This window comes from Falco punctatus, assembly GCF_963210335.1.
Source record: "Falco punctatus genome assembly, chromosome: 2".
Lineage (NCBI taxonomy): Eukaryota > Metazoa > Chordata > Aves > Falconiformes > Falconidae > Falco > Falco punctatus.
In genome coordinates this window covers 2,021,290-2,163,578 of record NC_137581.1, presented here as the reverse complement: position 1 = coordinate 2,163,578, position 142,289 = coordinate 2,021,290, and the positions used below count along the sequence as shown (strand labels likewise).

Sequence of the window (142,289 nt, the reverse complement as noted above, 5' to 3'; positions counted from 1 at the left end):
TCCAGGCAGTGCTCTACCTGCAGTGACCCTCCCTTAAAGTAAGTATCTGAATATTTGTTTCAAGTCGTACCCCTATAGCTCAGTGACTGAACTCTTGGGTCAGTGTGACTTGCCAATGGTGTTGCTCCAAGGTAACGGAGGAGTCAGGACTAAAGCTACAGTGTCTTTATGCCTGCTCGTGCGTGAATCCAAAGGTTAAAGGGGTGTTAAAGGGTGGGTTTTTTTGCCAAGGCAGCACTCTAACCTGCAGATTGGCATCCTCATTCATGGCATAAACCTCTTTGCTTTGAGGCTGTTGGCTGGTGCAAGGGGTCTCATGGACCCCTTGGATGAAATCAAAAGGGGTTGGTTGTCTGATCCCAGCTACGAGATGGCCTTATTGCTCCTGCTCTTGCCTTCTGTTCCACAGGCTCTGCTCTCAGTCTCTCCTGGACCAGCACTGAAAGGTGCTTATTTGGCTGCTCTGCTCCCATGAGACACACCTAGTACAGCTGGGTACCATGACATGTGCTGGACAGGAGTGCAAACTGAGAGCCAGGGAAGCTGGAGGACGTTGGGAACAAACCAAAGGAGCCTTGTACTTCCCACAGACTCATGGGAGTGCTGGCCAGGGTGATGGAAACCAGCCCATCTGGATCATCTTTATTATTTTGCAACTGTCTGCTGTTAAAATCTCCTTATCCATAGATCTCAGAGGCCAGCCAGGACTGGGAAAACAGTGCACCACATAAACACCACCACATAATGTCTGCCTTGGAGCTTTTCTGCATCTCAGGTTGGATGTGACGGTGTGCAATGAAATATGATGGGGAAATGGAAAGACGTGGTCATCAGCCATGGAGACGTGGGGATGATCTGATCAGCTGCATCTACAGGAGGAAACCAGATGGGCTGTCTTCTGCGTCTCTTAGAAGGCAGGGTGTGATGTGACTGAACATGTCATGTTAGAAAAATACTGAGCAGAGCCTAGTGTCTGAGAAGAAAATCCTACACAGCCAAGCATCTCCTGGGAGCCCTCCATCCCTGATGTCCCAGGCGGTCTTGGCTGGGGTTTTAGGAGAAGTCCACAGGAACAGAAAAATGGAGTTCTAAGTCAACTAGGAAACCAGCCGTAAATGAGCCAACATACCACCTCTCACCCTTGCTAGGAGATCCTTTCTGCAGGGGGATCTGTTCACACCAGAATACCCAGGGAGGTGTTTTGCACCTAGTCATTTTGTACCCAGTCGCCCCCACAACTCAGGAGAGGGAGTTGTGACTGGGAGAGTACTGAGAAGACGTCAATTGGGATGGTGGCACGTTTCCCAGATACGTACAGATCCGTCTCTCTGGCTGTTGATGGAGCCATCAGACTGATGCAGCACTTTCATTCCCTGCAGTGAATTGCTCCCTTCTTCCTTATCCCTCTTTATAATACGGAGGCTTTTTTTTTTTCTTTTTCTCCTCCTCAGTTGCTTATTCATACCTTAATGGCACTTGATTTTTCAATGGGCTCTTCTGTGCATACTCTGCAATGCTATTAGGATTTTCAGCGCTCCTTTGTTCTTTAAACAACCTTTGCCTGCTTTTCCTGCAGAGACATCTAACTGTGCCGGGGTTACACAACTTCTCCTGTTAGCATTGCCATCAGCTGAATGTGGCTGTTCTCAAAATGAAAAGAGAAAAGCAGCAAAGTCTTCAGAATATATAAACACACTGAGCTAAGCTCTTCTCGGGTGCTGCTCAGAAGCGTTTACGTTGGTGGTGCACGCACTCTACGGGGCACTCGGTCTTCAGTGTTTATGGAGCCCAGCTGGCCGAGCAGTGGATCAGCCATTGCCTCGGTCAGCCTGAAATTCCTTTCCTCTTCCAGGGACTTCACAGTTGTCGTGGTTTAACCCCGGCTGGCGACTAAGCACCACTCAGTTGTTCTCTCGCTTCCCCCACAGTGGAATGGGGAGGAGAATTGGAAAGGAATGTAAAACTTGAGGACTGAGGTAAGAACAATTTAAGAGTTGAAAAGAAAATAAAAATGAAAGAACAATAATAACAATAACAGATATAATGAAAAAGAGGGAAAGGGGGGAGGAATGAAATCCAAAGGAAAGGGAGGAAGGAAAGCAAGTGGTGCACAGCACAGCTGCTCACCACCCGCTGACTGATGGATGCCCTGCCAGCCCCCGAGCAACGGTCCCCAAGCCCCAGCCAATCCTCCCACGTGTATATACCGAGCGACGCTTCCCGTGGTATTCCATAGCTCTTGGGCTAGTTGGGGTCAGCTGCCCTGGCCGTGTCCCCTCCCCAGAGAAACTGAAAAGTCCCTGACTCAGCACAAGCATCACCCAGCCACAGCCGAACCCACGGGTGGCCGCCAGCATCGCTCCCACCAAACCCAAACCGCAGCGCGGCACCAGCTGCTGAGAAGGAAATTAACTCTGTCCCAGCCAAAACCAGGACAACACGGCAACTCAACACTGTTTAATTTTTACCACACTCTCTTCGATAGGAAGGTGTGAGTGCAAGCAGAGGCAATGAGGCTCAGCTGATAATAAACTTTGATGGGAAATATTCCAGCAGCCACCTGAATGGAGGGTTTGTGAGCTGGGTCTTATGAATTTGAGCTGGCAAAATCCTCAGTGCCTGAACCCTTCCCACGCAGCCCATTCAGATGCAAACAAGGCATCTCTATTCCTGCCCAGCCTTTTGCAGGCCTGCTCTGTGTGAAGTCCTCTTCATCTTCCCTCTCCCAGAGGCATTTTCTGAAGGGATCTTCTTTCTTAAGCCTCTGCATTTCCCTTCTTCTTTATACCAGATGTTCTGCCTGACTTCCTTTCCTGGATGACAAGGAAGAAGGGATCGCAAGCTCTTTAGTGAATATTGATACTGTTGTTTGTTATTCCATTTAACAGGCAATCTTTCCTTAAGACGTTTGTTTTCCAAGGCACTTAGCTGCTGCTGTAAGGTCTGGTGCACCTCCAGCTTTCATATCCATCTGCTAAAAAAAAGCAATAGTGTTTGAGTCCCTTTCATCATGACATTGTTGGTTTTTTCACTGATCTGATCTTTCCTACACTGGCAAATGCACCTGCAGCCATGCATGTGGACGTCAGGCTCCCCTTCACCCTTCACCGTGTCCCTCTCAGTTTGTGCTGTGGCTCCTGTGGTCCTTTTCCACATGCTGCCCAGGAGCCTGGTGGCAACCAACCTCAAAGCATCTACACCGGGCTCAGGAGGAGGCATGTCTGGGGTATCTGCCCTGCCCTGCCCTGTCTATCCAGACTACATGAGCAAAACCCTCAGTTCTGGTTGAGCCAGTGCTGGTGAGAAGTCTTATCTGCTCCTGGAGCTCCTCAGCTTCAGCTGAGACAACTACTAAGCATAGGTCTGCAAGGTGCAGGAGCACTAGTGGGTGAATTCAGACCTCAGGTTGATCTTGGACCTTTTGTCTGCCTGCCAGTGTAGGCATACATAAGCTGAGCTTGAATTTAGAAACCTCCTGTGTGAGCAAGAGTGGAGCCCTAAGCCTGCCCATGGATGTCATTCGCTTTTGGTGGGGCTGACAAGGGATGGATGAAGAGGGAGATCCTATGGGGGCAGCTGAAAGGCCCAACTAGACTAATGCAATCTTAAAGCTTACTCAGTGAGGCTGTTTTTCAGTGCCCAAAGCACAGATATTTTAACTTGTTCCTTCATTTGCTTCTTAAAGCAGTTAGCAAAATTCCTGTTATCAATCAGCCCGTGGCAGCCTATCCAAAAGGCATGGCCAGGAACGGCGCATTAATTGTGAATGCTTTGCTGAATTTACTGCATGGCAGGACCAAATTTTTCACTCTGAGATGAAGCAAGTTTGGCACAATCAATACTTTTCTAGACTGCTAGGAAATTGTCCAGGGATTCAGTACCTGTGCGTGGGGTAGTACCACCTCTCTTGGGCAATGCACAGATATATTTCCATTTTTTCCCTGCAGTGGAGCATCTGCGGATCAGCATGGGAAACAGGCTGGGGATAAAATGGGACACCTCCATGCCTGCAACATCATGTCTGCCATTCCAAGCCTCAGTGAGACCCTTTTCCTTCCCATAGATGTGCCCACAAGAGATACAATGCAGTCAAATTGCTTTTCATTAATTTAATAGGAAAAGAAGTTACTGGGCAACATTGCGAGAGAGAGAAAGTCAGAGAACCAGCTTGATCACATAGTAGGGGTAATTTTCACCTTGCTTAGATGCTGATGGGATGTACAGTAATATCTGGTTGCCCTATAGGGATTAAGATGGTTATAACAGAGACAAGGAGGAAGGAAGGTTTAGCTTTCCTGCAGCTCTGAACCCAAGTTCAAGCAGAGAATCCCACCAGTGGATGCCCAGATTTCACCTCCTAGTAGGCTAACTCCCTGTCAGGCCTCTTTGCAATAATCTTTTCTATTAATTCAGAGCATCTTTTCTTTCTTCTTACATTTACTTATCACTTTCTTGCAGTTTCCATACAAGGATCAAATGCAAATGTTTCATAGCACTGTATTACATGGATTTGCTGTGACCTTTATTGGCTATTGGCATTGGAAACTCACTGTTTTAGGCAAAGTTCCTTTTAAGGGACCATCTTGACCTCCCTCGGTTTGCAGAAAAGGCCTAGGGGTCAACACAAGGGAGAGAAAGAAAACCCTAACAAATGGAGGGGAGAGGAAAAAGGGAAACTTTGGGGTATGGAAAGGGAACGTCTCAAATGGAAAGATCCTGATACAACAGTATGGCTAATTGCTACATGGATATATTAGGCTAAACTGCCAACCAGCATCCTCCTAAACACCTGCAGCTAGTGGTGCCTCAGCTCTGTTGTTGCTATCACTGGAACTTTCCTGGCTCCCCTCTTCCTCCTCACAATGATAAATGAAAACTTGCTTTTAACACACTCTCCACAGCCTCCAGCAGAAAGAAAATGCCAAGGATCATTAATGCAGCCATCTCAGCAAGGCTTTCACGCCTGCAGTGTTGCACCTCAATGCAGAGAGAGGTGGGGAGGACGGCAGCCACCTCCCAGGGACACTTCTGCTGTCACTTGAGCACTTGCTGGGACCTCCCTCAAGCCTGGTGATGCATAGGAGCATCACCTCCATACACATCCACGATCAGCCTGCCCCACTCCTCTGTGGGTCTGTGAGAGCTCAGAAATGACACAAGGGTGCACCGGGGTAATAAACCCCCAGGAAACCCAACTGCATCGGGCAAATCAGCCCCCTCTTGAAGCAGGGGGAGGAGCAGAGCACACGGTGCCAGCTTGCAGAGCCATCACCACATCAGTCCCAGCACAGCCCAGCTCAGAGCAAGGCCACCCCTCTTTGTAACTTGCCCTCTGCAAGGGGAGCTGGGTCTGTCTTATAGCCAGGGTACTCTGTTATAATACATACATACTCCTGCTATAACATATGCGAACTGGGTCTGGGTGAAGAACTTTCCTGTCTCAGAGGGACACTGTGTGCTTAAAAGCCCTTCAGAGACATTCCATTCCTGGGACAAGTGATCATCAGGAGCTGGAGCACCACTTGGTGATCCCAGCATCCAAATTACACATTGGTTGAAGTTGGCAGGGACTGCTGGAGGTCACTTTGTCCAACAACCCTGCTCAAGCAGGGCCACCTAGAGCAGGTTGTGGGTCCAGTGTCCCTTTTTGTCACCCATTCACCTGGTTTCATCCCTGGGTTCCTTGGTGCATGGCAGCTCATGTCCTTCTCATTCTCACCATGCCTAACACACCCTGGGGAGGCACAGCCCACGGCTGGAGGAGATGTGGGATGGAGATCTTGACCTCTATGACAAAGCAACCTGCTCGGTAGATGTGGGGTGGGCGGTGGACATTGTCTACCTGCATTTCTCCAAGGGTTTAGATACAGTTTCCCACAGCCTCCTCCTAGAGAAGCCGATGTGTTATGGTCTACACTAGTGGTCTGTGCAGTGGGTGAGGAACTGGCTGGCAAGCTGCACACAGAGGGTGGTGGTAAATAGCTCCTTTTCAGACTGGCAACCTGTCACAAGTGGAGTCCCCCAGGGATCGATACTGGACCCAATGCTGTTTAGTAACTCCATAAGTAATCTGGATGATATTGGTAGAGATTGTCCAGGGTAGCTGTGGGTGCCCCATCCCTGGCAGGGCTCAAGGCCAGGCTGGACGGGGCTGGGAGCAGCCTGGGCTGGGGGGAGGGGGCCCTGCCCCTGGCAGGGGCGTGGAACTAGATGGTCTTGAAGGTCCCTTCCAACCCAAACTGTTCTGTCATTCTATGATGGGATCAAGTGTACCCAGATGAAGATTGCCAATGATACCGGAGTGGGAAACTGGACACTTGGAAGGGAGAACCACCCTGCAGTAAGACCCGGATGGCTGGAAGACTGGGCTAACAAGAACCTTATGAAGCTCAACAAAGACAGATGTAAGGTCCTGCACCTGGGAAAACATAATCCAGGAGTGCAACACAGGCTGGGATCTACTTGGCTGGGGAAGAGCTCTGTGGAAAGGGGCGTGGAGGTCCTGGTGGGCAACCAGCTCAATATGAGTGAGCAGTGCACTGCTGCTGCAGCAAGGAAGGCCAGCAGGATGCTGGCCTTCATCATCAAGGGCATCACCTGCAGAGATAAAGAAGTCATTGTCCCACTCTACTCAGCGCTTGTCAGGCCACACCTGGAACATTGTGTTCAGTTTTGGTCCCTGCTGTACAAGAAAGATGTGGGCAGGCTGGAGAGGATCTGGAGAAGGGCCACAAAGATAATCAAAGGACTGGAAAACCTGTCATGTGAGGAAAGGCTAAGAACTGGGTTCGTTCATCCTTGAGAAAAGAAAGGTTAGGGACACCTTGTCACCATGTTGCAGTATTTAAAGGGTGACTGCGAAGAAGATGGAAACTCCCTTTTTACAAGGAGTGACATGGAAAAGACAAGGGGTAATGGGTACAAATTACTTCTGGGGAGATTCCAACTGGACACAAGAGGACAATTTTTCACCATGAGCACAGTCAGCCATTGGAATAAACTCCCCAGGGAAGTGATGGACTCCCCAGCGTTGGACACTTTTAAGATCCAGCTGGACAGGGTGTGCTGGGCCATCTTGTCTAGATCGTGCTTTTGTCGAGAAAGGTTGGACCAGATGATCACTGAGGTCCCTTCCAACCTGGTATTCTATGTTTCTATGATTCTATGATCTCCTGCACAACATTTCTTCCACCACTGAATTAATTAGGGGGGAAGTCAACGTGGGTTGAGGTTATCAGGGATGACTACCTCATTGTAACGCTCAATTAGTCTCTCTCCTCAGAGGTACCATGACCACTGATAACAGATTGCTTCATGGGGCTTGCAACATCTCTCCCTCCCACCTGCATCAAAGGATGCCTGGCTGGCTCACCATGGCTCTGAGAGGCTCAGACACCACCTCAAAGGAGGCAGGGCGTGTGGTGTGTTGGGAGCCATTTGCTCTAAAGAAAGGTTCAATTAGCAATAGTTATTATTCATGCTGAGAGGTTAATATGGTCCCTGTATGGGTTATTCATGAGATTTTAGAGTAGCTTCCATCAAACCTTTTTTTTTTTTTTCAGCTCAGCCTGAGCTAAGATTAGTGATGGCTGGAGGGAATGGAAATGGGGGCTCAAGGGCTGGCACGGGGCTGCGGAGCAATTCGTTATAGCCAGGGCAAGCCTCTGTTCTGTGCCAGGGTGCCAGCCCCTGAAGGAGACATGGTCTTTAGGACATGAGCCCATCTCCCTTCCCTCTCTGCAGGCAATGCCCGTGTCCCAGACCCTCTCCCTCAGGTGAGCGCTACTATCTTCTCCATTTTTTCCACATCCAGTGTTGCCAATTTCTTTTTCATCCCAAGTGCCTCGATAGATGCTTTCATTTCTCCTCCCAGCCTCCTGGGAACTGCCTACCTGCAATTGCACTCCAAATCCAGCCCTGATCCCCTCAGCCCCAGGTCACTCAGCTGAGCCCTCAAATTGGGACCATCACAGAGCAAACTTCCCAGCAGCTCCACTTGCACCGTGGCACAAGCCCCTCTGGTTAAGAGCAAGCCGTACTTTCAAGGAGATCCTAAGGTCCACCAAACACCCTGACTCCTGGTTTCCGAGCCCCATGGCTGGATCTGATCTGGGTGATGATCCCCTTTATTTACCCAGTTCAAAGCCGCATCTCAAAGCCCAAGGATGAGCACAGACAGTCACTCTGGATCAAAAGGATTCCCACCCCCAGCTCCCCATGGAGACCAAAACCAACTGTAGTTACTCAAAGCAAAGCACAAGCAAAGATCGAGGAGTCAGCATCCATCGCAGGAACACCCTGTCCTTGTCCTTCCCTACGTTCAATCTCTGGTAGGTCAGAACAAGGCCAGTCTGGTACCTGCAGCTCTCGTCCTCCCTGCAGCCTTGCAGCAGCCACCATTGCCATGAAGCCTTGTTGCAGCACTAGAATCACTGTGAGTCACTTGGCCAGACCCAGAGAACCACGCTGAGCTGCAATGAGTCCCTGCATCCCTGGGTGGGGGATTCCAAATCCACGCAGAGAGCAAGATACCTGCTCCAGCCTCAGCAAGGTTGTGCAGAGGCAGGACTGGCATCGGCAGCGCGTAGTCCCCTGAGCCAGGGAAATGCAGCACCATGTCCTTTCACTGCTGGAGAGAGAGCTAGGACGTCTCTCTGGGCACAGAGTCCAAATTTTCCCCTCCCTGCTCTAAGGGATGCCATGGGGTCGAAGCTCTCAGGTGGTGGCATACAAGCTCCCCCTGCTGCCATCATGTCATGGGTAGGTGAGGTGACACCTCAGCATCAGGGTTGGGTGGCTTTTGCCCATGGTGCCACATCCCATGGAAAAGCTCTCTTGGGGGTGGTGTCCCGCAACTTTTCTCCTTCCCATCCTGTGCAGCGTTACGGATTCATATGGCATTTAGCTATTCCCTAAACCCAACCAGGGGGACAGGAAAATCAGCCCTGGGATGCATCTCCCCTTGAGTCACCGTGCTGACCTCAGCCATGCAGGAGGCTCTGGCTCCACTTCTCTGCCCCTTGCATCTCCCCTCACCTGTGAAGCATCTGGAATTAAAGGAAGGTTTATTAATGAGCATTACAGAGAGTAAAATACATGGGAGGGGAGGTGGCTAATCACGCATGGCTGGAAGGAGAAGGGGGCCGTAGTGCGCAAGTCACAGCATCTATAGCTTTTTTGAAGGCTGTTGGATAACAGACATAGCCAAGCATGTAACAAGGGAGGTTAAAATTTCATGCCATACTCAAGTAAACCACTTTTTCCTCCAAAATAAAACTTCTCCATTTGCAAAACCCCCCAACTGACATTTAACCACAAGCTGCAAAACTTAAAGTAGGGAAAGGGTAGTGTTTATTTCCAATAACTTGCTGTGCTTGGTGTCCTCTGTGCTTTATCAGCACATAAGACTTTGACATTTGATAAGAGGCTGGGCCAGATTCCCAGTGTGACTCTGGACAAGGTTTTTGCCCCCCAGTTCTTAAAAAACATCACCTTGGTTTGGGAGGAATTGGCTGCCTTAATACCTCAAGGATGGGTCTTTGTCCTGCATGAGTCTCAATGTTCTCTAGCTATTTCTCCTCTTTCCATGTTTCTGGAGGTTTTGTGCTTTGATCATAGTGGAAACAAGCCAAGAAAGTTCCTGCAGAGGTTAAATGCTGGCACCCCAAATAAATTTCAGGAAAAGATAGCAGCTCCTCAGTGGTTTTGGGGGGAACCAAGGGCATTTTCCCTGCATGGATGTGTTGAAAAATGGAGATGTTTCAGACATCGCTTGATCAGAGTTACAGGCATGCTGGTTTTTCCAGGACAAAACCCAAAAATCTCGACTCCTGGAGACTTTTTTGGGGTTGGTGTTTTTCAGGGAGATGCTACTACTTGCTGCCTGGAAGGGAAAAACTGATTTTTCATGACTGACAACTAAATAACTCCAAATGCTGTGTACATCTACAAATATATACAGGCCAGGACCTGAAGGTCTGACCCAGCAAAGGCTGAAGTTTCAAGTAGTTCCACAGCATGTGGGAAAATGCTTTCAGCATGTGCTTATGTCCCCTGGGTTTTTCTGAAGTGTAAATGCACCAGAAGTCAAGCCAGAGAAGGTCTTTCATGCACCCTGGAAATGTGGAAATGGCTCGGTAAAATGCCCCTGCCTTGGCACAGGGACACAAGTGACACAAGTGACGTGAGTGACACAGGTCTTTCCCAAACACATGGGTTTATGTACTTGCACATCCTCAGACCAGCTGCAAACACATGCTGCTGTGGTGGGGGATGCTCACGGGTGCTCCAGAGGCATCATTCCCTTTTAAGCAGCCTCAGCTGATGGTTAGCTTATTTATTTTTGTTTACCTTAATTGAGCTGCATATGACTGAAGTCAGCTTCAGTTAAAAATATCACGTCTCCGATCAGCCCTGAACTGCTCCCTGGCTGCCACCAAGCTCTTGCTCCCTGTGGGTCTCCAGAGTCTCCTGCTTGTGTTGGCCTGTCCCACGGTGAGCTGCATGGTCCTCAGTAGCCCCATCACAGATAGCTCCACAGGTCTCTACTACCACATAAAACATGGGCAAAGTCCATGACCTCTTGCTGTTCCCTCAAAACCTTGGGTGTCAGAGGCTGAGGAGGTTGCTAGTCCCATCTCCAGCACTTCAACCCTTTGCTGCTCATCCTTACAGGAAAGAGAGCGCAGCTTCCATCCTTTACAGTAAGCACAGCCTTAACCCAGGCCTTTAAGTCTGTCTAGATTTTGAAATAATTATAAGTGAGCCTCCTAACTTGTATGAAGTTTGATTTAAGCCTTAATTTAATGATTTATCTGGAGAGCAGGAAGTAAGCTGGCACTGACAATTGGGAGCCATCTGTTTCCTCCTAATCTTTTGCAGGCTTCAGACCAGAAAACAAAAATCACTGCGTCTGGACCACCGCTCCTGCCAGTCACAAACAACCCATCGGCTCTCTGCAGGGAGCTGCCTCCAGGGACCACGTCCTGGGGTCCTCAGGGATGAGAGGCTCCTTCCAGCCCTGGGGATAGTGGTGCCCCTGGCAAGCTGTGGATGGGTTGCTCTGGAGAGCGGTCAAGGGCTGGTATGGGTCAGTGCTGAAGGGGAGGGAGATGCTTCCTCAACAGAGATGATGGAGATGGCTGCTTTGAGCAGGACCCTGATGGTACCTTGAAAAAGACCCTTAGAGAGTAGATGGATGGGACAGCCCTGGGTGACAAAGAGGGGTGGACAGGTTCCTCTTGAAGAAATAGCTGTTTGACACATGCCTCCTTACAGCAGCCCAAGGAGATGATACCACGGAGCACCTTTAAAGCCTGGAGAGGTGACCATGGCTGGGAGAGAAGCAGGACTGCCAAAGACTAAATAATTCCCCCTGCCCAAAACAAGACACCAGGGAAAACCATGTGTCTCCAACAGCCAGCACAGAGAGGTGACCTTCCCTGCCCCTGTTCCCCATGTGCACCAGCCTCCAGGTGAGGACGGATACTGGCAACCAGCGCTGGCTCTGCTCCCAGGCCATCTGGTCCCACACCCTTGGTGCATCACCAGAGTCGAGCAATTCTAACAGCTCTGAAGTTAATAATAACTCTGGACATGATCACATCAGGCTTGCTCATCCCTAAAATCTTCTCCACATAGCAGGATTTTTTTAAGAAACCTCTATTCTAAGCCCAGAATAAAAGCCATTTGGGGGCTGCTGAGAGGTATCTGGCCTCTCCGGTATAGGGACCCTGTGGAGACAACATCTCCCTCAGCTCCCACATCATCATCAGAGAGGTTCCCCGAGAAGGTGACTCAGAAGATGTTTTTAAGAAGTCAAAAGCTGGGGGCTCTCCACTCTCCCCCTCCCACGCAGCAGTTTCAGAGCAGCCCTTGATTTGATTCTCAGAAGGTTTCATTGCAACCTTGAAGAAGCTTGTTGGAGTTTTATACGCCAACCGTTAAACAACAATAAAATGACAATAACAGAAGGATAATTTACCAGATGCTATCACCTCCCTTATCTGCATTTTCTCCTGCAAAATGTTCTGGCTGCAGCATTTTGCTCAGGTACCACCTCTGCTGCCCTGCCCGTGGGTGACACAGGTCTCTCCAGTGGCAGAGGAAAGCCCACCCTGCTTGGGTGCAAGGCATGAGGAGCAGCAGAGGGAGGAGAGCCAGGGCTCTGCCCAGCCCAGGCTCAGGAAGCTTTGGAGAGCTGTTGCCTCATGGGGTTGTTCATGACTTTGATTCATGGTACTAGAGATGCTCCTGTGGGAAATACCAGGTTGCTGACTCTGCTGAGTCACACCACTGCTTTCAACAGCAATGCCACCCAGCTGGGAGCCCTCTGTCCAGCACCACCTCCTATTCCACCAGATTTTGCTATATATGGACAAAGGTGACAGCTATCAAGGGCCCAGGAGACGGATCCTGCCTCTCCAGCCCTCCAGCTGCCATCACTCTCTCCCCAGGACCTCATAAATGGCATCCTTTGGTGCAATTTGGGCTGGAGAACAAAGACACTGGCTAGGGATGGTGTGGGAAGGTCAGGGAAGGACTTGGAGGAGGCTTGGAGACGTCACCATGGATGGGGAGATGCAGAAAAGATCTCCAGGCATGGACAGTGCACAGCCCCAGCCCTGCCACTCACACCTTGCAGACTAAAGGTGAAAAGGTCCGAGCTCACCACCTCTTTGGCTGGTCTCCATGAGACCTGCCCATGCAGGGTGGCAGGGCAGCTTGTCCATCCCACACCCACCCAGAGCTCTGCTGCAACCATTTGGTGATGAACCACTTGGTGACCAACCCTGGCCCCCAGTTACCCTTTTGGGGCAGCATTTATCCCCCTGAAAGAGCTGGCACTGCTGAGCTGAGTCCTGCCCACATCCATGCAAGTCCACCACCTCCTCTTTCCACGTGCACATTGCACCTTCTCACAAGTTGCCCCTTGGGGAGGATCTCCCGCATAACATCTACAAAACCACCCTGTTGCCCTTCTGAACCTCCCTCCTCCTCACAATGCCACCAAGGATGGAGCATCCAAGGCCACAGCATCACTGGTAGGTCCCCCCTGTGCCACCTTGCTATGTGGGACAACACCTGGGTTGGCTTCATGGAATGCTCCACTGGGACACGCTTTGCATCACCTTCATTCGAACAACTCAACAGTTGGATTTGATGATATCAAAGGTCTTTTCCAACCTAAATGACTCTATGATTCTAACTTATCTTCTGGGTGAAACTCAGGGCAGGTCTGTCCTTGCTGGGCTTTAGTCTGTGAATCTCCTAAACCGCATTTTAAGCCAGCAGATCACGATGGTTCATAAAAGAAAATGGGATTCATTTTTCTCCCCAGGTTTTTGCTGGGGTTTCAGTCAGCAGCGCCAAGTCAAAGCCCGTGACGTTTTACAGCTCTCACTAATGCACCGGTGCTTCCCAAAGCAAACTATTTATGACCGTGCCACAGAAGGGAAGGTGGAAGGTCCCCACGGCAAGTTATTTATAATCGCGCTGCTTGCTGGCCTCTGCTTTTCTCCTGAGCAACCCTTCTGCAAGCAGGAGGCAGGAGTTTTTAAACACCACAATTAGCTCTGTTGTCACTCCTTGCTTAGAAATAACCATCAAAGCTCCCCTAGGAAGAATTTGCCATAAACCTCCCCTGCTGAGCCCAGGTTCGTCATAGGTGAGCTGCAGGCTGCGACACTCATCATCCCTCCCAAATCCAACACAGACCCAAATACCATGAAAATCCCATTGCCCATGGGAGGTGAGGAACAAATTCTGAACTATCATTTAGGGTCTCTGGGGATTACGGGACACTTAGGCCTTGTGCTTTCCTTTGCAGAGGTCTTACATTAGGTTCTCCTTGCCTCCAAGGAGGTCACGTTTGCCCGGTCTCCATCCAGAGCAGGACAGTCTCTGATGAGGGTCACCCCCAGTCACCTTCTGCAAGAAGGAGTCTCGGCATGGCCATGGCAGCTGGGTACATCTTAGTCTGCCTTTTTTTTTCCCCTTTAGTCTCATTGCACCACTTATGCTGCCTGAATAATGCAAAACCAGGTCCTACCGCAGTGTTTCAGCAGCTGGGAGACAGAAATACCCTGAGAAGGCAGGGCACAGAGACCTCGCCAGCTCATTGCACCCCAGTTTGGGACTGGCCACCAGCTTGCTGGGCAGGAGAAGCCCCTAGAGACTTTTCCACAGATTTCCCTTAAGCACTGCTGGACCTGGTTTCCCCCTGGAGCAGATCCAGGCAAAAGACGACATCCCCATCTGTAGAGGAATGAAGGCAGTGGGTTGATTGACATGGACGATGTGCAGGTGTAGCTCGTTCCGCTAGGTAGTTAAATAACCCTGAGGATTGGGGGGGAAGGAAGGGATCAGATAGAGGAGGAGCAGTGTGGTCTGACCTCCAGAGGAAGGAGAAACAGAACAGACAGTAGAATCTGACCGATGGTAAAAGCCTTGTTTCAGCCTACTAGTTTGTTTGTGCTGCAACACCCATCTGTGCCGTGGGTTGAGACATGGGCCAAGGGAGGGATATGTTTTTGCAGGTCTGTAGCGCTCCAGGGACACCAGATTTGCGTGGCCACCACTGAGCACCCCAAGGGAAGCCCAGCTGGGACTACACAACACCTTCATCCTTGGCTTATGCTAAACCCCACCCCTATGTCCCCAGCAGATGCAGAACAGGTGGAGGCAGGAGAAAGTGAAGCTGTAGGACACCCTGTACCCTCTTTTTTTTTATCCTCCATGGTTATTTTTTAATTTCCTATAGCAGGAAGGAAAAGCTTTTGCAACTGCCTCCAGCCCATCTGCACTCACAGCTCCAAGCACTAACTACATGACTCCAGGCAAGAAGGTCCATCACCATCATCATCATCATCACAGCCTCATGGGGGTCATGATCAGCCTCCTCCAAGCTATCCACCATCCTGCAAGGATGGAGAGGCAAGCCCCCAGGAGGAGGTTGCTCCAAGTAGGTGTCCTGGTAGCCATATCCCCAGGTGACAGCACTGTCCCCAAGGATGCTTGTCCCTCCATCCAGCCTTCCCTATACCCGCAGCAGGAGCTTTGAGTTCAGCTCTGACATCAAACTTCAAGACTGGGACTTCCCAGCTCCATGCACAGAGTGCCTGGGAGCCACAGCATGGAGCTTTAATTAAATATTCGCAATATGCCGTGCACTATCACAGGTGAATGTGTAATTTGTCATGTCTCCATTATTAATTACCAGCTACGATATGAGAAATGGTGTGTGTCCTCGTGTGTCTCCCCCCCCAGTTCCAAGCTTGGGAAAATGTATAGATTTTTATTTCCTTGATGTAGTAGCAAGAGCTCAGTTGGCTGGTGATGAAAAATATCCAGGGGAAGCACATGTCGGAGCTGTGGAGGGAATGCACGGCAGCCCGTCAGCTGCTTGCTCGCTAATTGCATCACTCCCTTGGCTTCCACTTAACCTGATAATTTGGGATGCTACAACCAGCCTGGCATCAGCCATGGCCTGGGTATAAAGCTTGGCCCCGAGCGGTACAGGGCAGCGGGAGGTCGGCTCCCTCTGTGAGCTCCACCGCCATCCTCCTCGCCCTCTCCAGCAGACCACGTCATTAACGTGGTTTCCAACCCACTCATTAAACTCTGCAAATGTATTTGGCATCCTGAAAAATATGAAGTAATAGTTCTCCGAAGCAACACAAAAAGAGGTGTGAAGGGCTCCGGAGGGGGGTGTTCTGCAGGGAGGAGAGAAATGATACAACCGAGGAGCAGTTCGGTGCCCTTCACCTCATTACTTGTCCCACAGCAGCCAGAAGGTGTCGGGCAGGTGAGTAAACAGCATCACTGTTATCGGCCAGCTCAGCCACACAGGAGAGGGGGGGAATCAGTGATGGACAGAGACAGCTCTCGGCTGCAGCCCAGCAATCTTATTTATTATCCTTTTTGTACGTATGTTAATGGCCTATGTTGCCTTATTAAACATATGCACTCTTACCGACACAGGCTGGTCCTGGTCTTGGTGATGGGTGGGGGAGATCCAGCAGCTAAGATGCACAGGGACTTTTCCCCCACCTTTTAGCAGCTCGAATACACAAATGAGGTCTGTTTGTCAGGATTAAGAAATCCTTGTCAACACAGAGGTGGGTTAAGACTAACCAGACCCCAACCACGCCTCCATCAACCTTCCCCTCTGCTCCTGCCCCCCTCCAGGCTTGCACGCAGCATCCCAGATGGGGCCTCCCCAGCCTGTACCCAGCTCCTGCTACAGACCCATTGCACAGAGGGTGGATGGACATGGGAGACACGATCCTCCAGCCAAGGTTTCACCTTGATGTTTCCATCTCCCGCGTGCACTGCAGCCTCCCACCAGCCGTGGGGCTGCACGGCATGGGGAGATGTAAAGCCTACCCCAAACAGTGCAGCAAGAGTGCCAGCAAAGCCATTTACTCCAGGACATGTAGCTCCGTGGTCCCAAAACCCTCCAGCTCCCCACAGCTCTTTTTAGCAAGCAAAAAATTTACAAGATCCTTGAGATGCATCACGTCTGTATGTCCAGGTCAGCAGCTCCCAGCCCCAGCCAGACCTCAAGCATCACCCCTTTGTAAGGGGGAAAACCATACAATCACCCCATTCCCAGCTGCTGCTGCCATGCCTACCCATGTGTTACCTCCTAAGCCCAGACTTGCTGCAGGACTGCCATGGGGCCATGGGACTCGCTGGCCAGCCTGCTCACTGCCACAGCCGTGGAGAAGAGTAAAACCAGAGAAAGGAGCTCAACCAGACCATGGCATGTGGGATTTGTGGGTACCCAACCCTGCAAGCCCCGAGCCAGGCTGGCACAGCTCCCAAATCACATCTCGGTGGCTCAGCACGAGGCTCTCATGAAAGCCAGGTAAATGAAGAGCTCATCCCTTCCCTCTCTCCTGAAGCAGAGCCACGTCTGAGCTGTTTGCAGCCGGTCGATGTGTTAATGCCCAGCTTCGGCAGAGCAAGGCTGCGGGACGAGAAGGACTCAGAGCCAGCAGCTCGGTTTTCTAAGCCCAGCCAAGGTGTCCTCATCAGGAGGACATGGACCCTGGCATGAATCACTTTTATTCGGGGTTGTGAGGGCCCTTTTGAAGCAGCATGGGATCCCCTGATGTGCAAACACAGATTGAACGCCTCTGATCAGCCCCAGCCCATGATTATCCTGTGACCTCAGTAGCATGAGAATCCCCTCCTCAGATGATCCCATGTCACACGCATAAATTCATTTAATCTCCTTTTCTTTCTACACCTTGGGTGGGTGTCTGTGCTGCCTCTTGGGACCATCTGCAGGAATGATCCCATTCAACCCCATTGCGATGGTAACAAGTCCCCCACCCCATGCTGGGGATGGGGTCACCCTGAATGACTTTTGGGGACCACATCCAGCTGGCACAGCTCACCACTTCCCCTGCATCCCCAAATCAGAGGGCTCCCAAGCTTTCCGGGGATGGAGAGTGCCACATAGAGGACCCTGACTCCTCGGGAGGGTCAGTCCATGCAGGCAGAGGAGTTCCACAGGTAAAAATGCTGATGCAAGCAAATCCAGTATGCCATCGGGAAGAAGACCGTGCCCTCCGGACTATTTTTGGCTTGTTTTTTTCTTAACTATGGAGCCACTGATGTATGATATTGTCGCTGTTGTGACTAAGGGCTCTGCAGTTGGAATTGCATCAAGCCAGGGTTGGAGAGAGGGTTGTGCACGGGTCTCGGGGGACTGGTAATGGGAGAGAGCCCTTCACCTCCTGTTTACACTTTAATGCCCATCCAGGTTATTCATTATTTATTGCTAATGTATTTATAGAGCATTACTAGCATGCACGATGCTTTGCAGACATTTGGGGAAAAGGTCCTCTCTCCTTCAGATATCGTGGTATAAATAGAGTGGTTAAACACAACACAGGCTCTGCTGACCTGCTGCCTTTGCACCCGAGCCCTGACAAGCTGGAGGGGCTGTCTCTCCCCTTCAGGGTCTTGTGGCTTTTCCATGGGTGATTTTTTTCCTGCTGGGCTGCTGTAGCGTTTGCTCTGTGCATCTGTTGGGTCCTGGATACACAGCAAAGGCAAGCCTGGCTGTGGGCACCCAAAGCACCAGCTCCCTGATGCCCCTTGTTCTCAACTTGGGATGCAACACAGCGAAGGGAGCTGGCCATCACAATCCAGCACTGAAGGGTTTCATTTGTTTGGGGTGAAAAAAACACCCTGATGACTCCAGATCCCATGCCCAGGGGGTCCCAATTCGCTGCCTTCACTTGTGCCCCGCCCCGACCCCCGCCCCAGCCTCTCCCTCCACAGCTCATCAGGAACCATCTCTGCAACCCAACTCATACCACAGCAACGGCAGCCAGCCCTAGCAGACCTGCCCACCCACACCTGCATTTGCAAGTCCATGATGTTTAAATGCAAAATCTTTGATACCATCTTAAAATATGCACCAATTAACTCAGCGGGTCCAATTTCACCTGGCTCTCAGGATGCCGATGCATCCTGTTAGCAGAAGTGTGGTGGGCTGCAGCCCTGTGGGATGGATGGTGGCTGCGCTGCCAAAATGACCCTCACCATCCCCTAACCAAGGGCCATATGGGATCCAGGTGCTACCAGCCAGGATATGTGGACACGGAAGCTGTGGAGCAAGAAAAGGAGGTGGTGTGAAGCACCCAGCCGGCAGTGGGTCTTTGCCAGTGACTGCTGATACCAGGGATGAGCTTGTGCCTGCAGCGATAACCACAGCAGTTGGCAAGGACATGTCGTCCCCACGTTGTCTGCCCATCCTGGCCTGTCTTCTATTTCCCACTTCTTATCTGCTCTTGCTGAGCAAATAGGATGGGAGAAAACAGCTTCTGCCAGGTCATGGGGAAACAGCTTGGCCATGGGGCCAGGGAGTCCCAGCCTGACCACCAGCCCAGTGTCCATCATGTCTTTGCACCATCCCTGCAGCAAGACACAAAATCTGTGACATTCTCCCATTCTCCTGCATCCTGGGGATTCTCCCATGTTGGGCTAAAAGCAGATTTTAACAAAAAATTTTGCAATCCCAGGAGGGTGCAAGCAAGGGAGGGAGAGAAATCACCTGGCATGAAGCAAAACCTGAAACAGGACCTCTCACTTCAGTGCCAAGCCCCTTGCAAAGACCAATGGGAGCATTTTCCTAAGTGAAAGAAGTGTCGTTCCCAACGGCTTCATACAGAAAATGTCAAAAGAAAATATTCCTCATTTTCCAGCAATTTTCCAAAGGTCCTACTGCAGAGGAATGAGCAATTCCAGTGTCACAGGTGTGAATTTTAAAGGGATGCTGCACTCGGCTGCTGCCAGCATTTACGGAGCAAAGGTTAATAACCAGGTTCAAACACTGCAATTTACAGATTATAGGATTTCTTAGCAGCGAAAGGGCTGCTGTCACACTGTCCCAAAGAAAGAACATGGCCAGGACACAAAATCCACCACTTGAAAGGGATCATCAGGAACAGCAAAAATACCCCAGAAGGGAGCCAGAAGGAGAAAGAGAAATGCCCCATCCAAGAGGCCAGAGGAGGCAGAGAGCCGCCTCATGTGACAAGCTCCATTCTGCTCCTTCCCCTGCTGTCCTGACACATCTCACGATGACATCGCAACAGGCTTGTCATCTCTTCCCCACCGCCAATGCCTGAGGCAGCATGGGCTGTGCAAGAGCATCCCTCTGCAAAAGCAATTCGGCTTTTGTGCTTGCAAAGCAAGATTTGACAATGTGCCTGGGAGAAGCACAGAAGCCAAAAAATTAGTATATTTTTTCAATTATCTATTATATCTTCAGATCTTCCTTTCTAACCATGTCTGTGTGATGAGGGAGACAAAGGGTCGTGGTTTTAGTGCTGTTAATTGCCAGTTTAAGGCTGGCGAGCACCATTTCTGCACCATCCACAGTCTCCTGCTTCACTGCCCCCAGCACTTTCCCGGCATGGAAGCGCAGGCAGGGAAACACCGGGACCGTGGGATGCCTTAAACCCAAAGCTGCAGCTCTCACAGTGCCCGCAAACTGCAAGGAAAATGCAAGCAAAAATATATGGATGTTTACAGATCCCAAGACTCAGGGTGATGTGTGGAGGAGGAGGAGAGCCTTCGGCCTCATTTTGCAGCAGCAGGAAATGAGGAGGGATGGAGGGGGAAGGAGTGATGCCCTTACCCCGAGAAGGAGCCAGCCAAAGCATTCAATGCTTTTTTGTTCCAGCCTTTGCTAAAATGCCATCTGCAGTCAGCCAACAAGAGCAGCACCAGCAGCAAAGAAATCAGGATGGGACGCAGTGGGAGAGGAGCAGGGAAGCCCAAAGGATCTCAGCTCTGAACCAGAGCCATGCTTGCACATCCCCGAGCTGCAAAACCAAAATAACATGGGCGTCGTTGAAAAGGGGGAAGGAGAAGCAATATCACAGAGCAGGTGGCTTTACACCAGCTAATGAAGGCATGGTGCAAGTAATCAATTCTCTTTGGAAACCTCCAGAAGATAACGAGGCCATGAGTAATGATCTGTAATAAGTCGTAGGAACAAATCGCATCAGCCCAACCTAATCTCATCCTGTGACATGGCGATGGACTCCCAGCATCTGGGCGATGGAGGTCTCCTTGCCTTTAACAGCAAAAATACTTTGATGCTGCTTCAAATGCAGAATTTTGGTCTGGGGGAGATCGTGTAGGAGGACCCAAAACTGATCCAAGCCTGAAAGGGGCTTGAAGGGGAGTGTGTATCTGAGAGGCTCCGGATCCAATGCAACCATTAACAACTGGGAATGAAGAGCACCAACCTGGTCATCAATGCCAAGGTGTCAGGGCTGAGACTGCAGACTGATAAAAGGGGTGGGAAATCGATGCAGGACCATGCAGCGAGGGCACAGGGATGTTGCTAGAGAGGAGACAAACACACAGGACCCATAGGCTGGATGGCAAGAGGAGACTCAATCCAAAATTGACCCATCCTTCTGGGGACAGAGGAAGATGGGGCTGTCCTTCTGCTCCTTGGGGTGTCTGAAGGCTCAGTTTGAGGCTCTGCACTTTGGGAAAGCTATGACCCAACTGCAGAAGCCAGAAAACATCAGCTGTGAAGAGAAAGAGGGGAAAAAATTGTCCTCCATGACTGCATCTGAAAAGGACAGAGGTTGTGAGCTGGTTTTGGGCTGGACTGGGCTGAAACAAGGAGCAGAGATGCTACAAGGTGAAAAGAAGGAGCAGAAAGGCAGCAAGGTGCGGGGGAGGAACAGCTGCAGGTGCTGGCACAGCCCCAGTTCCCCAAAGGCTCACAGCTCTGCTGAGATGATGGTTGCATCCAGCTCCCATGCTAGGTCTTCATCACACACCCTGCCCCAAGCCCCACACCAGCCATCCCTGGGGAACTCTGGGATGTTTGCAGCAGGCAAGGAAGGCACCATGGTCCCACCAGGCAGGAGTCCCCAAAGCCCCAAAGCCACCCTGCCGCAGTGCAGCACCAGAGCTCACATCCCCTCCAAACCTTGGAGCATCTCCACCCTTCAAAGTCAAAGGGTTCAGCTCCCTTTCAGCTGCAGGGAGCCTTGTCCTCTCCCATAACCTCTAACGCCACTCACCGACCATGTTTTATGGCTTTTGGAGAGGGAGCGAAGGTGCCCTGCCTCAGCCTCGGTTTTTACGGCAGATGTTCCTTCTCCGAGGAGCCACAGAGAGGGACTAAAAAGTGCCAGGATTTTTGCAGCCCAGTGGATGAGAGCTTGCCAGGACCTCCACGCAAAGTGGCGGACCTGGCCCACTGGCTGCCTTGTTTTTCAGAGCACTATTGATTCATTAAATATAGCAATTAAACGTGATAAATGGGCCCCAAAGCACTGTTTTGGAGGAGGAGAGGCTCCACCCGTGAGTGCTGCAGCACTGGCTCAGCACAACCCACTGTGTACATCTGGCACCTCCTTCGGTGTGAGAGTGGATGCTGCCCCACGCTTGAATATTTGATGGCACACAATTATTTGACATATTCCCAAATCTGTTCTTCTCCTTGATTTCTCTGGCTGCTGTTCGACACTGTCCCTTTAAATACAGGGTTTGCCCCATTTCTGCGAGCGCAGTAAAGGGTGGCTGGGAGCAGCTCAAGCCACCCAGACACATGAGCATCCAAAATTTACCTGATCCCTGCAAAATTCAGGAGAGCTTCAGGGGGAGGGAATCCCCAGGTGGGGTCAGAAATCCTTTGGGAAAAGGGCAAGATGAGACGTGATGGCAGGGAGGAGGAGAAAAATCCAGATCCCAGAGAAAACGTGCCCAGAATGGAGTTTATTTCATGTGATCCCCAGCACAGGTCCACAAGGTATTTAGGCACCCAAAGGGGGTCCAGCACCCAAATTCTGCTGCTGGCCATGCTGCTGTGTCTGGCTCCAAACACCAGCACCCAGCCCCTGGCTGTGCATCACTCTAGCATCCAAAAAATCTCATGCCCACCCCAACGATGTCACCCATGGCCAGGAGCTTCTGATCCCCAGGGTCACAGCAGCCTGTGCCCCCCAGCACTGGGCAGCTGTCCAGGACGGCGGTGAGACCATAGCAGGCTTTGCAGCAGAGGTAATATCTTTTATTAGCTCAGTGGATCTAATAAAGAGAAAATAAAGCCGGGAACGCACAATGGGCCAGCGCTGCATGCCTGATGCCGGTCAGGTTTTTTCCGAGCCAGTCTAATAAAAGCGATGACCTCTCCATTGCTCAGCATCGCCTCTCCCGGGAGCACAGGCCATCGCAGCGACTGGACCCCACGGCTCCCCACAAAGCTGGCGAGGGGATGAGGACCCATGAGGGACGATGCGACTGAGTCCCGAAAAGCAAAAGCAGCGATAACTTGGAGGCGGCGGTGACAAACCTGCCCGTGCCTCTCCAGGCTGCAATGCCCAGGGATGCTGTGGGGTGTCCGGCTTGTGGGGCAGGTGGGGGGAATGGGGACCAAGGCTGGAGCGGGACCAGGACAGCCCCAAATCCTCCCTGGGATGGAGGGGGCTGAGAGAGCCTCAGACCCTCCCTGGGATGGAAAGGGTCGGTGGCAGCCCCCGTACCCTCCCCGGGCTGGGATGGGGGGGACCGCAGCACCCCCCAACTCCCCCCACACTGGGAAAGGACCGGGACAGCCTCCAAATCTTCCTGGGCTTGAAGGGGACCGGGACAGTCCCCCAAACCTCCCCCAGGCTGAAAAGAGACCGCGACATCCCCTCACCCCTCCCCGGGCTGGAAGGGGACGGCTTCAGCCCCCGCGCCCCAGCCCTCCGTGGCGGCGGGGGCACGGTGGGAGCCGGCGTTTGCGAGCGGTGCCGAGCCGAGCCGAGCTGAACCGAGCCGAGCCGAGCCGAGCCGAGCTGAACCGAGCTGAACCGAGCCGAGCCGAGCCGAGCGGAACCGAGCCGTGCCCAGCCGTGCCCCCCCGACGGCAGCTGCCCGCCTCGCTCCTCCGCCCAGCCCTCAACGCCAGGCAGCCCCAACCCGTTCCCTTCCTCCTCCTCCTCCACCTCCTCCTCCCTCCCCCCTCCGCTCCCCCCCCCCCCCCCCCCCCCCCAGCACGATTTGGGCAGCGGCGCGGCCGGCGCTGCCAGCAGAGCCGCCGTGTGCGGGCGCCGCGCCGGAGGCAGCTCAGCCCCGGGGGGGGCTGCAGGGAGGCAGGTCTGGTGTCCCCCCCCCCTCCATCACCCCCCCTTCCCCTCCCCACCCGCTCCCCCCCGGCCACCCCCCCACCCCTGCATGCCCGGGCAGCGAGCATGGCCCGCAGGCAGGCGCGGGCGGCGGGCGGCGGGCGCTGGTTGCCCTGGCTAGGACTCGCCTTGCTGCCGCTGGCATTGCCCCCCGCCGCCGCCCCCGGGGGCTGCCCCTCCGCCTGCTACTGCGTAGCCACCCCGGAGCTGGTGCAGTGCCGGTACGAGAGGCTGGAGGAACCCCCGAGGGAGCTGCCGGCCACCGTGCACAACCTCAGCATCGCGGGCAGCAACCTGAGCGTGCTGCACCGCGCCGCCTTCGCCGCCCGCCCGCGGCCGGACCTGCGCCTGCTCCGCCTGCGCCACGACAACATCCACACCATCGAGGACATGGCCCTGCAAGGGCTGCCCGCCCTCCGCACCCTCGACCTGAGCCACAACCCGCTGCTGTCGGTGGCCCCCGGCGCCTTCGCCGGCGTGCCACTGCTGCGTACGCTACAGCTGAACCAGGCGCTGCTGGCCGCCCCGCTGGAGGAGCAGCTCGCCCTGGCCCTGCGCAACCTCAGCTTGAGGCGCTTGGAGCTGGCAGGCAACGGGCTGCGGGCGCTGCCGGCCACCCTGCTGCCCGCCGGCCTGGAGGAGCTGGACCTGCGGAACAACTCGCTGCAGCGGCTGGCGGCCCCTGAGCTGCGGAGCCTGGAAGCGCCGGGGCTGCGGGGGCTGCGGCTCACGCTGGGGTCCAACCCGCTGAGTTGCGACTGCGCCCTGCGCCCGTTCCTTGCCTGGCTGCGCGCTGCCACCACCCGTGTGCCCGACGCCCGCAGCCTGCGCTGCGCCCAGCCGCCACTGCTGCGCGGGGCCACCCTGCTGCGCCTGCGGCCCGAGGGGCTGGTGTGCACGGCTGCTGAGGGCGGCGAGCCCGGTCAGCTGGAGACGGCCTCTTACGTCTTCTTCGGCATCGTGTTGGCCCTCATCGGCATCGTCTTCCTCATGGTGCTCTACCTGAACCGCCGCGGCATCAAGCGTTGGCTCCACAACCTCCGCGAGGCTTGTCGTGACCAGATGGAGGGCTACCACTACCGCTACGAGCAGGACGCCGATCCCCGCTGTACCAGTGCCATCAGCACCCCCGGCCTCTGATGGCACCCTTGGCATCCCACCCCTGCCCCTCCGACATCCCTGGCATCCGCCTGCCATGCCGAGCCTCAACGCCTCTGCTCCCAGTATCCACACCACCCCAGCCCCAGCCCTTGCCATGGCACCACCAAAAACTAGTTTCCAAGGATGAGCTGGCCTTGGTGATGGGTGCCCTCCCCGGAGGGCTCTGGACCAGCTCTCCCCGTCCGTGCCCTAATCAACTCCGTAGCGCTGATTCCCACAGGGAACCAGGCTCAATCCATTCCACCCATCCCAGTGCCTGCGGGCGGGGGGAAGCACATCCGGATCGGCCCCGTGGGATGCCGGCGCACACATCCCCGATGCTCCCGGGAGGATGACAGGCTCCATCCCATGCCTCCTCTCCAGCGGCAGGTTTCTTCACCGGACTGCGGGATGCCACGCTGCCAGCGGGGCTCAGCACTGCGCACACGTGAGTGTTTGCTCAGCACATCCCGGGAAGCAGCAGGCAATACCTGTAACTGTCCTCCTGGATGTTCCTGGAGCTTGGACTTGACTTTGACCATGTACAGCTCTCTTTCCTATTAGATTTATATTTGACAGATGCAAAACTTAACTTTTTTTTTTTCCCTGCTCCAAACACAGAGGAAAACATGCTGTCCAGCCGCTCTCCCTGAGGAGCGATGTGCTTTTCCGAGCAGTTTATCCATTTGGTTTTGTTCAATGACATTTCCAGCTCTTTCCAGGCACTAAACAATGCAGCTGTGTAGGAAACGCCTCTGCCAGCTGCGTGCATGTTCCCCAGGGCACGCAGGGGCAGCCCTTTTCTGACTCTAAAATATATCCTAGACTAGTCTGTCTCGGCACTTTGTAATTTAAAACGAGCGAAGCAAAAGCTCTCAACCTAGTTCACCCGCCCGTGTTTGCTTTAGAACTGTGCCTGTTACTATACCCTAGAGCAAATATATTGAAAGCTGCATCCACTCCATTGTCTATTTTCTATAAAGCTTCTTGCAATGATTTCCGAACATCCCTTGGCTGAGGTGGTGTTATTGCTGTTGGTTTGCCAGAGGGAGGTAGCTGTGCACTCTTCTGTAGTTTTTTGCTGGTGCTTAGAAACTTCTTTTCCGGGCTGATTTGGTGGCTAGAGATGCAGAGAGGTTTTGCACAGCTTGTGCACGCAGCTCAGGCTCTGCCAGTCCCGATCCTTCCCTGCTAGCGGGGCAGAGGGTCAGGAAAATTATCCAGGTAGCAGGTTTCTCAAGCACTTTTTATCTCCTGGTTGTTTGGGTACCTAAGTCATGCCACACTGGAGCGCTGAGCATCTACGGATGCTGGGAGAGGCAGCGTAGGGCTGCGACTTGCAGCATTTCCCAAAATGAAGCTGGAGCTTTCACAATGTGGCATCGCAAAATGCTGAATTTCAGTGCTGGGCTGAGAACTTAAGCGTTGCATTTTGATGCATCTGTGTTTGCCTTTCTTCATACCGGGAGGCCGATACAGGCAAGCTGGGCAGGGGTGAGGAGGGAGACTGTATTCCCACTGTCCCACAGCCCTGCTGGGACAGGTACCGGTGTTTGCCGGTTGCTTTAGGATCCTTGATGTGAGGAGCAGCAGGTCCCCAGCGTGTTGGGTTTTGAAGTGAGAGTTTTGTGGGATTTATGGTCCCTGAGACTGAATGCATGTGTACTCAGCTGCCAGGTGCAAAGCTCTGCTAGGGGAAAGAAGTTATTTCCATCCCAGGCACAGCTGGAGGTGTCAGGAAGGATGCGACCTAGTGCAAGGACCTTTGCATTTTCCCCCTTTGCTTTTCCTCCCCTTGCAAGCGCGGTATCAAGGCAAGCAAGTTAGGAAAGGGGAGCTGGTGCAGAGCCACGTGGCTGGGCCGTATTCAGGCAGGGACACGGCACTGGGAGTCAAAATGAGTTTTCTGGGTGCTCTGGGCTAGTCCAGCTGACCAAGGGATCTGGTTCCCCACCAGAGCTGGGTCCTGGCTCTGTTCTGGTTCCTGGGGAAGCCCCAGAGACCCCCAGGGCTCAGCTCATCAGACACGAGGTGCTCCAGCAGAAAGTTTTTGCATTTTGGGGACCTTTCCCTGAGGTTTTCTCCCTGTCCCAGGAGCTTGTGGGCTCTGGCCCAACCCCACCACCCCGTGCAATGAACTACCAGACAGGCTTATGGGGGAGAAATCTCAGCCTGCCCCTCACACCCACTTTCCCACCTCCTCCCTCTGTTTCCCACCCCCATGCAGCCAAAATGCAGCCCCCGAGCAAGAGAAAGGGCATCCGAGTGGATTTGCACATCTGGCAGCTACATGTGGCACAGCACACGGTGCCAGGAGCAAACGCTGCTGAGCATCACAGGTCATCCCAGGCTGCGACTCCACCAGAGCAGCATCAGTGCGTGGGGATGGTGCTGGGAAGTCCTGGCAAGATTTAACATCTTGCAGCAAGGAGGAGAAGTGCCTGAAGGGCTTTGTGGGCAGATGGGTGGTTGTTGGACCAGGGAACACAGCATCTGCCTGGCAGCAGTCCCCAGTGCCCAGCAACAGATAACAGGAAGGAAATTGCCTGTAGGCAAACGGAAAAGTGGCCAAGGAGATCCTGTCCCTGTAGTCTTTGGTAAAAAGGGGGCAGCCGGTTGCTCCCGCTTTCCCAGAGGCCAAAGGGAGGGATGCGGTGGCTTTTGGTCCCCAGGAATGAGGGCACCCCTCCTTTCAGCACCGAGCAGCGGGACATTGGGATCATCATGCTCTCCATCCTCACTGGGTACACTGAGACCCCAGGGTGGGTACGCTGACCCCCTCCAGGGAGGCAAAGCCCCATCAGCCCAGCAAAGGTGACGTGCAAGCGGTTGGATGTGGGTGGCTGGGTGGAATAACCAGCTGTAGGAGCGTAATTCTTGTGGCTTGTTAACGTTAATATTATTCTGTACAGCGCATACCCCACGTATGACAAATCAGCAGGATTAGGGAACCTCTGGGTTAGCAAAATCAAGACTTGTCTCGTGCTTTTTTTGGGTTCCCAAAGATGGATGCGTGTTTAGAGAAAGCCAGCTGCTGTCATGTTTCCATGCAGTCGCTTTCCTCGAAGGGCTCGGCCAGGGGGACGTGAACCTCCCCACGCACCGAGCTGCTGCCCGAGTGGAAAGTTACCCCGATAGCTCCTTGAGCCGAACGAAATGCAGGATTTAAACAGCATCTGTGATACCAATCAAGCAAAGGATACTGGGAGCCCTCTGCAGTGGCTCACCCCTGAAAAAGAGGGGAAAACCTCCAAAATGTCTATTTACATGCCCGGTGTATGTGATGTTTATAAGCCACCAGTGCTTTGCAACCCAGCATGGTCTTTCAGATCCACTTTTCCTTCTTTATTTTCCAAAGAGCTCAGCCTTTCTTGGGCCAATCTGGCTGAGGAGGTGGACGTGGTGCAGCCAGAGTTGGGCCAGGCAACCCTGCCTGCATTCACCACCACCACCCCGCGCACATCCTTGGGGGCTTTAGGGGCTCATGTCACTGGACCAGGGCATCCCAGGTGTGTTTCAAGAAGCCGTCATGCTCAAGTTTGGTGGAAGTAGCTCCATGATGCCCAGAGCTGTAGGAGAGGTGCTGAGCGTGGTCTCATTTAGCGCAGAAGCCGCCAAAAATACCAGTGTGGCAGCTGCTGTTTGATTTATCAAGTGAAAATGACTGGGCTGCAGCATCATCCTTATCCCCTCTGAGCACAGGCTGCAGTGCCCCAGCACTCAGGCAGAGAAGAAAATCAGCCACCGGCTGCTTCCCCCTTCCAAAAATACACAGAATTAATAACAATTAATTCTCCCCAAGCAGCTTCACCCCTGAGAAGCTTCACACCAGGCTACTTCATCCTCTTCCTCCATCAGCAGAGATTAATCCAAACCTACAGAGGGAGGAAAAAAACCCAAGCCCAACAAACTGCTTCTTTTTATTTATTCCTTTAGGAAGAGCAAGTGGGAACTGCTACCTTAATGCACTGGGGAAACTGAGGCACAAGCAAAGCCAGGCCAAGTTCCTGGTAGCAGAGAAAGATCTAGGCAGAAGAAAACAAACAAACAAACAAACAACACAGAAATGTATTTCAACCCTCAGCAGAGTTCACTTAAAACTCTGGACAGCTTTGGGACCTCCAAGCCTGGGACAGTCCCCACTGTGTCCTCCCTCAGACTCAAAGGTGGCCCCTGCACCCTGCCAAAGAAATTGGGATTAAATAAGATCCTGCCTGTTTACCTTTGAGCGCTTCTAATGAGCCAAGGTGGGATAATGCTGGGGGAGGGGGGCTTCTGCTGTGGCTGAGCACTGACCCACTCAGCACAGCTGTGGGTGCCCAGCGGCAAGGACGGGGCTGGAGGCAGCAGCACCAGGGAGCTGGGGGCTTGTCCTGGGGCAGAGGGGACAGGGTGGCAGGTCAAGCCCTCGGTGTGACCCCCCCGCAGCCTGCCCTGGAGTGGCAGGGATATGTAGAGCAGGGGTGGACAGGCACGGGATGGACAAGGGACCAGGCAGAGGCCGGCAGGGCACCTCGGGCTGATGGTATCTGGGCTGGGGGGAGGTAGCTCCCCACACCCCCAAAGGGGTCTGAACACCAGCAGCTGTCCCTGCACCCCAGGGGGACCCCCAGAGGCTGCAGCCCCACAGCCTCACGCCCTCCCTGCCACACAGGTCCCCAGCCTGGGGCCACCTCATCCCTCCCGGGGTGGTTTTTCACCCTGGCGTGTTTTCATCCAGGCCTGGCTCTGGGCAGCCCCTCAGGGAGCTGGCACGGCAATGGCCAGGCAGATGGGGAAGGATGTGTTTCCACTAATCAGCCCCAATCTGGATTATTTTTCAAAATAAACCTGCTTTCCCAGCTGGTTTAAGCAAGTTTTTAGCATGTTTGGGACAGGCTGGATTCCAGTGATGGGGGAGAAGCTGCCAGGGGTGGAGGTGATGGAGGGGATCACATGCCTGCTAGCTGTCCCTGTGCCACCAGGCTCCTGGCATGTGCTTGGACAGTGGGGACCAGGGCATCTCTGAGGCATTTTTGGCAGCACATCACCCAGCTCATGGGGCTGGGATCATCCCATGGTGGGTACTGCAGGGGTGGTGGGGGTCTTTGCTGAGGTTTTCCCCCTATCAAAAGCTACTGAGAAATAATTTACATCGAGGGACTGGTGTCAGGCCCAAAGTTCATCTCTCCCCCATCTCCCATCCAAAGCAGAGATGGGATCTCCTGCAGCTCCCATCAGGACAAAACAGAAAAGGCCTCTGGAGATGCATGTCCAGGAGGATCCATGTCAGCCAGTTTCTAGGGTTTGGGGATGTCTCAGAGGGCCAGGGTGAGCAGGATCAGCCTGAGGCAGATCAGTATCACTCCCTCATCCTGCAATCAGGATGCACCGGCACAGATAACCCCACAGAGCTGCTCCATCCTCCCAGCACGTTTCCCAAGCACTCGCCAGCCTGACATTTACAAACACCTATTTTTAGATTACCTTCATCACTTCTAATTGTTCAGTCTCCTCAGCCTCAAAGGACACATCCTCAGCTTGGATGGCAACACAACCAGTCCCCTCCCTGTGGGTCCTTCCCCCTCCTGCGGCTTTACACCAGTGTAACTGGCCCCAGCCCTTGGCCCGGGCGTTGCTAATGCTGCCACATTACAGCTGCTCATGGCTCCATTCCCTCCCCATCATGCTACAAATTGCACAAACCTTCCTGTTTCAAAGGAAACCCCTGAGAAGGACATTTCTGTGATGCCCTTCTGGGGAGGTTTCCACATTCTTCATGAAGAGGAAGCAAAATCATCTCTCTGATGCACAAGAGGAATAGCTACATCCCAAATCCATCCATCTGCATAGGCACAATGAGCCCCTGTGGCCCAAGCCCATGGCAATCCTGCTCTGCATGGGCACGATAAGCTCCTGAGCCCCAAACCCACATCAATGCTGCTCTGCATGGGCAAGATGGACCCCTGTGCCCCCAACCCATGGAGATGCTGTACTGCAAGTCCAGCCCCTTTCCATCCCCATGGGAACCGTTTCCAGAGCAGGACAGTCCTTCCCTTTGGGATGGCCCAAACTGGCAGCCTCCAAGGTAGGTTTCCATACGCCACTTGCAGCCATCTGGCAAGGCAGCTCAGGCTTGGGAGAGCAGAGCACCTGGGGACCAGGAGCACCCCAGGAGCTCAACTTGGTCCTGCCCAGCTCCCTGTCCCTTGCAGAACAAGGGGACATCCCTGCGGTGCAGCAGGGTGATGTTGTGCCATTGGGGTAAGCACCCTGAAGGCTGGGGGGACCCAAGGTTGCAGCCATAGTCCTGGGGATTCACCTCCTTCCCTGTCCCTCCCAGCTTGGCAGGAGCAAGCCCAGCATGGCAGTGGCACCAAGGGATCAGCATCGCTGTCACCCTCTTGCCAAGGGCCCTGCATCCCACAAGCAAGGTCCATCACCCATGGACCACAGCTGGTGTTCAGGTGACATGGGCTGAATTTGGCTGTGGTGCCGGGCTTTTGGGTGGCGTGTCTCTTGCTCCGTGCCTCAGTGTCCCTCTTGGGGAGCACCTCAGCTGAGGGCCTCCCCTTAACCCCAGGGACTGGGTTTTGGGGGCTGCTGGCCCTGCTCCAACACCAAGCCCTTTAAAGGGACTTCAGGTGCTCCAGCATGCTGCGTGCAGGTAAAAAAAATCACTCTTTAGCTTCCCCACATAATGTGATGAGAGGAAAGAAACCCGCATCGCTTCTTGCTGCTCTGGCACGGCCACCAGCCCACGGCCTCCACCAGCCCACGGGGCACCAGCCATGTCCTCCCACAGTGAGAAAGATCCAACCAGCAGGACAAAACCATGAGACCCAGGCTCCGGGGATGTCCCGTGAGCCTTCAGGGAGCCGAGCCCAAGGGACAGGCCACACAGGCTGGGCTTGGCACCTTGGTAATTAGTTTGGTCGATTTAAATGTCAATTTAGTAATGAGACCTGAATGTCAAGCCAGGCCCGGCTGTCTGCCAGGACTCACCAGCCTCCAGTGACCGCGGCTGCCCCGGCCTGGTGCGCCCAGGTCCTGGTGCTCCACCAGCAGCATGGGTGGACCTCGGAGCCTCCACGGATGCTCTGGTCCCCCACGCTGCTCCCAGGTGCCCTGAGGGTGCTGTGCCAGCCCGGTCCTGCTGCTCCGAGAGGAGATGTCCCTGCTCAGCAGGGCTAAGGGGAGCAGAACCTGGTCCTGGGGTCCCCCTCTCCCTGCCGAAGCACGCCCCGCTGCTCAGCACCCGAACCCTGGGGATGCCCAGCCCGGCCCTTGCTTGTCCCCGCAGCTTGGCCGGGACGTGGCGGCGGTCCCTCCGCGCGGGCCGGCGGTGACACCCAGCGCCGGCTGCGGCAATTACAGACGGGTGGGACCCGCGGGGGCTCACAGCCCCGCTGCTCCCCCTGCCCCCGCTGCCCCAGCCCCGCGGGGTGCGGAGCGGGGCTCCGGCTCTCCCCGGAAAGCACCACGCGCTGTGCTGCCAGCGCAGCGCCGTGGGGAACTGGGAGCTAATACTGGTGAGCGGGGAGGAGGGGGCGGCGGGAGGGGGGGGCGCTCTTCCACCTTGGCAAGGAGAAAAAGAAAAATCCAAGAATTCATACGCAGTCCTCCAGGGTGACGCCTGCAGCCGTCGCTGAGGATGTGGGAACCCTCCTGGCCGTGCCGCTGTGCCCTCAGGAACCACCTTACACCAACCTTGACGATGCTTTAAAGCCACTTTGAAGTATTAAAGCCAAGCTGCGGCGGAATCGGCTCTTGCCTCAGAGTTTACAGTGTGCATGAAAGCTCCATAAAATCCCCATCGGACGCTGGTCTCCTGAGGGCAGAGGGAGCAACAAGAAGATGGTCCCTCTCCCTCACCAGCTCCCCCGGTTGGGACCCCATACGGAGCTGAAACCTTTCTTTTGGGTGAATGCCACCCCTGGGTTGGACCCACCCGCACCAGCAGCGCCCACCCCAGCTTGCCTGCAACCTGCTCCTCTCCCCGGTCCCCTTCTCCCTGCCCTGGGCTGACAGACCCTCTCACTTCCCTCACCAGCTCCCTTCTAAGCCTTTGCCCTTCCAGAAGCAACTTCACCCCTAGAACTCCAGCCTCTCCTCGTTCTGGCTTGTGCCCACCTGTCCTACAAGCCCCAAAGATCAACTCTCTTCCCGCCTGCTCCGTGGTGGCATCAGTGGTAACTTCAGGTCAGTCCTCAGTGCTTTGCCCTGGGACATCTCCGGTGCTGAGCCCCTTGGAAATGGTGTCACAGTTGGGCAGGAGAGATCTCACCCGGCATCAGAGGGATGAGGCTCTGAACAGCTTCTTCAGGAAACGCTGCTGTCCCTGGGGCTTCAGCTTATCCGAGCAGTACAGTCTATTCCTCCCACACCGAGGGACAAAGCGTGATCCACCAGCTCAGCTTTTGGGGCAATAGTCTTTGACTGAAGAAGACTGAAGTAACATGAAGGATTGCTACTACGAAGAGAATATTTTATTACTTATAACACTTCATTCAACTAAATCCACATAGCAGTACACACAAATTCTTCAGAAAAGTGCAAATTCTCACTCTGTATTTGTAATATGCCCTAGTTTTACAGAAGAACAGACATCAGGTAAACAAGAGTACTGATCCAGAACTCCCCAGGACTCTAGACAAGGAGAACAACGCAACTTCAGGGACTTCAATCACCGTGTACAAAGCTACTCTTCAAGCACACAAGGGGCAGGGGAGGATGGAAAGTGTCCTGGGTATCCAGATGGACTCTAACCACCCAGGCATCACCATGCAAAGAGCCCTCTCATCTTACCTGGGGAGAGAAGAGGGCAAAAACAGGGAGGGAGGAACACATGACAAAATGAAGCTATAACAATAACTAGTTTTAAAATAAAAGAGAACATCTGAGTGCTTTCTAAGGCAGCCCACACGTTCCACCCTGCCTCAAATGACAGAAACCATCCGCCCACCTTCTGGCTTCCCCCTCAATACTCTGGTAGTTTCACACCAACATGCTCCCTTTAATAACCAGGAGCTAAAATCCCTAACGTTTCAGGAGCCAGACAGAGAGGGGACACAAAGTGCTACCCTGGTACCGCTAAGTCAGGGAATAACACCAGAAATTCCCCCATGCAGGCATCCCCCAACTAGAGAGCGTGCCACGGCTTGAGATCAGCCAAGAATTGCCCAAGGCAGGTAAAGGAGCCCCAGGCAGCAAGTACTGCATGTTGTAACTCACCTCAACGTTTGAAACAGAAACACAGAGAGTTTTAATTCTTAATTTACACTGGATGACACAAATAGAAGGAAGAGCTGGGTATTTGAAATGACAGAGATTAGGGGACCCACTCAGGCACGATCCCAGTTCTCCCACAGCCCAAGGGAAACCTGGCTCCAAGTTGCATCCTGCAGGGGATGCAACGAAGGAAAGGCAAGCGAAGCAGAACTCACTCGCCACCTGAACAGGACACTGTGCCAGTAGCAAACACAAAGCAGGGGCTACACTGCTCTGGGCTACAGCTAGAGCTGTCCTTGAAGCTTCCAGTCAAACTCTCCCCTGTTCAACACACTGCCTCCTTCTCTTCCCCACTAGCATCTGATTCACTCACGCTGGGGCAGGAAGCATCCTTCAGAGGTGCAGAAGGAGAGATGAACAGCATTTGAAGCTCTTCAAACCACACACTGGATACTGTATCACCACTAGAATAAAAAACTCCAGCTACAAGCTCAGCACCGTAGACGTTCAACCTTGCCTGCCAAGTCTCCTCTACTTACAAAGGCCCTACCCGAGGCCCACAAAAGCACAACTTTACCATGTATCTGAGTGAGATTAAACCTGTCACATCAAAAAGGGAAAACACAAAACTAAGCCCTCCTAATTTTATCAAATGCTAAAACCAAATCATTGGCTGTACGATTACAGTTTAAGCCAATGACTGGCTGTAGAACAACCTTTGAAAAGGTGTATTTTAACTGGAAGCACCTAGTAAACAACATCCCCAGCATACTTTGATCTACTGTCTGCTTCCTAGTCATGTTTGACAAGCCTTTGTTCTTATCTGAAAAGTAGGGAAGAGCAGCTGACAACTGAGAGAAGGCTGTGCACAAGCCCAACAAACTCTAACGTGATGTATAACAAAGTTACAGGGCAAGGAAGTAAGAGAATTACAGTCCTTCACGGTAACAGAAATAAGGGAAGCGCAAGATCAGAGGGAGGAGATAAAAGGAGTTCCACAAATGGAACAGTACAAATAGATCAAACAGTTCAAATACAGTAGGAAACCAGTGGTAGCAGTGGTTTAAAAAACAGCAATAGTTGTTATACCCTTTAAAATACATTCAACACGATGCGCCTGTTGCTGTCATTCCAAAAGCACTACTACGTCTACAACTTACTGCGCAAATCTACTGACGAGAAGAATCCCAGATACTTAACTCCCTGTATTTGTTTTTCTTTCTAAATAGATATTCAGGCTACAAACAGTTATCAATTTCTACAAAAGCTGATTTGAAAACAATGATGATTTTCTTCCATACTGCATTCATAACACTTGCCTACTGATATAAAGCAGATCTCACTGGAAAGTTGCAGATTCCTGCTCTTTGTAGGGGCACAAAGTAATTGCCACAAGATGTAACTCCTAATGCTAATTGCTACAATATACACACGGCTGGACTCATCACACATGCTATGCTCTTTACAGTGTTTACCTTTGTTCAAAATTACGTTTCACTTGTTCTTTTCTGTACTACTAGTAGGCTATTTAGCAACAAAAATCAGAACACCCAAGGCTTTAATCTGCTGTCAGTGGAACAAGCAGCAAGACCTCCCTCAAACTGAGTGCAGTCAGGATCTGGATCTGCACCTTTCTGTGAAAACTGAAAACAAAGCAGCAGTCAGAAATGCCTTCACACCTCCTGAGACATACCCAGCGCTGTACAGTAACATGAGTATACTCTAAGTGTATATTTTTTCACCCATTTTCCCCACCACATCAGTCAAACGTACAATCAAGAAGAAAAAAAAGTTTTTGGCATTAGATACATTTCACTCAATTGCAGAACAATTTGGAAATATTTTCTCTTAAAATAAAAATAAATAAATATTAGTGGCAAATAAGAATTTGTGCAACACAGACCTTCTGCAGTACATGTACATTCATATACAGCAAAACACTTATCCACGGTTATAGTGCAAAGCTTCTGTCAGCATGAAATACCCAGTACCCGCACAGACACAGAAACCTTGGTGCTCTTTAAAGCCATCTAGATGCAACACGTACAAAACCACTCTGCGCAATCCTATGGCATCAAGCTGTAAGGGTATAATAAAATGGAGGGCAAATGTAAAGATTCAACAATAGTGGCAAAACAACGGCTTGAACTTAAGTGCATCTTGGGTTCTTTTCACGTAACTTTCAATACAGCCGTTAAGCATTCAGTTTTATCTATTTCTTTTATTTAATTCGTGTCAAGTGACAGCAGGAAGATTTCCAGAACATAACGGACTTCATTCTGAAGGCGTCTATTAGTAATTTGGAACTCATTAGTAAGTATTATTCTCAGTTAATCAACAGGCAGTTTTTCTTGAAGTGTTGTTTCAGTTAAAGTATCTTCCACAGCCTTCTTGTGCCAAAACAGTTTTTATTTGCTGAAATCTTAGACATTTACATGGGAATTTCTGTATCGGTATTTTTTTGGAAAAAGTGATTAGCAGTATCACTTGCTACTCAAGCAAAGGTAGGAAACAGATAATGGGACATATTTGCCCTAAAACAGAGAGAGTAACAGTAATAGCAAACTGCTATTCCAACAGAAATTAGCTTACAAAATATGCCAAAAAATTTTTGTGATTTAGTAACTAAAACTGAGTGGCATCACTGTCTCACCTCCACTTTTTTAAATACACAAGACGGTATGAATTCAAGCTATCAAAACCAAAACAGTCACTAACTGGAATTTTCATTGAAAGTTACAAATTTCTGAAACTTTTATTAGGGAAAAAAAAGCTTATGACGCTTCATAGATGTGGGACAAAAAATGCTTGCAAAGTCTGTGTAGTTAGAATGGGCAATTTAACCATGGAATGAGTAAGTTTCTGTGCCTTTGGAAGCCTTGGAAAGGCACAACGTAATTCAAAACCCAGACTGCAGGTGTTGCCACTATTGTTTCACTGTCAAGTAAATATTTTAAGATACACACAGGAAAGTTACAATGCACCAAGAGCACCTTTAACAACAGAAGGATATTTAAATAGCTGAAAAAAATGTCATATTGACAACTTGCCTAAACAAGAAATGCTAAGCACTGAACTCTACTTCAACATTTTTGGAAATTAAGACCTGTAACAATGATACCTACATTCACACACAACAGCAAGGAAGAAGCAGGCTTTTTTGTCAGTCTGGAGTGATTACTCCCTTCAAACATGACCACGACCCGATTCTAAAACCTTTCTGCACAAAAGGTATTGGGTACCTGAAATCAGTTTAAGACAAGATCTAGTGGCTAAGATCAGCTGCCTTAAACCTACTAGGGCAGTTCATTTGCATTGGTGTGGTTTAATTAGTCTTTTGGTCAAAAGGACAGAAAATTGTAATGATAAATTCCATTCTTTTTTTATCCCTTCTTCTCTTTATCACAATTTTCTAGTCCAGATTTTGGTGAAAAGCCTGACAAAATAATACTGCTTCTTTATAGAATAAAAATGTAGCTGTTTAACACACACACACGTATTAAACTGAGTTCTGTTCTTGGTTCCTTTGTTTCACACGGTGCAGTGCAGGCAGTTAGTTCTCTGAACACCAGTTACAGGAGATCTAAGCAGAACGCCAGACCAGTCCATTCTTATCAGGTTCAAGAAAATTCTCAATCAAAGCTTCGATAAGCTTCTGAAGCTCTTCTTCCAGCACGCCTCTGTCACTAAAAAAAAAAAAAAAAAAACCCGAACAATACATGTCAAAGGTCTGATAAACACCAAACATCTATTAAAAATAAAAAATAAAAAGCAAGATCTAACTGTGATGGACAGATCTGTTATGTTTCCTACCAGCATCAACATGTAGAAACTCCACCCTGCTTGTTTTAACAAGTTACTTTTCAGTAGGAACTACTGCAATATTAATTTAAATTTATTTAATTAGATTTACAAAGTAATTGCCACCAGAGGGCTCAAGGCTAGCAGAGAGGACACACGAAGGAATGATTGCAAGACTGGTCAGACACAGACTGTAAATGGATTGAAAAGTAAGAAGGAAGAAAAAAAAAGTAGAGCTAGATACGCTATATTCTTCTCTACACAGTGTCCAGATGGCCATCCAGGGTATCTGACTGTATTTTGACTACAAGAGGGACTGAGTAATCAGGTACAGTGTCACGGCTCACAAGAGGACACTGTAATATACTGATCCTCTCCCTGTTTAAATGCCCAGACATCCATTTGAGCAAAAAGACAACATCCACATGCATAAACACTAATGCATTGCAACACCCTTAAAATGCATAAACCTTCTGCTACGCCAGGAGTCTCACTCGAGGGAGAGGAACCCAGTTTGTTTTTAACAGAGAACAGGAAAAACTAGCTGTTTACGTTTGCTTTGTTCATTTGTGGAACTAGCAATACATCACTGCCCCTCAGGTCAGCACTTCCTTTATAAAGAAAACACCTAAAAATACTGCAACAAAATTTACTTTCCTGATGTTGAGCTTTCAAGAATAATCAATGAACAGCACTCAGAGAAACATGTGCAAACCTGTTACGGCGAGGAATGCCTTTTGAGGTCCCTACTGACCATTTTATGCCTTGAACCAGGGAAGCTTAACGGCTTTTCAGTTTAGGATCAGAATCGTTGACATTAGCAAAGACCTTTAAGACCATTGAGTCCAACCATTAACCAGCACTGCCGAGTCCATCACTAACCCATGTCCCCAAGCGCCACATCCACACTTCTTCTGCCCCCCCCAAGGACGGTGCCTGTGCCAGCGCTTGGCCACCCTGTCGGGGAAGACATTTCTCCCTGTGCCCACCCTGAACCTGCCCTGGTGCGGCTGGAGGCCGTTCCCTCCTGTCCTGCCGCTGGTTCCTTGGGAGCAGAGACCGACCCCCCTCGCTGCAGCCTCCTGCCAGGCAGCTGTAGGGAGCCAGAAGGGCCCCCCTGAGCCCCCTGTTCTCCGGGCTGAGCCCCCCCAGCTCCCCCAGCCCCTTCCCCAGCCCCTGCCCGGCTCTGGACACGCTCCAGCCCCTCCGGGTCTGTCTGGGGGTGAGGGGCCCAACGCTGAGCCCAGGGCTCGAGGGGCGGCCGCACCAGGGCCCAGCACAGGGGGACGGGCACTGCCTGGCCCTGCTGGCCACGCTGCTGCTGACACCGGCCAGGGCGTTATCAGCCATTTCATGTTCCAGATAATAACTGCTATTAACCACAGGCATTACTAAAATGAAAGGTCAACATATTTTTCTGACTTACCAGAATGAAGAGCAGCAAAAGCCCAAACAATGCATCAAAGCATTCTCAGGTACTTAGTTTCTCTCCTCACTGCTCTTACTTATCTGGCCTTCACTTGTGTTAAGGTTAGGTTAAAGGCGGTATTGCCAGCATTTATTTCTTCCTTGTTGGTGCAGCCATCTGCCTCAACTCTATATTACCTTTTCTTTGGTATTTACACCAGACGACAGTACCTTGCCCACTGCCAGATTCACGGAGGCACGTTCTAACTCAAGTGAGAATTTCCACACCCACGTAACAAAAGTGCATTCATGTGCCAAACCATCAGAAAGCCCTCTGACCAAATAAATACAAGCTTCTGACAAGAGGTGCTGTATGGGATGCAGGGCTCCTACCACCTCCCTGACCTGCTCTTATTCCACGGTCTATTCAGAACAATTTAAAAATGTGATTCAAAAGATGGGCCGTACCTGTATTAATTCACTTCACATAGCAATAAACCATGTTTTAAACAAATCTTCAGCCAACTGTGGAAAGCTGTTTAGGCATGGATTTGTGTATCCCCTCACATGCACATTTCACAAGCAAAGGTAAATCTACTACTTCCTATCCACTGACTGCCTAAATATGACCAGAAGATTGAGTGATAAAAATATGCACACCTTGAATTCCTGCCAATAAGTAGAAGTAAATAGCGAATCACAGGCCCCTCTGTGTTAGTTTCAGTTCTCTACTCCACAGCAACATTGGGATGCAAGTCTAAAAGGAGGGGTACTCACGCAATTTAGGTTAGGAATCCGATTCGAGAGCCTGCTTCTCTCCATTAACTAGACTGAGAACCTAGGTTCCTCACTCACACTCCTGATTTCAATACTGTAAACATACCCCATGGTTCCCCACCTTCCTATCCCCCTTAAACTGGAAGAAGCTCAATTCAGGTGGCTATCCAAAATGGACCAACCTCTAGTTGGTATCCAGAAGCTCAGAGCAACACAGCAGATTCCAAAATGCAACAGGAATCCACTTGATTTTAAGCTTACTTGCCAGTAGCAGCACAGCTTCATCACTTTTTAATTCTAAGTGAATGAGAAATTGGGTTAATAAGTCTCCTACTATAGCAAATTCCATTCTTTGTCTTATCCACTACAGAGGAGATCCCTCTGAGCAGGAATGTGCATTGCTCTGCCCAGTTTAACAGGCTGGAACAGTCAGCTGAGGCTTAGGTCTCCAAGGAGGCAGCAGAGGAATCCCGCACCAGGCAAGGAATCTATTTCTCCATACAGACTTTTCAGCCCAAAAGCATCTTTCAACACGTGCATGCAGACCTGCTACTGACCTCTGTTCAGGCAACGCACACATCTCTGCGTAGTACTTGATCTTTGGTTCTGTTCCACTTGTCCGAAGGGTGGCAACACAACCATTTTGAAACGTAAAAGTGATCATCTGACTGCTTTTGCTCACTGGCAGCACCTACATAAACAACAACATTTTATTACAGAACACTTCAGCCAACACAAAAGTGTGTGGGGGGGGTTGGTTTGGTTTTTTGTAAATACAACATTCAGTACATACAAAGCTAAATAAACACGTTTAAATCCCCTGCAGCATACATCCGCCAGCCAATGCAACAGTCTAGAACAAGTTCAGCTCGACAAGCCTATCACCTAGATCAGACTCAGTATTTCGGGAAACAGGATTCCCTCTTACTCCCATTGGAATTCCAACATCTGGAAGCCTGCTAGACAGTTTAAAAGTTGCAGGAGCATCAAGCTCACTTCAGCTAATAAAGTTCATTCATAGTTATATCAGAGTAGTCAATACCATCGCCAAGCCATTTCACTTTTAAGCATTTTCCCCCCAGTAAGTGTCATTAAGCAGTCCTAGTAGATGATGGTAACTATCCTGCCATCTTAGTTGACATAGTTAGTCTTTCTGCGTAGTTCTTGGTGTATTTATCTTTCAGTCTCTTCAAAACCCAAACCTCTCCTGCAAAAATACTTTGTGACTCACCGATTTCTTATTTGGCTGGCTGCTATCGTAGCCAGTGGTAATATCTCGTACATGTAATATATTGTAAATACCACAAAAGTCTGGATAAGACTGAGAGCCATCGAAGTTCCGAAGTTTCTCAAATATCCTTTTGATAGTAGGAGGATCATAGCACAAGAAATAGGAAGTCTTTGATATGTGATATCCATACCTACAAGCAGATTAATATTTTCAGTTACAAGATTCAGAAGTTTTCTGCACATTTGGTATCTAAATAAAGCCCCTGCTTGGAAAAGCAGTAACAGAGTAAGAATGCAGTTCTCACAGCTGTGGAAACAGATATTTATAGGCAAATGTTTGGACTCTGAAGCAGATTTCACTGCATTACTCACATCATTTCAAGCTATTTTTAAATGCAAGTAAAGGTTTCAGTTCCAAAGAAATAAAAGCTAACCATTTGGCTAACTGCAGCCTTGCTAGCCCTCAGGAAATTAATATGCAGTATCATTCCTACACCATCAAAAACTGTCTGCCATAGCCATGGGACCAGGCACAACAACAGACTATTTCAACAGCCTCTGAGGAAGGTGACCGATTATTTCATCCAAGTTAAAACTACCCTCAATCAGACCTAAAGCAAGCAGCGCTCACCAGGTGCAGCAGCCGTGTTTGCATGTTGAAATTGAAGCTGTTCTTTGCTACACGCCACCCACTCCTCATTCTACAGAGACCCTTCTCTGCAGCTTTCAAAAAATTAAGTGTGACTGAATGATAAATCTTTCTTTAAATAAACACATTTATCAGTGTGACTGGGAGATAAATCTTCCTGTAGGGCTATCATTGACAGCTTTTCAATCCAGCTGTGTATTACTGGTTTTGCTGCAGTCTGCATATGAAAGACAGAACTCCTGAGTGCCACAAAGGGATAAATACTGACCATAGTTTGTGTTTTATCATTCCAAGGTTTGAAGGGCCACAGTCTGCCCTTCTGCTGGGCTGGCAGGAAAGAGTGGCATATATGATTTGCTTAACCATGCCACCAGTCCTGTCAAAGCAAAGGAACTGTGCTTCTGCTGATTAACTGGGCTTACATCACTTAATTCTGATATAAACATGTTCCTCATTTTATTGCTGTGAATCGTGTCTGTAGCTACCGAACACAGATCATTCCTTTAACCTCTGTTCTATTACAAGCCTCTGCAACAACAGCATGTGATTTTCTAACAATCCCCAGACCATGTTTAAGTGAAAATACTAAGTGTTCAGAGGCACACAGACCACAACTAAGATTGTTACCTGTCTTACGGATCACAACTAACACAGCTACCCATCAGGAGGTAAGAGAAGTAACACAGCATGAATCAAATACAACAGAAAAGTTTGTCCTGGTGGATCCATATGCAAAATTCTATTCTTTCATAATTTATTGCAGAAATACAATAGAAAAGGCCTCTAAGTCCTTTGGGAGATATGGTGTTCAAGGGGTATTTGTAATACCAAAGACTGTAGCCCATCACGGCATCAGAAAAAACAATTTCCAGTGAGAAAACATCTGAGGGATGCATTAAAGAATATTTATTAGGTTATTCCCAGCTCCAAAATAGTTAAGCAGAACATACTAATGAGAAATACAACTTACGTTTCATATATCTCAATGAGTTTCTGCGCTAGTGTTAGGTTCTTGCCCTCCAGGTAGGTTGCCATTTCAGCTATGACCACAGCTGCGCTTACACCATCTTTATCCAACACTGATGTGCCACACATGAAGCCTAGAAATAAAAAAAATTGATTGTGGAAAAATAGCCTGACATACGATTACACTGATTTGATTGAAGTTTTAACCCTTTTCCCATAATAGAAAATCGGCCAATACATGTAAGCTGTTTTTATTACTGCATATGCATTCCTCTTTTCTAAGACATCTAATTAACTTAGGGGTTATAGGGCTGGAAAGACACATACTATAATGAATTAATTCCAGATTGGTAACATCTGCTCTCTAAGAAGATCTCTCATACTAGAGTGTTAAACACAAAAATTTGCTTGTTTTGTGCAAGCACACAGATACTGCAAGGAGTCTTTTGCAGTAATTTGGACCAAAGGAGCCCATACATATCCAGCCTTGGTAACCCATAAACCAGCACTTCGCAGCACTGCCCAGATGCCTCCTTTCTGAAGGGACACGGGAGCAAGATCTTAACTCCTTATGGTTAAAAGCTTCCTTCATTTTATGAATGAAACTGGCATAGACACCCACCCTCTTCAGTGTTTGCTTCATTTTCAAATGCCATATTATATGTGAATACGCCATCTCAGAAAGCTGCCGTTTATCCTAAAAAGTGGAGAATTCCTACAGCCAAAATGTTCCCTGCATAGTTCTCTACAGGTAAGTGGTGTCAGCAAGATCACCAAGATAAACAGAGTGCTCAAGGCAAGGTCAGCAGGAATAGTCACACACTTCCATAAGGTATTTAATGCTATTTCTGCACGCCTGGATTCCTCACATATTGTTCTAAGTACAAGGGGACTGCACATAGCTCCTGGAGGAACTGCCATACTGGTGTGATGGACAGCGTGACCGAAGCAAGCCACCTCCCAGTTCCACGCAGCCATCAATAGCATGTCCTCACAGAGAGGACCTGTAAGATATTAAGAACAGATCCTACGCTTAACCTCAGCTAAAAGGCCACAGAGCAACAGCAGTCTGCCTCTGGCATCTCACTTTCAATCTGTAACAGAACAGGTTTGCATCGGAAACTGCATGAGCACAATACTAGGATCCAAGATTCATTTATCATTTATTATGACAGTTGGCAAGTTGATTTGATGACAGCAAAATACCAATACTAGTAACTACGAGAAAAAAAACAAAGTTCTTTTGTGTTTCGTGTCATAACTAAGACCACTCCTTTTTAGTTCCATATCCCCCACACAGTTCTCAACATTTTAAAGCAATATTACCACACATACCAATAGACTCTTCAAATGCAAAGAGAACTTCTTTTCCATTATCTAGGAGGTCTTTAACTCTACTTCCAATCCATTTAAAACCAGGGAGTGTTTCCTGAAACAAGAAAGGAAAAAAAGTGCCTCAAATACACATTTTCAGCTTAGTTTCAAGTCAAAGAAGAAAGTGTACCCGCTACTCTTTTCACTTCCAGGATGCAGAGAGATGCTGCATTCTGAATTTTAAGGTCAATGGAAAAGACTGCTGCAGAGTCAAAAAACTAAAGCTTTAAAGAACATTTTTCTGATGTTCTTGAAAATTAAAACCGATTGACAAACAGGACAGGGACAATAAAGGCAAACATTAGACAAGTCACATCTTCAGTTTAGATCATGAATCTAAAGCAGAATCAATCTCAAAAAGTCTAAAACAAAGGATAGCGTTTTACTAGTGAATACTCAGCTAGGACGTGCATATCAAATCAAGAAGCAAGCATGCTTGAGAGCCCAGGGCTCTCTCCGAGATCAGGTGAGATCCTTGGTGGTGCTTATCAGATGAGACGACAGTACAGTTACAGAAATATAAACAGCAGGTTTGGGCGATGGAAGAGAAGAGCACTGCTTGTGCTCTTCAAATCATGCAAAAGCAGTAAAAAGCTTAGAAAAAGTCCTCCTTGGAGAGAAGGAAGGTACAAAGATGGGAAGCTTTTAAAGGAGGCCAAGGGATTCTATAATTTCCTAGCTTCTTTTTTTGAAGTGTGTCCCTTTCTGGAAAGGGAAAGAAGTAATAATATATGAGCAGTATATTCAACCTGATTAAGCATATCCCTCAAAATGGTTTTCAGAGTGGCTTTTATTTTTAGCTTTTAATTCCTCATTTTTTGGCAATATATTTTTTCCTGTTGTACATGGGCTTAACTAAAACATGTATAAACAAGACCTGGATCTTTGTATGTTTGTGCCAAGCTTTAGAGCACTTGCACCTCTTAAAGCTAACATCCAGCAGACAGAGCAAGTACTTAATTTGAATGCAGAAACTGAAATAGTAACTGTCGGTCGGTCGGGGGGGGGGGGGGGGGGGGGGGGCACCCCCCATTTTCTTTTTAGTAAGTCCTTACTGCAACTATATTAAGCATCTGAACATAAGAGTTCCTCTGTCACAATTTAAAGTAAAACCAGATTTAAAATCTACTAGTGTTCTGGGTACCCGAAGGAACACTGTGTAACCTGCAAATGCTACAAACCCATCAAAGAGCGCTCCATTTTTGTAGTAAACCTGCCAAGTTACACAAGCTTTCATTCTCTCACACAGAAGAATTTACCTCAAGGAAAATAACCAAGACAAAGGTATTTCTATAACGTGTAATTTAGGTTCTCATTGGTGTCATCTCTTACAGCCTCCTTACAGCTTTGCACAAGTTGATCTCACAACCCGCATTCGCTGCAAGGTGCACTGAGGAGCACTGCAGATGCTGAAGTCAAGCTTGTCTAGGTAAACCAGCATTCTCTGCAAAGTGGAACACATAAAAAACCCCAGCCAAGAGACTGGAATTCACCTGTTTATTTTTCATTTCATAAAGTTGTCAGCAGGGGACACGCCAATCAAATTTTAATGTCAAGAAGTCATCACAGAAGCCACACTTACTTCAAAGTGAAATCCCTCTTTAAGTGCAATTGCCCTCAAAATTTTTGAGGAGACTGTGGTGGCTAACATGTAAACATTCTTCACATCAGCATCTTCGGAGCAGTTTTCTTTCCAGCAAGAAAACATCCACCACCCAAACAAAGCTGCTAGCTCATTGCCAGTGAACACCTTCCAGCAGCCACTGCAGACAAAATAGAAAATAAGAGCTCTTCCAGGTTTCCCAGGAGCATCCACTGAGGGGAAATGTTTTCTACAGTCGCTGGAAGAACAGGAATCTGAGCACACTACTGACAAGCTGCTCTATACAAAGCCACCATACTAGCCACATTTATCACATCTCCATGATTGACAAGTCCAGTGCATTCTGTTAGCAAGCAAAGATACCGGATGGAGTATCCTTACTGTCAGCTTTAAGACAGCTCAGGTCTTTTTAATTTATCAAACAGAAGTATAGCAGTCTATACATTGTAGTCAGGCAATGCCTGCGCAACCGCACATTATAGACAGTTACTTACACAATGATCAGAATTTTGGCCTGTTAGTGGGGAAAAAAAAATAATTTCTATTCAATACGAAGAAGCCAGGAAAAAAAACCCAAGCAAACAAAAAACCCAAAAGAAGCCCACAACAGCTAACTGACCCAAGTCAGAATCTGTCTGCTTAATAAAAGCAAAAAAAACAGTAACAGGACTTCACCCTCTTTAATAACCACTCAACTTCTTTGTTTTATTTGGCCATTTACTGTAACATTGGTATTTAATCTAGTAGTTATCAACTTAATTTATTTAAAATAAGTTATTTCAGGTGCAGCTATACCATGAGATGAAACTAGCAAGAAGAATACCCAAATAGCTAAGTCACAACAGGAAAGAGAGCGGGTTGAAGGTGTGTGCCTGTCAACCATTTGGGGACAGTCTGCAACTTTCACTGCCTCTTCTACAGAAAGAGATAAAATAAGAGGTCTCATTACTTACTTTTCCTGCTGTTCTGCCACTGCTAGTCTGTCTGCATCTGGATCAGTGGCTACTACTACTCTAGCATTTTCTTTCTCTCCAAGCCTCAGTGACAACTCCTGGTGGGAGAAGAGGGAGAGGAAAAAAGAAAGGAAATAAAATCACAAGAGCAAATAAACCCACAATCTTCCTACTTATATGTAACATGCAGTGAAAGAAAATCTCATTTGGATTTCCCACTGTATTAACACAGCTGAAAAGCAGGTACTCTCTGTTCTCTTCCTCAATTTGTTTTTCAACACAGTATCATATCCAAACAGAGGAAAGCTCACAGAAACCTGACGAAGTAGAAACAAAAATACCAGCACAGATTCTCCTTCTTCAGGATTTGGGCATTTGACAGTAGAGAAGTCTGGATCTGGATCTTTCTGTTCAGGTACTGGAATGGGAGGCTGAAAGCCAAATGCTTTGAAAGCCAACTGCACATAGTCATGTCCAACTCCATGGAAAGAGGTATGAACAAACTTCAAGTTTGTTTGCATGTTTAGCTCCCTGAGAAGGAAAACAGAAATTCAGTAAGGTTTTAGTTATTTAACAAGACTACTTTCATGTGGGAAAGCAAAAGAAAATACATTATACTTTGTACTATTCTGGTGATTTCTGCATTAATTTCAAAGAAGGAACGACTGACAAGTGCTCATTTGAACTTTCACTAGAAATTGCTGGTTTAAAGCCACTTCCTCTGGAAAATTAGGTATTTACCTTCTGCTGCATCAGCTGAAAGTCACCAAAGAACGAACTGCTAATTCCTGCATCAAACTCATGGTCTTCCACTACACTGAAGATCTTACTCTGGCTCTACTACCTAACTTTTAAACTTACCTCTACTCCATGCAGGTACACCTCACCTTTACTCTGAATTTCTGCATTTTATTCAGAACTCTTTGAGCATATTCATTTGCATAAAATGGTTCACATCAGCACGCTTTACTGTAGCCTAGTGTCCAAAAGGCAGGCTGCTTTATTGTCCTAATGATGGTGACCACCAAATTTAATGGCATCTCAGAGAAGGGATGGGGCGAGACAGAATGGGGAGATAACCAAAAATTATTTCCACCATGAAGAGCACAGAGCAATGGCCTCAAGGACACAGTGATACCTGTGGCAGAGTGGAACACACAGACATGAACTGTAAAGACAGAAGTCACGTCACTGATTTGTGACGATAAAAGTAACTACAGGCAGGTCCAAAACTATTAAAATTTTGCAAGACAGCCCAATCCCTATACTCAAACCAAAAATGTTTATGTATGGCAGGATCATGTGCTTTATTATTGAAGTCTATCTGTAAGCAGTTTTCTACATGTAACTCAGAGCTTACTTAAAAATATAATTTAAGTACATTTTGGTTTATACAATACCTATGATAACAGATCTTTTTCAGATCCTCCATGTAACAGTCACAAATCTTCTTCAGTGGATCCTCTCTAAGGGGACTGGTGTCTACTAGATTCTCATTCCAAGAGCCATTCCATGGTTCAACGCACTCTTCTATACATTTTATAATTTCTTTATCATGAGGAGAGGTGATCTGTGCTCCATTTTCCCAATAAACCTGGAATATGTTTAAGGAAAACAAGACAACAGTTTATTCAAAAACATTAACTTGATAAATTTTTAGCTATAGGATTGCACATGCCTCCTGCTGCTTGTATTCATACAGTAAAGGCTAGCATCAGACTGGCTTGATTCTCAAAGTCATTTGGAATCACAGTTTATGATTTCAGTTACGTGATGATAGCTACTTAGCAACATGACCTCTTTTCAAAAAAGCTGATATTCAACTATTGTGACTGAAATCATCAGAATGTGAGAAACAAACTGGGCACTTACATTTGAGAGTGTTGTGCAAACTGTAACAGAAGAAAAACCATTATCTTCTACAAAGCCTGGCATTCCTTTTGAAAAAGAAACATAACTTGTTTTTGAAATTAAAGCAAAACAGATAAGCAGTGTGCCAAGGTACATGTTTTTCCATAACTGAATGACTGTAATCTTTCAGCTGGAAACACGATCAAACCCTGAACTATAAAAAGCCTTTGTTAAAGAATTATTTAGATGCCAGTTTTCCCACAGTTTATTGCCAATAACATAGTTGAGTTCACAGGGCGGGCTTTCTACTCGAGACCAATCTGTCTCTCTTTTCTTGTCCGCTGGCTTTCATGAAACCCACAGGTACTCAGGATCTTCAAAACTATGGGTTTGTCAAGCTTGGCTAAAATTGTCCAAAGCCTTCAGAAGCTGCTTGAGTTCACAGGGGAGACAGTGAAAAACAATTCTTGTTAAAGACTAGAAAAAACAATATCCTGACAAAACTAAAATGCTCTGTATCAGAAAACACAAACATAATAGCTTCTTGATAAATGAAGCACCTGGAAGACTGATGTGGCTTACTTTCTTATTCACTGCTATAGCTAAGCAAAAATAAAGGCTGCTGAAGTACTTCACAACTTCTTCCACAGAGGACAAGTACAGTACCATCACCTCCAAGAGTTATCTCTGTGCAGAGCAAAACTGGTTTTCCTATCATTGCCATTACTCAGTGACCTGTTACCAAGCTTCTAGAATGCCAAGTTTAAAGTTTAGAGCTTAGTTCAGATTCTTATAAAGTTTAGAAAGGAAACTGTGTTACAATACTTCATAAGCAGCATTTGCTGTTATGGATGTTTATACTATTCTAAGTTTTCAAAATGAAGCCACTCACCTCTCCCTCAATGCCCAGAAAAACAATCTTACAGGGAATAACACGCTACTACAAAGTATTATTTATCAACTAAAACTGCCACTGTCTGCAGCACAGTTACCTACTACATGGACTAATTCACCTAAGTTATAGCTTAATCTTAAACTCATGTTTAAGTCTAAGAAGTGAACACATACTACATTGCTTTTCTCCAGTTGCAGATTAGACTCTATGGAATGTCACAACACAGCTGTGCCTAACATACATAAGCAGTTTGGTCTTAAGTCCTAATTGCAGAAGAAAGTGTGTAATTCAGGTTATAAAAGGATGAATTACTTGAAATCGTTCCTTCTTCTAACGTACACACATGCCCTCCAAAAGAAGCCTCTTCTCTGCAAGGGCAGCAAGGCGCTGGCCCAGGCTGCCCAGAGCAGCTGTGGGTGCCCCATCCCTGGCAGGGCTCAAGGCCAGGCTGGACGGGGCTGGGAGCAGCCTGGGCTGGGGGGAGGGGGCCCTGCCCCTGGCAGGGGGTGGGACTGGCTGGTCTTGAAGGTCCCTTCCAGCCCAAACCCTTCTGTGATTCTACAATACGCCAGATGCCGCAGGCACATAGGTAATACTGAAAAGCAGCTGACCCTGACAGGCTACAAGCTTCCAGTTCAAGCCTTACCTTGTATCCGTTGTCCTCCTTCCGATTGTGGGACGCTGTGATCATCACACCAGCCACAGCGTTGAGCTGCTGAACAGCATAGGGCTACAAAGGAAACACAGAAATGTCCATTTACCCAAGAGTTCTGCAGCTAGCACAAACAACCCTGTATTACTAGGGCAATTATGCAATAGGATGCTACGGAGGAAGTGGCTCCTGATGTTTTACCAGTTTGAAAATTGTATACCTGAATGCTCACCATTCAGCTTCCTGTAGCTAGTAATAGAGAAAGCTGCTTCTATTCTGTTGCATAAGAACATTGTTCTATTTAGCAATTGCATAAACACAATCATTAACTGGCCAAGTAAAGAAAGTCTACACTCAAATTACACTAGTATTTAAGAGAAAACAGGTTGAAACAGAACGAAGGAATTCACCAGTATTTCCAGCTAAAAAGCATCCAGTCCTTTCAGTCCTCCCCTCAAAACAAGATCCACAGCATAATGGAAAAGCTTACAGAATAAAAAAATAAGGATTTAAAACCCTGCAAGAAAAAGCTGTGACTAGAACAGAAAGTTTTGGGTTTTTTTTAAGATATTAGAAGTAGAGGCAATCCTTCATTTCTTCCACTCTAAGCAACGTAAGTCTTACGGCCAAAAACATAACTCCCTATACATGTGTATATATTCACACACATGTAGATACCATCTTTGAGCCTTATGACATGCAGGTGTTTAAGCACAGAATAAAAGAACAGCAGAATGCTTCACCTGTAATGAATAAAGCAAAGCGCACACTGCAAGAACTGTTGCCCTTGTGTAACAGCCTAGGGTGAAATGTGATTCTATGAACTATCTGCACACAGAAGAATTCAGTGACATCCTTGTTACAGCCTCCTTAAAGAGCCAAGTGTACCAAGCAGCCTCTATTTTTCTGTTTAAGGAACGGAATTTGAGAAGAAAATTGCTAGTTCACATTTAGTAAGCTTCCAAATACTCCCTTAACTGCAGGGTTCAACAATATAAAAGAGAAAAATGACTCACCACAAATGGTGTAGGGACATAGGTGGAAAAGAAGTATACAGGTACATCTTTAGCCAGCAGGACTGCCGCAGTGAGCTTTGCAAGTCTACCAACATGAGAAAGAAAACATTCAGTCAACCCAACTCCCCACAACAATACAACAGCCATATGGCATTACTGTAACTTTCAATTCACTTGTTTCTTAAATCCCTTAAATATTTGGCTTACAAAGAACTGTACAAACTGATTATTTTGTTGTTGGGGTTTGGGGTTTTTTTTCAGTTTTCAGGTTGTAGAACCTGAGACAGTGGTTTTATCTGTTGCTCGAGGAGTGCAAGGCACTCCAGTCAACTGCGTCAATAAACCAGTCATATTGGTTGATATTACATATCAAACAAGGATACAGAACCTACTGGTGTGCCACTTGCCCTTCATTCAAGGACAGAACCAATCTTCCAGGAAGTTTAAAGTGCCAGATGTCTGCAACAGCAGGTTTGGAAAAGGATTCAGTACCCATGTTTGCCAGCCTTGTTCAGCAGCTTCAGACAATATCCATGAAGCAGATCTATTCCTAAAATAAAACTTCTGCCAAGCTGCACACTCTTAATCCAGAAAGTTCAGAAACAGTAACAGCACCCATGGTTTTAAACCTTGACTTTATAATAAACTTTTCCTTTCAAGTAGCAGAGAAACACATTCTCCTTCAGGTAACTTTGATATGAAACTGCTCTTTTCAAGCCAGGTACACACAGCTCAGCAGTTAATGGGAAGTCTCAGAGTCAAAACAGATGAGAGATTAAGCAGTGTAAGTTTGCTTTGCTCACTTGTTTTTACAGACAAGCATTAATACTTGCTTCCTTATCCCCCATGATGAGTTCACTGCAGTCTACATTTCAGTTACTCAGAATTTCTGTATCACTATAGCACTTATCAAATGTAACCTGAAATGACTTAAAAAGAGTTTGAGAGCCTAGCTTGTAGTTGAAGCTACTGAAGTTTGGCTTGTGTATCACAACAGTTTACATCAACTTAATTACGGGATACAGTTGTACAGCCAGCTATCTCCCACAGCACTGGAACTGGATGCAAAGAAGGGGGCACTCCTGCTCACATAGCGCTGGATAAGCACGCTGATCCAATTGAAAATATTCTTTTGGGGAGGTTCAACTTTATTTTAGCACTACTGTAACTGTGTGTCATCCCAAGAGGATAAAAGAAACATCTAATTGAGAATTGGTTTGCTCCTTCAATATGTGAAACACCACTGTACTGACATCCAATCTGAATTCCAAGCTTTGTGTGGCTGGAATGGAATGTTTTTCTTACCCTTCCATATTTTTAAGCTGTGCATAATCCAGACAATTTGGGTAATAGCCTTACACACACAGTGTAACAGATTAGTTTGAAATCCTTATGCCGGAGCCTGGTGGGTGAAGTTCTACACGTGTCTGAAGGCCATACAGGAAGCATGGAGAAGCAGACTTCAGGGGAATGGAGAAACAACCCTTAGGAGACACTAACTAGATCCTGTGCTCTATTACATCAAGAGCTTTCACAATGTTAGAATATTAAATGTTGACAAAAAATTAAAAAAAACAACCACCCACAACACACTACATTAGTTACAATTAACTAGAATAACTATATTAACTACAACAATTAACTACTAATTAACCAAATAATAATTAGCTACTGGGTTGGTTTTTTTGTAAGACACGTCATTCAGGGAGCAAAACATATGTTGTAATGGCAAGGGATTCTGATTCCTAATAGAATTCAGAAAGCAGTCCTTTCACAGATCCTCTCTCCCCTTTCCTTGCAAAGAGCACAATTTGGCATCACTGGAAGTTTACATTTTAAGTATTCCAGGTAGTGTATTTCCTCATGGGGAATGCTTTGAGATCACAGACTAGCACAAGGGTACCAACACACCAGGTTGCAGTACGCTGCAGGTAGAATTCTCCCCCAAGCAAGCTTAAATCAGATGCATAATACAAAAGAACAACAGTGTTAACAATAGCGCATTAAGAGTTAGTGATTTCAACCTAGATGTTAGTATTCTGAATTTACCTTCACATTCAAATTTCTCTCCAGGCATATCAACTTCTTAATGTCTGCCTAATATTCTTGTGCATTTAGACTAAGTTCTTTGGTGAAGTGACTAGCCTTACATTCCACATTTGCTGGCAAATGACATTATAAAGGCTTTAGTCCATGCCTCTCTTCATTACTATTTAAATGGACTATGGGAGGGGAAAGAGCATGTGCAGTTCATGACAAAAAAATACTCTGATAGAATGAAATGCATGTAAAGCCACAATTTAATTTCTAGTCTTGCAAATGTAATCAATACTCATACTTCTTACTGCTGCAGTTGCTGGTCACCTGACCTCGTGTGTCATATCCAACAACAAAGCCTCTCTGCTTAAAGTCTGAAAAACACCTCTCAAGATACTTGTAGATCCCCTGGAAATAAAAGAAAAAAGTAGGGAAGAATTAGCCCTAGTGCACCACACACAAACATTACAAGTTATCTCTGACATAGGATTTATAGTGTCAGTATGCAAAATACAGCTCAGCAAAAATATCAGTAATGATATTCACAAAACCAGCATATTTATTTCCCCCCCCGGAAGTGTTCACAGAAGGAAAGCAAGCAGAGAAATCGTTGTGAGAAATAAAAGCAGTACAAAAATAAGTGACCACAGAGCATTAACAGAAAGCTCAAGGCAGCAAAATCCTCAAGCAGAGTACAGACTGAAAGCAAGTGTTTGCTGGTTTTATGTATTCAAACCAACTTCTTAAAGACCTAATAAAGAAAAATCCATTTTTTGGAAGTCCATCCACTCAGGCAATATAACGCTAGTGCTAGTCTTTATCCTTGTGTTTGCAGTAGGAGACAGACCCCTTTTCAGCACTGCTTCCAAAGCGTTAGTTCTAAATTTGCATGAGAAGGATGCTTCACCCTCACCTGCTTTTTCAAAGGTTTATTACTAGTGACCTACTCCAGGTGGGCACACCAAAGTCCTCTATTTATATACTACAGAGATACAACAGCACAAATACAAGCAGTCTTCTATACATCAAGATGGAACACTTCCAGTGCCAAGGTATCAGAGAAGAGCCCCATGCAAGGAGAAGGGAAGCAGATGAAGGGAGTAGGTTTTAAACACACACTGGGATGAGGAGAAATATGTGCCAAAACATACACCAGAGAAAACCAAACAGCCTTGCAGTCAGCCACCCCTTCTTTTCAAAAGGGGAGGAGTTAGGTGCTCCAAATTAGTGCATTACATGGTGTTCCACCTTCACCTTCCCCGTGGCCTTCACATCCATTTATTTCCCAGTTAGAATCTCTCTGGAGAGCCACCACAGAAAGAACCCAGGATGGATCAGCAGTTTTAGACAAAAAGATGGAAGCACTACTGTTAACGAAGTTTCCAGAGTGTACAGTTCACTACAACCAGAAAGCAGCTCTCCCCAACACAAACACAGCACCATGAACTTACCATAGCCAAGGCTACCCTAAAAAGGCCACCTCTTAGGAGGACACAAGTTTCCTCTTGACAGGAGGAGTGAGGGTGTTTTGTACCAGAATTAAACAGATTTCGCGCCCCCTCCCCTGCCCTGGTATTAAGTGCAATGCTTTGTAACATTCTCATCTGGGTCTGACTCACTATCACCACTAAGCGATCTCTCAACTGGAAAGCTAGCCTGACTCCTACCCATGAAATTCAGTTCAGTTCCATTTTCTTAATGGTTCTTGCCCTTTCCATCAAAGAATGGGCTTCAGAGCATGAACAAGTGAATACTGGCATCTCTTTGGAGAACTATTCCAGCTGCAGAGGTAGTGTGTCTATAGAGGACCGCACAGAGAGGAAAAATTTCAAAATAAGTCAGTCTTTCAATACAGACAGAACTGGAAGCTCTGCCATGGCTAGCATGACCGCCAGCTGAAGTCACCTGCACACTGAACTGAAACATGTTGATACACAACACATTCGCAGCACCCTGAGGACGTATCAGGAACTTTCATTCACAGTTGTAATGAGACAAGAGATAGAGCCATGGAGAAAATGTGTTCAAGTTTGACTTGAACAGACTAGATAACATTTAAAGAGATTAACAGCAGATCTCTTAGAACATTCTTATCAACAGATGCCTTATCTTGGCTAGTGGCGCCTTGAGGTCAGAGCACACTGCAGAGTTTTGTCTAAACTAGTTCCCCAAACATCAACAACGGCACAAAAAATGACAAGGTTATGGAAGAAGCAGGACCACGTTAGACAAACCAGCACTAGTTAGAAGCAGAAGGCTAAGAGGGGCATATAAGCTTTTTCAGAAGCAGCACTAATCAAGGTAAGTTCAGCTAGAACAACTGATACATTGCAAATCGCTCTTTACAAATGTGATTTACCTGTGATTTCTATTTCACACCTCCCCCCAGGCACTCTCCCCCAAGAGCAGAAGCATCCCTTGAACTTTCCGGCAACCATGGCATCTCTAGGATTCTGCACAAATTTCTTACCTCTCCCCTTACATCCCAATGGCAACCACCATAGCTGGGTTGGCTTTTTGGCTCTAATGCCCGCACCCTTCTACATCTCCCAGCTTTCCATTCCCTCATTCTTCAAACACAGAATAATTTATTGGTTTTGCTGCAAAGTAAGGGCCTACAGTGATCTTTTTAGCAGGATTTGGTCTTCTGTACTTTCTCCCCTGCACCTCACCCCAGCTATTTCTGCCTAAGCATTTCTGGCACCTACTGGGTGCCACTACAATTTAAGTTACAGTCTCCTCAAGGGTGAGGCAAGGTTTTTCTTAGGACATCCTGTTAAACCAGTTTCACTGTTTGACAGAGATCAGAGTTTTCATATGAATAAAAATAGGAATGTCTTTACTTTCTGCCATGGTGAAGTTTTACTTAAAATTAAGACAACACAATAAGCGGTATGAGAACATAGTATCTTAAGCTTAGCCAAAGATCCCACAGCTGCAGTTTGCCCAGCCCTACTGGACTTGTATACTATCCAAATACCTTTAATAAAGTTGCAGGAAATAAAAATAAATTTCAAAAAACAACAGCAAAAGGAAGTAAATGCAGAGTCTTTCCAATGTCTCAACCCTCTACTTGAGTTCACACCTGTTTTCTTCCAGGTGCCATTGTCCCTCTCTCAGAGGGCAGATATCCAATACCTCTTAGAATAAGCCCTTTCTTTAGTAAATTTCTCAATTTAAAGGACTTTTATTGCCTTTTTACAAGACTCATGTTTTGATTGGGCCCCCATCTCATTTCTCCCAGGATAGCTACTGCCTCTAAACTGAAGATATCCAATTCAACATCTTGCCGCTACATACTTAGTAATAACATAGTAGCAAGTGTCAGCATATGGATCTAAAAAAACCCTGTCTTTAGGTGAACTGAAGTATTTCTACCACTGCACAGTTCAAGTGATGTTTCTATAAAAAATTCACTGGCAGACCCAGTCTGCTTCTACAGCCATGTTTTAAATAACCCTCTTGCACGTCTGGTCCCTTATGATCAATTGCAAAAGAGAAGTGACGGGAAAGTGATGGTACCAAGGACGAGATGGAAAGATTTTTGGTTGGTGAAATCAAGAGAGATAGTAACAGCTTTATGAAGTGTAGTATTTAAATCTTTCCACTATTACAGAAACACAGAATGGTTTGGGTTGGAAAGGACCTTAAAGATCATCTTGTTCCACCCCCTGTTCAACGGCAGGACCCCCTCCCCCCAGCCCAGGCTGCTCCCAGCCCCGTCCAGCCTGGCCTTGAGCCCTGCCAGGGATGGGGCACCCACAGCTGCTCTGGGCAGCCTGGGCCAGCGCCTCGCCGCCCTCACGGGGAAGGGTTTCTTCCTCACGTCCAACCTAAATCTCCCCTCTCTCAGCTTCAAGCCATTCCCCCCTGTCCCACCGCTCCCTGCCCTTGCCCAAAGCCCCTCCCCAGCTTTCCTGTCGGCCCCTCCAGGCACTGGGAGCTGCTCTAAGGTCTCCCCGGAGCCTTCTCCTCCCCAGGCTGCACAGCCCCAGCTCTCCCAGCCTGTCCCCACAGCAGAGGGGCTCCAGCCCTCTGACCAGCTCCGTGGCCTCCGACGGGCCCGCTCCAACAGGTCCGTGTCCTTCTGATGCTGAGGACCCCCGAGCTGGACGCAGCACTGTGGGGGGGTCTCAGCAGAGGGGAGCAGAGGGGCAGAGCCCCCTCCCTTGCCCTGCCGGCCACGCTGCTGGGGATGCAGCCCAGGATACGATTATCTAGCATTGCTGATTTAACAATAGGAAACTCATAGCAATGATGCAAAGGTGACTGGTTTTGTCATTGTAAAGGTCAGTGATGGGTCACTTACCCATTAACAAAAGCAATTGGTTCAGCAGGACAGAAGCAAAACTCAAGGAGGAAAACCTAAGCTTTATGTGTAGGTTATGTGGCTGCAATCTTCAGAAGAGTCAAAAGCCGCTTCTGGATATTCTGTACCTTTCTGGATCTGACTTTCCATGACATCAACATAACCATTAAACAAGATTTATTTTAATTGAGGCAAACACTTTAAATTACACTAAGTCCACTTCTTTTGAATGGCCACTTATTCCTGTAGCAGGCAAAGGACAAATACAGAGAGACAGGGCTACCCATTTTCAGATTAGGTTCAGTAAAACCATTTATGTCATTAGCTTCTGACACCAGTACTCAAAGAGATTAAATTTCATCCAGTTTACTTCAGAAATTAGTTTTAATCCACTTCCCAGAGATTGCTTTTTCTAACTTGATACATGGCTTTAATGAACAACTAAAAGAGAGGCTCTACAGAGAGAGCAAAATGAATACAACCCAGTTTGTTACTTTCAGAAACCAGTAGTACCCATGAAACTGAACTTGCAAACGCATTCCCTGCTGACCAAAACAAAACTTTCCACTTTCTGCCAAGAATGCGTATCAGTCGGCCAATCCAAGCTCAGTCACGCTTTCATGAGACTGGAAACACAAAGGCAGCATGCAACGTTCAGGCGCTCAGAGCGTGAGCAACTCCAAATTCAACACACTGCATAAGCCAAAAAGTAAAGTGACTATCATTAACTTCCTCTGCGTTATCAAAATGTTTACTCTGCTTCAAATAAAAGTGGACTTGTTTAAAGCAACTTCGCTACTCTTAACAATTTCATCACTGGCAACAAGCTACTAGTTTTTAAACTATTTTTTTTTTCCTTAATCTCTTCAGCTCATTCCCACTGGATCGGTGGAGACCACCTGTACCACACCAGGAAGTTTTGTTCATACCATTACAGCATTTGTAGCACATAAGTATGGCAGACCCAGATCAGTAAGGCTACAATTAAAGGAAGCTTCATTTTTAAGATGCGTCCAATTTACAGGTTAGAAACGCAAGGAAAACTTTGTTAGAACCAAGACGATACTGAAGAGAAAAAAATGGTCAGATATAAGGTTGGGTTTGAAATTCTACCAATAAGTTCCAACATGTCACTTCTCTTTTCAAAGCCTGTATAAACAGCTATTGGAATCTGGGTTCACTGAAAGAGTTTGGGCTCCCGTTGTACAGGTCAAACATTAGCAGTGTCAGAGAACTTAATAGAGTCCCAGCTGTTCCAAGTTTTAGGCAACCACTTCACCCTGAGCCAACAGAAAACAAATCATTTCAGTCATGTCTACTGAGGGACTCCTACCAGAGCATTAACCTACAGAGAGACAACTATTTAAAAATGTTTAGGAGCACTGTTTTAAATGAGAGATTGTATCAACCTTTTGTATATCATGTAATAAAACATCTTTTATCATACAGCTGAACCTTCATTTATAAAAAAATACTTGACAAAGCAGACAAGATTAGGTAGGTTTGCCATAATGAAAACTTTTTGTTGGTGTTCCAAGTACAATGTTTACAAATAAATCAATTCATTGTGTTTTCAACAGTCAAGACTAAAGGTGGGAATGCATAAGATGTTCAAGTATATTTAATATACACAATCTAAACCCATTTGTATTTTCTATGTTCACAAGGAAAGGAAATAAGGAACATCCATTTTTTGACTCATGCTATCCGTTTTCAAGAGGATTCAACACTTCTTTCCTTCCATCGCACTACCTTCCTTGGGGCGAGAAAAAGCTGTATTTTGCAGATTAAGAATCCAACTGCTTTTTGCTTAATATTTACCATAATAAAGTATGTACAAGAGTGACTATCAAAGTCAGGAATGATAATTTAACAGGACTACAACTCTAGATAAATCAATGTTCAAATTTAGACTCTTCTTTCACATGCTTAAAGTCTGGATAGTATCACATCAATTTCAAGTGTACTCCAAATTAGCTTCTTAAAAAGTTTAGTTGTGAAGAGTAATTATCTAATCTACTTGTTTTCACGAAAAATTGATTGGGGAACACATCAGCTGGAAAACATCCCGGTACTGTGCAATAAGCAAGTTTAAGAACAAATCCACTATGAGCTGGCAATATAGAAAAGCAGCATGGATCACTTTTGATCAAAAATTAAATCAACATCAACTGTTCCTTCCAAAGGTATTTATTGAAGAGGTTGAGAAAGAAATGAGACAACTGGGGACCAAGTTCTTTGAGACAGAATACATCACCTGCCCTTCAGCAAAACAGCACTTCAAAGAAAGGCAGAGATTATTAAGCCTTGTATTAATCAACAGGTTGATATATTCAGACAACACACATACAATTCATTAATATGGCTTGAAAGAGAAGCAGAGAGGGAAACAGAGAGGAGTCTGATCATTTTCCAGCCCTCTTCTGGCATGCAAGACCAAAATCAACAGAGGAAAAGAGATGGGTAAAAAATATTGAAGAAAAAAATTCAGAAAACTGTGTTTTTGGTTGTTAATCAACTTAAACAGCTAGCCAAGAGAATTTAAGATATGGTTCATGGAAGATGTGTCAGAAGTGAGGAGTCTCTGCCACCAGGTTTCCCCACCACAACACTGATAGCTCATGGATGACTCCATGGCAGCCTCTATCCAGCTCTTCAACCCCACATGCCACCTTTTGTATCCTTCTAAATCTACATCCAGCATCACCACCGAGCTGAGCCTGATCTCTGGTAGAGGAGCTGGAAATTAGGACTAAAGCCTCCCTGGCCAAAACTTTACCCCACATGCACACCCATCTCATTAGATCCTTTCCAACAACACTAATGTACGACTAACGAAATGGCACGAGAGCTATGTCTAAATTCAGAGATCTCCCTGTTTGTATTCAAATCAAGATGTCTATCCCAAAATACTCCACTCCAAAATTTAAAAAACTAGCCCTCAAAGGCAAATATCCGTTTAAAATGTTTTCTGATCAAACAATTCTGTAATGATCTCTAACCCACATACACAAATATTAAATCATAGATAAACCATGTATCATCAACCTCTCTGACCTAGTATGTAACATAAGATTTGCAGTTTGAGTTTTAGGTTCGTATCTCAAATCTTGACTTTTTTGCATCTCTACTTTAAAAAGTGTCAAGAGTTACAGACAGAGCTACAGCAACACCAGCACACTTAACCATAGTATTTTCTACATCTAACCCAGTTGTAGGTAACACAAGCAGTGTTACTAGAAGGATCCCCCAGGAGTTAAACTTTAAAATACAGATGTTCTTCACAGTCAGTCTACGTTTGCTTTTTCATCTTACTTCCTGTTAATTTTCTTAGTAAAACCTGATACAAAACTTAGAGTGGGTTTGCTTTTGGGGTTTTCTTGTTGTTTTTTGCTTAGTTTTTGACAAATACTAAAAGTTCTTATGACAGCTAATGATTTCCAACTATAGAACAGTATAACAGATTTTAACTACTGGTCAAATTCCAGTGGAAGTGATTACATTCTACTTCTTAGGAAGCCCAGTTAAATATATTCAAGGTACTTTATTTTCTTTCAGCATGAAAGATTACATGCTATCCTCTACTGTGGAACGTCTGCTGTGTTTCACCCTCAGCTTGTACTTCACTGGTACACGACAGGACCCAAACAATTACTGTGAACTCATTCAGTCCTCTCCTATACAGCTACGCAGTTTACCTGTGTTGACTGGATCACCGTAAGGTCATTGATATAGCAAAAGCCGGCTCCCATCGCAGAGCGAAGCCCGGCGGTCCCGAAGGTCAGCCTGCAGCAGAGACGATCCCGTAACTCTTTATGCTTTCCATTCTGTAACAAGCTTTCAATTTGTTCTTTTGTTTTTTGGTTCTGCAAAAGAAGATTAAGGTCTTCATTTAGTTCTTGAGATCAGGATCTGAACTATATGCTCATTGTTTTTAAATAATTCCTAGTTCTGTGGTGCAACAAGTTCTTCCTATCCTATAAAATGCTCGTCTGCACAAACTAGCCTTCATTGTAACTCTCATTTCTATTGCAATCTCTTTTCTGTACCATCCTTATTCATAAAAGACTCAAGAGCTCTTGTTGCCATTGATATGCTCATGTGTTTGCCTAGTCATTAATACAGGCTTCACGTAACCGGAAGGTGTAAGTGAGGACCACAGACTAAAACAAGCTTTTCCAAGACAGGTAGCGTAAGTTAATTCTTGATCTGTGCTGCGGGAAGACAGACAAAATTCTTAACTTCAAAGCAGTATTTCCTTCCTCTTCATCCGCAGGAAAGCTCTGTAAACAGACACAGTGAAATAAAGCTGACACTGTAAAACCAAAAATACAGCTTGTATTTTCAAATTACTTTAATCCTTAGCAAGGCGGTTACAAGAGAGTCAAAGCCCCTATTTATCACAAACTGTCAAATAAAGATGGGTATTTCTTTCTGAGAAAACCAGCCTATTTTGATACTTTCCCTGCTCAATACATGCATTGGGTATAAAAGGGTTGGGGGAACAAAAAGAAAAGGAAAAAAAGAAAGTGCTACTCCTGAGGGCAAGCATTACATGCATCATTGTAACAGCCACTTTCACTGTTCTCCATTTTGAAGGGTCTCAAGAATTTTTTCAGAAAAAGCCAGAAAACTAAAACCAAACTTCTCCAATTACTTAAAAGTTCAGAAAGAATTTATTTGACGTACAGCACATGATATAGCCACTAGACAAAGAACTCCAAAGTCACCAGATTTACCTTTCTGAAGGAGAAAAAAACCCCAGAATTCAAATTCTGACAGTGTTGTGGTTCATACAGAAGAGTCAGAAGCATTCTCCTTTTCTGGCAGCACCGTTAGCCAATTGTTACACCATTTCACCTTTATCATCTATAACCCATGAGTAAAATGAATGGCCACCTGATAAGGAAACAGTTTGTCTAAATAGAACAGTAAGAAGTAATTCTTCTGATCCAAAACCCACACCACGTTAAATAGTCTTACTGCATTTATGAAAGAACGTGTTTGTCACTTCCACATATAGAGAATACATTTACTCTCATTCATAGTTCAGCTAAGGGAGCGATTATACACATCTCTGAAAGGCTTAATTTGAGTATTTACCTTAAAGTGGGGAATGCTAAATCCTATGAGCATTTTGAAGTCAATTCTATGCAGCACAGTCTGTTATGTAGCAGGGTGCATAAGAGGTTGATTATTAAAATCTCCCACTGTTAGTTCATTATTTTCCTAAACTTGCACCACTTTCAAAGGTACGAACTACCAAGTGGACAAAATGCCCATACACATATACTATTTGTTCCTCATAGTTATCCAACTAATATTGAGGCTAGGAAACAATGGGACAAAATAGGGAAACTTTAATATTAATTACCTATGATGATTAGAATTAAGACAGTCACAGTAATACAACCACACTATCCTGGATGTGCTTGGGGAGAGCTGGGGGGCAGCAAGAGAAGGCGAGTCCAGTTTCACAAAGAAAAACAATGGTAGAATATCAGCATGTGTCCTTTTACAACATGTGCTAACAGGAGGCGACTCATCCATAGGATGTTGTTTTGAGAGAAGTGGATGAGGAAGGACCTTTATTTTATAACAGAGGGCTCTCTAAATTCATTTGGTCATTAAAGACACTCAGCCTGTCTACTGACAGCCAGTTTGAACAAGACACCTCCTGGATCCTACAAACACAGCACAACCCAGCCAGGCTAACTGACAACACAGGCAGCGTAGAAGGCAATCAACACACAGCTGGGAAAAGCCACGACTCCAGCTTTACATGAAACAGCTCAGGCTGTACAAGTGCTTCTCTAAAAGAGTGTTGATTTAGGTAGGGTCCCAAGGAAGCATTAAAAAAGGCAAATGGAATCTGAAAGGCAAGGGTGAAGCACTCCTGACATTTAAAATAGAGGTCAGCCAGCTTCAGCTCCCACACTGCCTGCCACAAGGCAGCCTCTGCAGCACTAGGAGACACGCTCTGCACAGTGTGATGTTCTTCAGGAGGACTTGAAAAAAAATCTGGTAGAAGCACGATAAGAGCTTCACCCTTTCTTTAGGGCAAAATACTCAATAAAACTTGTTGACAAATCTGAAACTACTTCCACAGCTTCATAACAGGCCTTGAACATTAGCAGTATGAGACATGTGAATTTTAAGTTTTAATTTTTTTGTGCCTTAAAATAAAAAGGCAAGCCATCATTGTTCAGGTTCTCAGATGTCTCTGCAACCAAAAAAAGCCATTACTCACACCACAGATTAAAAAAAGCTTAAAAATAAAACAAAAACAATGGGGCACAACAAATATTAAATCCCAGAAGAGAAAGCTTCTCTTTAAGCTGTTTGTAGGCAGTCAACCAGAAAACAAATGACCAAACTGATAAAGAATTGAGGCAAGACTACATGAAAACCTAATTTCACACTACCATAATTCAATATGCAGTTTTGCTTTAAAATAGGGTTATTAAATTATACAGCGACTTTAATAGCTTTTTAGGATACGCTGTATTGCTTGCCTGCAAAAATAAGAGTAATGTGTAGTACATTACATAGTTTATGGTCTGGAGTTTTGCAAAACCAAAGTAAGACTTTCCTGAAGCAATAGTTCAAACATTTATTTTACAAATAGTTTAGGTGGTTTTTTTTTTTATTAAGCTACCTTATTTATTTCCTAGCAAACAAAAATGACTCAGCCAAAATAGCACTGTAATAACATTTTACTTTGCTCAGCTAGCTAAAATTTCCCACAATCAGAAAAGAAGAGAAAAAAAAAGTTACAAGCTAAAGAAGAAAACCTCAAAGCTTTCCACTGATGGACTGAAACTCCTGGGGCAACAGAAAGAAGTTTTACAAGGTCTGGTATTAAATCAGAGGTGGTGATGATCTGCCTCATGCTCTGGGTTACACATTCAATAGCATTAGAAGACTGATCTCCAGAGAGCTGTTACCACAATCCTTACTGCTTTTCATTTTTTCTTCAACTTGCAGCTTCAAAGCCTACGGATCAGGTGAGCTTCCTGCAACATGCTGCATAGGTATGAACACCGCTTTACCATACTAAACTGAGAATTGCAAAAAGCACTGCAGTCAGGTGGGGCTAAAAGATCACGCCAGTTTCCACTGCTGACATCTAAACCTATTGTAAATTCTGAAAAAACAGGGGGGTTTGCTGTTTGCTTTACAGTTATAAAATGAAAGCAACACATCTGAAGGTTTCACAGTAGCTTTTATGAAGGTTCATTTTTCAAAGTGGAATAGTTGTAATGTTAAAACACACAACACACTAACATTGGAGACTGAGGTTATAAAGAGGAGAGTCTACTATGTCTTTAGGCAAAGCATATTTTCTGAAGTCATTAGTATCACTGCATAGTCACCCTCTCCCCTCAACATTAACTTTCCTGCCACGTGAAGCACAACGCACTAGGAGGGTGTATTAAACTAGTCAAGCTATGCAGCACCCCATCTTATTTCTAAATTCCATGGAAATATCATCAATCCCACCTATGAATGCAAGCAATTATGTGACGTTGAGGAGAGAGGCTTGAAGTAGTTCATTCATGTATTCAAAAATAACTCTAAGAGATCACAGCATAGAAAAGGATTTCTCAAGCTTCTGAAGCCAAGCAAGGCAGCAGCATGCTATTAGCACCAAACTCAATTAACTTAAACACAAACTCAGAACTGAAGAGCCCACTCTTAACTGTCACCTGGGTTAGTAAGTCAGTAAGCTCCATTAATCACAACACAGAAGCCTAGCACAAGTGAAAGACAAGTTCCTTCGAGATGATCAACTACAGTATTTGGACATTGTTTTTAATCCCCTTTAAAACAACAACAAAAAAGAAAACAACCCAAACTAAATAACACAAAACGGTCTGAAGTTCCTAGTAAACAAACTCGGCTGTTTCATTTGAAAATAGTCATTCCTCAATAAAAGCAGTGCTCTATGATATCCTTGCATCCCCAATAGCTCTTACAAAGCAATTCAAATTATTCCCATGGATTTAGCAATTTGAAGAACCCACAGAATTTAGTGCTTTATCTGAAGTCAAGAAGTATGTGGACATCAATGATATGAAAGTAGCATTTATTTCAATATCCACCAAACGCCTAATCTCTGCACTGCTGGCCAACAAGACTTTCTGGAAGAACAACTAAAGCACTCATGGACAGGAGAGCAGCCGAGGGAACACAGGTCGGGGTAGGGACCCCAGCTGCTGTGCCAGCAGGCATGCCATCACTATTCGAGGCACAGAGCCAGGGAGACAAGGGCAGAGGCACTGTGGTGAGCTTGCTGCCTACAGCCTCAACCCACCAACACTACTTGTTGTCTTCCCTAGCGTTCCCCAGCCACTCCAGAAGCACTGGTGACTCATCTGGCAGGGATACCCCAAGAGGCTCAGGGACTGACTGCCAGGTACTGGTTTCTCCTTCACTGCCCCGTGAAGCTGAGCGGGTAATATAGAATCACAGAATGGTTTGGGTTGGAAGGGACCTTCAAGACCACCCAGTTCCCACCCCCTGCCAGGGGCAGGGCCCCCTCCCCCCAGCCCAGGCTGCTCCCAGCCCCGTCCAGCCTGGCCTTGAGCCCTGCCAGGGATGGGGCACCCACAGCTGCTCTGGGCAGTCTGGGCCAGCGCCTCGCCATCCTCACAGCAAAGAATTTCTTCTTAATATTAATCTAAAATACCCCAGTAGCTAGGCTGCAGGTGCTATCCCACACCAGCAAGTGATTACAAAAGGGGGGAAAAAAGAAGAGGCTGAGCCTGCCTCAGTTCCATGGCTTCAGCAGGGTCTGCCTACAGCAATAGGGACACATGTGCAGGCCTGAGCCCAGCACCTGGCACTGTGTCTGGCAGAAGCAGCATTGACTGCTCAAAGAAGGGAGAGACGCACCCTTCAAAGCCTCCGAGCCCCACTCTGCTACTGGTTTTCAGAGGACTTCTTACTGGTGGCAAAAGCATCTGGCAGACTGCAGGGTCCTTCAGGCCCACAGGGACCAACCTCCCACAGGCAGAGAGCAGAGCAGAGGACAGCACTGGGGAGGGAGGCAAGACACACACACACAGCCCCACATCCTACAGGGATGGTGAGACCCCTGCCACCAGCCAAACAGCTTTCCACAGGTCCAACAGGCAGCCACTGCACCACAGGGCCCCAGCCCTGGCAGCCACACACATACACATATATAGGTCAGGAAGCCAAACAAGGCAGCAATTAGGAGGCAACAGACGCTGTTCTTCCTGCTCCAGCTGGTGAAGGGGTCCTGGCCACAACCAGCAGCATGCAAGGAGGTGGTAGATAAGGTGACAGCAGCCAGAGGGGGCTGGAAGGAGAAGCTTGTGCTACCTGAATATACACTGTTGGGGCAAGAAAAGAGACAGGGAAAGCAAGAGGTGCCTTTGGCTAGTGACTGGGCTTTCCAACTGTGGAGAGAATAAGCAAGAAAACACCCACCAGTTCCCTCAGTCTCACCTCACAGGGCGAGTGCCCCATCCCCCAAGAAGCCCCTCTGCTGAACTTGCACCAGTTTGTCAATACCTATCTTATACTGGGAAGCCCACAAGCAGACATGCTATCTGGATGCAGGCTAACTAGCACTGAGCAAAAAGAGAACACACTTTCCCTGCAATGGCCCAGGATGCTGCTGACCTCTTCTGCTGTCAGAGGCAGCTGCTGGCTCCTGGTCAACATGCTGTCCGCAGAGCCTCCTAGGGCCTTCTCGGCAGCGCCCAGCCCCAGCCTGCATCATCACAGGGTATAGAGGATGGAGACAGTGGGTTTGACATTGATAATGTGCAGCTGTGGCCCTGCAGCAAAGATGTAAATAACTTTGAAGGAGTACGAGAAAAAAAACCTGGATGAGACAGAAACAAGGGGGAATGTGACCTTGCCTCCAGAAGGTAAGGGAACAGCGGGAACAGCAGAGTCACCTATAGTGAACAGCGGCTGGGCACGTGGGCAGTAAGAGTTTCACCAATAATAAAGCTTTTAGCAGCACATGTACAGAGTATAAACTTAAAAAAGCTGTAACTAACTAACAATAAAGGTCTTTGCTTCACCATCCTTGCGAAGTCCGTGCCTCGTACACCACTACAGGGGGTTCCTTTTTCTCAATTGCAGCCTGTCCTCACTGACTGTAACTTAATGTCCCTGATGCTCCACTCCCACAGCCTGTCTACTTCCCCCTGAATAGCAGCTCTGCCCTTAACTGTCTATTTCCCAATCCAGCAGCACCTACAAATACAATGCAAGTGCCTTCAGAGACATTAATCTACCATTTTAAGATGTAAATTTGTGAAGCATTCTTAATTTTTAAATAGCTTTGATACCTGCCATTTGATACATGGGAAATAAAGAGCAGCCAGAGGTCAGGCAATGTTTTCCTATCCCATTTCAAGCAGACTCCACCACGTATATTCAGGGAGTCCTCTCTTCTCACAGAGTGTGGGGTTTTGCATTACTAACAAGCTAGGAGGAGGGAGAATCAGACTATCAGAACCTGCCCTTCAGTACTTCAGATTCACTGTCAAAGAAAAGGAAACAAGAAACATTTGGGACAGAGACAAGCTGCTGCAGGGGTAACAGTCTAAATGTAGTTCTGCAGTTACACCAGCACCAGAAAAAAAAGTAGTTCTGCATTATTTTTTCCTATAAAATTATTACACTAACATATATATGCTACCTCTAGAAAGCTAGTGCTACTTCCTCAAAAATTTTTTTTGCAAATTACCTATTTTTTCTGACTTTAGTTTTCAGTCAGGAACTTTACGTAACCTGAATTAGTGGAACTGTAGAGTTAAATTTTAAAGTAGTTATAATGGCTTTTAAGAAGAGGGAAGGCGATGAGCCTGCTGGGGACACAAAGTATAAGTTTACTTTAAGTACTTGTTTAAAGTAAAGTTTACTGCCAGAATCAGACATAAGGCATAACTATGGGGTCATATCCTGCAGTAGTTGAGACTCTGCAACATCAGCATGTTTAAGAAAGGCTTGAGGTTTTATTAAAAAAATACATTCTCTGCTGAATTCAGTGTTAAGCTTCCTCATCTTCAGTTTTCCACATACTGCACAGTTGTGTGCTGAAACAGAATTACACATTTTTTGTAGCTCACCAGGATACATAACCTGAAAGAACTGGAGAATTAAAGGACAAGGTCATTAGCGGAGTATTTCTTACTGGTTCTTTCGCGCCCAATCATGTTAATAATGTTTATACTTACTGCCAGAGTTAGGTTTCAAAGCTAATATCCTGTCAAAATAAGTAGCAGTTTACAACTCCCACAGCCATCATTTTTTGCTTTGCAGATACTCTGCATATGCAGCCTGGAAGAAGGGGGAAAGGAAAAAAGTCTCAAATTTGGTTAGAATGAGAAAACTTGACAGCCACAAATTAAGTGCATCAAGCTCTGCCAGCCAGCCTTTAGTTTTTAAGCAGCAATTGTTTTAAGCTTTCTTTCAAATAAAAATCAGGGTCAGCCCCTAAGATCCAAACACACCGGAGTACCCATCTACAGGAATGAAGATAAACAGAGCATTGCCTTTGGTATAGCTAATCACCTTACATACACAACTTAAGACCAGCAGTGGCACTTGCATCAAGCTCTCATTTACAATTGCTCTTAGAAATTGTAGGTTCTCGTTTTCTCTTGTTAAGCAAGAAGTGTTGGGTTTCTAGTCAGCAATCCCACCAACATTTTTATGTTAAAACCAGTTGGATAACTGTAGGCAAGCAGTTACTCAGACTAGTTACTGCAGTAGGAAAGGGAAAGGTGATAGTTGAGCCAATCGCAGCCTCAATGCGTGGCTGTAGGTTCTGTACTTGAGAGGTAGAAGGCTCCCTACGTAGTATCTCCTACTGCTGCCAATGTGTACGCTGTGTTTGTCTTGTTCTGTTTTGTTCCCAAGTCCTGGTCCCTCAGAGAGCCACAACACCTCTGTAACAGTTGACTACTTCTGGCAGGGAGCCCTTAAGAGTGGAGAAAGCCAAGTCGAAAGAACATTTTAGGTATAGTGTACACCCATTCTGCCCGTCTGGAGCAAACAGTGGAATAGTTTTGCTCCACACACAAACAGTCCTCCAGTACTGTCTCCAAAGGCCCTATACCTCCCCATACATTATACAACCCATGTACACAGACTCAAGTCTTCAAGCCACCAAAATCCCCACCTCACCAGCACTCTGAACTAACAAAAGCAATGAGCACCCAAGGCAGGGAGTTTGCACATGCCACACTCAGCCAAGCACCACACAGCATTAGTAGTACCCATCCACCCTGGAGGGTGGAAGGCCACAAACAGTGTGACTATAACCACACCATATCACAAAAAGCATGTGCAGACCGCACTGCTGACATGCTGCTTCCCTCCAAGGCGGGGGGGGGGGGGACGGGGGACGGCACAGGCACATCATGCCGGCTTTTCAGGAATGCCAAAACCTGGCAATCTGTATCTGCGAGGGAGTGTTGTCAAAAGCTCCAAACTAGCAATTCTCTAGAGACTCAGTCACATTTCTGAGAAACAGGCAACACAAGACCAAACGCTAATGGCAAGAGGAGCAGCAAAACAGCTCAAAGTCCTTTAATTTAATTCCGTGGCTCAGCATTCAAAACAGGAAGTAGTGATGGGCAAAGCAGGTCACATCACTGTGTTGTTCAGCAGCCCAAGGCAGTTCACAGCACACAGATCTCCCTTGGTTCTCTCTTCTCTTCCTGAGGGTCACAGCAAGATTGCATCCAGTAAACAAGAGAACATCTTTCTGTTGTCATTCATTTCACTACTATTTTTGTGGAAGTTTTTGTACAGTTTACATAAACAAGTTAAAGCAGAATTTTGTTTTGTGAAACAGGACCTCCAGAGGGCATCTTTTCCTGCTTGATCAGGAGGGTTGGGACACTGAAGGCCAGTTGCCCAGGACCCTGTCCAGACAGCTACTGAGTATCTCCAAGGATGGAGACTCCATCACCTCCTAGGCAACCTGTGCCAATGCTCAGTCACCCACACAGTAAAAAAAGCATTTCCTAGTATTTAGAGCAACACTCCTAAGTTTCATTTTGTGCCCACTGCTTCTGGTCCCATCAGTTAGAGAGGACGCAATACTTTTTGCGGTGAACCAAGGAGACAGAAGTTAATTAACTGTATTTTGTTCCAGTGACTAACTGAAGCACGTAGCACAGGACAGTCCCTGGCAAAATCCCTGGCTCGTATCAGCAAAAGAAAGAAATGTGAACTGCAGGACTCACAGAGATGTCTCAGTGCCGTCAGCAGCTCACGGATGCAGGGTCTGGCATGGACATGTCTAACCTCAAATGTGTGAGATATCACCTCCAGTCAACTTCACAAGCATTTTTCTTTCAGAATTTAGCCTTCAAAGCTACAAATCTCAGCAGCATAAGTCTTCAAAACTGGGAAGTAGATAGGATCTGCTGCTTTAAATTCTATTTTAACCTTTGCTGAGCTGCTGCTCTTTAAATTACTGCTGTAGCTGCTTAAGTTTCCCTCCCCAGCACGATCAGTTGCTATTATTATTTTACTAGTATTTGTTTCTTCCTGATTCAATGGTCCCTGTCACAGTGATGTGCCAGCCCTGGTGATGTCACAGCCATGTTAGAGCAGGCAGAACATCAGTAGTGGCCCATGTCACAGGGGAGTTGGTGACACAGCCAGCCCCAGATGGGCACACCAAGGGCTGTGCCAGGCAGGGAGGGCAGGGCAGCTGTTTGTCCTTTGTTGTTTCTCCTGTGCATCACAGCCAGACACCCAGAGAGCGGTTAGGATGAGACCACAGCATGCTCCTGTCCTTTGGCTCCAGAGATAAGTATCCTTCCTGTATCCCATCACAGTCATGCAGGGAGCTGGAGGCTCCTTACAGCCATGGGCAAAGAGAGCTTTCTATCCTTTCACCCTGGAGAGCTGTGGACTGGGCCACAGACGAGCTCCTGGCACCAATACTAGGAATGCAGTGGCCAGAACACTGCTAGCAGCCCATGTCACCGGGGGGCAGGTGGCATGGTTGGCCTAGGACAGGTGTTTCCTGGCAATCAGGGAGACACGGGATGGATAGCCTTGGCAGGAGGCTGGGAGAACCCCAGGCAGGGAGGTCTGAGGAGATGGGAGGTGACTCCTTTGGTTGTTGATTCTCCCCTCTTTGGCAGCTGCAGCCCCATATACAGACATAACCAGACCAGAGCTTCTGCTACTCAGCTAGAGAGTGCTGTGCCTTTCTACAAGGACACTGACCTAAGGATAGGGAAACACACACAGCCCCAGCCTGTACTGTATCATGGACCTACAGACAGCTGGAAGTTCCCCACAGCTGAGGACAGAGGGATCCCTGCACCAGCTATGACCTCCAATCTCCACCCACCCACCATCTCCAAATGTCATGGCCCTACAGGCAGCTGGAAGCACACCACAGCCACAGATTAAGGGATCTCCACATCCCATTATGGTCCTATAAGCAGCTGGAAGCCCATCACAGTCTGGGACAAAGGGAACACCACAGCACCAACCATCTCCATGCTCCATGATGGACCTACATGCAGCTGGAAGACCCCCACAACTAAGGGCAAGAGGATTTCTGCACCAGCCCCCATCTCCACACTCCATTAATGGTCTTACAGGCAGCTGGAAACTCACCACAGTCACGGACAAAGGCAGCACCACATCACCAACCATCTCTCTATCCTATCACCCACCACCTCGTAGCTAGAAGCTCCTCACAGCCACAGGCAAAGAAATCTCCACACCACCTACCAACGCCATACCTCACTGTCCTACAGGTAACTAGAAGCTTCACACAGCCACAAAAGTAACCTCTCCACATACCCTCCATCATCTCCATACCAGCAGCCAGAGAATCCATGCAGCCACGAACAAAACACCACCCACCTTAAGTACATAAAGTTCCTCAAAATAAAGTTCCTGATTCATAAACCCATTATCTGGTTCTTCCAGTCTGTGCTGTCTTCTTCAGTAACTTTTTTGGGTTGGTTGTTGCTTCCTTATATTTATGCATCTTTAAATATGTGTGTGTATATACAAGGATGCGATACGCACACACACATCAAGTGTACCTCTGAATAGATCCGAGTGTCACACAGAGGGGCCCCGGTGGGTGGGAGGCACCAGGGCTCGGTGCTGCAGGGCTCCCCAGGAGCCACCTGCACAGGCCAGCAGACAAGCCATCTCTTTTATACTGCCCAATACAAAAGAAGAAACAAAAAACCTTATGTAATTGCTTCCTTTTTTTGTTTTTTAAATCATTCCTGCATGTCTTTTCAAATGAACTGGATTGAAACTTCTTGTAGTAATGCTTTATAGCTCACTGCCGCTGAAGGAGGCAGTTCTCACCTTCACAGACTGCTAATGTGCTGGCCCCTTTCTTGGGTCAGGAAAGACATTTCTGCAGCTGCAGCAAGTGTAATCAGTAACAAACCCACCCTGGTTTTCCCTGAACAACTGCAGGAATGATGTGCCAGCTCAGGCAGGTAGCAAGGGGGAAATACAGCAACAAGGAAGAGTGAGGCTCCCTTCTTCCTCCAATTCTCTCATATGATACAGAATAAAACCCACTTGCTACTCAGAACATTTTAAATGCATTAGACGACTGAAATGTGTAAGCCAGCAGTTAAAAAAAACACAGAAAAGCCTGCAACACCCAGAATACTTACATTTATGAACTCAGAGGTACCTAACACAGCAAAGTTCCAAACTGTACAAATTAAGTCTTAATGCTGAAGTCTGATTTCTGATATCTGACAATTAAGTGTGTTTAAACACAGAACAGCCATCCCCTTTCCCACCTCCATGATGACAACACAGAGCACAGTACAGTTTATTTATCAAGAGACAGTAATCCCACAAAGCATAAGTTTCAAGACTACCCTGATGGACATCACTTAGTCTCTTGTCTTAGAACAGGCACAAAAGCACTGCACTTGCCTTGTTTCAGGGCTTCTCCCGTTTCACAAAGTTGTTTATGCACTCCGAGTGGTATTGGTTGTACCAAAACAGGGTTTGTAACCCAGTCTACCCAGAATCAACTATTTAAATAACTCAGTTTTATGTTCCCCATTTTAATGCTAGAGCTTGCAACACATACATGTAATTTCAAAAAATTTATCTTCTCACTTGTGGCCAATTCCTAGACTTTCTTTCCCCATTTTTAGTCTTAAAAATTCACTTAAAAGTCTTAATAAGAAAGAATATTGCAAGTTGAATAACAGGAACAGATTATTGGTCTCTAAATACCAAGTCCATTTCCACTTGAAACACATCTTAGATGTCACAAAAATTAGAAGAACACTGATGGGCACTCCAAAAAAGCCCTAATACCCTAGGTTATGTATTAGGAAAAAATTATTCACTGAAAGGGTAGTCAAGCACTGGAACAGGCCGCCCAGGGACATGGCGGAGTCACCACCCCTGAAGGAGTTCAGAAGACATGTAGATGTGGTGCTTAGGACCATGGGTTAGTGGTGGCCTTGGCAGTGCTGGGCTAACAGTTGGACTCCATGATCTTAATGGTCTTTTCCAACCTAAATGGTTCTATAACTAATGAAGCCACCTTGATAGCAAGCAGGAAGCTATCCATGCTACATTTTTGCACTGACATCAAGTTCATGAATTAGCAAAATAAAATGAGAGTACTGTGAAACAGGCTTGCACAAACAGCGCCTGGAGAACTAATTCGAGTTTTTCCCCTCGTGACTTTCTGACAGTGCCTTTGTAATAACCACAAAACATCCCTTCTCCCAGGTGCACTCCACCACAGCTGCCACAGCCAGGCACAGTCTGGGTACAAATGCTCCTCCCTATCTTTATTGAATATACGCAAACCTATACTGCACTGAGCAGGCCTGGGGAATGGGAGTCTTGGCAGCGATCCTACAGGACTAATTAATAAACCAGCATCCAACAGCTTGAGCTTAGGCTTGATTTTTACAGAGCAAGGACGTACTGAGGGAAAACAAGAGGGCACCTGTTATTTACTCAGTTTCAGGCAAAGATATGACTCTTAGTTTGGGACCATGTAAGGTCAGGATCTTAACCATACTGTTCTCTCCCACCAGCTGCTCAACCAGTATCTGACCCTCAGACTTGCACTGAAACCCCCTCTGCTGCAACATACAACAAATGCTCAGCTGCTGTACTAAGCGCACCTCATTTTTGTGCCACTCCGCACATAGCATATTCCTGCCACTCTATAAAGCCACCTAAGACAAGCACATAAAATCATTACTACAACCAAGGTCCAAAACTCTAACATTTGCTCCAAAGAGAAAGTTTTCTTGGAGACAACTGCTCTGACACAACTTTCTACACAAGCCAGACTCCTTCAGGAGACTCAAGGCAGATGTGGAAGTACAATGAGAAAGTCAGAGTGGATGAAGAGGAACTAAAGGGAGAAAGTGTAGGACAATGACAAACTGTTCACACAGTTTACCAGTGAGGACCAAACAAAAGGCGGGTGGGTGCCTTATGCCTCCAAGGCTGTGTCAAAACACACAGCAATTAAGGAGAATGGGAAAGGAGGGAGACTTAGTTAGCCAGCTTCCCTTGAGCCAGCTGCTAGAAGCATTAATGAAGATGAACAATACTGGTGAGAAAGGAAAAAAAGAACAACCATCATATGGTCAGGTTTCTTCCACCCACCCACACCCCAGCCCATAATCAGTTACAGTTTTAGAAGAGGTTAGCACACGTACCCAAATTGAAAAGGATGAAGAGCACAACTCTAAGAATTAATTACAGCAAGTAATTTTCAATTAAGTTAGAGGCCGAAAGCTCCCCACAGCTAAATACAGCTGTGAATGTAGTACATAGATTTTTTTATCTTGATCAGAGGCAGCAGAAGTCCCTACAGCTCAGGAAGCTGGAGCAGGGGGAGCGGGGAGACCAACAGCTCCTTGTCAAGTTGTTTGATAAGCAACAAACCTACAGAATTCTCATTTCCTGGGTTTGTGGTGAAACATTAGGTCATTGGACAAATAATCCCTCCTCATGCCATGCTTGATTGTTTCTCCTCGCCTTCCCATCCCACAACACCTTCACCTCTTTTGCTTTCATCCTCTACAGAACGACCACCCATGTCCCCGGCCAAGCAGCCCCCACTCCTGCTCAAGCGCCAAGTCCTCCTTCAGGTGATTTCGAGTTCTCAAAATTCACAGGAACCCTTTGAAATCTCTCCAAGTAATAAGTTCAAGCAGCCTTGTAGGAAAGGTTATGATTATCACCTGGGGAAGCAAGGGTAAACAGGTACAGTCAAAACAGACTCTTCAGTTTGTATTTTATTTGTTAATTGGGGCCCCAGAAGGAGCTACAGAAACAGTAATATTCACTGGTTTTATTATTAAATTGCTGGGTTTAATAGAATTTTTCCCCAGTAACCTTAATGTTAAAAGGTGTAGTGTTCTCCTACTTCATAAATTTTTTAAGATAAACATATATTAATCTGTTTAAAGAAAACAAACCCCAACACCTTTCAATACACTAACCAGAAGTTATATATAAAAAAAATTACTAGAGTTCAATCTGGGTTATCAAGTGTGTTACCAGGAATGCTATTTCCCTCTTCCACTCCCTCCCTCCCCCATGCCACTATTCCCAGAAATTTTCGCAACATATTTTCACAAGAGCAGCTCTAAGTGAAGAATGCGCAGATGGCGAGTGTTAATGCCTGCAAAAATTAAAGAAGAGAGCATGTTTCCAAGTAGCAGATGGGCTGTCACATAGAGTTTAATCTAAGCCCTCCTGCTTTGATCCTGACAGGACAAAACTAAAGAGGAAACAGTATAAACACACTGACAATCACCCTCATTAAAGGCAAAAAAAGGGGGGTGGGGTCGGGGAAGAAGCCCCAGACAGAAAGCTAAACCACTGATGCACTGGTCATTTACCCTTCCCCACCTCCAGGATAATGTTTTAAAGCACAGGCCATGCTGTTTGGTCAAAACAGCTGAGGGAAATAAAAAAGAAAGAGCAATCCTTCCAACAAGTTAAGCAAAATAACCTCCAGTGCCATATTAATATTATGGCCCCAAATTATCTTTGGGTGGTTTAATCAGAACTAACCAAGCCTGCAGTCCTCCTGACACCCTGCTGGAGCTACAAAGGGGCGGAGCACGCCCGAACTTAAGATCCCTGGAGCCTGCTTCTTCCCTGGGGAAGGTGTTCAATTCAGGAAGCCGAGGGAAACAACCTCAAGCCATTCGAGTTCTAACCGCGTTTTAAGCCGTTAACCAATCCCCCCTACATCTGGTTTCACAAGAGACACGTCTGTGCCTCCCCGAAGCAGGAGCAGCACCACGAAGCAGGTGCCATAAGCCCCGTGTGAGATGACATCATGGCATCCCTCCACCCGGCACAGCCCCGGGGGCCGCACGCCTCGTCCCCCCGGGCCGGGAGGCTGTCACCGGGGAGACTGTCACCGCGGGCCGGCCAGACCCGCACAGCGGCTGCTCCAAGGCCACCTGCCACCCCCGACCCCGTGGGAAAGGCCCCTACCGAGGGGACAAGGGGCCAACTGCCACCCTCAGCACCGGGCAGGATGGGGAGGGACGGCACGCGCGACCGCACCGGTGACTAAACACGCCGGGGGAAGGGGGGGAAGCCCCCACGGGGGGGGGAGGGGGGCGTGCCACCGCCGCCCCCCGCCACACACCCACCTTGTCCCAGCTCAGCCACTGCCACACCGCCTTGTCCAGCTGCGCGTCGCCTGTGCTGCGGGCGATGAGCACGTTGGAGTTGACATCCTCGGAGGCCCCGCACTCGCCCATGTCGCCGCCGGCGCGGGCCACGGGTGGGCGGATGGCGGGGGGGACGCGACAAACGGCGGCGGCTTCGCTTCTTCTTCACTTCGCGACGCCCGCCTCAGCACCGCACATCGCCTGAAGGAGGGGAAAAGCTAAAGGAGGCGGGCCGGTGCCCCGGCACCGGGGGGAAGCAGAGGAGGACAGAGGTTCCGCGGGGCTGCCCGCGGCGGCCGCTATTTACTTCAGCCCAGCGAGAATAACGGCGCCACCCACCTCCGCCGGCAAGGGACGGGGCGCGCGCACACGCCCGCGCCCAGCCGCCCCGCCGCGCCCCGCCCGCGCCCGCGCCCGCCGCAGCTCGACAACAACCGAGGCCCCGCCTCCGCGCCGCGACTCCGCCAATCACGCCTTGCCCACCCCACCGGCGGGGCGGTGGCCCCCCCGCCGGCGGCAATGCATGATGGGACATGTAGTCCGGGCGCAGCCGCGGGCTGTGGCAGTGAGGGGCGGGCGGGAGGAGAGAAACTACAACTCCCGGCAGCACCCCCGGCGCGCCTCAGGGTGAGGGGGAGCGGGCAGGGCTGGGGGGGGGGACACGGGTTTGCTTCCCCCGGCGGGACCGGCGGCGGGGGCCTGACTCCTCCCGCCGCATGCCCGCTCAGGTGGCCGCGTCGTTCCCCTCAGGGGCCCCGGCTCTGTCTTGCTCCCGCCCCGGGCTCCCCGGGGTGGCGGTAGCGGCCCCACGGGAGGGCAGCCGTCGGCGATCGGTGTCGCACAGCGCTTGGCCCGCGGGAGGGCAGGCTCAGGCTGGAGGCGGAGAGGGGCTGGGGGGAGGCTCCCTGCTTTTGCTTGATGCAGAAAGAAATGTGCAGTGTATCTCTTAACCAACCCACTAAACAGGTGCTCTGTGCCTCTGGGTGATCTATTTGAGGAAAAGCTAAAATCCTCCCTGGTTGTGCCCCTCCTCCAGCCTCTCAGGCAGCCTTCACGCTGCCAAGTGCATCATCTGTGCCCTCCAAACGGCGCTACCCCAGGGGACGAGCTCGTTGTTCAGAACCATTTCCAGATGGGCTTCAGCAGCAATTCATTTTCCATTGGAGGGAAAACGGTAGCCCCCATCTCCCCTTCCCAGGCTGCGTCACTTCGAATTGAATTGCCTGTCCCCGAGCAGAAGGCCGTGGCCGTGACCATGTTCCACAGCACATCTTCATCGCACAGAGCATCCTCATGCCGCTGCAAGTTCTGGCAGAGGTTGTCATAGTGACAGCAGGCACTGGAGAGGCCTATGAGGCTTCGGGAAGATGGGCAGAGGGCGTTGGGATTGCTGCAGGGGATGCTAGTCATGAAGGGAGGTACAAAATGCCACGGCTGTGTGCAGCACAGGCTCCTGGGGGAGGTGGAAAGAGAGACTGAGGAGAGAGGAAGATGCAATGGAGAGATGACAAAGATGTGGGGAGGCAGTTTGGGGTACCAAAGCAGCATAGCAAAGGATGTGGTTGGAAACTGTAAATATAGAAGGGGATGATCCATCATAAGAAATATTAGAAACCTCAATACCATCTCTCCCCTTCGAAGCTCTCACGTCCCTGTCCTGAAGGGACCTCTTTCTTGGCTACAGACACAAACACATCCTCTGATCCAGAGGTCTGACTTGGGTGTGGGAAGTTGAACCTTTAAATTGGCCTGTCACAAGAGATTCCTGATAGAAGTCAACAGAAGATAAAGATAAGAACAAGGAAGTAAATCAACCTAAGTCTTCTGTTATCAATGAAGGACTCTCCTAAGGTTGTTTCTGGTATAGAAGGAGTAGAAGAGTCTGGACACTGCTGAAGTCAGAGTGAGGAAATCTGGCATAATAGATGACTCAAGCAGTGAGTGGGATACTCCCATCTCCAGGTGGATTTGAGGGGTCCATCCTTTAGTGCTGATGCTCGAAGAAGGAGTGAGCCTGTGGAGCAGTAGGGAAAGGCCCTATGCCTTGCAGGACCACAAGCCAGAGGTGAGTGACCCTGCCAGCCCAACCTGAGAGCAGGACCACCCAGCTCCACACTTCCCACCAGCTCTGGCTTCATCCTGTGAGCATCTATACCCAATGCCACCTACATTCCATGTTGTTTTCTCTCCTATCCTCATTTTTTTTTCCTTCTTGCTCATCTCCTCATAAAGAGGCGGCATCTGTAGCAGCGCTGATGCTATGCTGGGCCCAGCAGTCTGATTAAAGCCATGCCCCAAGCAGCCAGATGCTGGCACATTTCTTCAGGACTCAGAATAGCTGACAGGGATGGCTCCTGCAGTGAATTTGCACCTGAGAGTCAGCATGAGGCACAGCACCTGCTTTTCATACCTTTGCTGCTCTTTTCTCCTCCTTTGTGTTTTGTCTTCAAGGAAAGAAGGCCAGAGCCCAGCACTACAGGAGCTGCAGCCCATAAAACCTTTGTTTTCTCCCCCCAGAAAAGACAATGGCCCTGTTAAATACCTCTCCAAATAGCATTTCTTACAAAAACCCTAGCCATTTGGGAAGGCAGTAAGACGTGTTGTTAAAATGGAACTTCTTACTTCAAATGCTTCAGCTCTTGCCTCCTTTTTTTCCCTAGGTGCTTAACGAAAGCTTTAAGTTATTCTGAATGGTGATTTTTTTTTTTTTTTTGCCATCCGAACAGGCAGGCTCTTTCTGTACATAAAACCTTGAACCTCATTAAGTGGTTTCATGCAGGACAGTGGCAGCCGTGCCCCACCCTGCGTTATCAGCACTCAGCTATATAGCCATGATTAAAAGCGGGATGTTTCTTTCATATGTCTAGATAGGAGAATTACTATTCTCTCAGATGTCAGTGCTCCTCCATAATTATTTCCCTGAAGAACACATAAAACAGCCTTATAGGGGATAAAAGTCTCTGCCTGTTATGTGGAGGGTTTGAAGCTTCTCAGGATCTCACCAATGCATCCAAAGTCAGAGAGTGACGATCTAGTTTCCAAGTATTTCCCTGTGAAAGGACTTTGGTTAGCTAGCTCCGAGGCACCACAGATGTCAGGTAGCACAAGCAACTCCAGAGCAGGGCAATCATCTAACAAGATTGTAAGAGATATGACTTTGATTGCGCTTATGGAGATTTGCTGTGTTGGCCTGGAGAAAACACTGACCTCACGGGAGATGACAACAAAGTCCAATGTATTTGAAGGTTAATCAGCCACCAGAAGAATTGTTAAAGCTGATTATGCTGCTACAGGAAAGTTAAACTGAGTCCCATCTGCTTCGGTGCTGTAGCAGAGAGCAATAACAAGCCGGCATGACTCTGGACCATGCTGCGCTGGTACCCAGCACATCACAGCTCTCCCAGGCACTTTGGGGTGATCACAGAGCCTCCCTGCACTCACTGGCCATGTAGGTTGCTAGCAGAAATCTCTATTTTCATCTGTCACTAACGTCAAAATTTCTAGTCCTTATGGCGTGGAGGAAAGCCAGAAAATAGGAAATTAATCTGCAAGGGAAAGCAAGCCAACGATTCTAAGTTTTCAATCTCATGTATCATTCCGCCTAATTGAGGCGCGGCATGCTCAGACCAAACTGAGCAGCAGCGAACAGTCTGGGGGCTAAAAACCACAGGAGAGGCCACATTGCCAGTAACAAATACGAGCCAGGCTGGGCAGAGAAGGGCTGACAGGCTGGAGCTGCCAGAGCCAGCAGGGACTGTGGCGGGGCTCAGCTGGAGGGAATGACTTCTTCCTCGACAAAATGAGCATGTGCATCCACACATACATATGTATGACTGTGTCACTCGTCACTCCTGCTTTCTGGGAAAGGCCCTGCTCCGTGTACTGCTGTTATGAAACCCAGAGTTCCCACGTGTAGCAGAACTGCAGCTATGAAATGGCAGATAACTCTCTGTGCCCCCAAAATGAGCGTTTGCTTCTAATGTAAACAAAATTGTGTAAGTTAATAGAGCCTCGTTAATAACACAGAGCTCCTGTTTGGGATTTGCAGTTAATGCAAGTTGGCAGTAAAGAACGTATCCATGCCCCTTTGCACAGTTAAATGTATATCCATCCTCCTGCAGGGTATGGTGTGCAGCGTCTCAGTATCATAGCCCTGAACAATGATGCACATATTTTGTTCTTACCAATATGTTGAATGCTTTTTTCCCGCAGAAGGACATCTAAGTACACAGTGATGTCACCACACATCAAAATTAAAAAACATCTGTACAGTCATGCTAGCATCCTCAGCAATCTGGTACTGAGACCAAATCCTCACCCACAACAAACGGATTAGCTCCGTTGATTGCACAGCTCTGCCCAGCCCTGTGCTGAGATCCTGAGGGCTGAGCCCCAGCTGGTACAGTGTTTCCATGGCAATTTTACTGCTCACCGTTTATTCTGATCATCTGCAAATGGCCCAGAGCTCCCACAATATTCCAGGTTGTTTTTCTGCCCCTGGTTTCTGCAGCGAGCCAGGGTCATGCAAGGTGACTGCTGTGCATCCTTCCAGCTCGCTGCGAGCCTCTCAGCCAGTGGTATGCATGCCCTTGCTCTGCGGTACATCTTTTGTTTTATTATTTATGTATCCTGGACACCCTGTTCTCCTGTGCCTCTTGAGTTACCTGGTTATAACACAGCAACTCCCATCCTTTCATTTCCCTCTCTCAAAGTAGCGTATCGCCAGAAAGGCAGGCAGCAATGACATCCCTGCCAGCTGATAGCATGCTGCATGGAGAGAGGCAGGTGCCTTTTTGGGCCCAAATGCTGTTTTCAATCTGATCTGGGGTCAAAGCAGCGAAAGTGCTTTGTCCTGCAGAAGTAGTGCAGGTGCTTTGCAGGCAGAGCACAAAGAAAGGGAGTGGGCTGACAGGTGGGGAGGATGCAGCAGGGACCGCTGAGACTAGGAAATGGCTTTCATATTCTGTGGCTGCTCCTGGCTTGGCACTTCACGATGTCAGCTCTGGGAAGGCCTGATCCTGCACCCTCCAGCACTGACAACACACTCCTTGGCTTCCTCAGGAGCATAACAGCCTAAATATCCATGATTTAAAAGCAGTATGTAATGCGCAGCTCAGAGCCGCTGGAAACCTCCACTCTCAGCCCAAAGGGAGGGCAGGGAGCAGCTCCCCTCACTGTTCCTGCAGTCTCGGCTCCCCAGTCCAGGGGCCATGCCGCAGCCCGCAAACACAAACGGTGAGAGCTTTCATAACAGGCAGCTTGGAGCCGACAACACACCACAAGTCCAATTCTGCCTGTGGGCACGCGTCTGAGGCAACAGCCCCAAGCCAGCAAGCAGAAAGGAACTGAGGCTCATAACCTCTCCCCACCCTAATCTTTTGTCCTAGCTGATAAAAAACATTTTATAGGCTCCAGTGACTAAGCGCTTAATCTAGGGCTTAATCAACTACTGCACATAGAGGCAATGGTATTTACTGAGGCTGAGTAGTGTGGTGGATTGGTGTGCCAGGCATGGGTGCGGGAAGGCCGCAGTGAGCATCCCCATCCCCAGCACCCCTCTGGAGCAGGCACTGATCCAGCTCTCCACATCTTCCCTTCGCTCAGGGCACGGGCTCCTTCCAGGGCTGCTGTTGCATTGCGGGAAATTTTGATGCCTCCTGCTCACTCAGGCCTCAGCACCCGGGGAAGCTGGCTTTGATCACCAGTCCCCTCATACATCAATGCCTGTCCTTTATAAATTAGAAACCAAACACAGACATGGTTATTTTTAATCCTCCCCTCTAGGTATTAATAGCCCACACGCATGCTCTGCTGGGTAGTTGTCCACAAGCCGCATCCATCTGCAGAAAAGAGATGTGATGGCCCCATTTCCTGTGGTGACAGAACAAGAAAGGAGTATAGATCAGGCTTTTCAGCCCAATTTATCCCCTCAATTAATCCCAAAGTATGGGGTAAGTTGTGTGGAACTGAGAATATTTGCACTGCAAACTTTCTGCAAGGAGGGTACATGAGATCCTGCATGTCTGGGATTTCCTGATTGTCAGTAAAAATAAATGATGCTTTGATCTTTATTAAGAAATGCTGCTTTTTCTTAGCATATAGTGCAGGTTTTGTAGGTACTCATAGGGCAGTCAAGCTGAACTGCCCTGTGATCGCACATCCCAACAATTAGCTGTGACCAGACTTTTGATAACATTGCTACAGCTTCTCGCTATCATGTGCATATCATCCTTCAGCTGGACTGACCCCAGGTCTCCCTTTCCCCTTACCTGGATAAAAACAGGGGAAGAAAAGGAAAAAAAAGGAGCAGAAAAAGGGGCAAACAGATAGACCTGCGTTGCTGGAAGAGCTGTGGTGCAAAGGAGGCTGGGGCTGTGTCTCACCCATGAGGAAGATGTAGTCCCCAATGTAGCCCCCAAATCCAGACTCTGCCTGCTGAGAGCTCCTCCGGTAATTAATTTGGCAGCTCTTGGTGCCAATGTGGGAGTGCACCCAGGCAGCTGTGCCAGCACACGTGCAGGCCACCGTGGTACCAGACACTGGGGAAGGGAGATGGTGCTCTGCACAGAGGCTCAGAGAGCCAAAGTCTCCTGAACGCTGCATTTTTCCATCATGTGCTCTAAAAGAAAAAGCTCGTTAAATGACTTATCTGGGTTAGGCAAAAAAGCGGGAGCTGTGCCCAGCGCCACTCAGTGAAGGGCTGTGAGTGAAAGATGCTGCAGCAGCAAACATCACAGCTGCTCGAGGGAAGAGGGAGATGGCAGAGGAGGGTTTTGTGCTCAGCATCCCCTTGAGACAGAGCTGTCAGGAACCGGTGCTCCCTCTGCCGCCGTCGAGGCGCCAGCACGCAAACCCGAGCTCGCAGAGGGGCTGGAGGGGGCTCGCTCAGACAGGCAGAAAACTGAGAGGGGCATAATAAATGTTCTTCATGCCCGCAGATAATTAATTTGGTTTCCCACATCTTTATCTAAACCATCTGATACCAGCTGGGTGCGAGAGAGGCAACTCGGATGGATGGGCATCCATTGCAGCAGGGCGGTAGAAAACAGAGGACAAGGGCCACGGAGGACTTCAAGTGATTGGCCCCATGTGGCAATTCCTGCAGAGCTCCTGAACGGGTCAGGCTCTTTGGTTTAAGTCACTTTTGTTTCCTTGTCCTCTGCATGAGGGTGTTGCTCCAGCCGTGACACTGCAGGGCCGTCAGCAAGGCAGGTTGTAGGAACTGGCTGCATCTTTGGTGAGAGGGACTGATATATTTAGAAGAAATGGATGTGTTTTGGACAGTGAGGGTTTCTGACCCGAAGGAAGAGCTTGTATGACCAGGAGTAGCCCTGTTCCTATAACAGTGGCCTCATCACCTCCCAGAAAATCCTCTTAAGCTTTTAAGATGGCCAAGCCCATCTCCAAGCAGGGCTGATTGAGTTACCTCACAGGAGGACATCATCTCTGCTCTCCCTCCGGAGGAAGATGGGCAATAATGAATAAGCAATGTCACTGCTTGAAACTGCCCATGTTTTCGTAGGATGCTGTGGGCTGCGCTGCAGGGCCTTCATCCAACACCTGCAGCACTGAGCCCACAGCCTTGCACCTGCACAGCCAGGACACCGTTACAGCTCCATGTCCCATTTCTTGTGCATAGCGATTGCCACTGAGGCATGAACTCCCCTTAGTCCCCTCCCCAGCTTTTACACCCCTCACTTCAGTAGCATTTGGCTCTATGCATGGGACAAATAGAGCTCGCTAGCACTCCTCAGCAGCTAACAGTCATTTAATTAGCAAATAAACATTATCCAGCAGTTTCTGGGCACCAAAACTACCAGCCAAATTGTGCTGCAGCATCTGCCCCAGATCACAGCATGCTCCTGCCAGCACAACGAGCATAATCAGCAAGAACAGCTTACAGGGAGGGCAGGAGGGACCTGGGGAAGTTACCCTCGGAAAGTACAGGGGAACCCCTCACTACAACGTGGAAAATGCTTGTCTGGCATCCATCTGCCGCAGTGCAGGGGATGCTTGTCCGGCATCTGTCTGCTGCAGTGCAGGGGATGCTCATCCAGCAGTTCTCTGCCCCACCATGAATGAGGAGTACTTTCCCTTCCCCTCCTTTTTTTTTTTTTTTTTATGTTTCCCAAAGATTAACTTTCCCCATCGTGACCCCTGTCTCCCATGGGCTGCAAATAAGCATTTGTGCATGGGAGCCTGGCTCGGCACACCTGATCGGAGAGCAGCATGACCTTCCCAGGCTAGCAGCCCAAGCCTCTCCTACGTGCCCACTCCATCGGCAGCGCAGGATTCCCACCAAGCACTGATCAACCCTCAGAGAAGCAGCTCCCCTTGAAGACATCTTCTCATACCTCAGTCCTGCTGTGCCACTTTGGTAAAACCAGCATACCACAGACTGCTGGAGGTACCTCATGCTGTCAGCTAGACATTCCCCAATACCCGCTGGCATCGCTCAGCAATACCATTGCTATCGGTCCCTGCACTGCTACTGTTTCACATGGCACTTTTCTTATCAAAATGCCCAGCATCAAAGCAGTCCCAGGAACAGGCCTCCACAATTCCCATTACTCCAACAATCCAACCATTGATTCACTAAGCCAAGGTCAGCCTGAACTTTCCAAGCACACGATGTTTCAATATCCTTTTCCAAGTACCAGGCAAAGTGCTACAGATGTTGTCTCACTCATGATTCATTGCTGTGTGCCAAGGAAAAATATCTTAAATAAATTGGCCTCCCATGAGACCTATTTTTTTGTTTTTCTAGCTGCATTACTTAAAACCCAAATGAAGTCGGCTACAATTTGCATGGTTGAGTTCAGTGATACAGCCAAGGCCAGCACTTCCCCAGCTCTTCTCTCTGCATGGACAAGTGCATCTCCTTGCTGTTAAAACTAACCGCATGAGCGTTACCCTGAAACCATCTGCTCCTGGGGCTGCAGCTCAGGGAGCAAGGGCAGAGCCTCAGTGGCTTTGACAAGGAATCTCTGAGTTCTGGGATGAATACCTAATTAGTCATGAAATCCTTTCCCTGGCAGCTGAAGCAAAACAATTTCAGGAGGCTCCTAAATCTGTCCTCCCCCCATACCCCTCTGAGCATCCTCAGCAGCCCAGTGCAAACCCCTGCTGAGGATAGGTTTCTCAAGCTGACCCGGAGCCGTGGGTCCCAAGAGGACATCGCCCTGCCTGGAGCCATGGGTCCCATGGGGACACCACCCAGCCTGGAGCCATAGATTCCAAGGGCACACCAGCTAGCTTGGAGCTGTGGGTCCCACAGGGACACCAACTAGCCTGGAGGTGCGAGTCCCAAGGGGACACCACCCAGCCTGGAGCTGTGGGTCCCATGGGGATGCCCAACCAGCCTGGAACTGTAGGTCCCAAGGGGATACCAGCCAGCTTGGAGCCGTGGGTCCCAAGGGGACACCCAACCAGCCTGGAGCTATGGGTCCCAAGGGGACATCAGTGAGCCCGGGGCCACGAGTCCCACAGGAACAAGCGCAGCCAGCCAGGAGCTGTAGGTCCAGCGACAGCAAGCGCGGCTGCTCTTGCCCTCGGAGGGGCCAGGGCGCCCCGGGGAAGGAGCAGGTGCCTGTGGCACAGAGACCCTGAGGCAGCTGCCACAAGGTGGCACTGGCATCTCGTCACCCAGCCTAGTGGCATTCAGCCTGAGGCCCTAGGGTGGGGACAGCCAGGGCATCCCCCCCAGCCCCACCGCAGGTAGGGACAGACTGGAGGAACAGCTGATGGATCGGAAATCAGGTGGATAACGATTACTGCAGGAGCTATGTCTTGCAGGAGGATTTTTTCCCACGTAGGGTCTTCTGAATTAAGGAAAAGCAGCATTTTTTTCCAGTTCTTATGACATGCCACCTTGTAACAGGGTTGTCCCCTCCAGGCCACAGCAGCAAAAGGGACTCTGGGGTCACCAGATCCATCCCAGCCACCCCCTCTCCCAGGAGGGCCAGTGGCCATCAGGAGAGGCAAGAAGACCATACCACCAGGGGGGCTTGGGGTACCACACTCACCATTTAGCACCCATCCCACAGGGACCCCCATCCTGGCCCTGGTGCCAGCAGCTGCTCTGCCACTCATCCTGCTGCAGGAGCCAGTATTAGAGGAAGACAAATACCGTGGAGGTGGAGGAAACCCAAGCATGGTGTGAGCTTGCACAAACCAACCTGGCAGAGGCTTGCTGTCAAGGCTGTTCCCACCTGGCCTGATTCCCCCGATTTATTTGCAGATAAAGAGTTTATTTTCCTTTCCCAGGGCTGCAACTGCAAGACAAACACAGCAAAGCCTCTCGAGCAACTTCCCGCTTGGGCCAGGTGCCGGGGGATGCTGGTGGCATTTGCCCCCATGCCCCCAGAAAGCCCTTCTGGTATCATGTGCCCGGCTCAGAAATCACAGCGAGCTCAGCCCCAAAGTGGGCAGCCCCTGAAGGCTCCCCAACCCCCCCCACCTTGGGCTTTGTGCCTAGGCTGAGGGCATGGGAAATCAGGAACTGGTCACTGAGGTGCTGCCGTCCCGGTGCCTCTGGTGCCAAGGTTTCCAGCCCTACCCCAAACACACTCACATCACTGCTTTGACATCACTGCTTGGGCTCAGGCATCGCAGCCACGTTTAACCTTTGAATGCAGGTGGAAAGGCCCCTATGGGCCAGCTAATCTAGCTGCAATTAAAGACATTAATTATGCCATTATTAACATGTTAAGACGTGCGAGGGATTGGGTCACCGGCACTGCTCCACAGCCTGTTTTGAAGGATGGGGACATTTACTGTCCTGGACACCAGCCACTCCATGGGCCAGTCCCAAACCCAGCCGGCTTAATAGCGGAGCTGAAGCCAAGGAGCCCAGCAGGACCCGAGAACATCCCCTTCCCGTCCGCCGCTGCGCCCTCACCCCATGGAAAACACATTTGGGACCTGCAGTACAAAAGGCCAAAGCTACAGTCGACAGCAGGAAGGAAGCAGGAAAAACTCCGGCATCACCATCCGGAGCCCGGAGAGACCTTTGGGGACACGCAGAGCCAGATGCCTCCGGCCAGGCTTGGGCCATGCTCGCAGTATGTGCCCATGGCTCGAACGATGCTCCCCGGACGGTGGCAGGGAGAAAGCATCTCGTGTCCTGGGATCGGGGTCTGCAAAGCTGGCAGGGGAACCTGCTCCAGCGTGAGAGATTTGCCCCATCATAGCAGCTGCGATGCTGGGGACCGTGATGCCACCAAGGGGTTTGCCCTTGAAGCCACCTCAGCAGCACACAGGGAGCAGGTTTAGCCCTTACAGCAGCATCCTCTGGGCTCCAGCAGCCAGAGCAGGGTGCCAGCATGGAGGGAGGCCCCACGGATTGCCCCCGACACCAACTTTGCTTAAAGAAGCAAACACAACCCCACTGGAAACTGCCACCTCCTTTAATTCCCCGCCAGAAAAGCGAGGCCCAGCCTGGCTCAAAAATTACAGGGTTTTAGCACCAGCCAAGCTCGCTAGCCTGTGTCACAAAGCTGGTGGGAGCCCACGGAGGTCAATGCTGGCTGGTCTGAGCAGGGAAATAGTGAATTTTTCTCCTTGAAGACCCCTGCCAGCCTCAGCAGGCCACGGTGGGAACGGAACTGCCCCTGCCATCCCCGTGCCCTGGGGCTCAGCTGAGGTGGGTCTGCGGGACCGGGACCTGCCCACGGATCGCACCCTGCCAGCTCCTGCCAGACAGGAGCTGTAGCCCGGCCAGGATGTCCCCGTGCTGCTCACACCGGGGCTGAGCACCTCCATGGGGGTACCGGGGGGGGGGGTGTCCCAGCAGCTTTGGGGCCGGAATGGCCAGCAGCGCTGCCCCATCCTGCAAGCAGCAGGATGCGCAGCAGCAACATGACCCCAAACCCACTGGCTCCCAGGGGACAAGGCAATGGGGCCGGGCTCAGATCATGGAGACCCTGTTCTTAATGTAGACGTGGTACGGGTCGCTGCGCTTGTCCACCTTGCGGGAGCGGGTGTAGCCCAGGATGAGGCTCCCCACCGTGGCAGCGAAGAGCGTCATGACGAAGAGGATGTACATGTAGGCATTGTCATTGCGGCCGGGACGGCCGGGGCGGGCGCTGGCGTTGCGTGCAGTGGCAGTGGTGGTGGCAGGGCGGTCAGTGGGGCAGAGGATGACCCCATGCAGCGTCTGGTTTAAGGCATTAAGCACTGCCTGGAGGCTTCGGTGCCAGGTCTCTGTCCTGTTGTCCTCTTCCATGCCTTCATCCAGGCTGCAGGGAAGGACAGGGAGGCTCAGCTGGGGCTGCCCTCGTGGCAGCAATGCCCCTGGGATGATGCTGGGGATGTTCTGCTGGACCCAACGATGTCCCCAAAATAGTCCTTGAAGTACCTCCTCTGACATGAGGGTAGGAGCAGGGACATCCAAACCCTTTGTGTTCATAGCAGCCCCCTCCCTAAATTTCACTCCTTCCATGGAGGGGATAAAGCCCCCAGAGCTTTGGGGCAGCTGTCTGCACCCCTCTCTGGCCCAGGGCTGGGGACAGTGGGGACACACAGCTGTCCTGGGGAGCCATGTTGGTTGGGTCCAAAGCCTGGTGTCCCTAGGGGTGTGCAGGGATGGTGGGCACCATTCATGTCCTGCACCCTTGCACGGTGCAGAGCCAGCACCCAAGGGAACGTGGGGGGGCTGTCTGGGATCCCCTATCCTAAATAACAGCCCTGGGACCAGGCCAGGTCTCCCGGGGTGAGTGGAGACTTCCTTTTCTCCCCATTGGTCCTAGCTGGGGGCCAGGAGCCATGACCACCCTGGCAGGGGGGCACAGTCCCCCACACACCGCTGTGGACCCATCCTGAGGGGGCCACTGCCCTAAACTGCCCCACAGATTTCCCTCCCCGTGGGTCCCAGACCCCTCTCTGACGCACCCTGGACACGGTGCCCCTCTGCCAACCCACCCTGGACCCCTCTGTGCCCTTGTGCACCTTCACATCTTGCCAGGGCCTTGGAGCAGGCGTGGACAGGAAGGGACACAGAGGCACGGTCCCCAGCGCATGCCATCCGTCCACCGGCCCCACAAACTGCTGTTGTTCCCCAGGGTGTCCACCCTGTGTCCCTGCCCCCAGCCCCCGAGCACCAGTGCCTGCAGCGCCAGCAGCTCTACCCCATGCACAGGCAGCTGACGCCCGCCCACCCAAAAGGGTCACCCCAAACCCGGGGTGCACCTCCCAGGATGAAAGCCCAGCAGTGAGGAGGAAGGTGCTGAGCAGCCACGATCCACGGGGATGGGCTCAGCCCTAGAGACTTAAAGTTTGAAGGCGGAGGAGGCTGAATTTGGGAGATTTAGGGCAAAATCCAGGTTTATCCCAGGAAGGGACCCACAGATGGGGTGCAGCATGGGGGGACTCCACGTTGGGGGGGGGGGGGTGTGCAGGGCCAGGTAGGGGAATGGGGAGCAGAGGGGTGGGAAGGGGGGATCGCACTCACCCAGGGTGCCCTCCCTGCCTGCGCTGCTGCCAGGCTGAGCCGGGACTGGAGCATCGCGGGGCGCGGCGAGGGATGCCGGCCGGGCTGGGAGTGCCGCGCAGCCTCCTCCCCTTCCCGGGGCAGAGCCACCTGCCAAAGCCACCCAGCCCCGACACGGGCCACCAGCCTGTCCCCAGCCCCACAGGTCCTGCCACGGCCCCTCGCCCTGGCCGGATACCAGAGGCCGTACGGGGCCGGGAGAGCTGGACCCTGCATTTCCCTCCCGGCACATGCTTTCGGTCACGCTTTCCTGTCCCTCCTCCATCTGTCCCCACTGTCCCCAAGCTCCCGCACCGGGCACAGAGCCTGCCCAGGGCACATGCTTCCCTGCTTACCACTCCCTCCTCGCCATTCCCTCCCAGTGCTGTGCTGGTCCCATGAAATAGGATTTCCCCTTCCCCAAGGCCCTTCCAGCCCCATTGCTCCCAGGTGCACCCTTTGCCCACCCAAAAGCCCTATGGGGTGCAGGGTCCCATGGGCAGGCACCCACAGGTGGCTCATGGGGCAGCAGAGAAATCCCAAAGCTTGTGGGGCAGAAAGGCAGCCCAGAGCAGCGGTGAAGGGCTGCAGGCAGGGGTTCACGTCTTGCTCTGAGCAGGGCACAGGGACTTGATTTGCCATTTTCCATTCCTCCTGACCCCAAAGCACCTGTCTGGCTGCAGAGCTGCTCCCAGCCACCCGCGTTGGTGCCTCCAGCACAGGCTTCAGGTGTGCCAGCAATGGGGACGCAGAACTGGCCATGGCTGTGCCACGCACCAGCAGGGGAAGATTTTGGGGAGACCAGACCGGCTGCTGCCCCTCCTGCCCATGCCCCAGGAACACTGTGAGCATCCCCAAGGGGTGGCAGACAGCTCTGGGGGAGCTCAGCCTCAGCTTGGCTCCTTATCTCTTAAGAAACCTGTCAATTAAAATCAGTTTATATGTGTCTACCTATAGGTTTGCACTGATGGGCACGGACCCCAGTGCCATCACAGCCCTGGGGTGCCTGTGTCCCCTCGCCTTGGATGCCTGCTGTGATCCCATGTGAATGCTGAAGCCGGGGCAACAATTTCAGAGGTGCCAACGCTGCCTGCACGGATCCTGGCGACATATCCTCCCAGTGCCACAGACCCAATGGGAGCAGACCCCCATTGCCCAGCCGGGACACTCGATCCCACGCTGGATGGTCCCACAGGGTCCGTGAGGGCTGTGGCTCCTCTCCTCAGGCTCCCGACCCTTTCCCCTCCCTCCTCCCGCTTTCCCACCGTGTCCGCATTGCTCTGGTGGCCTTTAAACCACCATTTGCAGGCTCTTAGCAGCGATCCTCTGCCCACCCTGACAGCACAGCGAGGATGCCTGCCATGCGAGGATTTCTCCGGGTGCAAGGCAAGGAAGGAGGTCATTAATAAAGTCTTGGGGTAAATAAACAAGCAAAGGATCAGCAGCCAAAGTTCTCAGCAACTCTCTTTTACTCTCTATAGAAAATGTGCCTCTCTTTACACGGCAGCAAGGGAAATCTGCTCATCTCGGTCCTTCTTCCTCTCGTCCAAAGGGCACATGAGCATTAGCCCAAATCCTGGCTTTTTGGAAGGGGGAGAGGCAGAAACCCCCCACAAAAGCACCTATTTGAGCACCTCCCCAGTGAGCGACGGGTACCCTTGGAGGTCTCAGCCAAGGGATGGAGCCCCGTGGGGCTGGGAAGAGCACGGATGTTTAAGCATCAGCCCAGACCCCTCTGTGCCACCGTTCACACATGGTCTATAGGCAAAGGCACGAGAGCGCTCGTCTTGCAACAAAGCCCCGGGCAGCTGCTGCGCTGTTCATCAGACGCGCTGAGGGTTTGCCAAAACACCCAGCCAAGACGCCACGGCTCTCCTAGTCCCCGGGGTCTTCCGAAAAGACCAAGCTGCAGTCGAACACCTCCTGGAAGGAGTCGAGGAAGGGCTCGAGGACGTGGTCGACGGTGACATGCCACCCCAGCTCGCGGCTCAGCGAGGTGACGCCTTTCCCCTCCAGCCCACAGGGGACGATGTGGTCGAACCAGGTGAGGTCAGTGCAGCAGTTCAGTGCCAGCCCGTGGGAGGTGATGTGGTTCCCGCAGTGCACCCCTGCGGGGGCCAAACACCCACCCGTCAGCACCCATCCCTGGGGATGCCCCGGTGTGAGGTATTCAGCGACCGTGCTGCTCGGGCTGCTCTAACCCCCCGACATGCCATGCTCCCCATTTCTGCCAGGGAAAAAATCCCTAAGCCACAGTCAGACCCCACCGATTTGGGGCAGATGGGGTGCGGCATGCCCAGCTCCCTCCACCCCAGCCCTGCATCCCCCAGCACCTCCCACCCCCGGAGTTCCAAGCGGGTTTGGACATGGGACTGTGGTGCAAAGGGGGGGCCTGGACTGCAGGACCCTCAGGCCAGGCTGCAGAGCCCAGCTGGGGGGTGCAGGGCCTGCCCGGCTGGAACAGCACAGGTTTGGGGAGAGGGCCAGGAGACGGGGGCAAGGCTGCAGGCACCCAGCCCTGGGTGCAAGGGCCTCGGTGTGGGGGTGCAAAGTGCTAGGCCCTGATTCTGGCTGCGCTGCAGGGGCCTGCAATCATGCTCCCCCCACCCCGCTTGGTGCATGCACCCCAGGCATACGCTCCTGTGCTACCCCACTTGTGCACGCTCCCTATGCACACCCCACCCGTGCACAACCCCCCGTGCACGCTCCCTATGCACACCCCCCCCGTGCACGCCCCCCGCCCGCCCCCGCGCTCACCGATGGCGCACAGCTTGCTGTCGCCCACCCAGACGCCGGTAAAGGGCGGCGGGAGGGCGCGGGCGGCCGCCAGGCCCAGGCGGCGGCAGAGCCGCAGCACCAGCGCCTCCAGCGCCGCCACGTAGCCGCGCAGCGGCAGGCGGCGGCGGCGCAGGTCGAGCACCGGGAAGGCCAGCAGCTGCCCCGGGCCGTGGAACGTGATCCGCCCGCCGCGCCGCGCCGCCGCCAGCGCCGCGCCCCGCGCCCGCAGCCCCGCCGCCTCCGCCGGCCCCGGCGCGCCCCGCAGCCCCCACGTGTACACGGGCCCGGCCGGCTCGCTCAGCACCACGCTCTCCCCCGCCACCGCCACCGGGCCCGGGGCCGCCACCGGCTCCGCCACCGGCTCCGCCACCGGGCCGGGCCGCGCCGCCCGCGCCGCCCGCACGCAGCGCTCCTGCACCCGCAGCGCCTCGGCGTAGGGCCGCAGCCCCAGGCGCAGCACCCGCACCGGCGGGCGCGACATGGCGGGGGGGCGGGGCGGGGGGCGGGGCAGCGGGGAGAGACGGGGAGGGACAGGTGGCGCGGCGAGGGGACCGGCACAGGGGATGGGGACAGGGGTCTGGGGACAGGGCAGAGGGGATAGAGATGGGGGATGGGGGACAGGCACAGGGCATGGGGACAGAGGACAGGGGACAAGGGGGGGGATAGGGGACGGGCACAGGGGATGGGGTCGGAGGACGGGGGACAAGGATGGAGGGGATAGGGGACGGGCACAGGGGATGGGGACAGAGGACAAGGATGGGAGGGGTGGGGAGAGGGCAGAGGGGACAGAGGCGGGGGGGATAGGGGACAAGCACAGGGGATTGAGACAAAAGATAGGGGACAGGGCAGAGGAGACAGAAATGGAGGATAGGGTCAGGCATGGGGGATGGGGACAGAGGCTGGGGGACAGGGCAGAGGGGAGAGGGATGGAGGGGAGAGGGGACGGGATGGGGACAGGCCGGAGGGGACAGAGATGGATGATGGGGACAGGCATGGGGTATAGGGACAGAAAATGGGGGACTGGAGGCAGGGATGGATAGGGCAGAGGGGACAGAGATGGGGGGATAGGACACAGGGACAGGGGACAGGGGCCTGGGGACAGGCAGGGGGAGTGGAGGGACAGGCGTGGGGGGGATAGGGGACAGGGGAGTGGGGGAGGATAGAGGATGGAGGGAACAGCGCAGAGGGGACAGATGGAGGATGGGGGACAGGTACAGGATGGCACCAGGGGATGGGGATAGGGGAGAGACAGGAAAATGGGGACAGGGCAGGAGGGGTGGAGGTGGAGAGGGGGGACAGGGAAGGGGGGACAGAGGGAGGATGAGGGTAGAGGACAGGTGGCAGAGGTGGATGATAGGGGACAGGTGTGGGAGTGGAGCACAGGGGACAGATAGGGGGAGAGGGGACCAGCGCAGGGGATGGGGACAGAGATGGAGGACAAGGGAGAGGGGACAGGGAGACAGAGGACTGTGATTTGAGGCTGGGGCCTGGCGGGCAGGGCCTGGGGATATGGGACATGGCCCGGAACAGGGTACGGGGAATGGGGACTGTGGTGGGGGGTAGAAGACAGAGGATGGGGACAGGGGATAGGAGATTGGGAACAGGGGGATTGCACTTGGGGACAGGCATTAGCGATAGCGGACGGAGCCTGGGCAGGGGGATAAGGCACCGGGACGAGGTCAGGGGCCTGGGGGTGGCTGATAGGGCCCAGGGCCGCAGGGGAGTGTGGGGGGGAGAGATAAGGGCTGTCACCACTGGGGCGTGGGGCACCGCGGGCTGGGACTGCGGTGACAGGTGGGGTACGGGCAGGGGTGAGGGGAGGGCACGGGGACACGGCGTCCTGGGGGGCTGGGCTGGGGCGGGGGCCGGGCAGTCACAGACCTGCTCCAAATGGGGTGAAATGGGGGTTCTGGGGTGCGACGTGGAGGTCGTGGACTGTAGATAACACTGGGTTGCTGAAGGGCTGGCGTGCGCTGCAGTTAGTCACCCTGCGACTTGGACAGCGAGAAAACGCTCCCTGCAAAACTTTTTATTCTAAATGTAGAAAATTTGCAAGTCTGGTCAGACTGCTCGTGAGTCAGGCCATAAAAGCTGAGCAAACCATTCCCAGCCCACCGTCCTTGCGACGTACCGACCGGATTAGGCATGTGAAAGTATGTTTTGATTTCATAGAGCTATCGACTGTGTTACTAAACTCTGGCTTTTATCAAAAATGTGCCTCGCTGGTTGTCTACCCTCCGTCGCCACAGGTAATTAATTCAGCTGTCATCTGACAGCGGCGTTAACTTCTGCGCGGGTATTTGCGAGGAAGGGAAGGCACTTCCCTTTCTTTAATCATTTTCTCGATGAAAAGGAGCGAGTGCTATAATGGTTTATAAAATTAATACAGCCTGGGGGGAAAAAAATGGGGAAAAAAAACACCACAACCCTCACCGGGTCATCGTGTTGCTTGTATTCAAGTGCACGGAGCAGCACCCAGCCTGCGTCAGGCGGGCTCATCACCTCGACCACTGACTTCAGGAGAGCTGCCCCGGGGCTCTACCCTTGGCAGCAGAGGCATGTATTTTGCACCAACATTGTGTGTGTATGGAGTTATTTCCTTTTTTTTATGATTAAGCATCAACTTCTTGCCTGGAGATCAAAGCCAAATGCTCTTCCTTTTTGGCTTGCCGTGGCGCTGCATGCGTAAGATGGGGAGAGTTGTGTGTAATAGGGCTGGGATCCTCGTAAATAAGACGACAGAGATGAGCGCGGTTGCGGCGCTGGTGTATTTACTGTCAATATCCTGCTTTTGAAGCAGGGAGGAAATTTGTATGGAAGGGAGCCATGGATGGCTCACATTTTATCCTTCTGTTGGGGCTTGAGTACTTTTAAAGTGGTTTGTTCTTTTTTTTTTTTCTTCGTGATATGGTAATTTGCCATTCTGTCGTACCTTTTCCTTTGGGTACCTTAAACATTAGCCGAGCCTCTTGAATCCTCACCAATTCCTTTGATTGCAGAGCCCGTTTTTTTGGCACTAGAGCCTCCCTCGGGGCGCTTTAGAGCTAATGCAAGTCCGGGCTTAATAGCAGGAAGGGGAGGGGAGGACAAAGGTGGTGGCTGTGAAACAGGTGCCTGATGAGAGGGACTGTCGCAGCTCACGGGGAGCTACAGACAGTTGCAAGGGGCAACATCTTGGCAATGGTGAAGTCTGGGATAAAATTCCTGTTGACTTTGGCAAGGCCAGGATGCCACGGAGAGGTGACGGAGCCATCCTGGTGTCACAGACGGAGCCAGGAGCAGGCTGCCTGGCCTGGGCTGCCCCTCGCACCTCCAGTCCCCTCCCCGTGCAGCCCCAAGCCTTTCAGCAAAATCCCATAACTTTTTTTCAAGCAAATTGTACTCAAGGGCCACAGCAGCAACAGGGTTAGCAGCCGCTCTGTTTGCATGTACTAATTACATTAATTATTTGAAGCGTGCTGGAGTTCAACGCATGGGCTAGGGCCCAGCTGTGCTACAGGCTACAGAAGCTCAGAAGAAAAAGCCTGTCCTGAAGAGGTCAGGGCATCCCTGGCTGTGTTTATGGAATCGTGGCTGCATGCCTCCTCCCGCTGCGGAGCTCAGAGGTCACCTCCTCTCACTCTGGTAGGGTTTGGTCCTGGCTGGCCATCCCCGCTGACATGCCACTGGGTCTCTAAGACCTCTGGTGACAGAGAGGTCTCCTGGCTTGGTGTGGAAGGAGGTGGTGCTGGGAAGTTTTAAGCTATGGATTTATTTTCCCTTGATAACTATTATGCCAGTTGCATGCCCACAGGTTCCCATGCGATACCTTGGAAGGGTGTTGTGATTTAACCCCAGCCGGCGATGAAGCCCCCTGCAGCTGCTCACTTGCTCCCCCCTGATGGGATAGGGGAGAGAATCGGAAGGGTAAAAGTGGGAAGACCTGTGGGTTGAGATAAAGGCAGTTCCATAGGTAAAGCAAAACCTGCGTGCACAAGCAAAGCAAAACAAGGGATTCATTCACCGCTTCCCATGGGCAGGCAGGCGCTCAGCCATCCCCAGGGCAGCGGGGCTCCATCATGTATAACAGGGATTTGGGAAGACAAACACCATCACTCCGAGCATCCCCCCTTCCTTCTTCTTCCCCAGCTTATATCTGCTCAGCATGGCGCCACATGGTCTGGAACATCCCTTTGGCCAGTTGGGGTCAGCTGCCCTGGCCGTGTCCCCTCCCCATTCCCCGTGTCCCTCCAGCCCCCTCGGCCTGAGAAACTGAAAAGTCCCTGACTCAGCACAAGCATCACCCAGCCACAGCCGAACCCACGGGTGGCCGCCAGCATCGCTCCCACCAAACCCAAACTGCAGCGCGGCACCAGCTGCTGAGAAGGAAATTAACTCTGTCCCAGCCAAAACCAGGACAAAGGGTCAGCCAGCACCCCTACACAGGACACCAGCATCAATGAAGTCCTGCAAGCACCGGCTACCAGTCCTGCCGTTATTTGGAAGGACAAACATTTTCACTCCATCTTATTCCATAATAAACCTTTCCCTAAGCATGTTGGGAGGGAATCGCTCTGGCTGAGATCTCCAGTTCATTCAGACAGGATCTTGGTGGATGTGACCCATCTCCAGAGCTGCTCCTGACCCCCTGATCTATTCATTGACTCAAAAAAGCATGTTCCCAAGGCTGCAACAAAGGGGAAGAAAAACAAGGAAGTGCACGTGTAAGGTTGTGCCATGGGCTGCGTGCACCGTGAGGTGCATTAAGGAAGTAGTTAAGGAAGTTCCTTGCTGTGCCTGGGGAGCTGGGTCGGAGCTGGTGTGAGTTGCTGTGTTGATTGTGCTTCTCTTGGCAATTGTCATCTTTTGATCCATCTTGTAGCTGACGTGGCAGGCAGCTCTGCTCCTCTGAGCTTCCCGTGCCACCGGGAGCTGATGTTTCCACTCCCAAACCTCAGATGCATTGTTTGGCCTTCATTGAAACCAGTGAAGATGCTCTCATCTCCAGTTTGTCCCCAGCTGCTGGCCAGACACCCTGCCAGAGGTCACCCTCCACTCTGGTCAACTAGCATGACTTCACAGGCCTGCGGAAACCATCTTGGTCAGGTTAAACACTCGTCAGAGCGTTGTTTTTAAGAAGGATCCTCTGGATGAGCTCAGTTAGGGAGTGGGCTGGTGTGCAGTGATGTTGCCAGGTGTTTGGGGACAGCAGCCCCGGAAGGGACAATGGGGACATGTCCAGGTGAGAACCCCCACTTCAGCGCTGCGTCCATCTCAGGGAATCCCAACATCAGAAGGACATGGACCTGTTGGAGCGGGCCCAGAGGCGGCCACGGAGCTGGTCAGAGGGCTGGAGCCCCTCTGCTGTGGGGACAGGCTGGGAGAGCTGGGGCTGTGCAGCCTGGGGAGGAGAAGGCTCCGGGGAGACCTTAGAGCAGCTCCCAGTGCCTGGAGGGGCCGACAGGAAAGCTGGGGAGGGGCTTTGGGCAAGGGCAGGGAGCGGTGGGACAGGGGGGAATGGCTTGAAGCTGAGAGAGGGGAGATTTAGGTTGGACGTGAGGAAGAAACCCTTCCCCGTGAGGGCGGCGAGGCGCTGGCCCAGGCTGCCCAGAGCAGCTGTGGGTGCCCCATCCCTGGCAGGGCTCAAGGCCAGGCTGGACGGGGCTGGGAGCAGCCTGGGCTGATGGAAGGCCCATGGCAGGGGAGGTTGGACTAGATCACCTTTAAAGGTCCCTTCCAGCCCAACCCATCTGACGATTCCATGGCATCTCTCCAGAGCTGTAATCCAGACATAGAGATTACAGCAAGGCCATCTGCAAGGTACGGCTGTTTTAGTGCACTGAGGGCATTTTACCTGCTGGTCATGGTGATTCAAAATCACTGCCCAGCTTCATCTGTCACATCAAATAACAAGTGTCTTGGCTACCTGACCCAAATGCCTTAGTACAAATCATGCCTTAGTACAAATCATACGTTGAGCCAAGCCTCAAACTGTCCTAGAATTACAATTCTCCAGAGCGCTTTCGCACAGCCTCTGATGAGGCAGGAGCAGAAGTCACTCGGAGGGGTTGTTAATCCATCTCTGACATCCAGGAGTCAGACCTGCTTGTCAGTGTGTCCTCCAGAAACTCAACTCTTTGGAAGTAATCTTGTTCTGTTGACTCTTTGCTTTTCATACCTTGGGGGAGCTTTTCATACCTTGGGGGAGCTGAAGCTTAAACTTCAGAGTTAGCACAACAGAGGAAGAAAAAAGGTGGAGCCAGTGCACATCGATAGATCTCAAAATATTTTACCAGGAGAGCAGGATCCATTTTACCAGGAGGGAAACAGGCAGAGAGCCATCACACTGCTGTCAGGGTTGTGCCACGGGGCCAGGAGGAGAGCTGTCCTGACCCAGCTGCCTGCAGCTCTGTGGAGCACTGCAGACACTGTGCCAGGCTGCACCGCTCTGGCAGTCACGGTACAGGTAGGGCCTAGTGCAGGCAGGGGCTGGCATGGGCAGGGGATCAGTAAAATAAGCGCAAACTGGACAGGAGTTAATGTTACAAAACCAGAAGTTTGGGCTCGTGGCAAGGCTCTGTGCCACCACCCTGGTAGGTGAAGTTCTTCACAACGCAGTCTCAGCCGCTTAATTTTTATCTCTACCCAACGTGAATTTTGAGGTGCCTTTGACTTGATACTGTTCTCTTTGTGTGAAAAGTGACAGTCGGGATGGTAAAAATTGCCGTTCCTTCTGTCTTTTCGTTCTGCTGCCAAAAATCTGCCAGTTTGGAATGTTTTTCAGGGATTAATCTCCCAAGAGAAGTTATTTCTGCTTTGAAGCAGTTGTCTCTTTTAAAAGGTCTTATTTCAGACACCAGACTGGAAAAAAAAGGCCATTTATTCCAACTGTCAGGGATCAGACCTGGTGTTTTTGCTTTCTGTGACAACAAGCAGATGAACCCAAAACTACACCCAGGAGCTGCGAGCTGCGGCGGCGATAAGGGGACCTTGTTTGAGAAGACATCTCAGAGAACCGCTCCTTTTTTATTGGCACACACACATACATTTGCATCAGTTGCTGCTCTAGTTGTGTTTAAATCAAAATTTTATTTTTTTTTAAATATAAAAGAGTGGCTGAATTCGGCTACTTTCAGATGCAGGTTTGCAGTTTATACCGTCTGTGTACTTGCTATTTGAGCGTCACTAGGAGAGCAGGGCTGGCATCATGACAGGTATGGGTCAGAAGGTACTGCCTTTGTCCCCAGATCTGGGGGGACAGGGCTTAGAGGCCACAAACTGCCCCGGCATCCTTCCAGAGAGTGATGTGATGGCTGCCTCTGTCTTAACTTGCTCGAGATGCCGGTTTCTCCCATCTCTTCCTCACCCCACCACGACTTCTGCAGGTCAGGGCCAGCTCCTCTGAATTACTGCCACCTCCTTTCGCCCTCCCCCTCCCAAACACTGGCAGTTTGGGTTGATCTGGGCAGTCATTTCATGGACATGCCCCACCACCAGCAAACCGCTGCTTGCTCTGCCTCCGCTGAAGGAGTCCACGCAGCACCGGGGTGCACAAGAGCCCCAAATGCCATCCAGTTTACTGCAGAGCTGGCAGGTGACTCTTGTGTCACCCCTTTCACACAGCCAGCTGCAGGCACACGCTGTGCAGCAGGGAGTTAGCTCCTGCGGGAAATGCCAGGATTAATCCCTTTAGGATGACTGTACTTCAGATGATCCTTTTTCTCTTGTGGTCTGTGACCTTCTGTTGGAGAATGAGCCAGGAGAGGGGTAAACTGTGGGAATTTGGGACCCAGACTAGGCAGGAGATTAATTAGGAGTCAGAAGATGAGAGTACTCACATGCGCTGTGGAAACAACTGTGTTTGCCTTCATTTTAAAAATTATTTTAGATTCTGAATGGAAAGAGTTTCAAAATTTTTAAAATGCTGCTTAGCAGTGCTTGGCATCTTCACAGAATCACAGAAACACAGCATGGTCGGGGTGGGAAGGGACCCCTTGGAGCCTACCCAGCCCACCCCCCTGCTGAAGCAGCTCTCCCAGAGCAGGTTGCACAGAGCCGCGTCCAGGCGGGTTTGAATGTCTCCAGAGCAGGAGACCCCACAGCCTCTCTGGGCAGCCTGTCCCGGTGTCCCGTCACCCTCAGGGGAACGATGTTCTTCCTCACATTCCGATGGAAGTTCCCGTCTTGCACTTTGTGCCCGTTGCCCCTTGTCCTGTCGCTGGGTGCCGCTGAAAAGAGCCTGGCCCCATCCTTGTGGCACCCACCCTTGAGAGATTTGCGGGCGTTGGTGAGGTCCCCTCTCAGTCTTCTCCTGTCCAGGCTGAACAGCCCCAGCTCCCTCAGCCTTTCCTCATCAGGGAGATGCTCCAGCCCCTCATCATCCTCATAGCCTTTGCTGGCACCTCCCCAGTAGTTCCCTCTCTCTCTTGAGCTGGGGACCCCAGAACTAGACAAGGCCTTTTTAAACTCAAACCCATAAATCTTCAGGCATTAATGAAGTTCTTTTACCCTTCCTTCTTTTTTTTTTTTTTTTTTTCTGTGCTAGAGACCTGCTGCTTCTCTCATTTCCCTGCTGCAAAGCAGGTATCACAGAGGTTTGTAGGACCATAATTCAGGTTGGAAGGGACCTCGGGAAATCTAGAGTCCAACCTCTTGCTCAGAGCAGGTTCAGCTCTGAGATGAGGCTGGGTTGTGCAGGGCTTTATCCAGCCAGGTCTTGAAAACCTCCAAGAGCAGCCATGTACAGCTCCCCAAGGCCCTGTCCCACTGCTTGACCATCCACACAGAGAAAAAGCTTTTTGTCCGGCCTGAATATCTCCTGTTTCAACTTATGCCCATCTAGTTACCTCGGAGAATAAAGCAGGTATGAGTGAGATCAGAACCAGATCCCATGGCATTTTCATAAACAGAAAAGAAATCCTCAGCTAGAATAAATTCATTTTTACCCTTAAGCCAATCAGCAGTACCAAGACACACACTGTGCCCTGAAGCTGAAAAGTGTAATTTTACAGTTACCAGGCACGTTAACCCAGGTCAGGAAATCATCCAGAAAGCTCAAAGCAGGAAACTTAAAGGAGGAAAAAACAAAAGATGAAAAAAGACTTTTTTTAAAAAAAAAAAAAGATGAGTAATGTATTAAGACCTGCACACTCTTTCCGTAAACTAAACGCAAATGTCAAGCCAGAAGCAAAATGTTGCACTACAGGAATAGCTGCTGTGGAATGAAGAAAAAGAGACAACAAGAGTGTGAGAGAAAGTGCATGGAGGAAGAGGATGTATACAATTTTGTTACCAGCAAAACAAACACGATGCCAGCTGAGTAACGTGATTGCTGTGACCACTAAAGAAACACCCTAGCACACTGTGAGGCCACATGCATCACATGAGTTTATTTTAACACTTACTAATAGTGTGCAATTTCCTTCACAGAATAGAATCACAGAAGGGTTTGGGCTGGAAGGGACCTTCAAGACCAGCCAGTCCCACCCCCCGCCAGGGGCAGGGCCCCCTCCCCCCAGCCCAGGCTGCTCCCAGCCCAGTCCAGCCTGGCCTTGAGCCTTCCCTCACCTTTGCCATGTAAAAAATGGCTGCATTCAGGTGAGGATCTGTATCCGCCTGGAGTTCCCATGAAGTGAGTGAATTTGCCCAGAGCAAGGTGCACTCCTGCTAAATGGCCACCCTCACGTGGCATCGCTGTGTGCCCTCTCCAGCCAGTGGTTCTTCTTTGGGGCTCTGTGCCTGTTGGAGCTGTGCAAAAAGCACAGTTGTTGCTGGGATCACACAACTCTGGTCACCCAAATCCCAGATATTTGTTTATAATTCATTATTATTCAGCTTGCTCAGCTCTTTAAGGCTCGCAGCAGATGATTTCAGAAGTGCCAGTGCACACTAAGTAGTGGGGATGGAGGGGAGCGGGCCCACCTCAGCCACAATGTGCATGAGCTGAAGGTGCTGTGAAGCAAGGACTGTGTGAGGCCCAACGGGGCTGAGTGCCGGGCCCTGCCCGTGGGTCACACCAGCCCCCCACAGCGCTGCGGGCTGGGGGCAGGGGGCTGGGAACTGCCCGGCGGGGAAGGGCCTGGGGGGGCTGGTCGGCAGCCGGCTGGGCACGAGCCCCCCGTGTGCCCAGGTGGCCACGGCGGCCAGCAGCGCCCTGGCCGGTGTCAGCAGCAGCGTGGCCAGCAGGGCCAGGCAGTGCCCGTCCCCCTGTGCTGGGCCCTGGTGCGGCCGCCCCTCGAGCCCTGGGCTCAGCGTTGGGCCCCTCACCCCCAGACAGACCCGGAGGGGCTGGAGCGTGTCCAGAGCCGGGCAGGGGCTGGGGAAGGGGCTGGGGGAGCTGGGGGGGCTCAGCCCGGAGAACAGGGGGCTCAGGGGGGCCCTTCTGGCTCCCTACAGCTGCCTGGCAGGAGGCTGCAGCGAGGGGGGTCGGTCTCTGCTCCCAAGGAACCAGCGGCAGGACAGGAGGGAACGGCCTCCAGCCGCACCAGGGCAGGCTCAGGGTGGGCACGGGGAGAAATGTCTTCCCCGACAGGGTGGCCAAGCGCTGGCACAGGCTGCCCGGGGACGGGGTGCAGGCACCGTCCATGGGGGGGGCAGAAGACGGCCCTTAGGGCCATGGTTCAGTGGTGGGCTTGGCAGTGCTGGGTTAACGGTTGGACTCAATCGTCTTAAAAATCTTTCACAACTGAAATGATTCTGCGACTGTATGATTTATGCCACTGCTCCATCAACACTTTAAACTGGCATAAGCCTGCAGTGTTGTCAGACACAGCAGTGCCACTGTCCTGCTGCTCCTCAGCAGCAGTGTTTGTGTGACAGGGTGCTGAGCTGGTTTGGGAGGACTGATCCAGACTAAAATTAGTGCAGGAAAAAGTTTGTTTTAACTTAAGTTGGTTTTCCTGACCCAGTTCTCAGCATGGCTGCACAAACACTTGGGCTGGCAGTGAGGACGAGACGGTGGGTGGTGGGAAGCAGGCAGGGATGAGCAGCAAAAGCTCCGGTTTGCGCAAGCTGCAGAGTAATGTAGCGTGCTCTATTCCAGCAATAGCAGCAGAGCTTCATCACCCAGGACGGCAACGTGCAGCTCCAGGGATGCCAGGCAAGCGTGGTATCTAACTGTCACCTGCTGACTCGGACAGGGAATTGCATGAGAAGAGACGATTTTGGAAATGCGGGGCCCCCACCGCGATAGGAGCTCGATCCGTTCGCAGTTCGCAGACCGCATCAGCTGTCGCTGCTGTTCGGCCGTTTGCAAGCTCTTTAAGTAATGACCCCTTTTGCGACTGCAGTGGGTCTTTTTCAGGACTGCTGTTTCTTGCTGCCAGTTACTCACGCTGTTATGGGTTATTTTCCCCAAAATCTACTAACCAGCCTGGTTTTGAAGTTGAATTTCACTAGTAGTAAAGATGGACAGAGACATCAAAGAACCCATCTTCAGCCTATCCCCAGAGCTCAGATCTTGCAGTGCAAGGGGTAGCTTAAATTTTCTTATTCCTTTCTTCGACTAGGGTATGAGCTAGAAGGGAAAGGGTGGCCCTGCATTCTCACCCTGAGTACAGTATGTGACACAGCCTAAGCGTTTCCTCCCAGTATCTCCTTGCCTGCTCGCGCCTGGGATGCTGTAGCTGCAAACTGCCCTGTAGTTGGGGAGATGCTTTCCTGCTCATTCTAATCTCTGCTTTATCAATAGTCATTCTTCAGAGGGCTTTCATTATTTCCTAGCTGTTACTCTTGTTTATCTTCTTTAATAGCTTGTCTGCTTGCGGAAACAGATCCGCATAGCTGCTCGAAAACAAGCTGTTCTGCCACAGCTCCTTCTGTGCCCACCCTGCTACTGAATAAATGTCAAATACTCCATGCTGAGGCACACTAATTATGTTAAAATAAAAGACATCAAGAACAGGAGTCCATAGGGGAACTATTCCATCAGTCTTGCCATGCAAACAGTTCCGAGAACAGGCTCAGAATGAGATGTGGGTTTAAGCTAATAACCTGAAGTCAGAAATGCCAGCTACTAATGTGACTCAACGTGGGAAATTTGTAGTGATGCTTGTGAAGGCATTCATGTCAGTCATTTTTGTTTAGATGTGATAACACGTACATGGTGGTAGCAGAGGTTATATTTTTCTGGCTGACACATTCCCAGATGGCTACACGTGCCTTTTTCTACTACAGTGCTTAAAGCTTGCATTTTTATTTTTTGAGGAGGGAGTCAATATAATAGTACATGAAATTCTGGCACAAAAGACTGCATGAAGTATAAAAGTGAATCTATCTGCTCGGGCCATTAACAATGCAACATTTCTCTTTGTGAAGGCACGTGGCACTGCGACACACCACAAAACCATGTGAGCGGGCTGGGAACCAGGTCCAGATTCAGACACTTAAATTTAGGTGTCTCCACATATGCTGGGTGTGTAAAACTCTCCGTGTCGCTACTGGAGACAGCAGTCAGTGCTGTCAGTGGTGCCAGAAGTGATTTGGCTAAGATAGACAGCCACAGGCTGTCAGCTGTCACGCTGCTGTTCTCTGTGAGTTGTCAGAAGGGAGATGCGTTCCTTGTTATATATTCTTCTGCCACTTGAAACTTATCTTCATAGTTTCTTAGGTGCCTCTCCCTTGTCAGCATTATTGCTGCCTCACTTTTCGAGCATCTAAAGATTTTTTATTGCAAACATGCATAGAAAAGACAATTAAGCAGTGCAAACATAGGCACCTGTCTCAAATGTAGCTGTCTCCTGTGATAGCAATATTTATGGACTTGCCTGTACTGACTCCAACCCTTGCAAGCCTAGAAGCAGATTAATTGTGTTAGGTTTACGGTTGGACTTGATCATCTTAAAGGTCTTTTCCAACCTAAATGATTCTATTACTCTAATTCCCACTGTTTCTCTGATGGTCTTTGATCCTAAGTCTTCCAGCTGCTTTTCCGTTTTGTATTGTTAAGGAAGGAGTCATCACCTTGACACCTTGCTTAGCTATGACCCCACCTATCATACAGGTTTCCTACTGAAAAGATCCCACTAATTCTGCCTGGTTATTTGCAGTTCATCTTGGTGGAAGAAAGCAAAAGGGTCAGTCTCTGTATCTCCTTATGTATCTGTCTCATGACTTCCATTTCTTAAGTGAAATCCTCCACTTCTGCTTGGATGGGATGCATTTCTGCCTAGAATCTGGATCTTCAGAAGCCTCTAATAGATTTGATGGGTTCCAAAAGGAAACGGGGGCCAGGACCTAGATGATTTTTGGGCAGATTCGATTAACTGTGCTTTGACACTGGCATCTCTACATTTCTGTTCTCCCTTCAGCATTGCTCAGTTGCTCAAGGAAGTCCCCTCTCAGACAGCATTAATTAAAACTTTAACAGAACTCCTTTCACTCAAACTCCTCCTCAGGCAGATGCTTGCCAGCAACTATATATAATAAATTTCCAGAGACTCTGCCCATTCTTTTTTGTTTTTTGGAAAGCACTTGTGAAACTATTATTATGAGTCCTTGTGCTCAGTTTCTGCTGGTGCTGGTGGTTTTGGCTGTGGGCAGCTGTAAGTACAAGACGTTTTGTTATTAACAAGCAATCTTTGAAAGAATCCTTTATAGAGCTTTGAGAAAAAAAGTTTGGGAGTCAGGATACTCAGGCTTTACACCTGGGAGTATTGAAAGATTCTTGGACAAATCACATAACCTCTCTGTGTCTCAGTGTCGTCATCTTTGAAATGGGGATAACATTTCTTGACTTCTTCAAAGAGGAATATATGTTTCATGTACTTTTTTCGGGGCCTCATAGGACAGTACTGCAAATCCTATACAAAAGAGTATTATCAGACCTTTTAAGGGAATACTCTCAAAGTATTTTCAGATCCTGCATTGGGATTCATACACCCTACCATCTCCAGTTGTGCAAGAGAAATCCCAGGCACATACTCCAGTATCTGTCAGTTTGCTGCATTACAATGAGATTATTTCTCTTGTTTCCATTTTTCTTTCTTTTTAAAATTACTTTATGCATTTTAGCTGTGAAAGATCATTTACAAGTGCTACCATCCAAGGAAAGGAGACAGGGCACGTTCTAGTCCTCAGCTCCTTGTTCAAATTTACAAGCTAGTCTTAAGCTACACAGCTCTACTTTAATATGCAAAAGTAAGTAACATTCACTACAGACTGTAAGGATCCGTGCTGCTCTCCAGTCAGGTAGTGCTGTCCTTATTTGCAAGATTGGTGTAGTATTTGGTAGATTTATGATCCAAAAAAATTAACAAAGTCACCCAGGTTGCAAGATGTTTTAAAGGCTCTTTTGTACTTGGGTGTTGCTGGCACTGAAAACTGGGCTGTGCGTACTACCAGGGGTATTGCTGTGCACCCTTCCTTCCTTCCTTCCTCAGAAATCGCTGGCACCCAAGGATGGCTCCGCAGGGTTTGTGTGAGTCCCCACTGCTGCATCTCTTTCCAGATTTTCTTCTGTGGCTTTTTCTCTAAAGTGAAATTTCACTCCAGGCTGCACAGCCCCAGCTCTCCCAGCCTGTCCCCACAGCAGAGGGGCTCCAGCCCTCTGGCCATCTCTGTGGCCTCCTCTGGACTTGCTCCAACAGGTCCATGTCCTTCTTATGTTGGGGGCCCCAGAGCTGGATGCAGCGCTGCAGGGGGGGTTCTTGCCAGAGGGGAGCAGAGGGGGAGTATCACCTCCCTCAACTTGCTGGCCATGCTGCTTGTGATACAGCCAGGATAACCTTTAAGGTCCCTTCCAATCCAAACCATTCTGTGATTCTATGTTCAATAACCCTTACATCTTTGGTGCTGCATGGATCTCCATCCCCTGCCTCCACTGAGGTGGCAGACCAAAGGATCTCGCTAGCATACCGTCCCTCAAGCATTGGCGTGCAGCCCCCAGCCTTCTCTCTAACAAGCCTGGTTTTATCCCTTGCCTTCTTCAAAACCAGTTTAAAGCTCTTCCAAGGATCCCTGCTAACTCCTGTGCCAAGATCCTTTTCCCCCTTTGAGACGGGGATGCCCCATCTATCTCCAGCAAGCCTGGTGTCCTGTAAACCAACCCATGATCAACAAACCCAAAATTCTGCTGGTGACAGCAAGCTTGGAACCAGGTACTGATCTGCTGGATGTTCCTGTTTCTTTCTTTATCCTTCCCTGCAGCTGGAAAGATAGAGGAGAATGTTACCTGTGCTCCTGGTTCCTTAACCAGTCATCCCAAGGCCCTGAAGTCTCTCTTGATTGCCCTTGGACTTCTTGTTGCAACTTCATGGCAGCCCGCCTGCAAAATCAGTAATGGATAATAACCCGAGGGCCGCACCAGGGTAGGAAGCTTTCTCTTCACGTCTTTAACCTGAGCCCCAGGGAGGCAGCAGTCTCCCCTAAGAAGTGTGTCCAGTCCGTGTACTGGGCCCCTGGTTCCCTTCAGAAGGGAGTCTCCTATGACAATGGCGCATCCTTTTTTCTTTATGGAAGCAGTTTTGACACAGGGCATAGGCCGACCGAACCTCAGCGACACCTCCACACTAGATGGAACCATTGTCCTCATTAATGTTCAGTTCCGCTTGCAGAGCCTCGTACCTATTTGCAGGGACACCTGGGACTCTCCTCCTCCTCCACCCTGACCTGATGTACAGCCTCAGGGAAATCCCATCACTTACCCCGAGTCTCTTTGTAGCCCTCTCTGTGGTGCTATTTCAGGAGTTTAAGTGGTTCTGTCTGTAACATCATAATTCCTTTTTACTTTAACTGTCAGAAAAATGTGAAAGGACATTAATTAATATTAAACTGTTAATATTAAACTGTTCCATGCTTTGGTCATGGGTCATAATTTTTCTTTCTTCGTTCATCAGCTGCTGTGTTTCAAGCACTGTTGGATAGGAACATTTTTGCCCAAGGACTTGATTCATGAGATGAAATTGCATAATCACTCTTCACCAGCTCTGGGAAGAACTGGAGACATCTCATACTGGTGACAAGAGTAACCAGCAAATCTTGAACCCAGAATCTGCAAAAAATCATTGCCTCTTTGTAAGACAGCAGTATGCGGACAATGATTTTAACCTTTCTCCTGCTTTTTTTTGAAATCAGAAAGAAAACCTCTGACTTCAGGGAGTAACAGGTTCTTGCTCAGCACTTGCTAATTAAATGTAAACTTTGCAGCATCACTAACATCAAGGCTGGTGTCATGACCTCAGGGATCCAGAGGAAGATTACTCCTTCAAGATGTTAAGGCTAATTTTGTGATTTTTCCTTGCAAACCAGCAAAGTCTATCTCTCCATTTCTCTGTTACAGCTCTTGGGACCAATACAGGAATGCATTCATCTCACACTCAAATTTCATTTGAAATACTCCTGATGAGTGGGTCAGCCCCGTAAGCTGTGGCACTGCATGTGGACCTCTCAATTTCCTGAAGCCAGCACTCCTAGGGATCAGGAAAACACCTAATGCTCATAAAGGTAATGTTTCAGTGATCTCTTTGTGGGTGGAACTCACTTCCGACCCTAAAACCACATTTTTCAGCTCAGCACTGAGGCCCACATGAAAGGAAACACGCACCAGTTCTCTCCCACAGAACTGGATATCATCACAGTGCTAGACATGAAGAACTTATTTGTTTTGTATTGCTTGTACCTAACTGTCAGTAAAATGAAGAAAGCCATCTGCATGCAGTGACAAAGGAAACAGGTCCCTGCTGAAACAGTTTTATTTTCCCAGTGAAGGGAGAGGTCTATGGAATCGATTCAGGGTGCTTTCATATGTTATAGACTATTCCTGACCAATTAAACTTTAAGCTCAGTTTGTAGGCAACACTTTGCTAACCTAACTAGATGGTATATGGAAAAAAACAATTAATTGAGTTAAAATAAGATAATAAATGTGCCGGAGACAGAGGGGTTCAGGCTGATGAGGTCTAGGGAGGGTGGGAGATGCCAGACACCCCACTCCCAGTAGCAGCGATCTCTCAGAACCAGCCAGCCCCGTGTGGGACCATGCTATAAACCAGCCAGCACAGGTATAAGAAACATGACCGATAAAAATTAGTCTAAACCACACTGGAAGGAAAAAACCAAACCACCCTCGAAACCACCTCCTAGATTTTATCAGATTTTAGATTAACTTTATCATGGAAAAGTATTTAGAAAACAATACAGATATATCAATGATGTTCTCAGCTTACTCTGAAGCTGTATTAAATGCAAATGCAAATGGGATTGGGACTTAAAGACTGGGAATCTCCTGTTCCAGTGCTTGCTGTTTATCTCCAAAAAAAGAAAGCATGTGTAAAGTACTGGGTCCGCCCGTGGCTGGGATGTTGAGGCCCGGAGGAGCAGGGTGGCGGGAGGGCTGCAGGTCTGTGAGGGACAGCATGGGGACATGTGAGGGGATGACATGGGGACATATAAGGGGGGGGCATGGGGCCTTGAGTCCATGAGGGGACAGCATGGGGACATGTGAGGCGATGGCATGGGTGTGTGTGAGGGGATGGCATAGGGGTGTGAGAGTGTGAGGGAATGGCGTGGAGAAGTATGAGGGGATGGCATGGCATGAATCTGCGAGGGGACAGTGTGGGCATGTGAGGGGATGGCATGGGGGTGTGAGGGGATGGCATGGGGGGTGTGAGGGGATGGCATGGGGGTGTGAGGGGATGGCATGGGGACATGTGAGGGGATGGCATGGGGGTGTGAGGGGATGGCATGGGGACATGTGAGGGGATGGCATGGGGGTGTGAGGGGATGGCATGTGGGCTGTGAGGGGATGGCATGGGGGTGTGAGAGTGTGAGGGAATGGCGTGGAGAAGTGTGAGGGAATGGCATGGCATGAGTCTGTGAGGGGACAGTGTGGGCGTGTGAGGGGATAGTGCAGGGATGTGAGGGGATGGTGTGGGGATGTGGAGGAACGGCGTGGTGCCATGTAAGGCGATGGCACGGGGCTGTCAGGGAACAGCGCGAGGCCGTGAGGGGCGGGGCGGGCACAAGCACCGCCTCTCTGTTGTTTGTCCCGGCGCGGCCGCCGTCCGCCCGCCCGCCCGCGTCCCGCCTCGTTGCCATGGCGGCGGGTTGGCGGCCGCGGCCCTGAACTGCGCGGGAACCCGCGCGCCCGCGGCCTGCTCGGCCCACCCCTCGCCGGCCGCCATGGAGGACGAGCTATACCTCGAGAACATCGACGAGTTCGTCACCGATCAGAACCGCATCGTGAGTCCCGCGGGCGGGGCTGGGGCTGCGCAGGAGGCGCTGGGGGAGCGGCGGGCCGCCGCCGTTGCGGGACCCCTCGGGGGGAGACACCTTCCTTCCCTCCCCCCGCAGCGTGGCTGCCGTTTGGGGGAGGCCAGCCTGCATGTTTGGGCGCTTCACCCCCCAGGCTCCAGCCTGGGCCACAAGCCCTGCTCTGGGGGTTTGCTGAGGAACCGGGGCGGGGCTGCAGTGGCAGGGCCTGAGGTGACACCCGGCCCCCTTTGCCTTCCACCCCAGCTGGGTGAAGCCCAAGGCCGCAGGGAGCCGCTTTCCGCGGGCAGTGGAGAGGGGAGGCAAAGGCAGTGTCGTCGTCGTCCCCCCCCGCCTACGGGACAGGCGTGTGTGCCCGTGCCCCGCTCGGCGGGCTGCAGAAGGAAGGAGCATCTGCCTGGCCCCTCAGGGCTGGCTGCTCGGGTTTTACTCCTCTTTTCGGGGACGCATGTGCGGTGCCTGGCAGTGTTTGCTTTTCCAGGGATCACGATGTAGAGTTAATGTACGCTTTCTGTCAAGCCAGACATCTCCTGACAAGCCTTTCTTGTCAGGATTTTTTTTTCACCCTTTGACTTTTTAAGTTAATGTCTCTGAAGAGGATTGGTAACAGCATCATTTATATCACAGGAAAAGCAGCTGTCCTCAAATTCCTTATGCTGTCTAATAGGTGAGCTGTTTTTCCTCAAAACAAAAAAGCACTGTAGTGACAGCAGTGTTTTTAGTCTGAGGTATTGTTGCCTAAACTCCCCAGTTGGCAACCTCTTAATTTAGTTAAACAAGAATATGCACAAAGTTTAGGTCAAGCTGACCTACTCTTTCAAGTCGTTAATGCTCAAGTACACACCATCTCACTGTCATCAAAATTGGTGACTGAAAGGACTTCGAACCAAGGCAGCCAGTCTCAGGAAATAACAGATAATGATAAGAGCACCGTTATGTAAATTATGCAAAAAGAAGTCGCCAAGTGAAAAAGTTCAGGCTGCAAGAGGAGACAAACTGATAAGGAGTTGCAATCACTGATGTGCAGTAGAAGTGAGAAACTTGTAACCAGTCCTGTGCGTGAATGAAAGTGAACATGTAATGTACTATGAATACGCAAGTGCTCTGCTGTCTATAATGTGTACACTCAAGTGTACTTGGTACACTTGGTGTGCACGTTAGGAGGAAAGATCCCCCATGCACCCAGTGCTGTGGTAAACTAATGTCGGCTTTCTGAACGATCATTTGGTTTGGAGAGATTTCCTGGTTATGATTTTTGGTGTCAGTATAAATGCAGAAGTGAATGAAACTGTTGTTTCTGTGAAAGGTTGAGGGAGTCTGAACCACTATTTCAGCTTAGAAGTAAAATTACTACTTACCGCCTGTAGCCTCTTAAAGCCTTGTTGTTTCTAGGAAAGTTCAGAAAAATGGTAGGCATGTGTGTATGTTTCTTTCAAACAAAATAAAGGTTTTGGCCTAAAAACTGCTACAGTAAGGTTGATGCATCTTGTCTATCAAAGCAGTTGTATTAACATGAGCTGCCTATGTCACTACAGTTTGTTTCAGTAAACGGCTAGACTAATAACAATTTATTTGTTGTATTTGAGATAGGAGAGGCCCTGGCCTGGGGATTCGCTTAAAAAGGCAGAGCAGGAGGAGAAATGGGTATAGAAGACATGCCTTGTCTGAAAAATACAGAAAGTCAGCAGCAGGGCTGGGATTAGACCTATAGTCTCCAGAGGTTTTGTCAGACTTGTGTTGCAGCCAGAGATCCGTGTCTCCATGACAGGGGAGGGCGGCAAAAGTCCAATAAATTCTCAGAAGCAATAAATGCTTCTCACAGTTTAAAATTGTACTGTTTAATTCTTTGTTACAAAGCTAAGCAGTGCAGGTGTTTTCAATGGCTTTTATTTACACAATGGCATTTCAAAAAGGCGTTCCCAAACCCACACCTTTCAGGGTGGGTAGTTTGTCCCAGTATCTCAGGGAGTCAATCTACTCACTAAAGCACAGGTGGGTGGGTGTCCGTGTGCTCTCACTTCTAACAGGTTTTGTTGTGGGTTTCTTGGTGGTATGTGTGTGTCTAGAGTTTGACTTGCACATGAAACAAGCAAAGGATAGGAGATTTTCATACTAAAGTGGATTATTTTTTTTTCTTGTTACAGGTAACATACAAATGGCTAAGCTATACTCTAGGAGTTCACGTCAACCAGGCTAAACAGTAGGTATCAGTGCATCCTGCAAACTTTTTGTTTTGTGGCAAAGCCTTGTTAATTGCAATTTTCATTATTGTGTTCAGTGTATTAAAATGATCTCTCTGGAAATATTTAAAAATCCTGCATGTCGTCTTAGGTACAGTTGGTTATGTTATTCAACGTACCTTGCTCCTCCTGTAGGCAGGTGTCGCCTTGACTTTGATGGGAGTTGCGCTTTAGAGAGCGTTGCTCAGCTGGACACCTGATGCTGATTTATATCATAAATACTTCGGTCAGAATAGATGTTGTAGCATTATATTACTACAGAAATGTGTGTCGCTCGTTTCATTGTGAAACACGGATGTGCTTACTGAACTTGGCTCCAGTCACGCAAACAGAGCTATGCCCCTGTGAGAATCTGCCACTCCATATTCCAGCTTAGGAATTGGTACGTTATCCATGGATGTTGCTGGGAGCAGTCGGGTTTACACTGACGGTAATTGCAGCTCATGTGTATGGCAAATGCGCACCCTCTCTGATCACCCTGCTGCGTAGTGCATGACCTGTTATAAATACCAGGCTGAACAGGCACAGGTGAATGTCTGAAGGATGGGGAAGTCAGCTGTGCTGTCAGAATATTTTTGCCTCTCCGAATTTAGCATAAATGTGTAAACTTCTCTTGATGTATTTTGAAGAATAAAAATTATTGTAACCTTTTAAATACCATATAAACCAAAGAATGAGCTCTCAAGGATTCAAGGCTGTTGCTACACAGCAAGGTAAAGTTAAGCATGAGATCTGAATGCTCTGTGAGAGTGGCAAGTCTCATAATACAAATATTTTCTCTCCTTGTTTCTGGCTGTGGCTTGGACCTAAAGGGGCATTTGCTACATACTCAGCTGTAGTGTACTGAGCCCAGCTTCACCTGTCTTGTCCAAGCTACTATAATATCAACTTGGGCATCTAACATAATGAAGATGTTTTGTCTCTGTACTCCATGTGTGTGAACAGTTTAGATGATGCGTAAATCTGAGTGTGCTTTAGTGATGGTGTAGATGCGACTGGAGAGCTCTGCTGGGAACAGTTCTGGTCATATTGTAAACTAGAAGGAGCCAGAAAACTTTTGAGGAAGGTGGCCCAGGTGAAGCAGGTGCACCTTCTCATACCCTTGAAAACAACCTGGAGCTGGAGATCTCCTGTGGCATCTTTGTGCTTAAAACTCTCTCCTAGAAGCTGAAAAATGCCTGATAATGCAAGTCAATTATTTTAGTGATTGTGCTGGCTGTGACAGCACGTAATTGCAGTCTGGCTCTGTAGCGGTAATGATCTTCAAGTACCTTTACCAGATAGTGTCTTTGTGGAATGTGCAGTAGTGTCCCTGCCCAGTTATGTGGGACACTCCTCATAAATCAGTGGTATAAGCAGGAGCTGAAAGCTTGAGTCTCAGCTCAATCTTGTTATCACTAATCATGCTCTTTCCTCCTGTTTCTTATTACCCTGTGGGTGGATGTAACTGGGATTGTATATATACACCTGGCAATGTGATTATGTACCAAAAATCACCAGTTCCTCTCTCAGGTGTTTCAGAATGCTGGGTTGTAATGAGGGAAACGGCCTTTCTTGAGGGGAGACTTTGGAACCAGCAGCCTAGAGGATTTGAGACCATCTGCAACCAGCTATTAAAGCTTTTGAGAGCGTGTATGCATTTCATCTTTGGTTTTTATAGTTGTTGGGCTGAGATTCTCCAAAGTGGCAGAGAATGAAGGTGTCTCAGTAAGATTAATTTAGTCCTGGTTAAAATAACTTATGTGCTTATGTGAAAAGTTTCCATGTCAGGCTGGCTTTGCTCTTCTACGTAAGCTTCACGGAAGGGGTGGTGACGTGCTCTTTCCTTTCTAGGTGATTAACACTGGTTTCTTTTTGTGCAGGATGCTGTATGATTATGTAGAGAGGAAACGAAAGGAGAATTCAGGAGCTCAGCTTCATGTCACCTACTTAGTTGCAGGAAACCTCATCCAGAACGGATACGTTGTGAGTGTTTCATTTCTTGAGGGTGTCTGCGAGCTCTTTGTTCTTGTGTCTTCCACCTTGTTTTGTAATCTTTGGGTCAAAAGCTGAACTTGCTCTCTTTTTCCAGTAACAGGCGCAGTGTGCTAGGTGTTCTGTACATGTACAAAATAAGGCACTATCTCTGTCCCAGCATACAAGTAATGGGGAGGAAAGATCAGTTGGTCATGATTTGATAATACAGTGCTGAATAATGCACCAGGGGTTTTATTTAATTAACTTAAATCCTGTTTCCCGTCATCTCTCAATCTTATCGCTATTATTAAACAGCAAAGATTGTAATACAGTCCAGAGGGGCCCTTGTGAGATCAGCAAATCCATTTCCCAGGTTCTGCTGTGGAGTGGGAGTGTGCTAAGTAGTGTTTGGAAACAGCCTGGAATTCAGTTAGAATAATAAAAAATAATAAATAGAATAATAAATAAATAGTTGAAGCTTTCTCGTTAATTAAATCATTTTTTTTATTCTGGTGTGCAAGAGAAATACAAGTTTATTAACAGTATTTTGTATTTAAAATCTTTGACTTAATAAGCAAAGGAATCTCTCCTTAAATGTTTTTATTTTTTCTTGTTGCTGCTTGTCAGATTTTCAGGAATGTAAACTTAAAATTTCAGACAGGTACCCCAGAGGTTTTTGAAAGATGATAAGCAAATTGAGCGCCTGTTTCCCTTTGCTCACGGAATAATTTAATAGTCAAACAGTAAATGCCTTTGACATTCCCCTGGTGTCTAGTCATATCTTCAGATAACCAAATATCTCCTACAATACAGTCCACAGTCACCACTTAGGATTAGTACATCTCGGGGTGTCCTGGCTTTTATTTGTTAATTGGGGAAAAAACTCCCAACAAACCTTTTTTCTTTTTTTTTTTTCTTTTCCCTAAATAAAAATTCTTGCATGCATAGAATATTCTCTTTAAATCTTCAAGTTGCCCCAAAACAGAAGGTAATTGCTTGCATTAGTTGTGTATAATGGAATATATTTATTTAAAGCTGTACAGATAGGGTGACATTTATAGCCTGAGTTTAACAGGTTTTCCCCTGATTTAATAACAAGGTAGCATCTCTTAGCTCACTAGAACTGGCCAGAGATTTGCTAATGCATTTTATTATTTTTAGATTTGCCCTAATGTGTTCAAAACGAACAAGTGAATTCTGAGAGTGGAACAAGTAATTTATTGCTTTTATTTTTTTTTAAACCTTACTTTAGAAGCTTGTATATCTACCAAGGGAAACATAAAAAGATCACTCTTTTTCCCCCTTTTTTTTTTTTACATATCTTATTTTTTAAATACTGCAATAGCAGTGACTGCTAAGAAGGGTGACCTGCAGGCTCAGTAAGTTGTTAGGGGTAGAGATGACGCAGTGTCAGGGTTAGGAGTGCCACACAGGAGTTTAAAGCTAGCCAGAGGAGGTCAGATCAGGAAGATACTTCCAGAAGATGTGCAGGCATTGGAGGAGCTGGTGTATAACATCTGGCACAAGTCAATTTTGGGTAGGTAAGCGATGCGAGTGCTTCAGATACAACCCTGTGCTTGCTGGTAACCCTGCACTACTGTCTGCTGTCAGTAGGTGTAGCCACAAGGCTGTGGATTCAACAGCAAGACTCATCTGAAGGAGATACGGACTGAAATCACTCACAAATAATTCCTATTGTGTCTTAAGCACTGCGCACACTTTTCCTTACTGATTTTTATTAGCCTCAGTGAGGGACCGAGACAATCTTTGTTTACTGTTTCAGGTTGTCTACATTTTCTTGCCTCTTACTCTTCTGATGACTAGTCTGTGGTATCAGTTAAACACAATATTAATGGCTGGATTTTGTCCAATCTTTGGATACTCTACTTTGAAGCCTGTTAAATGTCATAGAGCAGATATAGTCCTTGAAGACTGGCCGTAGAGCTCATTTCCAGAAACATGCATTTCTGGCTTTTAAATTAATGCTTAATTTCTCATGACGTTTTGCTTGTCTGGTACAGTGTCTGTGCTACAGGTTGCTACGTTAGAGTTTACTGGCAGTCTAAACATACGTGGGTGATGTGGGCTTGGACAGCAGATTTCTAGCAGTTGGGTCATCACCTGTGTTAGTTTGCTTTTCTCCACTGCACTGTGCAGTTGTTTAGTTCTTGTTTCATCTGTGTCTCATCTCCCAGTGTCAGGAATGGAGGATGGAGGATTTCTATTTGTAGTGACCTGTGAAACGGTCCATTAGAAAAGTAGGAAGATGGAGCTTTAAAAACTAGTGGCTGATGACTCTTTAAAGGCATCGGCAGTGTTCTTTGCAGCTATAAAGGCGCACCTATAATGGGTAGACTTTCTTACTCAATAAGTAACTGAAAATATTGGTCTTAAAATTTTAAAAGATTGCCATTTATTTTTTTTTTTTTACAGTGCCACAAGGTTGCAGTAGTGAGAGAGGACAAACTCGAAGGTAAGCGAACTGTGAAAATTATGTGGTTTTAACTTTTTTCTTTGAAAGAACAGCAAAGTGAGTAAAGCTCAGAACTTGCCATCTGCACGTAAATGCCTAGTCAGGCTGTTGGGTTTAGGTGTGTACATTTTGTACTAGCTTTTTCTCAGAATTTTGAATATGTGAGCCAACAGCTAAGTTCAGACTTGTGATTTGGGCCTAATTATTTTTTTTATGTTGAACATTTTGGTCAGAAATTATTTTCCACCTCCCTGCCAGTGACAGATGGTTCCTCCTTAAAGACAACAATATTTGAGTAGGGTACAGCAGTGTGTCGCAGTTTTAGAACAGTTCCACAGGTAATTCTAGTTATTGGTTAAATCCAATTGCAGTCTTTGTTTGCCCCAAGTGATGTGGGTGTTAGTTAAGTGTCTCATGAGAATGTTCTCACTTTTGTCTGGAGTATTTGCTTTCACAGTAAAAGGTGAAAAACCCCACCATTGTAACACTGCTTCCTGCAGCTGCTGTCCATGCACTGTCAGTTTTCTTGCCATCTTTCCAGGTCTGGTCCTGCTGCTGAGATCTGATCTGTAGCAATTGAAACACAACTTCAGGCCCTTCATCACTTTCAAATAGCGTCTTTGGTATTTGAGAACATTCTGTGGCATTTGTGACCTTAAATGTCCATGCTAATGATGTGACTTTGTTCTAAAGACCTGAATTATTTTCCTTTTTGAAGTCTGAAGTGGGTTTCTTACTAAAGCTGCCCTCATCAGAGTAGTAGATTGTCAAGCAGTACAGCTACTATCTGTCGTGTTTGTTGAATTATCTGTGCTGCATAATATTCTGTTTTGCTGTGGAGGAAAGGGTTGTTCATGTTTTTTGTATTAGAAGACAGGCCAAAGGTATGACTTAAATTTGGAAGAGGCTGAGATTTTTGATGGGAGTAGGGCTGCATAGTCTAGGACTGGCCCCAAGAAATGATTACTGTGTGTATTTTTATAGTGCCTAGAAGCTCTGTCTCAGACCAGGTCTGTGTGGAAAGAACAATATAAGCAATGAACAAAGAATTCCTAAAAACCAGCCCTTGTCTCAAGAGGGTTACAGTTTAAATAGCATAGAAGAGACAAAGCATGTATTCCAGCAGGCTACTAGAGATGACACAGTGATGCTTGTTGATACGGTGGATACTACCTTAACAGCAGAGAGCAGTTCCAGCAGGGTAGAGTTATGACCATTATTTTCTTTCTTAGCCTTAGGCAGTCATATAGATATCTTGGATTCCAAACACTGGGTATTTTGAAGGTAAACACAGAGAGATTGCTCTTAATTCAGTTATGTAAGAACGAAGAGTGTGTAGTGGAAAACATGTTTGACAGGCTTGTGGAGTCTGTTACCTTGAATTCTCAATTCAAGTGCTCGCTAAGCATTGGAAGAAGGTACAATTACATGTTTTTATATTCAGGTCCTTGCTGTCAAGTGGTCTGTCAGTCTTGCTCCATCCGTGGTGAAACCTGATACTTAAAGTTGCCACCTGATTCCGTAAAGGCTGTGCTAACAGAGGACTTTTCTTCTTTTTCCCCCCAGCAATGAAGTCTAAACTAGCCACGATTGCAAGTGTGCACGTGTACAGCATTCAGAAGGCCTTGCTGAAAGACAGCGGACCACTCTACAACACAGACTATGATATTGTCAAAACAAACCTGCACAACTGCAGCAAGTGAGTTGCCTCTTGGTTTTTCTTCTTAAGCTATGTGATTTGAGACTGATGAGATATTGCTACATAGCGCACTTCAGCAGAAGGCAATGGTTACCAGATATGCCTGGATTTTTAGAAAGCTAGATAAAGATACCTTCTAAGTCATGCCAGACCAGTCCCCAAACAGCACACTGTATGATTGTTTTATAAACTGAGCTATTTCCAGCTTACAGTTGGTTTGCTTGCTCTGTTACTCCAATGGGCAGGCTGTTCCAGTACCTTTCTTCTCTGATGACTAGAAACTTTTTCCTCATTTCATTTCCAGGCCACGCTTAATCATGACCATTTTTATCCATTCCTCAGTCACAGAGTAAGATAAATCAAAACAGACTTAAAAAAACATGAGTGATGTGCTCAACAAAGCACTAACATGAGCTTGCCTTCTGTTTTGTGAGACTGTGTTTTCATCCACTGGACTGATCCACCTCTCTGAAGATGTCTTACAGGAACTCATTCTCCACGAATGAGAGCCTGAGGTGTAGGAGAAGCTTACAAAACAGAACAAGCAGCACAGGTGTCCTTCATAGCTGAACTAGAGAGAGGCTGTCATAGAACTCAGAGGGACTTTGGTCTCCAGGGGTCATTGTCTCCCCTCCTGAACGGTGCCTGGCAGCTGTGGCTTTTCATTTATATGTTGTTTTCACCACGACAGCTTCAGCTTGATGTAATCAGGATGTACAGTGCCATGACCAATCTGGTTTAGAAGGAGGATGCCTGAATGTTGTGTCATAGAAAGAGTATAGAATTTGAAAGTAGAAACGTAGCTGTCATCAAAATGTTGACAAGAGTGGCTGAGAAATTAGTCTCCTAGAAGCTGTGTATTTCAAGTGTGAATGTCAATACTCTGATAAGTGCCTGAAAACCCTGCCTCGGGGAAGGCACATGCCATAGGTTTGGCAGCAGTTGCCTTGTTCCAGCCTGTTTACTCTCAGGCGGCCTTGCATGGTGATACTTAATGTCTTAGAGGAGTCTGCCTTTGGGATTTGTACATCCAGAAGGTTTAGACAATTCAGATTCTGAAATAGCTTTCTGAAGCCTATGTGTAAATCCCTGCCTGGCTTTGGAGCAGAATTTCCCAAGTGAACTAAGAAAAATTTAACTTCTTCATTTGTTGACCTGGCTGAACTGAATTCAGGCTGACCATGTTCCCTCTCCCTTGCCAACTACATGAATTGTCTTTTACACTTGGGGCAAGATTTCTGCAGTACCTGCAGAAAACGGAGGTTTAACTCTGTGCATGTTTATAGCAAACAGAACCTGCTGGCTTCTTAGACTTCCCTGTCAGTCCATATATCTCACAAGCTCTGGAGCAAGGATCTTTATTCTCTTCTGTGTTTATGTGGGACTTGTTACACTGTGAAGGTGGCGGAGGTAGCTAGATGTACTAATATAAATAACTGGATTTAGTGCATGTTGCTAATGTCAGCTTTCCAAGCGGAAGCAGCTCCTTGCTCACAGAGCATAGTCCAAGCATTGCTTGTTTTTTCAGTGTTTATTTAGTGAAATTTGGATCAAGCCCATAAGCTATAGTCACACTGCAGCATTAAGGCAAGCTAACTTGGAATGTGTGAGGTTTAGATGTGCTTGCTGCACGGTCAGTATAACCGTTAATGATAAAATGTGATTTGTAATCTGGAGGGTTGGTGGTGTTGCTTATTGGTGTGTTTGGAGTAGGAGTGAAAGCTGTCCAGACAGCCATGATGACCATATTGAAAACAGATTATCAGTATAAAGGAGAGTAGAAATATTTTTCTTCAGTGTCGTCTTTCCTTCCTTTAAAGGTTTGAATGTCAAGAGATTGCTGCTGCAGCCTAAAAATGCTGTAGAGATTACGTTGTTTTGTTGATACGTTACAGTTCCTGATCAGAGTAGAAGTGGACTGTGCATGTGAGCCACTAATGCTGAGGCACAGAAATTAATTGGCAGAAGACTGGTTTATTTCTTATGCAAATAAAAATATGCTGTGTAATTCGGTGGATTGGAAGGCGTGAGTCTGTGCTGTCTTGTGGCATTTCTGTAGGAAATCTGGAAAGCCTTGCCTGTGATTTGCACAGTGGGGAGTACAGTTCAGTTATTTTTGGGTACTGCTATTCCTGACTGTCAGTGAATTGTATTGTAACTGTGAGCACATCATTTAGTTCTTACATCCCCATATCCCCAAACAATCACGTTTCAGACTGTTACAAGCTGAGATGTGTCTGTCTACCAGTTATTACATGGAAATGACTTTATATAGTTAAGTCTGAATATCATGGATATCTTCTGAGCCATTTAAGTAGTTTAGTTTCAGTTGTGATTTACTTACCTGGCCAGCACGACTGTGGCTGCTTGTTGCAGCAGTAGTGGACTCTGTCAAAGCATCTGAAAGTTGTAAATGTTTTAGATCATCAGACAGCCATACAATTTATGCTGCAAACTTTAGAGAGCGTAACCTGTTTAGGAATAAAATGCAGTCCGCTCCCTGTCCACCCTGGGTGTGGAGACAGGCTTTTCCTCCCCCCATGAAATCTGAACAGCTTGTTTAGCGTTTGAATGCTCTGGCTCTTGCTGACAGGTTCAGCTGATCTGTTCAGTTGAGGTCTCCATCGCTCTAGTTCTGTGCCAACTTTTCTTTCTTGTCCCCCGCACAAATTAAAATGCTCTTTTTCCCGTAACAGGAGAACACAGGACCAAAGAAGCAAGGTGCTACCGGGGAGGAAACTGAGGTGAAAAATAAGAAGCTAAAAGGCTAATTAAATTTTTCACTCCATCACACAGGTTTAGTGCCATTCAGTGTGCTGCTGCGGTCCCCAGGACGCCAGCCGAAGTTTCTCAAGCGCAGACGTCTGTGCAGGCTGGTTCCCAGACACAGAGTGACACGAATGCTGTCAGCGTACCTGCGATCAACAGCCACGGTCCATCGACTGCTAAACAGACCTCACAGCAGCCCAAAGGGATCATGGGAATGTTTGCAGCGAAAGCGGCGGCTTCCAAACCCCAGGACACAAATAAAGAAACTAAAGCAGAGGCTAAGGAGGCCCCAGGTGTAAGTTACCTCAGACCCTTTGGCAGCCCTCTGGGTTAATAGCTTTAATGAACCGCTCTTCTAGCTTCACTCTTACTCGACCTAAATAACCTGAACCGCTGTGGTGCAGCTTTGTCCACTGCTTCTAGTGCTGAGCTTGCTGTCCACTGGGAATGCTCAGTCACTGTTTTCTAAGTATTTAACTGTACAGTACAGACGTGCCTTCTGTTAGTCATCGTGGGCAAAAATATATTGTGCCACACTCTTGATCTATCCACAAAAGTCTATTTGCCCTAACTTTGATGCTTTGACATTCCTCCTGGAGCCAGGTCTCCAGTGAGTGTAAACCAGCATAGCTGTGTTATTGAGACAATTGTTCCATTGTCTTCAGTTATGCCAATATATACACCGGTTGAGGATCTTGCTCTCTTCATTGTGCTTAAAAGGATTTGTTTTAAGCAATATGTGAAACGTGAGAAGTCCAGGTCTTAAAAGTATCAAGGTGTTTAAACTTGGTCTGTGAGGGAAGTTTCAGAGCTTGACCTGTGCAAGACTAAATTGTTTATCTTCTCAACTGCTGGTTTTTCCAGGATAGGATTACACTTTAATTTTAATTAGTATAATTGTTTTTGAAGCAACGTGGCCAGTAAATGGGTATTAAAATGGTAACGTTCCCTGCATATGGTTGGGCTTTTTTATAACAGCTGAGTACATTTTAGTTCATTTTTCTGATTTTTATAGTGAATTCAGAACTGCTGAAATATGCGTGTCTGAGTGTTTTGGGAACTTTAGTGTCTGGTTGCCTTTTTTTGCATGAAAATAAATGGGATTAGGAGGCCAAGCTTCCTTAGGTGGGTGTTTTTTGTGTGTGTGTGATTTTTCACTTTGGTGGCGGCTGTATTAATGGAATAGAGCAGTGATATTTTTTGCAAACGGCTCAGCAGAACAGTATACGTGCCAGAGTAGCTGGATAAAGTCTTCATGGTTTGGCCAATCTGTGTTCTTTCCTCTGTCGGTTACTGTGAATTGAGACACTGATAGTTTGAAAAAAGAACAGTTCTTTACTGGGAACAGACCCAAGTCCCAACCACTTATTTCAGTAACACTGTCAGCCATCAGATGGGAAAGTTACCCAAGTTAGATCTGAAGGCCTAGCTAGGGAGTTCTAAGTAACTTGCTCTCGATCCTTTGATGCATGTAATACCTAGCACCTTCAAGTTCTCCTAAATGGATGCTGACATCTAAGACACCGAGTAATCAACAAATACATATTTGTTTCGCTTGTCCAGAAGCAGCACTATGCATTTTGAGGGATGTGTTGCAGGAATAATTCCTGTGGTTACTCCTCTGTTTGCTTCTAGGTGTCTGCAGTCAGCAGCAAACCACCAGCAAAGAGCAGCATAATGAACAACTTCTTTGGAAAAGCTGCCATGAGTAAGTACTTTATAACACCCATCTGTTTTCAGCAACCATTGTGGTCAGGGACCAGCCTGCTGTAGTTTAAAAAAAAAAAATATCCTGAGGGATATTGAAATTCTCTTTCTTTTTAAAATTGTCTTTCTTTTTTTAAGCTATTAAAAAAATAAAAATTAAAGCGATTAAAACCCATCAGTAATAACGAGCATCTTCTTATACAGCTGTGATGGGAGCCATAAACAGAAAGGAATGGAACTGTTCATTCCCACCCTATCAAACTTGTTGGATTTTCTTTATATCCCCTCTTTTCTTATACTTTTACATACTATTCTTCTGCTCTTTTTGACTCAGAGGGGTTAATGGTTTTGTATGCAGCTCTTAAGGCAAAAATTAAGTTTTAAGTGGAATTTTTCAGACAAAAATCTTGCTGGATGGAGATCAATTAAAATGACATATTTGTGCAGACTAACCCAGGAAGGATTTTTAGTGCAGAAGAAATGTGATTTAAAGTGAGTAGTTCTGGCTGGAAGCTTAGCTATTGGTAGAGTGTTTGCCAAAACCTGTTATGCAGGGTGTGTTAATGATGCTTGCTTTTCATCACAAATCACTATGGAGTCTACAGTTAGATTTAGGGTTAATTACTGAAAACTGAAGAGCTAATAACTGGAGGATGAAAATGAGGGGTGACCTTCCCCTTTGAGCAGGGATTTGGACTACAGGTGGTGGCTTCTGGAGGTCATTTCTGACCTAAATTATCCAGGTCTGAAGGAAATATGCTGAAGCTTTTAAATAGACATTGGAAAAGGACCGTAGGACCTTCTTCAAAGATTCCCTTATAAAAACGAGTATAAGAGGATTCAGGGAAGAGTTACTGGGAGAGAGTAAACAGCAAAGTTCACTTTTTAACAGACACCTGTCAGAGGTAGCAGAGTACAGTTCCAGCGCTGAACACATAAGGCACAGTACTGTTGGGTTTCTTTGAGTTCCTGTTTTTGTGAGACTGAGGGAGCTGAGGATACTCTCAGCTGAAGCCTCACAAGCCTAAGCAGCGTTACTACCATTAACTCAAGTAAATTCTTCAGTAAATTCTTAAGATCTGAGAAGAGCCCTAGACCAAAGTTTGTATGCTGAAAACCCAAGAAGTTGAAATTGTGTGGTAAAGATAACCCAGCGGTGATGGAGAAAGCTTTGTGGATGCATTTTCACGATTTCCAGTGAGGTTCACTTCTCTGCTGAGCCCTGTTGGGGAGCACTTCAAGGAAGTTTGTGAGGTGGCTGCAGGGAAGGAGCAAACTGAGAGAACTGGAAATGATTATGTGTATAGAAGAGATAGGGTGATTCCAGGAGTAAGATTTATTCTCTCCATGTTTTACGTATCTCCTGGCTTCAAAGATTTCACTATTGCCAGAAAGTCCTGATTTAACAGTATTTGGGTCCTTCGACTTTCTGCTGTTGATCATAAATAAAAGAGCTGTTGTTCAAGTTCTTATGTATGCAGTGTTTTCCCTTGCCTGTTTTCCAGGCAGTATCAGAAAGGCGTTGGAATGAAGCCTTAGCCATCTCAGCAGCCTCTGTTCCTGTTGCCGATGTAGTTGATCTCATCGTTGAACACTTGTGTCTTCACTCGTGCATCTTGTGCTTGGTTTCTAACTTGTCTGCTCCTCTCTTCTGGTGAGGTGTGGGTATAGCTGCTGAGTGAAGCTCACAGACTGTAATTAGGTGCTAGTGTGTTAACAGCATTACCTATTTGCTTGATAAATATTATTTTGCTGTCCACTCCCACCTGCTGCCTCTTCTCTGGTACTAGATTAAGCCTTTTGAAGCAGAATTGTCCTTGTATGTGGTGCCATGTAGGCAAAAGAGGCTGGTTCTTGATCACATCGGGGTTGGGGTGCGAGGAGAAGCCACTATATTACTGGAAATACTAATCGTGGGCGCTAATGTTATGCAGGGTGGGGACTGCACACGCCTCTCACAGCTCATCATCAGCCCTGATTTTCCTGTTTCTGAGCAGTTTTTTGTTTGATTAAAACTCTTTAATTTAGAAGGGGTCAACCGACTGTAAACATTGATGTGGTGTTATGCTAAAGGGGCTGTCTAGAAGAGGGGCTCCTGGCCCTTCTGCAGTGCCTTATGTCTTGGTGACTGTAAGGGGTTCTGGCACTGCCTCCTGTCCCTCTTCTGCAGAGTTTAACTGCTGCTGTGCCATGAGTTACAGCAGAACCAAAACAGTAAATAAGCTAGAAATTTAAGGATGCCCTTTTTTCATGTATGACACAGCTTGGTCAACCTAGAGCCCTGATGCTTGTATACGTCCTCTGTAGTGTTTTCCACGTTCTTGGTGCAAAGTGTTTTGTTTAGCCAACTCCTTTGCAAGTTGTCATTCATACCGAATGCCCAATGTTTGTTCTTTTCTAATGTTTTATTCACAGACAAACTCAAAGTTAACTCTGTGCCTGAGCAGCCAAAGGAGGAGAAAGAAGTAGTCAAGCCTTCAGTTCCTGTGGCAGAACCAGAGTCATCCCCTAATACTGTAGTAGAGAAACCAGGAAGGAAAACAGAGTCTGCTAGAATTCAAAAGAACAAAAAAAGGTGGGCTGCACCATTCAGGGTCCCTGTAATCTGTTAACCCACTTGTTGATGGCCTGCATGGAGCTGGCTGGTCATACAATGCTGGCTCACCTCCTGTTTCCAGCTACTAAATTGCATTAACCTGGCTAAAATTATCTGTCTTAGAATTCTTTCCTAATATTTCTTTTCCATTTAGTGCTGTAGATGCCTTGGGGCCACTTGTGCCATTGCAAATGGGAAGGGCCACGGTCCAGGTAGTCTTCTGTGGGAGGGGGTGGCTTTCCATGAGACAACCTCATGCTGTGAGCAGACTTAGTATAGACCCCGCAGGCCATCTGTGGGGGCTGGCAGGGGCACCTGTACTGCAGGGAAGGTAGTATATTCCCAAGCTTATATGTACACAGCTTCCAGCACACAAAGTTCTGCTTGTTGATTTCCATAGCTAATGTACTGCTGCTTTCAATGCCGCTGGTTTACTTTGGGCTGAGACTCCAAGTAAATTTTAAGTTCAGCCCTTTGTGTTTAATCCAACCCAAACTGACAGAGACAAAAAATCATTACAGTCTGATGGCTCTCTGGTGGCCTATGAGTAATTAATTGGTGGTCTCAATCTATTTCTAACTAAATAGGTAAGCACACCACCCAGCCCACCATGGCAGTTGGTGCTAACTGGTCTTCTTATTGATAGTCTTAGTCAAAAAGCCAAGGGCCTGGAAACTGCATGTTGGCAGTGTGGTGTTGGGAAGGCCACTTGGGCTGTACCAGCTCTATGAGGATACGTGGGCCTTTAGCCTCCAGGCTTGTTAGTCTGACATGTCTCGCCAACATTAAAAAGAAAGAAGCTATTTTATTTTTCCAGTAGTCTTTAAAAATGGCTCCAGGATTCTGAGACACTACCTCATAGTCAGTCAGTGGCAAGCAGTCTGTCAAAAGAGCTTCTGAGCGATGCTGTTGGGGACATTAGTGTTTGGGAGCCTGAGCTATAGAGACAAGATCAGAAGTGCACTCTTGCCAGGTTGCTCTGGCCAAGCTAGGTGAGGTACTGGGCAAAACGAACTGCAGAGGGGCTAAAGAAATCCTCCTTGTTTTGGAGGACTGGGTGCAGGTAAGGATGAGAGGCTTGAAAATGCTCCTGCGCCTATGCCTGATTGTATAGGTGAGTGTACTTCAGCATATGTGATGCTCATGTTTTTAAGAGGTACGGAGGCATTTGATTTCCTTGCTAGCAGCACTTAAGTCAGGAACACGCTCATCTAAACGTGCATGATGCTTTTGTGCGCACACAAGAGGTAACCTGCGTTTGTTTCCCTTTTTTTTTCCCCTTTTTTGTGGCAGTAAAATGAAGAGAGTGGACAAGTCGGATAATGAGGAAGAAAGAGATCCCGAAAATCTAAAGAAAAAGAGGAAGCGAATCAAACAACTTCAGTCTGACAGCAGCGACGAGGAAGGTAAAAAGATATGTAAACAACCAGACATGTAGGTCAGGGGCCTGATTTCAACAATATTACTATCCAAGACTGTTGGTCAATGACTTGAGGGAATAGTTTAGAGGACTAAAGACCGTGCAAATGGCTGTAGCTTGAGCTTTCTGTTTATCTTGTGCTGCAAGCACTTGGGCATACAGTTGAGATGCCTCAGTCATTCAGTCTTTGTTTTAGCTGAGCTCAGATCTGGCTGTCTCCTCACCAAGTGTGCTGCCAGTCACACTGACGTGTGGGAAGGAGGTTCTCAAATCTCTTGTGAAAGATATCGCGCTTTCCAGAATTGTAGGACTGGTCATAACTGGTTTATTTGGTGAGTAAACACTCACAAAGTGACCTCCCCCCTCCCAGGGTCATTTTTAGTATCTTTAGTCTGTCTGTTTGTAGAAATGCTTTGGAAGAGAGCATTGGAAGCAAGATAATAGAGAAACTGGAGGCAAAACAGTTGAGCCATATCCGATGCGACTCTGCGTCTCCTCAGTGGCTTTTGGCTTTGATAGGAGTAGGGTGCCCAGAACATCGCAAGATTTGGGCTTATAATGAGGAACAGCAGGGCTGGATTCCAAAGAATTTGGGTAATTGAGGTGACAAATGCCGTTCAATATAGATAACTGGAAAATAATTTGGGATCGAGCTAGGGAGTATGTGCTAAATGGAACAGTCATCCAAAAAGCTGATCAGGAAAAGAATTTGGGGATCATTATGGACAAATAATTGAAACCACCAGTTTGGTGAAGTAAAAAAAGGTGAAACGGCAAATAGGTCTTATTAGCAAGGAGGTGGACTCCAGCAGGAGAGCTAAAGCTGCTTATTTGGTGTGGCTAGGACGTGAGAAACAACCACGAAATTAAGAGAACATGTAATACAAGTTAGAGAGGCAAATACTGTTGCATATCTTAGCAGTCCTCATGCCACCTTAGGCCTATTTTCATGGCTTCTATTCTGCCTAGCATAATTTCAAGTGATCTTTGTCATCAGGCATCCATCACTTCTACTCGGACTATTCCACAGGATGATAAATCTCTCAGGAAGCTGTTCTTCATGATCAGCCTTAATTTCACCACATTCCTGTGTGCAGCTCCTTGTTTGGCCATAAAAAAGTATATATTCCCCCACTCTTTGGTATTTATTTCTTTAAATGTTTGTAAGTTATTATCTGGTCTTTCCATTTACTCATCACTCAGCCTACTGACAAGCTGCGTTGTTTAGCTCTAAGAGGGAAGATTGAAATCAGCCCATTTAGCCACTTGAAGCGCTGCTCCTTGCTGGGCTGGAATCTCTCAGCTCACCCGTTCTCTGCTAGCGAACGCAGGCAGAAAGGAGCCCCGTGCTTCGGCTGTGCGGTAGGGCTGTGCAGAGAGGCCGCTCTTTGGAGCGTGGAGGCTTGTTGGTTCAGTCTTCCTTGTGCTGCTGTGAGTTGGGGACCCCCAGCCCCCTGTTTTCGTGCCAGTGCTCTGAGCACGCAGCAAGCTGAGAGGTGACCGCACACTCTGTTTTCCTCGTCTGTTTCTGTTAGAGCTCTTTTAATCCCCTGAGACTAAGAGCCATGCCGTAAGAGTTGTAAATTGAGGAGTGCTTTCTGTAGAGAGTACTGCAGACTCCTGCTTGCTGCCTATCCACTTTTGGGTTTGAATATTAGAACTTTCTGGTCTCTTGTTGAATACCTGTATTACCTTAGCATGTGCTGAATAGTAAATGCCTTTGAATGTGGTGCCTTCGGTTTTCATTTGGTCCAAGGTGTGGTCCAAGAGTCTCTGTGTATACCACCTCCGTGCTCGCAGTAGGTCTGTTTAGTTGTTCTGCCTCATTTCATCTGTGCTTTTAAGTGTGAGTTAACTGGCTTTGCGATTTGAAACCATGGGTCTGGTACTCTGGTCAGGTTGGGACCCAGTTGTCTTATTAACCTCTTTCTCTAGCTTTAGGCATCAAAACCAGTACAAGTAAGACTACCCACCTATTTGTCTGTTAGGGAGGACTGCGTTTTGGTTAACTCCTGTTTAACCTACTGGAGATGTAGCAGAAAGTTTGAGTTTCTGTTTGGATAATTTTCTTGTTGCTCATCCCGCATAGCAGTCCTCTTTGTTCTTTCCATTATGTCAAGCACCAGCTTTGTGTTGTGTATTAGAATTGTAAATTTATGCAAATTATAGCTTGTGTCTACCAATTTGTACGTTACTCAGATTAGCTTAGTGCTATTCCCCCTTTCAAAAAGGAAAGATGAGAATCTTTCTGTTCTTCCTTTTTAAGTTAATGGCTATCTAAACCACCCTGATAAGGTCTGCATTCAGCGGTTTGGTTCTGCTGCTTGCTCTTCTGAATTCAACCGAATGAAAGAAGATAGATTTGAACTCTTTGAAATAGTCATGCTGAATCCAAACTGGTAATATCTACATTCAGTGTTCAAGTATAAGAATGTAAGTTGGATGAAACAAATAATATAAACAAACAAACAAAAAAGTACAGCAGATGGATTTTGAGAGCATTTATCTTTGGAAAGGTTGGAAATGGGTTTCTGCAGAGAGCAGGGGCAATTTTCATCAGCAGCATCAGTGAGCAAAATGGGGCCTGGAGTGACATTGTTCCGTGCTGCATCCCTGTGGGAGCAGGGAGGAAGGTGCCATATGCTGCACAGCATTTGGAAATCGCTGCCAGACAGGGCACAGTTCATCCACCACCTGTGTAACTCCCCTGCAGATGATCAAGGGGTAAGTCTGAAATATGCAATATGCAATATGGGAAGCTGCACCACCAGAGCAGATATCAAAGGCTAACGGTCTAGCTGCTACTTATGCTAACGCACCACGCTAACCTGGCTGACCTCTGCTTGAAACGAACGAGGAGGTGCTTGCTCAGGCTGCTCCTCGCAGCTCGAGGAGGCATGGCCTTGGGCAGGGGTGCTAACCTTTCCTGCGGGTGCAGCTGCAGATAAAAGGGGACGCTTGTCTGCAGGCCCTGCGGTGATTGAATGGCGTTCAGACAGGGCTCCACCTGTGTAACAGCTAGTAAAACCACTGCCCTTTTTCAGGCAGACTTAGCCACATTTTGTGGGTTTGAAATGAGGTCCGTATGACTGATGCGAAGCACTGTATAGGCGCTTTTATGTCAGGGCAAGCCTTTTGCGTTGTTCTATATTAGTCTGCTCTTAATGTACTGAAAGTAGCCCAAAATAAGCTCTTCTTGCACAAGTGTCAGCACATTGTACCAAGTTGAAAATACGGAGAGGGCATAAGGCACAATCCTCTCCATTTAAATGATTTTTTCATTAAAAAGTTATATTGGTATGAGGGTGCCTTAGTCACTGCAGGTTGTTTTGCTTCCAGTGCCAGAATAAACTACACAAGTGTGTCCACAGAGGACAGGAGGTTTTGGCAGCTTCAGCTATACCAACACAGGCAGCATTTCGCAGTGTTGACAACTGTTTTACAGCCACTTTGGAGAGTGATTTCAGTGGCACTGTAACCTACAAACTCTATCAGTTTCGGAGAGCTGCAGCAGAAGCACTAAAGCTTCTCACAGTTTTTCCAGGCAGGGTCAGAGCAAACCGAACAAAGCCAGGATTTACATCTTTGGTACATCCAATTGCCCAACTTGTATCCATTTCATGCAGCTGTTGCTGTTGAGTAAACTGTGGGCAGCAGCTAGAGGTTGACTCAGGAGTTATCACATGTCAGAGGGCTGTGTTGGCTAGGAGAGGATAATAAAGTAATAGAGCCACAGCCTGATGGTAGTCCGAAACACTCTGACATGGGGAGAAGGTGCCTTCTGCCTGCCAAAAGCTGGGGGAACTTGTTGGAAGGAGGCTGAAGAAAAGCACAGACTTCCCCCAGGCAAGCAGAGTGGAGTTGACGCGCTGAAAATATCTTCACCAGTCTCTGCTTGAGCACAGCAGAGGTGACAGTTTTTTGCCAGACTGGTTTTCAGCCCCCTTAGCCTATACTCTCTTAAAAATATTTTCAAATTGATGTGGCCAGCCTGGGTAGCCTGTGAGCAGCTTTGGTGCTGTGCAGTATACGGGCACTTCAGTCTGCAGTTGCTCTGAGACTGATAAATATTGAGAATTTTGAATTCCCTGCAGCTCCTTGACCACCCCAGCAGTTAGCACCTTAGAGCAGACCCGTTGTTTGGTTTTATCTTTGCACAGCTGCCAGACCCAGCTCTTTGGAGCAAGGTGAAATACCGAGTCATGTTATCCCACTGTTTGCATTTCTGTGCCTCACTTACTGAAGTAGTTAGGAGGCTGAGTCCTTGTTTGAAGAATGTAATTTATTATTTAGCCTTGGCAGCCAACCACTGTTTCACTTGAGCCCTTCTTAACCTATGAAGGTCAGTTGGCCACATGCCTGGCACAGTCATAACTCTTAACACTGACCTAATCGGTTGGGACAGCTACAGATCCAGAATTCATGTTACGACGACAGGATGAATGCAGCCAGCAAAACTGGGAGGAGAAGCCAAGCAGGCACTCTGTCCTCCTGTCCAGCAGCATCGTTGTTATTGTTAAGCAATAGGTCAGATGAGGAGTTTCTTCCCCCACATTCCTAGCTCTCCCCCACATTTGAGGACTTGCATGGCAGCATTTCTCACTGGGATTTGGCGAGGATTCCTTAAAGCCATTTAAATTAGTCATGGTGCCTGCTGTGTGGTGCAAGGTGCTGCTCCTTCCCCTCTTGCCCTGCACTGCACTGATTTTACTTCACCGTCACAGCTCTGTCCCTCTGCCAGCCCCACAGAAGAGTGACCCTGACTTTCTCGTTTGTCTGTAAGCCCTGCTACTCGTGCTAAGTCCTGCTAGTCCCTGTCTGACATTGCTGGTAGAGGCTCTGGAGCTGGTTTTGCTCTGTACAGATTTGTAAAGGTGGCCATGACTATTTCAGTCAATTTTGGCATTGGAAGGATTTCATTCTTTGTCGGTGCACCCAGAGGAGAGTATAGATGATGGCAGATGAGAGAATGGGCTTAGGTTTTTAGGGTGGTTTGTTTTTTTTGTTTGTTTTTTCAAATGAAAAGCTGGGGTGTCCCTTAACAGTTTTTTAGGACGGGTAATAGCATATTGCATTTAATTCTTGGATCAAGCTAATACGTGGACTTTTCGGGATGTGTAACACCACCTGTGAAGCAATGACTGTTTTACCAATGTGGAGAGGTAGAGAAACTAAGGTGATCCAGTGATTTGGGAATGTGTAGTCTTAAACCCTGACTCTTTCAACTTCTAAACAAATTACAGTCCCTCTTTAATGAGCAAGTGAAACAATTTATAGCTAAAACATGCCAGTTTCTGTGCCTATTCTTAAGGTTTCATTTGGTGGGGCTGATTTTGGCTTACTAAAAATCCCAAATGCCTTTCTCCCATCCTATCCCACCCTCCTTCCTTTGGGAACCGCAGCACATAGCACCTTAGCATGGGGTGAGCTGTCTGGCTGGAGGCTGACCGCTTCAGATGGTTTGTCCTGACTTGAATTAAACAAATCTGAGCAAGAACTTGTTAAACCTTGATATAAATACAGTTTACAAGCAATTTCTCTGAGTTAAATGAAATTATTTGAGACAAAAAGGTAGCTGCGAGGGGGGCATTAGACTCACGTGTTATCAAGGTTTTCATCTTCTTAACAGATGTCCCACCGTCTCCCACACCTGAGGAAGAGAAAGCTCCTTCTCCACCTCTTGTACCTGCTCTGAAAAATGAACTGGAGCCTGCATCCACGGAGGTAAGAGCATATTAGGATGATTAACTTCTGGGTTTTTTCCGATTTGATGGGTAATGCCCGACCACTTTTCAGATGCTAAATGGGAAGTCCTGTTTGCCTATCAAGTCCATCACATCGTCCTGCTTGAAAGAATCCACCATGTTCACTAGTTCATTAATTTTCTAGACTGTTATTTAACTGTAGCTTTTTTGCGGATGTAGTGCAGTTTTCTGTTTTCTTCTCTTTCTCCGTCTTGATGGTTCTATGAATTGTGGCTCATGTTTGAATGCTCTTCCCTCTGAATCTTGGCCTCGGGAGTCAGGGAATGGCCAGAAATGAAACTGGAGACTGTTGGTATTCAACCTTGTATCACAGGGAAGCTGCTGTGTAAGGGAGGTGAGCTGCGGTTGGCAAGCAGTTAACCTCTGAGCGGAGAAAATACGTGTAGTTTTACTGTGAGCTCAGCTGTTTGTCACAGCTGGAGTTCTGGTGTCTTGCACACCTTGTTATTTCCCCATTCTTTGGCGGTATGATGGGACAGCTCCGGTGCCGCCTTCTCGCATAACTAAACACAATTCAAAATGTCGCATGCCCCAGAAGAGGAATGCGTTCCCTGTGCTGGCAGGCAGGAAAGCTTGCTGTCTCATTTAAGTTGTATTTTGTCCTTCTGAAATTTGTCCGGGTAGGATGGGGAGAATTGTGGCATTAGCAAAAATGAGACTAGGATATCCTGGGAAGGGACAGAATTAGTTGTCAAATCATGCTCAGCTTCATTAGAGAAACTAGGTTTCATTCCGGGGGCTGATGGTTTTATGACCTATGTACGTGCATGGGGCCTTAATGTTTGATTTCTCACAATACTGCAATGTCCTTTAGGTTTTGGCTGGAGGGAGGAAGAGGAAACGGAAGCGTGTGCTGAAATCCAAAATGTTTATTGATGAAGAAGAAGGCTGCATGGGTAAGACTATAGCTGTCTCCTACACCTCAGTGAAACTAACTTTATTGAAGGTGTGCGGAAGATTTTTACAGGCCAGCCTCTCCCAGGCTGGCGAAGCGGTTCGCAAAATCACTTTGTTATTCCACCTCAACATCACACTCCCAGATTGAAGGAACTGCCCTTTCAGTGAAGGCCTGGGTAGGGAGTCATGGAGCTGTAGCAGAATCCTTACTCTTTGGTTTTTTATTATTCACAGATAATTTTTTTCGGTTCTTCTCCCTTCCCTCCTGCCAGCATGAGCACCTCCTTAATTTGCTCTTCTCTCCAAACTTTTAAAAATGGTGCAGAGAGAGGTCTGGGTTTGGGTATAAATTCTGGCTGGGATGTTTGGTTTGGGTTTTGTTTTCTTTTGGGGATAAATCCAGAGCTGTGCAGCAGAGCTTCATTATATGTTAACTTTAAGCATCCCAGATAAACAAGAAATAAGTCGGGGCTTAAATCCTTGAGAGGGTTTGTTTCTGATAAGGATGGCCCTGCTTTCAGGGTGGAGGAGTCGCTACAGAAGTACTGAGAGCCGGAGGCTTTGAATTTCAGCCTGACTGGACACCGCTTCCTCCTGTGACCTGGAGAAAGCTGCGTAACACCACTGTACTTGTTTCCTCCTCGGTGTTCTGACATTGAAGTAGAGCTGCAGGAGTTCAGAATCTGGGTTTTTTTCCTTTTCATTTTTTAAAGGTTTTAAAAATTAAGAGGGTGGAATGTGTTGGGTTTTTCTTTTTCTGTAGCGCTGTTGTCAGCTCGGTTGTATGGTATGCTTAACACTCTCCAGCCTAGCTGAGCTGAGTAGATGTCAAGGGAGCTCGGCCAGCTGTAGGAGAAGATCTGTTGCCGTTGTACAGGTTTATCATTGTGCACAAGCGTAGATAGATGCAGGCTTGCTTGGCCCAGATTTGGAGCTGCCTGGACGTGAGTCAGCTTGTATCTGTTTGCACCTGTCTGTGTGGTTGTATCTTATGTTTCCTATTAACTTTGTGTGTCTCCTTTAAAGAAACACAAGCACTCAGCAACTGGCTGCGCTAGGAACTGAAATCTCAAGTACTGGATTTTTGTCAAAGAATTGGACTTGCACAAAGTTATTGACTGCTTTGGCTAGTTGTGTTATGGGGTGTTTTGCTCTCCCATCCCAGATAGAACCATTAAAACACTTGGAAGGGAAATGGAACAAAAAAGCATTAGCTGGGGAGTTATGTTGAACGAGGTCTGCATCCAGAACTCGTGGTAATGGCTGTTCCGGGTTCAGCTTCCAGCAAAGAGAGCGCTCTTCTCTTTCTGTTCAGCTTTTTCAGAATGTACCAGGGCGGGGAAGATCACCTTTGGGTCTTTTTTTGTGCTTTTCCCTTCACCCCCAAGGATGAAGTCTCTTGTGAAATCCAGACCTTTGGGTTTACAGTTCATATCCACTACCATCATATGAAAAAGGAAATGCAAGTCCCTGTTGTGCCTTTGGGAGACATCCTCTAGGCTGGAGAGAGTGGTGGAGCTGGGATTCTGAGGAGCTGGGTAGGAAGGAGATGCTGCTTTCCGTACTAAAAACCTACCAGTCTGTTGCACAGAACTTGCTGTCTGGTTACTGTCCAGTTTCTCTCCTCTTCTCCCTTCCCCACCCTTTCCATGCACAGACCTAATCATTCGAAGGCTAAATAACTTGCAAATCTGTCAGGCTAATGTAAATTGTTGTTATTATTTGAAATACAGGGGCTCTTTTCCCTGCTGTCCTGTCTTTTTTTTTTTCTTCTTTTTTTTTTTTTTTAAAAAAAAAAGAAGGGCTAGGTTTTAAGAGATGTTAAATCCTAACATTAGGATTAGGCTGTACTTTGTATTTCTCCATGATTTTAAGTGATCTTTTTCACAATAGCTGCAACAGCTAAGGATTGGTGTCAAAAAGCAAAACTAATTTAGGGATTAGCCCTGAGGGAAACTGAGCAATTAAAGTATCTGTGGAGTTAAGCACAAGGCATGTTACCATGCATCAGCTGCGACTCAGATCACTTGAGTGCCTGCTCTTAGTCTATAGCAAAGGAGAATTACTGAGGTTTTAAACTTGTGCATTTCTGCTTTGCGCTTTCTAAACTTGAAAGGGCACACACGGACTTGCATATTGGAATATATATGTGTATGTTGTTGGTAAGCTCATGTCACAGCACTGGCTTGCATTACTGTGATTTCGCAAGTCTGGCTGTGAGCGAGTGTCGGTAACTACCTGTGTGCCTGTAGCTGCTGCAAATACAGAAACTTTTAAGTTCAGCTGAGATCGCAGTAAAAGAAAGTTGGTCTAAGATGAGTTATCTCGCAATTGCGAGGGGATTAAGTGCATGCTGTCAGAGTTACGGATGATTACTGACAGGGGTGACAACATGATAACTTTTTAAAGCTCAGTAAGTGGCCAGTGGTCTGGTAAAGCTGCTCACTGAAAAGCCAGTTGCCTTTGAAGGGAGGTTAACTTGGGTTTACAGTCCCTATTTGAGCATCCATTAGCGCTGCTGAGCAGGATTTCATACCATTCCTCTTCCCAGTCTCTGGTTACGTAGAAAACCTTATTTAATTTGATGCATTAATACAAGTGAAAGCCAATTTCCCAGAAGAAGGGAAGTTAGGACATCTGTTTAAAAGAATACAGTTGCTAAAGAAAAACGGTTTACTAGAAGAATACCAGAGCACTGCTGGGAAAGCTGATATAACAACATGTACTAGTACCTAACAGTGGCTTTCATCAGTGGAGCTGACTCCAGTTTAATTTCTGTGAGCGTTGTTTTATATCCCTTAGCTTTCCATCACTGGATGCCGACAGCAGTGAGCTGGCAATCCCATTTAGTCACAGTCCTGGATTTCAGTCACTGGTTTGGTTTTATTTTTTTAAGGGATTTCTTTCGGTTTGCCCTGCTTGCCCACCTGTAGAGGAAGAGGCTGCCCACAAGGTTTTGTGCTCCTTCTCGCATCTCTGAGATGCACCAGAAACGTTTGCTTCATTCTTCCCTGGCCAGGTGATGTGCATGGTGCTGGTGAGGGAAGGCTAGGTCTGTCTCCAGGTTGTCTTGTCTGGATTTCGGGACAATCTGATTACTTTGGCCCCTGTGGAAATTGGACCAGGTCAGAGCGGTGGTTTTTAACTGTAAAATAGATATTCCATCATCCAGGCCTATTTATCCTAGAGGAGAGGAGACTGAGGGGGGGATCTTATCAGTGCATCTTAAGGGCAGGTGCCAAGAGGAGGGGGCCAGGCTCTTTTCAGCGGTGCCCAGCGACAGGACAAGGGGCAACGGGCACAAAGTGCAAGACGGGAACTTCCATCGGAATGTGAGGAAGAACATCGTTCCCCTGAGGGTGACGGGACACCGGGACAGGCTGCCCAGAGAGGCTGTGGGGTCTCCTGCTCTGGAGACATTCAAACCCGCCTGGACGCGGCTCTGTGCAACCTGCTCCGGGAGAGCTGCTTCAGCAGGGGGGTGGGCTGGGTGGGCTCCAAGGGTCCCTTCCCACCCCCACCATGCTGTGACTCTGTAATGCTACAGATTGTGATCTCATTCCGATTCATCACTTCCTGATAGCTGCTTGTCAGCCTCTGCAAGACGAACTGATGGTCTTCAGCACTCTCCTAGAAACAAGGCCCACTTGAAAGGTTGGGAAAGGGAACTGTCCTCTTGAGGGCCTTTCCCGGTGGGTAACCTTGGGCTGCTGCTGTTCAGAGGTGTGTATGTGGCCTGTGAATAAATGTGTGTGGTTACCCAAAGCCATTTTGAAAGAGCTGGGGGATGTTAAAGCTCCCGAGTCATTAACCTGCCATCTTACACTTAAGAAAGAGGGGAGGCAGTTTATGAGTGTATGGAAAGCCAGTCCAGTCATCTGGATCTACTGCATAACCCTGAACAACGGATTTAATTCCTGTATTTGGCATGTACTCCTTGAACCCAAAATGCTCATTTTTAGAAATGCAGTGGGGAGGTCTCTGCTCTTTGGTACTCAGGCTTAACCATCACCATCTGTTCGTTTCTTTTAACCAGTGACTGAGAAGGTCTACGAGAGCGAATCCTGTACAGATAGCGAGGATGACTTCACCAAGTCCAAGCCACTAGCTGCTCTCAAACAGCCTGTGCTGCCTATGAAGAAAGAACCAAAGGAAGAAAGGAAGAACCTGAAGAAAGGGGCAGCTACCACCAACAGAGCCAACAAACAGGTCTCCATCATGGGGTTTTTTCCGAAGAAATGAACTGGGTCTTCCTCTAAGTCCTCTTGGGCAGCTTGGGAGTGTTGCTCTTTTTGTGTGGCTTTCTAAAAGCTGCTGCGTTGGAGGAGAACAACGCGCAATCTTCGGTTACATAAGATATCTTGCTTACTGTGTAAGTAAGCCCTCTGGACTAGATTTTGTATCAGAGAAAAGTTGTTTGGGGTTTTTTTTATTATTTGTTACTGCAATCATTTCAGTCATCTTTATTAAGCAATATGGGAATTGCCACCTAGAAGCAGAATCTAGAGGAACTCTTGAAAGGCTGTTCATCTATTCACATGAAATTTTATTTTTTTAATATGGCTTTTCACCTGTGCAGTGCTGAAGGCCTGTTCCATGAGTGGTAGATGGACTAAATTAGGAGTTGAGTTGTGTTATTTCACGCCCTCCCTCTTTTTACACCCCTGACTCTCCAGACTGATCTTAAACATCCATGTTGGTTAGAAGCTGTAATGTAGCAGGTCTTCCAGCGTACACACAAATATTGAACATCTGCTTCAGCTTTAACTGAATGAAATGAACTTAATTTTCCCCCTAGGACTGGTAAATAGTTTTTGCTCAGCCTTTCATAATCTTTTTTTGGACAAAGCAGAGCATATAAAATTCTCTTACTCTTTTCTTCCTTGAATGTATCCTCTGTAAATTGCTCAGATGCCTAATTATAGACCGGGACACTGTTGGTGCTCTGTCTTTGCATAAACATCTTCGAGGCTTCCCACCCAATTGGCTCCAGTGTCACTGGGAGAAGGCTTTGCAATTGTTGGGACAGCAACTGTATATCTTTAACCTTGAAAGTTAATGAGTCAGAGGGAAGGGTGATGGGAGGGCACTTCTGATAACGCCAGTTGGGTACCTGCTGTCACTGTCTGTGAAGAATTGCACGCTGCTTTTTGGTTTTGTAGGTTTTAGGTTGTCTGAAGCTTTTTTACAGGCATAAACCAGACAAGAGAAGAGTTGTTTTCTAGGACATCTCGTCATCTGCCTGCTGAAGGAAGTGTGTCACAGCAAATGGTCCTGAGGAACCAGTTATTGGAGATGAATAAAGCACTGCAGTCCTGTTAATCAGAAATGAGTCATCGTTTTGGATGTCTTCTGGTTTTCTGGTGCTAAATTTGATAGATACATGTAAAAGGCTAGATTTTCCAGGGGATGGGTGCTGAGCGTTTCTGAAGCTTGGCTGGTGAGGGCTCCCGAATGGGCAACTGATGTCATCAGTGGTTTCTGAGTGGTGTTGGGCCACCGTACCTACGGCTGTGTGTGTACACACTGGTTTATAAAGTGTTTGTGGTGGGTAGAAAGATAAATAAAGTCTGAGGAGTGCGACCAAGGAAGAAATGTCTTCAGGCACCCAGCTGAAATATTCTGACCTGTGGCCAGTAGAAAGGCCAACAGTGTATTTACACAGTCCTTCTGACCAGGAGATCACGTTGGCGGCTCGAGAAATTTTTAACACACGCCTAATGGTGACCGAGAGTTGACTCGATTGAAGTCACGTCGCCCTAGGGTTTGTGCCCGTGCTTGTGTCCTGGCCGGGTGGGTTCAGCGGCTCCTGGCATGGATCGCTGCTCTGGGGGCTGTTCAAGGGTAGCCTCAGAGCTCAGCACCCACCCCGTGTAGCTCCTCAGAAGCGTTAAGAACTGAAACTCTGGACTTTTTTGAGGTGGAGATGTATAGGAAAAATAATGGGAAGATGAGGGGAGGCACAATCAGCGTGGTACTCGCAGACATCCAGACGCAGAGCCTGCTGTGCAAGCTGAAAAAGGTTTCATGCTCCCAAAGGTATGTTGGAGTGACGTGGCAGCAGAGGTCCATGGGGAAAGAATGAACGACCTTGTTGTAACTTTTATGAAGCAAATTTAACTGTTTTAAGAAAATAAAAACCTCCTGTAGCGTTTCTTTTTTTTTTTTCTTGGTGGAATTGAGAGTGTATTTCTAAAAGTAATTATACGTAACAAAACCCATTAAATACAGATATTTTTTTTTCATTTGTCCTTGCTATTCATTAAATGATGTGCTACATCCTGATATCCAAGGGTTGCTGTGACGTTTGACCGTGTGGAAGAATACCGCTTGTGAAGTGGGTAGAGTTCTTCTGTCAAAACCGGGGCTGGAAGCATTAAACTGAGCATTTTAAGGCAGCTGAAGTGTGGGTGAGAATACCTCAAAATATCAGGCTCTATTGAATTTGGATCCCTTGAGCCTTACTCCTGCGGCAGATGTTGACAGGACATGGTATCCCAGAGCTCTTGCACCTCACCTCTGCCATGGTCTAGCTGGAGCTTGCTGCTCCACTCCGACTCCCTCTATAACCAGATCAACGTCATAGGTGACTTCCTCAGGAAAATGACTTAATGTCTGAAGAAGCAGGACATAGGCGAACTTCAGCCTTCCAAAAATCATGATCTAATACTCCCTGCTCCTGCACTTTGTGGGCTGCCAGCCCCAGGGGGGCCTCGGGTCCCTGGATGCCCCCTTGGTGAGGCTGGAGCGTCCCCAGGTGCCTGTGGGGGAGTGGGGCTGCTGGTTAAAGGGAGAAGGTTCCGTGTCCCCGCGGCAGGCGGATGGCACCCGTTCAGCAGCTCTGAGCAAGGAGCACATCTTCTGCCTCCCAGTCGGATCAAGACTCCGTGTTGAAGGTGCTCGGGGTCCAAAACATCACCCTGGAGATAGAGGAAGCTTGTAGGGAATTCCTCTCCTCTTCCCCCTTGTCTTCCAACCACATTTTACACCCTCGGAACAGCAAATGAAAATTTCCCCATTCCTCCTTCAGGAGACAGCTGAGCTGATTTACAGCTCCTTCCTGCAGGGCCAGAGCCTGCTCGGAAAAAATAAACCCTCTGTCTTTCCCGCT

General features: G+C 48.3%; 5 protein-coding genes across 8 annotated transcripts; 2 read left to right on the top strand and 3 right to left on the bottom strand.

The window, feature by feature from the left end:
* The first annotated feature begins 23,547 nt into the window (after window positions 1-23,547).
* TPBGL (trophoblast glycoprotein like) lies at window positions 23,548-25,809 on the top strand. The gene has a single exon (XM_080376096.1). It carries the CDS (start codon window positions 23,730-23,732, stop codon window positions 24,801-24,803), a length of 1,074 nt encoding a protein of 357 aa, XP_080232222.1. The 5' UTR covers window positions 23,548-23,729; the 3' UTR covers window positions 24,804-25,809.
* A 7,440-nt stretch (window positions 25,810-33,249) lies between these two features.
* On the bottom strand, window positions 33,250-77,693 carry PGM2L1 (phosphoglucomutase 2 like 1). Of its 3 annotated transcripts, none has more exons than XM_080376097.1 (15): window positions 77,532-77,693; window positions 77,204-77,425; window positions 61,232-61,399; window positions 53,526-53,632; window positions 51,188-51,272; window positions 50,166-50,249; window positions 48,174-48,367; window positions 47,115-47,304; window positions 46,774-46,871; window positions 45,800-45,980; window positions 44,179-44,272; window positions 42,848-42,977; window positions 41,230-41,419; window positions 40,556-40,689; window positions 33,250-37,699 (listed from the first exon to the last, which is right to left on the bottom strand). In XM_080376097.1, exons 2-15 carry the CDS (start codon window positions 77,312-77,314, stop codon window positions 37,597-37,599), a joined length of 1,869 nt encoding a protein of 622 aa, XP_080232223.1. In that variant the 5' UTR covers window positions 77,315-77,425; window positions 77,532-77,693; the 3' UTR covers window positions 33,250-37,596. The 3 variants fall into 3 exon arrangements, with proteins under 3 accessions (XP_080232223.1, XP_080232224.1, XP_080232225.1); XM_080376098.1 differs by having other exon boundaries at window positions 77,564-77,680; XM_080376099.1 differs by adding an exon at window positions 68,759-68,861 and having other exon boundaries at window positions 77,204-77,638.
* A 188-nt stretch (window positions 77,694-77,881) lies between these two features.
* KCNE3 (potassium voltage-gated channel subfamily E regulatory subunit 3) lies at window positions 77,882-90,551 on the bottom strand. Its single transcript, XM_080376105.1, has one exon. It carries the CDS (start codon window positions 89,664-89,666, stop codon window positions 89,133-89,135), a length of 534 nt encoding a protein of 177 aa, XP_080232231.1. The 5' UTR covers window positions 89,667-90,551; the 3' UTR covers window positions 77,882-89,132.
* A 1,587-nt stretch (window positions 90,552-92,138) lies between these two features.
* Window positions 92,139-93,951, bottom strand: LIPT2 (lipoyl(octanoyl) transferase 2; the record flags this gene model as incomplete). The annotated part of the gene is made up of 2 exons (XM_080376104.1): window positions 92,139-92,800; window positions 93,450-93,951. 2 exons carry the CDS (start codon window positions 93,949-93,951, stop codon window positions 92,568-92,570), a joined length of 735 nt encoding a protein of 244 aa, XP_080232230.1. The 3' UTR covers window positions 92,139-92,567.
* A 17,489-nt stretch (window positions 93,952-111,440) lies between these two features.
* Window positions 111,441-141,423, top strand: POLD3 (DNA polymerase delta 3, accessory subunit). Of its 2 annotated transcripts, none has more exons than XM_080376100.1 (12): window positions 111,441-111,626; window positions 113,801-113,856; window positions 115,759-115,861; window positions 118,286-118,325; window positions 119,892-120,024; window positions 122,821-123,088; window positions 124,429-124,501; window positions 126,916-127,075; window positions 128,390-128,514; window positions 134,146-134,240; window positions 135,096-135,177; window positions 139,215-141,423. In XM_080376100.1, the coding sequence occupies exons 1-12, from the start codon at window positions 111,567-111,569 to the stop codon at window positions 139,418-139,420; spliced, it is 1,401 nt and encodes a 466-aa protein (XP_080232226.1). In that variant the 5' UTR covers window positions 111,441-111,566; the 3' UTR covers window positions 139,421-141,423. The 2 variants fall into 2 exon arrangements, with proteins under 2 accessions (XP_080232226.1, XP_080232227.1); XM_080376101.1 differs by having other exon boundaries at window positions 111,442-111,626; window positions 128,390-128,502.
* Window positions 141,424-142,289: the final 866 nt, after the last annotated feature.

Bases quoted from the DNA above. Each gene is read 5' to 3' on its own strand.
- TPBGL (XM_080376096.1), top strand. From the start codon at position 23,730: ATGGCCCGCAGGCAGGCGCGGGCGGCGGGCGGCGGGCGCTGGTTGCCC.
- PGM2L1 (XM_080376097.1), bottom strand. From the start codon at position 77,314: ATGGGCGAGTGCGGGGCCTCCGAGGATGTCAACTCCAACGTGCTCATC. The intron at 50,250-51,187 runs GTGAGTCATTTT...TTTCCTTTGTAG, and splicing joins ATGTCCCTACACCATTTGTG to CCCTATGCTGTTCAGCAGCT. The intron at 41,420-42,847 runs GTAAGTTGTATT...ATCTGCTTGTAG, and splicing joins CTCATTGAGATATATGAAAC to GTATGGATATCACATATCAA.
- KCNE3 (XM_080376105.1), bottom strand. From the start codon at position 89,666: ATGGAAGGAGTGAAATTTAGGGAGGGGGCTGCTATGAACACAAAGGGT.
- POLD3 (XM_080376100.1), top strand. From the start codon at position 111,567: ATGGAGGACGAGCTATACCTCGAGAACATCGACGAGTTCGTCACCGAT. The intron at 120,025-122,820 runs GTGAGTTGCCTC...TCCATCACACAG, and splicing joins AACCTGCACAACTGCAGCAA to GTTTAGTGCCATTCAGTGTG. The intron at 135,178-139,214 runs GTAAGACTATAG...TCTTTTAACCAG, and splicing joins TGAAGAAGAAGGCTGCATGG to TGACTGAGAAGGTCTACGAG.